The following is a 124,766-nucleotide window of genomic DNA, read 5'->3' as shown; positions in this document are numbered from 1 at the left end:
CCTCCCACTGGACCAGGATGCTCAAAGCCTCAATCAGACTGGCTTTCAACAATTCCAGGGATTGGGCAATCTGTTTCAATGCCTCGTGACATTTACGGTAAAGAATTTCTTCGCAACATCTAATTGAAACCTGCCGTCTTTCATTTTAAAGCTGTTACCACTTGTCCCATCACTACGTGCCTTTGCCAAAAGTCCCCTCAGCGCTGTCCCCCAGGGCAAGCTCCTCCTGGCCCCTGGAAGGTTCCTGTGGCTCTCCCCTGCACCCCACAGAGGTGAGGGGCCACCAAGATCAGCAGAGAGCCACAGGAGGTGGATGGGCTGGGAACAAAGCAGGCAATGCCCCAGCTGTGTTGTTTTTCCAGTACCCAGCATTTTCTTGCTCTCTGCCTCTCATGCTGCAATGGAAATGCAAAATTTGCTCGTTCCTACACCTGGGAAGCAGGCAGGTGTTCCTGGGCTCCTGCGCCTGGCAGCAAGGCCTGAGTACTTGTGCTGGCTGTGCTGTGCCAGCCTGGAATCCACTGTGTCACAGCTGTCTCTCACCTCATGAGCCACTCACTCTGTGATATGCATCAGTGTCACAGCATTTTCCTTCCTCCTCAGTCATACCTCAGTGGGAGATACACCCTGCACAACTCCTTTGTTGGTTTTTTTTTGAAAGATGGCCTGTATATGCTGGGCTTTGCCTCTGCAAGCAAAAGATGCAGGAAACTCTTCAGACTAAAAGCCCAAGTGTTTCAGCAGCTATGGGCTTAAACTTCCGTGTTTCTGAGAAAAAAATTCTCATTGCATTCAGTTGCTGAGTGAGGTTTTCCAGTCATACTGTGATGAAGTGCGTAGACATACCACTCCTAGTCATAAATGATCCTGAAGGACAACTCTGCTAACATATAAGGAGGAAAAGCAGAGAAAACAAAAATAATCAGAGTTTTGTGTGTGAGCAGATCAAGACAGCCAATGTAGAGCTGGCCTAGAACTGGTGTACAGTTAACTTAATTTTTCTCGACTCTCTGTATTTTCCACTTAGAGGATACACTGTTATTTAAATTATGCCTGGCAAGTATCTCTATAGGTGCTTTTTTTAACTCAAGAAGTATTGTCATTACTTCGCCCCTGATTTATACTTCCATAGAATTTCTCTTTTAAAATGGATGTTTCTTCATACCACAATAAAACTGTTGGTTTCTTGATAGCACAAGCTTAAATCTAAGGCACAATCCAAGTAACAGCATTTACATTTCTTTATGCTTCATCAGAAGAAAGCTCTCTAAGCCCTGAGTACACTCTGTGTCATCTAGTCTGTAATAAACACATCCATTAATATGATTCTGTGGATTACCCAGCATGCAGGTTGCCTACATACTGTGATAACAAACCTGGCACAACTCCTGATCTCTAGCATAGAAATATCCACACAATCTTGAAAAAAAATCTGTTACTTTTAAGGATTATTTGAAATTGATTTTTACTTCATAGCTGAGAAATAGAATTTGGCCTTATTTTAACCTCTTTTAAAATGTTGCTTGTAACTTCTGTCAGGTGGCATTCTGTATTTCCTGCCTCTGCTCTGCCTTTTTATGGGATGTCTCACTTGCCACTTGTTTTGAGTCCACCATCAGCTATCTGGAATACACATATTCACCTTTTCCACAGTCATTTCAAACCACATTACTGATGATACATGTGACTCTACCCATTTTACAAATAAACCAAAGCACAAAGGTCTGGCAAGATAAACAGAACAAGGTTTGAAGCTTTTTAAATGCAATTTGCATAATGAAGGCAGGTTTTGGCTGGGGTAGAGTTAGTTTTCTTTACAGTAGCTAGTATGAGGCTATGTTTTGGATGAGTGCTGAAAACAGGGATGTTTCCGTCACTGCAGAGCAGGGCTTGCAAAGCACCAAGGCACCTGGGGTTAAACTGCAGCAAGGCATCAAAGGCCTGTTCAGTGATCCTGCAAGCTACCAGTCAGCCCTCATCTAAGGGTCACATCAGGCTTTGCTTCCATGGAACTTCCTCAGTTGTCCACGATATTGCTTCTGCCCAAACCCCAAACTGTCCCAGCACCAAAGACATTGACAACTTTGTGCATTCTCTTACCTAGGCCAGGTATGATATTCTTCCACCTTCACCCTTCCAAGCTCAGTCTAATAGTTGTTCTCAGAGATTAAGTAAACCCTTGAAAACTGGATCAGTACCTCTTAATGTGCATTTCCAGCTGCCAGTTTTAAGACCCAAATAGAGTCGCTTCCCATCCTGTGCCCCCATGTCTAGCACAGTAATGTCCTGAATGCTTGCAAAGACATTTATTCTGCTGGGAATCACCTATTTAAAGGAAATTATTCAAAACATTGGACTGTAGTCTACTTTGCACAGCATATTTCTCCCATCCCTTTAGCACATTTCTTGCTTAACCCAAGCACCAGTACCAGAGTACTCTGTATGAACTTGCATATGAACAGGATTGTGGTTCTCCCCCTTCCAGTCACTGCTTCCAGTATTGTTTCAGTACTTTATATTAAGCAGAGAATAATAAATTCATGATTTCAGTTCAGTGTCCAACATGATCTCTTATTTGGAGCATGCATTAGGTCATCAGTGATCATCCTTTTTTTTATAGCAGACTATTTTTTTGCTTAATTCCACCGCCTGCAAGAGTCTAGCACCATCCATTCAGCCTGGAGTCTGGCTAAAAGAAGATGGATTGCTATTTCCAGTCAAAATTTTTATACTACAACAACATAATCATTTGTCTATAGAAAAGAAATTTGAAAAGCTGTGATTTGGCATGTTGACTTCGTCATAAATGGCAGCCTCTGGCTCTACTATTCATTTCCCAGGCTGTTGAGAGGCTGCAGTAAAAAATATTTTTCCTGTAGCATTTCTGTAACCTTGGAGTGAGGCAGAATGTCTGAAAGTATGCAACTACTGAATTAGCAGAAAGAGAAAGGCAAAGAGAGAAGAAATAATTGTAATAGTAATTACTTTTTTCTTTTTTTAACAGGAGTTCCAGGGGGTATTTAAGGAACTATAAAACAGTAAGCATGACATCTATGCCAGGCAAGGTAATAGAATCTCTAGCAGAGGAATCAAATTAGTGAGCCCAATGTGCCATGTTAAAGGATAAAAACAATACATTGTTCCTGAATATACCTGTATAGAAATGTATTTAATTTACATATACTTCTATACCATGTAAGGGAAAAAAGGCAAAACAATAACAAAAGGTTATTGTAAGCTCTGTAAGGGACAGTCATGTCTCACAGCTCTGCAGGAGTTCTTCATGTGAGTAGACAAGTGTACAGGTGTGTACAGGTAGACTCCATCCAACAACTCTCCTGGGTTAAAAGGAAAAATCTGTGCACTGATTCATAACTCCTGAATGAGATATATACAAGATAGAGCAGGAGGAAATTACCAGCTTTCACAATGCAGAAGGGTCTTCAACAGAGTGCAAAAAAGCATCTGACTGGAGTCTATACTGTTCAGCACACTCAGAAATGCTTGAGAAAGGAGGTAAACAGTGTAGTGAAAACTTTGCTGATGACAGTGTTACTCCTTTGGCAAGTGTACAGTGAAATTTTGAACCACCTTTTCAGAGGATGGTGGGTAAGCTGCAGATTCACATGTGCTCTTATGCCCCATCTGTCAAACACTTGGGGACATCTGAAAATTTTCACTCAGTGCAAGTCCCATGAGGCCCTCTCTGTGTTAAGGAACTTCATTGCACTGCAGTGGTAGGCTTTGAGAAAGAAAAGCATTGTATAGTCATTATAGGAGCCTGTCTTGTGTGCATGTCATCACTATGACAGTGAGAGGCAATTCTTAGCAACCAGTACAAACACATCCTGTGTCATCAGCCTTGGACAGTACCTCATGGCACCTTATTCATGCTAGTTGATTCTCTGGATCTTGCTAAAGGTAATGACTGTAAAAGTGCTGTGCTCCTATTTTTTGGCAAGCATCTATCCTTGAGGATTCAGGTGTGCAAAACAATTCTCGTTTAGCTGGTTTTGGTCACATCAGTGCTTGTCCTTTAACTCCTGGCAATGCAACTTCAGTTGAAGTTGCTATATTTAGATGACTTTATTGATGTGTGAAACAGAGTGAAAAATGAAAAGCATATCAGCATGCAGGAAGAAAACTCATCAATTGCCTGGATCACAAAGAATAAAAATGCTCAATAGTTTAATACTAAAAAATTAATGCAGAGTCACCCTCATAATAAAACTACAGACAGCTGGATCGTGAGAGTATTTTTCTGTTCTTCTTTCCTTCTTGTAATAAGAATGATGTGTCATTGTCTATCACATATTCTGCAAATTACAGAAGTGTTTTGCCATTTAACCTTTCAGCATTCTATACCTCACCTGTATAGGCTGTCTCCTGCATGTCTGTACAAGTATTTAACATGGATAGAAGAAAACGCTTAGAAAGTTTATCCAAGCAAAACATACTTAGAAGGTCAGGAAGAGCTAATGTACTTCTCTAATTCACAAAACATTGAAGAGATATTTTTTGCTCTCCTGTCTAAATGTGGAGGGTTATCTCGGAAGAGGCTTCCTTGTACAGAAACAGAAGTGATTTTTCGATGTGAGAAGATATGGAGTACTCCACTAGACATTTTTTCTGAGTAATTATAGCAAAATTGGCCCGCTGTGAACTGGATTTTTACTGCTTCATCTGTGTTTGTTTTCTCCTCTTATTTTATCTTCATTTTATTTTCTGTGTCATTGTGGGAGAACATTATTTAGTAAGTATCTCTTTTAACATGTAAATTCTGCTTCCTGCAACCAATAACGACTTCGAGGTCATAGCACATGGATCACTTTTTCTTTTAAATTAATCAGATCCTGGCCCAAAGGACCTGGCAAAGCTAATATACCATAATTGTGCATATGTTGTAGCAGGCAATCTTCTTATTGACCCACTACCGTTTTGAAATTCGGTTTCGCATGCTCAGTGAAGGAACTGTACTTACCCTCAATAGAAGCAGTGTTTTTGAAAGAAAAATAAACCTTTTATTGTAACTAATACATCTTCTATTTTTCCCCCCCCCGATAGAATGCAACAACGCTTTATTGACAGAAAATTGGAAGTCAAGTACTATGCAGAAGTAGGAACAGAAAGGCCAGTGCAATACTATTTATAGCCTTGAGAAATAATGCATCTGGGGTTAAAATAGTAGAGTATATTATTTCAGGGAGTAGGGACAAGTGTCTCTGTCTCATGAATGTGCACTTCTATATTGAAAGCTGAATGATCTCAGTCTTCAGCCTCTCTTTGCAGCCATCAGCATCTCCTTCTCTCATCATCAGTCTCTTCTGCTTTGTGTCAACAGCTTTTTTCTATATAAGGGGGTCCACACCTGGATTTGTAGAAAGAGTGCTCTTCTCCGGGAAATTGCTGCAGTACCAGGTGACATAAAGCCCACCTCTCTGTTTTAAAAAAAAAAAAAAAAGGTAATAGATCCTCTAACTTCATCCTCTCACACAGGAAGAGGCAAGGTCAGAGTAGTATCTTTTTGGAGAAAAAAAGGAAATACTGACAATAAACCTGGCTAAAGGACAGAAGGAAAAAAAATGTAGTTTCCTAGACCTCAGCAACAACTCTGCCAAAGTCAAACTTATTACCAGAGCTTATACCACAGCTTTCTTACTATACAATGACTTCTAGTGCAATTCAGCTTGTCAAGCCTCATTGTTCTTAGTTTTTCTCCTCAGCACTTACTGGATTTCTCTAAAAAAAAGACAGAGATGTGACCACAACAGCTCTTCTCACAGGAGGTGCTGTGGGGGTAGATGGCGTTATATCTACCTTGTATCTACAATTCTGAATTGTCAAAACTTTGGACTCTTGGCAGAAAAAAATTTCAACTTGAAAAAATATGTAAACAATAGCAAGTGAATGTTGACAAACAGAAGGCGAAACCCTGGCAGCCCTCTATATAGCTGGGAGAAATAATCTATTAATAATCTACCTGGGGCCTTAGTCTTTATATTTAGTTTGTTTCTATCCTAAGACATGGCTGTGACTCATGTGCCATTTTCATTGGTGCTGGGAGGATTACCAGCAGACCATCTGTTCAGTCAGTGAGAGAAAAAATGAGATTGACAGGTGCCACTGTCCTAAGACAGACATCTCCTCTTGGTGCCTCCTGCAGAGTATGAGTATGTGTGCTGAGTTGCTTCTTCCTGCAAGTTGTAAATTAAATACATTCACTCTGAGGTGACAAAATGTGTCTCATGATTATTACAGCTTGTTTCTCTGACATGTATTCCACTGCCATGTGCCTGTCTTTCCCCTTTTCAACTTACTAAAACCTACAAAGTTGTAAATCTAATCTCTAAGCTGGCACATGCTGAGGGGATGAGACACTGCAGATATCTGAGGGCAGATAATCCTGTTTGTCTCCAGAGCTGTGGAGGCTGCAGGAAGGACTGGCAAGCTGCAAGAGGCCCTGACATTTGTCCATCAGTGTAAGGACGAGCAATCTTTATGTTGTTGTCATTCAGCCCGATGTCTGGGATTTGGTTTAGTTTCATCATTAAATAAAAGTGGTGCTTCTCCAAGAACATCACTGAAAATTTTGATTCAGGAACAGCCTTTCTATTTCTTGATGTGGAGGCAAGTTTTGCTCTACTTCAGGACTCACAGCTACCATGCAGACAACTGTCAAGCAAAGGAGACCCTACAAAATGAAGAAGAAATGGAGATTAAAGCAACAGAATGGATTTTCAAGGTAAGAAAAAAATGCAGGGTTACCCAAATGTCCTGAAGGAGGGGGTGAAGTGGTATATCTGGAAAGAAGGAGAAAGAAAATGTTAACGTCATGAATAACAGCCATAGATTGTTTATCACCGTTCATGTAGTTTTCCTTTATTCCTGAACCTTGTCTTCTGCACTCTGTTCCTCAGTGTGTCCCAACCACAGTGAAAAAGGAGGTGGTGATCCGCCTTCCTGTTAAGTATTTGCTTTCAAAGAACATTTTAAACATATCCATCTAACTCATAAAAATGATTCATACTTTGTGAAGCTAATCTGTTGTTAAAAGGGAGGGAAAATATGGTGAGGGAAAATATGTTGCTTCATGGTGTTTAGACACTGAAGAGGTCTGCATTCTTTAATGATGCTGTCTCAGTTGATTTTTATTGGTAGTTAACAAAAGAAGATATGCCAAAGAAATCAAACACAGCATAATACTAAAATCTATTAGGGTGTTACAGTAAATCCCCCTTAGTGATCATGTAGAGGTGAACTGTTTTCCTTAATTAAAAACAACAATCATGTATCCTCTAGATTTTGTCAAAAGCCTGAAAGCTGCCTGAGGGCTGAGCTGTTACTGTTTATGGTGTGAAGCAAGCTCTTCTGCAGCTCAGCAGAGCAAGAGATTCAGGTACAAGAAACTGTATCTTATTAAAGCTTTGGTGCAGAAGTAGTGCACCCTGGTGCATGATAGGGAAGAGAATGTGACAGTGAAGTCCTGCATTCTTGGAACCACTCTAAGTTTGGCATTTTTTCAGACTTAAAACCAGTAGAGAAGGGCTAAGGCAGCCAGTTGAGGTTGTTGGCAGGGTTGATGAAAGGCAAGACAGGGAAAGAAGCCATTCTCCATTCCACATCTGCCCTACAGAGATTCAAGTTAAAGCTAGAATTGACTTCTCCATCCCATCTCCTTAGCCAATGCATGCCCATTTCCACAAGGCCATTTCGTTTGAATTATAGGAATGCACTCATCCTAAATAACTTTCATTGCTTTTGCTGAGAGGAAATGCTCAGTCTGCTTTGCTGCTATTGGGAAACTGTTTCTGCTAATGAACAAAGTACACTCCTTTCAGAATTTCATGTCATCTGTCTCATTATCTGTCCATTTAGCACAAGAGCCGGGGGACTTCTTGGCCCTCTTGAAGGCAAAGGGATTTTTTTTCACAGGTACAATGGCTCCTGAATTTAATCCTTTCTGAAATCCATATATTGAGTTCTTGACAGCTTGAGTTCCCAGACATTTCTGTTTTACCCATCCTTTAATTCATCTCAGGTTAACTGTTCCCTTCAGCTTGGTGATTACTTTTATGGATGTTGCCTGAAATTGTAGTTTGTCACTGAGTCTCTGAGAACATGGTGCACAGGACTGAGTCAGGGACCTCACAGAGGACAACTTACTACTTCTCTGATCTGCAAAGGGATTTATCTACAGAGGTATCTAAATGCCACTGAAAGGTTCAGAGCCACCTACTGTCCGTGGTTCCTTTAACAGCAGTGCTACCAGCTTCCTTTCTGCTGGCTATCTGTCCCATTTCCTTTGTTCAGTGCTTTTGTTTATAAGTGCTGCAGCTCTGCTGATGAGGCTCTCATCTCTGGAAGCAGAGGCAGTCTGCAGAGACTACCCAGGAGATGCTCTGTAGCCATTTCTTGATCTCAGCTGAGTTGAAGCTGCTGTCACATGGAAACTCGTGTGTGAGGCTACATGCTCTGGGGGAACACATCTCCAAAACTTCATAAACCATATCAGCAAATGATCCTTTCACATATGTAACATAAGCAATGTTACTAGTAGTTAATGAGTCTACAAGGATTGTGTTAGTGATAGGAAGTTAGAAAACTTACCCATCTAGAAATGTGTACAGCCCTAAGGCTAGGGAACTAAAATAAATGGCAAGTTTTACTTAACATAGGAAAGAAATGCCTTTCTTTTTTACCAGTAGGGAACCATGGCTCTAAGGTTTACATGATTTCCTAGTAGTATTTAGGAAACCAACTTGAAGTTTGTAAGGTTCAAGACTGGTTTGTCACTTACACTTCCAGAATAGATGAGATCATGTTAAAACTTACTTTTTTTTTTTTTTTTAAGTCCTTGTGGTGTTAAAGTATACAGAAAGTTCAGATTCTTTCTGAAATTTCTGTATGTGATACTGGTTAAAATAGACAGACTATGTTCCTAGACCTGTAATTTGTGTGACTGGCAGTGTCCTTGATTGGACTGATTCCACAGTCCTCATTAATTCCCATGTTCCCTTTCACTTTAGATGAGATTTTGAATTTGATGCTTCTGAATATTAGTGGTGGCTGCTTCTGAGAGCAAGTTGGCATTTAATTCAATATGCTGAAGAGTATAAAAGTCAAAATATTAAATAGATCGTTTTTTAAAAAAAATTAGCAGTACACTTGAATTAGGTTTATTTATTCTTGAGCATGCTTTCAAAAAGAAACTGAATTACCAAAGAAATGTTTTTGAAAGGTGGTAGGCAGAGCTTAAAGGCCTCTTAAATACTCTTTGTGACATTTACATTAGCTCAAGAAGTTGCTTGTTTCTAATCTCCATTTGCATTGCCTAAAAAGCCTTTCCCTCTGACATGTTTGCATCTTGATTTGTAGAAGTGTTAAAAAGCAAAATGGAATAAATTCTTTTTACCAGTCTCAACACAAAGATGCAAGAATTTTCTTAACCCAGAGCTAACATGGACACATTCTTGTGTGCTCCCAATGAGCTTTATGCAAGTTAACAAAATAAACACCCCAGAAAAATTACATAGCACAAGGAGGTAGTACAAGGTTTCAAACATATCACAGTTTTTTCTTATTGACAAAATTTGGTGAAAGTCTTGTTCCACAGAGCTCATTGCTATCGGTTCCTCAGAAGATGATGAGAATTCCCAGACAACTATCAGCAAGACAAGAGGGCATGGTCTTAAGCTGTGCCAGGGGAGGCTTAGGTTAGATATTAGAAAGAATTTCTTTACAGAGAGGGTAATCAGATATTGGAATGGGCTGCCCAGGAAAGTGGTGGATTCTCCATCCCTGGAGGTTTTTAAGACAAGACTGGATGTGGCACTCAGTGCTATGGTCTAGAAACTGCAGCGGTAGTGGATCAAGGGTTGGACTTGATGATCTCGGAGATCCCTTCCAACCCAGCTGATTCTATGATTCTATAATTTTCTCCACAGGAATACCATGTTTTAGTTCACATCCAGATTACACCTGGAGAGAACCTGTTTCACTTCTATAACATAATTATGATTTCTAAGCCTAGAATCTCCAGAGTTTTTGGGGGTTACATGAACAATACACCTACAGACAATAAGTGACTGGGCAAGTGCAGATGGACAGCAGTGTCAGGGCTCTGAGGGCACTCATAAATGTTAATGGCCCTGACCAGCCTCAGCTGGGGCCTCCACCCTCACCGGTGGACCCAGCAGCTCTATTTAAGTTTAGCCCTGAGGGCCTGTTCCCTTGAGCTGTTCTGAAGTGATCATCTCCAGTCAAGTGACAGCCATGTGGTGGAGCCACCTGGTTGAGCCCTTAACGCCCACCCTGGGCTGACTTTCTGGGTTGACCTTGGCTGTTTCCTGTCAGTGTGGGCTTGCCTGGTGGTTGATCTGAGGAGCTGACTTCCACCTTGCTATGATACTGTCTTATGATCTGGATGTTTCTTGGGTTGTCCCTGTGTCTGTGCAGTTTACCTTGCTCAAGTACTGTGGTATGAGATGTGGGATCCCCTTGCTTCCAGCTCACCTACTCAGAGGGAGCAGCCCTGGGGATTCAAGCAGAGTCCTTTCCAGCTCCTGTTGACATTTGCCTCATTTGTAAGGGCTTTCTTTCCTCCTCAAGGCATGAAGAAGAGAGGTGAAGAAAAGCATAGTGGTGAGAAGGTGTGTGCCAAGGAGAGGTAGAGAACAAGTATTAAGCCTTCTTAAACAATAACCTGTAGGCTGAGACATAGTGATACCCTGGTTATACCAGCATGGCCTTTCTTCTTGCTAAGTCCAATTCCGTGTGGGAGGCCAGGCAGAAATGGAAATGGCCACGAGCATGCTGTCTGAAGGAGCAGCCCAAGGGAAGTATGGCATCCTTTTTCCTTCACCTAGCTAATGTCAGGTCTGCAGGAAGAACCCTTTGGATCTGGAGATGTCAAACATTATTCTGTGAACTGCTTGTAATGTGGAAGTCACTCATGACCATGCACAGCTTGGTCACATGATTTCTTTGATAAAAGAGGAATCCATTCACAAACAACTCCAGAAAGCTCAAAAATCATAAAAGATGTTATTTTCAAAGCCAGACATGCTAGTTGAATGATTGCACTGCCTTGCCAAGTATTCTAGTACCCTCAGGTAACGAGTGCTGTCAGTCATTAATTGCTATTACTCTTGACAGTCCCTCTGAAGTCAGATATTGTCTTTCTCTTTTACGAGAGTAGGAAACAATTCTGATATTAGTAATATATAATTATATTAATATAATATATTATATAAATATACTCACCCTCTTTAGGCAATATAATCCCTACTAGGTACATTTTTATGTCAGGAGTGAAGCTTATTTTTCATACTTAGTCACGGTGACATTTGTATGTCTGAAAGCTTGTGATTGTGTCACAGGGTGTTATGAAGAAATCAAGCAGTAACTTATACCAAGAACACATTCCTTCTGTTCTTTTGAGCAGGTGTTGTGCATAAATAGCTGAAACATAGTTCAACAGTCACATTTTATCTAATTCTTATGTTTGAGATTGTCAGGGGATGCAAACTGTATGGGTATGGATTGAATCACTTGGCAGCTAGCATTCTTTGTCTATGCCAAAAATAGTTATTCTTACATAGCAGATGTAAAATTTGAGATGTTTGATCTCTGATGCTCTGTTTTATTCAGGAGCAATGCTTTAAAGGGAGACAGAATCTGGGAAAGAAATTAGGAGTATTACAGAGCATTTAGGACCACCAAATTATGAGCAACTAGTCTTATTGACAGCTTCTTTGGTGATACAGTATACTTTTTGGTAAAGAGTGGGGGTTTTGCTAAATAGGTATAGATTAAGATAAAATAAAATCATATGCACTTAGTTTTAAAGGTAAGCAAAATTTTTTCTAGGACAAGCTGGAGAACATCATCTCTCTGTGATCTTCTGTGGTGGTTAATTTTTTTCTTGACATGTATCCTTTATAACAAGGATATGTCCTGTCCCTGAAATGTTTTCACTAGTTAAGAAAGGGCTACTCCTGCACATTTTTACAGACTGTATAAATCCTTTTGAGACCTGCAGTGTTATCTTGGTTTCAGCTGGGATAAAGTTAATTTTCTTCCTAGTAGGTGGTGCAGAGCTGTGTTTTGGATTCACTATGAGACTAACATTATTAACATACTGAAGTTTTAGTTGTTGCTAAGCAGTGCTTGCCCTAAGTCAAGGTCTTTTCAGTTTTCCACACTCTGTCACTGAGCAGGTCCACAAGAAACTAGCAAGGAGCAGAGCCAGGACAACTGACCTGAATGTGACAAAAGGATATTCCATATCATAGGGTGTCATGACCAGTATATAAACTGAGGACAGTTGGCCAGGAGAGGCTGATTCAGCTCTGTGGTCATGCTGGGAACAGTGGAGGAGCACAATGTGCTGTGAATGGGACACCCTCCAGCAGGCTTAGCCTTGAAAGACATGCAGCTAAACCAGACACTGGTTTAGCTAATGTCAGTAGATAGGACTCATTTTCACCACTTGCTTGCTACCCCTGGGCAGCCTTGCAGAGACTTTTCATGTTGGGTTTGGAGTTTTCTCGTCATATTTCCCCTGAATGTCCATAGTATACTAGTCTGCTCCAGGGAGCTCAAACCTTTAAATGTAACTCCTTTTAAAACTGTATGTTTTAATGTTTAGCATTATGCATGAAAGTAAGAACAGATGAATGTGGCTTATGCAGGAATTATACTATCAGACAGAAAAAATTGTGTGCTTTTTCATGATGAGGTGGTGGAACAGTGGGACAGGTTGCCCAGAGAGGTTCTGAAGTCTCCATCTTCAGAGGTCTTCAAACATGAGGAACAGGAGGCAGGACCAAACAATACGCAGAGGCCCCAGCCAGTCTCAACTATTCCATGAAACAAAGAGCTCTTCAAAGTCTTTCTTTTTAAACTGTTCTGTAATTATATGGCATAATAATATTTTTAATTCATAAAAAAAATTTGTTTTGCATCCAGAAAAACTCTTCAGAAAATAGCTGGCTGTATTGCTCAGCCAGCAATTGTCTACGAGCCAATAATAGCATGTAGACAGCAATCAGAGGGCATTCTTTTGTAAAAGTTGTCAAAATAATAATGTACTACACATTAATGGGTGGATTACTTGCATATTAATGGTGTTCAAATTTTCTAGTCCTCAGAGATAATTTGTACTAATTTGCAATCATGTGGTTTTCCAATTTAGTGATTTACATATTTTACTATTGAATTAGTCCTAAAGCTTCCTTTTCAGGTGTGTACCTTTGAAATAGAAAAAATGCAGATTCCTGGGCTGATTAGGATGTTACTGTCAGAAAGAATTTAATGAATATGAAAATCAAAAGGCAAACTGTTTCTACACTAGTTCTGTAAATTTTTCAGTGAAACAATCCTATGCTGACCTGAATTACAGAGATTGTTTTTTATAATATACAATGACCTTCTTTAAGTGGAACAAAATGTCATACTGGTTAATAAATAAGCTATTCGGCCTAAGTCTAAATCAACTCATTTGAGATATTCAGATTTACAAAGATATTAATTTAGGATACCCTTTCAAGCAGCAAGAATTAACAGTTTAGATAAAGGACACTAGGGAAAAGCAGCATTTCTCTGGAATATGATGGAGACTTTCTTAAAAAGGCATCTGGTTTGGGTGTCTAGGAATTTTTTCAGAAGGAATTTACCTTTATTCCATAATGTGTTTCTCATAGCCAGAATGATGAAAGTAAATGATTTCCACTAAAATACAAAATTAAAATTATGTACCTTTTTGCATCACCAACCCAACATAATACAGTTGGTATTGCTCTGACTTGTGGCTTTACCTAGATGCTATGATACGTTAGAGACCACCTGAGCATGGAGTTCCCATTACACTCTGCTTTATTTCCAATACACAGTTGCAGGTGTCAGCAAGTCCACTCTAATTAGCAAATCCTTCCAGTGACCAGGAAAATGATGTAGGGTTCACTATCATGGTAATCAGAGGGCTGGAACAGCTCTCCTGTAAAGACAGGCTAAGAGAATTGAGGTTGTTCAGCCCTGAGAAGGCTCCTGGGAGACCTTAGTCCAGAATTCCAGAGCCAGCAAGAGAGCTGGAGAGGGACTTTTTGAAGGGCATGTAGTGATAGAACAAGGGGGAATGGACTTAATCTGAAAGATGGTAGAATTAGATAAGATATGAGGAAGAAATTCTTTACTGTGTAGGTGGTGAGGCACTGGAACACGTTGCCCAGAGAAGCTGTGGATGCCCCATCCCTGGAAGTGTTTAAGGCCAGGCTGGATGGAGATCTGAGTAACCTGGTCTAGTGGAAGGTGTCCCTGCCCATGGTAAAGTGGTTAGAAATAGATGATCTTCAAGGTCCCTTTGAACCTAAACAGTTCTATGGAATATGATTATCAAAGGTGGTTCTGGGTGGGAGTTTGAAAGTATCATCTGACCTTTGCTGCTAGGATCAACTCAGATATCCTTGCCTGCTGTTTAAATTCATTACTCCTTGTTGTATATGTAGTGAGCATGAAGATTAATTTTCTCCTTCTCCTTGCCAATTTGTATACAATGCCTACTACCTGATATGCATTTTACATGAGTGGTGCAAAAACACAAAAATCATTAATTCCACATATGCTTTTTCACAGTAATTTATTTCCACAAACATTTCAAAGGCTCTGAGGGAAAAGCAGTATTTCTTTCAAGCCTTTTAATGCTTACTCAGTCCCACATTTTGATGGTCCATTCTGTGCAATAACATTACTCTCGTTTATTTGCATCATTTTCCTAAGTCAGCTTTATCCAATCAAAAGAAAGGTGCAAAAAGGGATCAGAATATCCTGTCACAAATATCTTAATTTCAAAATCCATGTTGCTAGGTGATAGCTGGGTGCATCCTTCTCAGAGCAGGTTGGACTCAAAGCCCTGCCAAGCCAGGAAATGCAAGGGAGAGACCCTCTTAGCACAGAGGCCACATGTGGGATGGAAACACCTTATTAACGTACAATATAAATAACTGTATCTGTCTTCTTAAACTTAAAACTGAGGCAGGCAGAATGTTGTTTTTCCATCACCACATCTAAAAGGTGGGCTGAAGGGTAAAACTTGGGAAATGGCAAGGATCTGTGAGCAGGTGAACTGATGAAGCCTGGCTCACAGCAGGTCTGTGCCTGCTTATTGACTGTTCTGGGTGTCTGAGAAGGCTAGGCCTTTCCCACAGCCCTTTCCCACAGCCCCTCCCTATTCTAACACTGATTCCAATGGAACTCTCAGGAAATTAGATGTTGAGATCTTTAACTTAACAGATATTCATTCTACCACCAGATGTGGTTGGAAACAGGTCAGGAGGCTATTGCCCTCAATATTATACTTTCAGTGTCGTTCTGAAAATAAATCCAAACTAAAATGCCATGTCAACTGTTAATGGTATGAACAGGTTGCAATAAATCAGGAGCTGCCCAGTGGTGCCTGCCAAGCAGCAGCTGATTGTCTTACAAAATGTCACATCATTTTTCCTGTTTCACTCTTGCAAGCACTCAATTACTCTCTCAAGAAGGATGAAAATTATTTTCAGGAGTCTAGAGATATCAGTTCTATGTCGAGGAATTCATGTAGAAAAAGGGGAAAGGCTCAACTTTGTTTCGTTATGCATCTGGTTCCAGTTGTGAACACAGCTTGATTTCAGGAAGTAGCTGTGATTTTTTTCTGTGACATCTTGTGTGAATTATTTTAGGACTAAATAAAGAAGGAAACAGTTCTTATTGTTCTGTCAACTTCATGGTTTCCTTTGAGGGTAATCAGGTTAAGAGCAAAAACAATGGGTCAGACTTAGACCAAAATAGGAAAAATTATTAATTCTTGAACTGTATAACGATTGTCATTTATTATGAGAGGTAGGCAGATTATAATATTTTAAAGTACTAATTTTCTTGCTCTGCACTGCTTGATTTTGTAAAATCTGTGCTTTTCTCTTTTTTTTACCAAACTAATTTGTTTAAACACAAGGATTCTTCCAAGACAGACGTCTTTGGGGAAGAGAATCTCCTTTTAGGGATTCTTGCCCATCCTGGAGTTTAGTATCCCAAATAAGCTTTGGCACTCACACCCTTTGTGCCTTTTGGTGCTTGGAACTTGTGCATAGATTTGCACAGGTGTGCTGGAGAGGCAGCTGAGTTGCTCCTCTCTGACCCTTTGTCCTGTTCTTTCATTTGCAAATTCTTGCTCCATTTACTGATTTACATTACCCCCCAAATTCTATATGTCAATACATGGGATATCTATAACATTTATATTGAATATGGGTGTTTTTCAGTTTACATCCAGGTCTTCTGGATGGTTTGGCACGGAATAGTTCTGCAGTCAGAAGACTGACAAAGTGAGTCACAGCCCTTAAATGCCAAGGACATTTCTGAAAACTGGCTTTCTTAATGTTCACTGAAATGTTTGATTCTGAAAAATGGTTGCTATTTTTATGACAGACTAGTCTTCCTCGCTGAACTGCATTTATTCTGTTCATACAGACCCTATGCAGATAAACGCACGTGCTTCATTTCAGTACAAGAATAGCATCTTCTTGAATGATTTACCTGGATAACAATGGCATGCTCAGACTATAAAATTGTTTCAGACTCATAAAATAGCCATGATTTCTCAAGTATCACACTTTAAACAAAAAAGGCTGGTTTCTTATCAACCTTTCCAAATAATCAGAAGAAATAAGTTTCAGGTGTTACAGGTCAGAGAAAAAGGTATAGACTGTTGAAGACAGGAGACTTGCAGTCTCACTTTGTCTTTTCTGTGTTTGGTGAGGTGGTATGTTTGAAATGAACTGCAGAAAGGATGTTGGAAGGGATGTTTTGTCTGTCCAGGAGGAGGACATGATCTTTCAAAGCAGTAGTGTAAGGGAGGGAAGCCACCACAAGTGTAGCCTGTCAGTGAGTTGTTTTGAACAGTGATGCATAAAGATGGGACATAAAAATAGGTATATCCAGAATTCTATGCATCCTGAGTGCTGTTCTCCCTCTCAGGACAATTCTAGAATCTGCAGCAAAGTGCAGTGCAGAGAAACATGATAGACAGCCCGGAGTGGCCAGAGGAAAAGCCCAGCCTGCAGAAAGGAGTGTCAATCTATCTGTGCATCAAACAGGAGAAACGCAGTTTCACGGGAACACATCAAGTGCCTCCCCAAAAAGCTTAGTAAGTCTGAGCCTTTTTTTGTTTGTTGGTTTTTTTTGTCTACTTGAGATCCCCTCTGACTTTAAGTTGTAACTCAGTATTTGTGGTGTCAAGGGAACTGATACCATTTGTAAGTCTGCTTCTAAGCCTAAAGCAAACATGACATTCAGCCAGTAATTTGTGCTGTCTGCAATCACAGTCACTCTAATCCAGGTGGGTACTCCTGCATGGGCAAGATCACACAGGGCATCTCTGAAAGAAATATTAGTGAGAAATTCTGCAACAAAGCCTCAGGCCTTTCCATTCACTTTCACAGGGATATCTACATGACAGGGATAAGAGTTCAGTACCACTGATAAATCAATACTCTGGCATAGATATCACCTGAAGTTTTCCCATTTCCAAAATATATTTACACCTTCTCCTCACTGTCATTCTTATCAAATCAGTTCTTTTTCCTCTCATCATCATTCATATATCTTTTTAAGATGCTGGATAAATACTTCTGGTCACTAACTCAGTCTAGTTTGCGATGACACAAATACAGAGTTTGCTCTTCACGACAGCATTTATCAGCCTACAGCATTCTTGTTTCTGATACTATCTTTTAACCTCATACTCTTTAGCCATCTCTGATTGCCAGTTCTTTATTCTTTTGTTCTTCTTTTTCAGAGGAATTTTAGTGCATTTCTCTTTTCATATTTTCCACCACGTCCTATAAGAGAGCTGTATTTTCTCCCATCAGTCTTTTAACATGGCTGCATAATTTTCTGAATTCATCCATATTTTATAAGGTCCAAAACCTGATGGAAGTTAATGGCAAAAATCACAGTGTCTTCCTCAGGAATCTTGTCAAGCTGGAATATTACTGTGCAGCCACAATGTGCAACCAGGCTTTCAGATTCACTTTGAACTACTCAGCTACCCTGAAACCTTGATCTGTTCAGGAGCACTGGTTCCAAATTGCCCTGTTAATATTCTTTTCTGAACCAGCTCTAGAATGTAACTACTAACTCCTTTATAGACATAAAAAGTGCAGTCTTGTCAGTTTTGATCTCTTTAATTTAACTGTATTTATTGCTTACCAAGCACGTATGGTAAGGATCCTGCATAATAATCAGGTTAGGCATGACCCACAGTATATCAGGAATATTCCGGCAGGTGATGGTTAGATAGGTACCTCTTGAGTGACAGTGGTATTATGAAGATATTTTTCCTTTTCTAATCATGAAAAAAAAAAAAAGAAGAATATTTTTCTCTATTGTTCTTTTAATTTCCATTATGGATAGAGAAGAGAAGCCTTAATAGCAAAAGGAGGAATAGTGCTTTGGCAGTAATACTTAAATGTTGAGGTTTCCCATTCAAAATATAGGTGCACAGTGACACCTTCTGGAAGCTTGTAATGAGCGTTACCAAGCAGCTTCCTCCATCGTTTGAAAACTCACAGTTTTGTATGTAGAAGCTAACCTCGTTCTGGTCAACATTTTGCCCAGACATTTAGTACAGGGTCTTTCATGTCATTGGGACATACGCTGATGGAAAGTTCATGTGATGGAAGAGATATTTCTTTTTGAATCAAGCCTAACCTATAAGTATTTTTAATGATTCCAAATAATTCGAAGGTTTCTGGGGAAAAAAAAAAAAAAAAAAATACAAACCAACAACAAAACAAAAAAAAAACCCACACATATGCACACCAAAAAAACAAAAACAAAAACAAAAACAAAAACAAAAACAACCACCACACCACAACCCAGATGATAGAATTAAAGATGTTAATCTCATGATTTTTAAAAAACGTTGTTGGCATTATATTTTTTTATTTATTTATTGTAATTCATCAGATGAGAGGGTCAGACTGAATATAGTAAAGCTTCAATTTGCCAAACATGACAAATAAAATGAAAAACAGAGTTTCTTAATGCAGTCGCACTTCAGCAAATATTTCATTTTCTGTATGTGTCATATGGCAATTTCTAATTAGACCTGCTTTGCCCAAGCCACCGACTTCCTGGATAGTCTGTCAATCTGCCAGTATCTCTGAGTCACCAAGGATTTTAAGCACATGAGTTGCACCACAGAGCTCCATCCGAGGGCTCACAAACCCCGCGGAGTCTGCACCCATCAGCTGGACTGGGGCCAGAAGGGGGAGTAGAACCGTCGCTGAGCTGACTCTGACGCTCTGAAATTCTGCATTCAGTCCTATTACTAGAAATCACACCCTTATTTCTTATATTTAATTCCATCTCAAATGTTACTTGTCTTTAAGTTTTCCTCTGCCTTAGAAGTAACAAAAATGTGATATGTAGGAGTGGAAAAGAAACAGAATTGCGAGTGGACACGGTGGAGGCTAATTCCCTGACTTTGGGCAGCTTTGGAGTAGAGACTGACTGATACAAATACTGAAGCTAAGAGTTTTGGCAGAACATAACTTATGGGACTGGACAACTCTGAGAAAATACATTACCCTAGAAAATAACCTTATGGTGCTGAAATAACTATCAAAGCTCTAAGCAGAGCCCCCAATTAAAAGACATTCTGCCTGCATGGAGATCTAAACCAAGTTTAACTGCTTTGATAACTTTTTGAGCATTAGTCTTAATGTAATACAATCACAGGTTTTAGCATCTAGTCTTGAGGAAACTTAATCCTCCAGCAAAAGGCTAAGAGACACCCTGTGACATTATAAATGACGTGGCATCGGGAAGAACTTCACGGTGGGGCTTTCACACTTGGGCTTACACAAAATGAATTCTACTGGTGAATTAACACATTACCATTAATGCTGATGAAAAATTAAGTACTAAAAAGCATCCCTGCATGTAGGACAAGTTAGTTAATGGTCTGTGGGACCATGCTACTCTATAGTTGGTCTTACATGTTTGAAGACTTTGGTTTATTCTGCCTCCCATCAACACGTCTTCTATTTGAAAGCAATGACTAATAGATCCATGAAGAAAAGTTACTTACACCTGTAAGAAACTGATGTTGAACAGATATAAATATTTTAAAGATCAACAAAGCTGATTCCCCTAGTATCACTGGTATTATGTTCACTTCAAAATATGGTTATTTAAACGTATCTTTTATTTTTCTTTTTACATTTTTAGCTTTTATTAAGGGATAAAAGAAAGAAAATACTAGAATATTGCTGATATATAAATAAAATTGAAGTTTAGCTAAAGTCCCTGGAAACTCATTCTCCTTCTGAAAATATCTCCTCTCCCACAAAAGCCTCTCAATCTTCAAAACGATTTGTAACAAGTGCACTTTCATGTCAATGAAAAAAGTCAAAAATGGCTTCTTACTCTCTGTTTGAATTGCTCCCTAATTCACTATGAATCAGCTCCATTCAACAGCCTAAAAACTCTCTATTTAACAATTTAAGTGAGCATGAAACACTGAAATAGCCTAGTACCCATAAGCTGCCATACAAATGTGTGTGACCTCTCCTTGGGCAAGGAGCAGAAGTTCAGGTATGAGGCCCAGCAATCTGCCCTAACATGTTAGAGCCAAACAGGCCCAAAAAGAGCTAATATGTGCATTATGTCACCCACTGAAGTGTGACTGCAAGAATGCTGGAATACAATGTTATTAAAATATAGATACGTATTACCTTTCTTATAACATGTTCTTAACAAAGAGAACAAATTTATTTTTTTAAACATGTGCCATACAAATTTTCAGTAAAAAATAAAATAAAATAAAATAAAATAAATAAAAACTATAACAGGTTTCTTCACTTCCACAGAGACAAAATTAGGAAGATATATTAACTGGACAAGTTGGCAGAAAGAGGGAGGTTGGAGTCTAAGAAGCATACAAAGGGACAATATAAAATATAAATAGCAAGGACACCCTCAGATAAAACCATTCCTTTCTGACATAGAATTAAATAAAACTACTGCATGCTGGATAGACCTCCCTCCTAAAAGTTTATCAATAGTTTATGTAGACTAATGTAAAATATTAAGGAAAGTCTAATAAGTGGTAGAGGTGGGTTTTCTGATACCTGATATAATAGTAGATAATATCAATATTGAAATTGAATCCTGATTTATTATTTACCTAGTATGTTACACTCAAAGGTGCCACTATATGGGATAATTTTATTAAATATACAACTCACATGTAAACATCAATTTTCCATAATGTATTTTTTGGAACAGAAGAAAGAGCCAGGTCAAATACTCCCATGCCTAGCTAGATTGTCAAGGTGTTCACATTTTGCTTTCTTTCTGTCCTAGTGAAGTTGAATGAACCTGAACAAAGTAGAGCAGTCGTAGGGACCAAGAGTAAGGTCACAGTCATGCACATGCAAAGGAAGCTGCTCTCATGACTGAGGGAATTTTCTTTTGCACATGAGAAAGGCATGTTCAAAATTCTTTTAGAGAGAGAGAGGGCTTCAATCTGTGTCTCTCAGCTCCCTCAACCTTAAACCCCATTTCACTGAAGTCCAAGCACTTGTTTATGCAGTTCTGTCTTATGCAGCTGGACATCAGTGTGCATCCATTATTCAGGGAGAAAGGAGAAGCTGACTATGTCACCAACCTTAGGACATTAAAGGACGATATCCCCGATAGGAATGATGTTTTGGGAAGGGCTGGACCTTGACTGAAAAAATGAAGCCCTGAACAAGAACAGGTAGAAAACACTGCTAGAGAGGACATTAGGCCTCCACACAACTTAGCTGCTTCAGGATTTAGGTGGCTGTGTACACATGCAGTGATTGTACCTACCTACAGAGCTAGACAGATTAGCCTACAAACACCAATCACTGGAAGATAGTTAGCTTAGGTGGATTTGTTTATCTAACAAGACTTATGCTAGGGAGCATAAGTACCACATTTTTATACAATACTACGCACCATCACTGCATGTCATTAATTTGGGGAAAAAAACCCCAAACTTCTTTAATTAGTTGTTATTTACAATCATAGAATGGTTGAGTTGGAAGAGACCTTAAAGACCATCTTGTTTCAAACCCCCTGCCATGGGCAGGGACAACAGGTCATGACTCTCCCGAGAGAAATGCAAAGGATGATGGAGCAAGAACACACAGAGAGAAGCTACACTATGCCAGTATTTTTAATGTGAACTTGTTCAAGCATTCCTGCTAAGATTTAGAAAGCCACCTATGACCATAGACTAGAGAGGTCTTAGAGGAGGCACATTTACTCACCAATCTGAATTAAATGACTGCCCTTCCTGGCAGAGAGACTAAGAGCTGAATTCAAAGACCAGTAGCATTAACAGGTATTTTGAACTTGGTCTTAGGCCACATGAAAACTGCCTTGGTACACGTACTGAGACTTTCTTCCCTTTTCTCTGACATGGAGTGAGGCAGTATCATTTAATTCTGATTATCAAGCCTGTAATATCTCTATAGGTCCTCTTTGGGCCTTGGCAATTATGGTTCAGCACAGAAGTCTATTTAACATCCCAGTTGTGTGCTTTCTGCCATGACCAAAGGGGCAGAGATTTGCAAAACTCCCTGCCATTGGGATGGTGAAATACTGAGGTTATGGGGCAGGAATAAACCTTTCTATTTTTCTATTCTCCTGGGAACATTATCCAGCTTCTACCCTAGTTCATCTCTCCAAACACATCTAGGGGAACTCTCTGCTGCTAAGCAACAGCAAACTCTCCTTCTGTGCAGGAATGGCAGCTTTCCCCGCTAGTCTCAGCTCTAACAAGAACCTTTCCCTGGCATCAATGGCCGTGTTATCCTGCTGAAGTAGCAGTGCCTTTGGCCTTCAAAGGCAGTGCCATCGCTGTGGGAAGGACTTTTCTCACACTGTGCAGGCTTCAGTTCCTCCCTGTCTCTTTGATGTCTGGTTGTAGGCCAGAAATAGGGATGATGTTTTGGGAAGGGCTGGACCTTGATTGAAAAAATGAAGCCTTGGACAGGAAGAGGTAGAAATCACTGCTAGAAAAAAAGAGAGGCAGAGCCCACATGCTGGTGATTTCTGTCAGTTCCTACTCAGTTAGGGCTCGTGGTCTAGCAAGGCGGGTTCCGCTCTGCAGGACAGTGACACTCAGCAAAGGGCAAGGTTACGCTGCCCTGCCGCCTGCAGAGCGGGGCGGGCTCGCTGAGCTGCCCGACCACTGCGGGAGGTGGAGGGGCAGGGTCAGGACCCTGGACAGGGCCGAGCGGCCGTGGCTCTGCTCCGCTCCGATCCCCGCCACTTCGCCCGCCTGCCGCCGCCACAGCTCCGTCCGTCGTTTGCGGTTGGCTTTTGGGGTGGGGATTTTTTTGGGGGTGCTCTTTTCGCGTAGATAGTAAGTGGCCGACATATTCCCCATGCTCCTCTGGCACTATGGCCAACCCCCAACCCCAAAGAGCACTGGCTGGGTAGGAGAGGTCTCCTCTAGCCCTCAGCTAAAGGACCGGCTCAGAAAAGTTAAAAGGACAGAGTGTGCATGCAGGGCATGCGAAGGTAGGCGGTGGGGGTTCAAGGCTGCTACCCCTCCACCCCTCGGATTAGCACCGCGGTGGACGGGCTCTGCTGGGCTGTGCAGGGTCCCCGCTTGTCCCCCCCGGGTGATGCTCACTTTGTGTTTCTCTCTCTCTCTCTCTCTCTCTCTTCCCGCCCCGTCACCCCGCTCCCACACCTCCCCCGCACGCTGCAGACTCCGAGGCCTGCCAGGGCCCTCGTCCCGCTGTCAGCTCTGCTCTCCAGTCCCTTCCTGCGGCCGCAGCTCCCCGCCCGCCGGCCCTGCCCGCGCTTCGTCTCCGCGCCTCGTCGAGACGCGCCGCGGCCCCACTTCTGCCCCTCGGGCTTGGCGGCGCTGCTGGCCGGGCCCGGGGCCCGCTGCCCGCTCGCCGCGCTGCTGCGGGGCCGCTGGGCTGAGCCGCCGCCGGCCTCCGCCCCGGCCCCGCCGCCGCCGCCCAGCCACCTCCCCTCGGAGCGCCGGAGATGCCCGGCGTGCCACGGAGTCGCGCCGCCGCAGCCCCGCGCTGCCCCCGAGCCTCCCGGCGCCGTGAGTACCGCTCCTGGGGCCGCATCCGCCCCTTCGTTCTCCTCCTCCTACTCCCCGCGCCAGGGAAGCCGCTGTCCGCCCACGTGCCCCAGCCGGCACCGGCGTGGGAGTCTCGGGGGCGCAGGGCGAGCTCCCGCGGCTCAGAGCCCCAGGCGCTACAGGCGAAGCTCGCTGCTCCCCATCTGCTATCCCCAGCGTTTCCCGGGTCTGCGGGCTCCAGCGAGGCGGCTCCCGTGGCCGCCGTGCACCGCACCCGGTGCGCGGGCGGGAAGCGAACAGCCCAGACGGCAACCGGGAGTCCCGCTCCGGGAACTAGGAGCACGCAGAGCGTTCACGCATCGAATCAGTCTGGGTTTCACGGGAAGACAGTGTCACTGCCTGTGGACGGCGGTGGCACTAGCCAGCCGCAGTCGTCCCGTTAACCCTTCTCCGGCAGACGGCATGTGGGACTGCCCGGGGAGTGGAGGCGGCGGATCGTTATCGGTGAGATAATCCCCAAAACGTGGCGGTGTTGGTAAGGGCGCCGCTGCCGAGAGGGCCGACCCGGAGGAGCGGGGTGAGCGCCGAGCCCAGCGGCCCTGGGCACTCCCCTTCCCCGGAGCCGCGCTGCGCGGCTGCCGCAGCCGGGTCACAGCTGCTCCGCTGGAACGGGAGAGCCAGCCCGGGAGAGCCCGGCGGCGGTGACCTGTGAGCCGCTGGAAGGCAGGAGGCAGCAGGGGGATGGGAAGATATGTATCCCTGCAGTCACTTAAAATGCGACCGTGTTCCAGCCCCGGGTTGACAAGCCCGGCTCTCCTGTAAGGCATCTGTATTGAAGCATCAGTACCAAGCCCCGAGGCGGCACCGCCGCCTCTCCAAACCCTTCCCACCCCCTCCCCTCGGCGCGCACACACACACACACACACACACACGCACACACACACACGCACATACACACACTCCATTCACACGCTCCCACGCCGGTCTCTCCGGCATTTCTCCAGGCGACGCCGGCCCCATGGCTCCCCCTGCGCCCTCCCCACTCCGCCGCCGCGATGCGGGCGCTGCCGCGTTCAATCCTGTTGCAAACCGGCCCTGAGCCGTAGCGGCCCCCGGTGTTCGCCTCGCCGGGGGCGGCCCGGCGCAGCCCACCCCGTCGGGCCGTGCCGGGGCGGGGAGCGCGGGTTGCCGGCCTCACTCTCTCCGGCTGCGGTCGCGGCAGCGGAGCCCACCCACGGCCGGCACCGTGAGAGTCCGCCGGGACCGGGCGCATGCGTGGGGCCGGCGAGCCGCCGATCCTGGCCGCCCATCCCGCCGGGAGCGGAGGGGAAGCGGGCGAGGACGCCCGTAGGGGTCCCGTCGCCGACACAGTAAGTAGCGCTCGGTGCCGCCCGGCGGTGACCGGGCACCTCGGTCCCGCGGTCCGGGCAGCCGCGGGCTCCTCGCCGGCAGTCACGACCCCCGCGCTGCAGCTGGATCCGATCCGGGTGCAGTGGGACGGGACGGGACGGGACGGGCGGCGCTGCCGGCGGTGGCTCCAGCGGCCAGGGCGGGAGAGAGGCTGTGGCCGCAGTCCCCGGGAGGAACCGGAGCGATCCGGAGCAAAAGGCACTTCTCCCACCTCTCAGAGGGTCGGGAGCTGCAAGACAGGAGCGCCTGGCGCTCGGGCTCGCCCCGCCCCGTCCCGTCCCTCCCCACGGGCTCCCGTCGCGGCTCCCACCGCGTCCCCAGCGCAGAGCCCGGGTGGCACCCGGCTGACCGCGACTCCGGGAGCGGGGGCAGGACCCCTCCCCAGGGCAGGATCGCACCTCGCACCCCGTCACCTCCCTAGCCTCAGCGCAGGTAACACCTCGGCTCGGCCCCCTGCCATGCTTTCAGGGGCCCTTCTGCCTCTCCTCACGAGTGCGACAGAAGATAAGGCAGCATCCGTCCCCCTGCGCCCCGCCGCGAAGGGAGTCCCGCAGTGCGTCCGATCTCCGGGCCCTGGGCTCCCCTGCGAAGTTGGAAAGATGAGCAGCAACAGGCGAGTGCTTTCATAGAGACTCTTCCAGTATTAGCCTGCCTCATCATGCATCCTCCTGGTAGAGAAAAAGCTCTTCCTGAGCTCTGTCATTAGGTAATGTCAGTGGGCAAGAAAAAGCAGGTAATGAAAACTGAACACAAATGCAGAAAGCAAAACAAGATTATCCTTGTACATTCCAGTAAGAATTACAGTAATTTAATACCGATGAAATTTACTTGATGCAAGTGTTCCATTATTTCATTTTTGCTATTCTACATTTGCTGAAAAATGTAAAATCAAAACTTTTCATACTATACCATCGCTATGACGTAACAGTGAGGAGTCTCCTTGCGCCTCTGTGCCCACTGCACAAACAACATCAGCACCAGATCCAGGGCTCTCCAGAGCTAAGTCCAGTGATGCTAGTTACACCACTGCCGTACTATGGAACCAAGAACCAGTAACCACTGGTTAACTAAATGGGCATCAGAATCAGTATCAGCTTGGACCTCAGTCCTAGTTGTGGTCAGTTTAAAATTAGGAGCGTCTTTCTAAACTCAAAGCATGTTCAGACAACTGAAGGTAAAACTAGCACTATGTTTTATAAAATGCTTAAAGGTGAGAGAACAGTTAAGTTTATTTCCCCTTTAATTTCTTATCTACCCTTCATATCAATTCTTACTTTGATATCTTTACTCTGGGTCCCAAATATTTAATCATGGAAGCATCACCTCAGCTGTTACACACCTCTTTACCCCTGGGATAGAACAGTGGACATATTTCAGAGTGAGCAGTGATGTCTGATGGCTGAGTTTAAAGTACCAGAAAGGAGTTTTCAGAGTATAAGGTGCCTGTAGCTCTTGGAGTCACAAGCTGATGAACTCGAAACATTTAAGCAAGTACCAGTACTCAGTCACTTATGAAAGTTTATCTCATCGTTTTGTCACTCAGAAAAATGACAAAGGAGGCAGTAAGTCTTGGAAATACTCCAGAGATCTCCTGGCATCAAAGCAGCAGGGTTTTTAGTTAGATGCTCATGACTCCCCACTTGCTGTTTGTAGGCATGTTTCAAAGCTTGTCAGAGCCAGGTGAAGCAAAGATGCCCATAAAGTGTCATGGCTAAAGTGAAGGTGCGCTAAGCCAAATTCTGATCCTACTTCAGCTTTAAATTGACTTTGGTAATACTCCTCCTGGTTGATACTCCTCCTGGTTGATACTGTGCTATTTGGCAGTACAGCTGAGCTCACAAGGCAGTGTCACTATGACTGTGCCTGCCCTGCCAGAGCAGCCAGATGCCAGCATAGTACAATCCGAAGTGAATCGCGACAATCGGAATCAATAGGAAACAGTATGTGAATCACCGTTTAATGCACTCCAGGGTGAGTCATCCCAATTCAAACCAGCTTTCAGACCAGTACAATGTCAGTCAGCTCCTCACACAGTTCAGTGTGAGTCAGATCTCAGCACCGAGTACAACATGAAATGAGTCACCAACTAATACAGCGCCATGTGCCTGCAGTACCCGGTGCGAGTTGTCAGAGCTTCTGTGTGATATGAGTCACTTCATAGTACAGTAAAATGGGCTTTTTGGAGACCATTCATAATTAAGCACAATGCAACCAAGCCCTCAGTAGGAGATGATGGGAGTGAGCAGAGTAATCTGCTACATGCAGCAGTTTCACTGCGTAGTAGAAAGGTTTGTAAAATATTAGGATGAATGATTTTTTTTTTTTTTTAAGCAAGCTACATAAAAATAACCAGAAGCAGATACTTCCACTGATATCAGAGCCAGCCAAATCAGGCTTGAAACCATGCTAAAACTCCCAACACTGGAGAAGCCTGGAGGTTTTTTTGTTTGTTTTTGCTTCTGAGAGAGCTGATCAGGCAGTGTGACTGACATACCTCCAATGAGGCCAACTCCAGCTGCCATAGAAGACAAGGAAAGGGATGCCAAGAGCCTGTGCTGTGCAGAGGAGAAGGACTTGACACTGATTTAACTTAATTGCAGTTTGCAATGACCTAGTTTGTGAAGGGACTTGGCATGGGACAAAGTTATATCTATACTTATATTCATACTGCTCCACTGTCATAGCATCCGCATAATCAGCTGGACTGGAACAACAGGTTGCTTAGAAAAACTGGTAAAGACTGGTAAAAACTGCAGCTGGTAAAGAATTCTCTCATGTCTTTCCCATATTACAGAAGAAATAATGACAGACAGTGACCCTGCTAACTACATGTTAGAGTAATATTTTCAATGAAGTCTCTTGTGATAAAATCCAAAGGAAAGCAATTCTTTATCCAGAGGAGATACAGGGCATCCCTCTAAGGAAAAAAACAAAACAAAACCAAACCAAAAAAAAATCCCACCCCACAAAAATCTCACCGAAACTGCAAGTAACGAGGTTTCTTAACAAGAAAGCCAGATTTTACTCAGAGAAAGACTTTAGTGCAGGAACTTTTTTGCAGACAGTGCACTGATGTAGTGGCCAACTGGGCAGCACTGAATGCCAAAGAAAAAGGAGAAGAGGTCTCAGCTATTGGTAGAAAAATGCCTCAGTTGGCGGTGACTAATCAAGGCACCATTACCTGTTACTATGTGGGTGTGATACACTTTCAGACATTCCCTTTGAAATGTAAAGTGATGTTTTAAGCCAGATAGATGAACTCGGCTCCTCTGAGCTGCTGCTCCTCTGGAAAAATAAATTAGGTGAAACAGGTAAAGGCACTCAATTTCTGGACATTTGACATAAAAGCATCCCAGAATTGTTAGTTAAACTCATAGAAGGATAACACTTTTGCAAGTTTATCCACTTAAGCGTTTAACAGATTTGGGCACAGCAATGACACAAAAAGCTAGTTTATTCCATGTGGCTGCCAGTCTCCTTTCTGCTAATCTCTGTCTTGCATTTACAAACTCTCAACCATCTCAGTCACCTCACCACAATGGGCCAAATCTCCAGTAATAGAAAATAACTTTCGAAGAGCTCTTGCTCTCAACTTACTAAGTGGGCAATTCGACAACTACGCCTAAAGCATGTGCGTATGTGTGGGTGAGTCCATTAACATATATTAGAATTCTTCTCTATCTAAAATAGCACACTGCTTGATGCAGAAAGCCTGCTTGTCACATTTGTCAATGAAGAGGAAGCAGCATGAGCATCGAGTTTCCTGTTCATACTTCAGCTGACAATAAACTGCCACAGGCTTCAGTGGGAGTATGTTGCAGCCCCACATATATCTGAATTGTTAAAATATAGATTCAGAGATTTACTTGGAGCTTGGCCCCAGCTGCAAGTCTCTTATGACATTAGTAGATAACGACAGAATCTCTTCTCTTCCAACTCACTGATTATCATTGCTGGGAGGATCCGAAGATAAAGCAGCAATTGTGAGAGTTACATAACTTTACCTAAAGCTCAGTGACACCAATAAGTGGTTTCCATTGTTTTAATGGAGTTTGGATCAGGCCTGAAGTATTTACTGAAAAACAATTGCACTATATGATCCACATCTGTGCACTCACTCCAAGTGGCTGTCAGCTAGCGTTATAGCACAGGGCTTCTCAGGCTGTGGAGTTACTGTGAAAGCTTCATGCTGTGGCCATGCAAATCAGCCCTGAGGACAAGTTAAAAGTTTGCACACCTGCCTGATTGTAACATATACAAGAAGGAAACATTATGTCTAAGTAATTACGTTTAAGTAATAGAATCTTTGCACTTTTTTTGCTGAGAAAATGTCATTGTGCTCTAGCATAAAATGTGATAAAAGTATAAAGTTTTGACTACAATCTTCTGCTCATTCTTGTGTTTGGTTTTTTTTTAATTTATCTAAATTTTTATTTCTTTTTTTTTAAATTTGACATTTGTGGCTTAGATTTTAAATATCCCTTCTTTGGGAATGTTATGTTCTTGTAACCCACCTTTCCGCTGAGAGATTAGCAAATACTATAAATGTTACAACTAAGCCAGAAATAATTTTCACTCCTGACCTTTACACTCCTTTGTGTTTATAAGGTTACATACAGAAACGCTTCATAATCTGAATGTTAGATAGACATGCTTTGGAATGGAAAAGGTATGACAGACATACTTATTTCACCATTTCAACACCACTCTTAAGGCATACAGTAGTTTTTCCACTATTGTCAAAAGTAGTGTTTCAGATGCTTTCTTAAATCCTTGGACTTTTTTGATTACTTATTAGCATTCAATAATATGAGCATCTACTTTTTTATATGATTCATAGATGCTATCTTGCTGGATAAGAAGCAAGAACATGTGCAATTAATTTTCCTCTATTTTTGTTTCATTGTTCTTTAGGGACAATTTTATAATGGACTAAATTTGTTATTACCATTGCATAGAGAAGGACACCTCTTTCCCTGGGAGATACAGACACTCTGAACCTGGGCATCTGCATAGATGCTACATTGATTTGGAACAGTGAACCAACTGGAGGCAAGCTGATCAGTGCAACTACTCCCTGTCCTCATTTAAGGGTTTGACTTATTGGTGCTTTCCATGCAGAATGGGGACAGTTCTGTGGATTCCTCCAGGCGGGACCTGCTGTGCCTAAACGAGTTCGTTTCTTTATGTTTCAAGGTGCTGATTAACATCTAGGGTAGAGACTCTGAGGCTACAAAATCAGTCCAATTCTGCATAGATTGCAGGTAGTCAGAGGAGACTTGCAAGTAGCCAGTCACTTGTATGTAGTCAGAAGAAACGTCTTGCAGATGCAGAAATGACCATGTAGGACAGATTTGTGTACACAATTTAGGTAGGTAGAAGATGTTCTGCATGTAGGATAATTGCTAGGGATGGACCATGTGTGTGCTGGAGTGGCCCCAAGGAGCATGAGACAGCTGGATGTAACTGCACAGTAACTCATGAGTCCATGAGTAACTCATCTGCTCCAGCCAACCACGAGGACCTTTGCAACTGAAACTCCTCTTGCCAACTGGACACTGACTGACTGTCCTGTTCAAGGACTTGATTCCTCACAGTGATGCAATATTAGCAAAATCACACCCCGTTGACCACCCAAGGATCATCAGATTTAGCCCTTCCCTATCCATATGGACCAGAAAGTAATATTTTTTCTATTAAATTATGGCTACCCAAGCCCTCAGCAAGCAGACATGGGTGTCTTTGAGAGTGCTGTCATTACTTTGGGCAGTCAAACTGATAATTGAACACAGAGATAACATTTCATGTTATATCCAGCTATTGGCTAAAACTGTACCCAGGCTGGGTTCAAACAGAGCATGAGATGGTAGAGGTTGAAGTCCTTTGGTTAAAGGTATCTCATTCCATAAGGAGTCTAAAAGTACTTTTGGATTCCTTAGTAAACATGAACAAGATAGAGGTCTATCTCCAGTTTTCTAATCCTCTATGTTTTCTTCTCTAACCCATTTTCAAACAAGGCATGTAGCTGCTCCAGATGGTGGGGACAGAGAAGACAGATCCCAGGTCTCAAAGTGCAGGGAACATCCAGCACAGAGGGTTCTCATACAATTTGTTCATGTTCATAGCACCTTCTGAGAGGTCTGGAAATCTGAGAGGATAAAGGAGGTACAGGCTGTTTAGAGCAGTGAAATTTCCAGTTTGGTGTGAAGGAGATAACCTAGAGAGAGACAATATTTGACTGGCTTATTCTTTCTCAGTGAGGTAAATTTTAGGTTATGGACCTCTCTTGTAGCACAGCAACCTAGTAAGGGAGTTAAAGGTAATAGGCAATTAAACACAAACAAGAGACCAGGGGGCATCCAAGGTTTAGGAATGCCAAGTGTATTTGGACAAAATGTCACAAAATAGGTTGCTGAAACTGTCCATTTGGGCTCAGAGGTAAGTTCTGCTGCTAGACCTTCCTCACTTACCCTGAAGCAGCAATATAACCTTGCCTCAGTCCTAATGAGGGAAAGCACTAGAGCTCAGTGTGACTACTCAAGTGACTTAAAAACCCCCAGAAAACCAAAGAATCAAAACCCCAAAAAAAGCAGAGCAGTGATTTGAGCTTGAACCTGAGGGATGATGTTCCTGAACTTGCAAGGATCTCAAGAACAGCATCTCATAGGTTTGTATCTCTAACTATTTAAATAAATGTATTTAGGAATCTAAACATAATTAAACTACCTTGGAAGAAATAAAAATATCCACCTCTAAAATTTATTTTATAGTTGAAACAAGAGTTCTCTCAAAGAATAAAAGCAAAATTGTTCAAAGAGAGCAGAAACAAAGAACAATAGTTCACGCACACTGATACACATCGATTCTCTGCATTCCCTTAGTAAGACAGAAAAAGTCACTTTCAGTGATAAGATAAAACTCTCATTGTAACCAACTGTTTAAATGCATTCAGGAAGCAGAAGGAGGATTCTTTATTAAAAAAAAATAATTCTACAGATTTTGAAGAAAGGCATTTCAGATAATTCAGAACACCTCTGCTTACCACCATGTGGTGTTAAGTCCAACCCAAGATATGAAGTAACTTTTCCCTGCAGCATAAATACGAGTACCAGATCAGATTCTCAGCTGGTATCTGGTATAAATTCCCTTGTCTTCACTGACCATAGAGAAGTGATACAATTTTTCAGCAGCTGAAAAATGTTATTTTTCAGGCACATACATGAAATTAGCATTAATGCACACTATATGTAATTAGCACTAATACTTCAAAATTGAATGAATAAAAACTAGGATAGAATTTCCTCTCACCACGACAAGATCTTGGCATTCCAAAGAATACATCCTCTTTGTTGATGGACATACTTATATTTGATTGGCAAGAGAAACGAAACAGAAAATACTTAATACTGGTGAACAAAAAATCCATTTAAAACTAAATACCAATTGCATGGCAGGCAAACTGAAAACCTTAGAAAGAACATCTCCACCTTGGTTGTTATTTCCAGAGTGTCAGCTGACCAAATAAGCAACTGTCCTGGGAGGCTGCTGTGACAACAAGTTATATTTACCAACTGCCACCTTCAAAGTGCACACCTGCTAATAAGGCGATAGAAGAATATTTGCATTCATGTTTACAAAAAAATGGACGCAAGTAATTATTTCTTTTCTAATTGCATTATAAAATTTCTCTAGAAGGAGAAATTTGTTAAATCACAGGTTGTTTCCCATTTCATTGCCATATTGACTAATAAACAGTCTCATGTCAGATTTGAGTGATCTACCTGACAGCACCAGGTGTAGGAAGATGGCTGTACACATTGCTTTCCTCACGAATGCACTCTTTTGTTCTACAGCCAAATAATTGCTTTGAACTCTCCCCCACCCTTGAATGCACTTAGTTTTATACACAATTCAGTTCTCAGGGCTCCTCGAGCTCCAAAGTTGATTGCTGCAACTAATGTTTTCCCTTCCCAGCTCCATACATGCATTTCTCTGCAACACTGTACTACTGGTTTACATAAACAGAGATGGTTATTTAAGCATCACATTCAGGTTGTAGGAAGAGGTTTAGAATACCTCTTAAACTCCTTATGAAATGCAGCAGCTGGCGGGGGGGTACACCCATGTGCTTCTTCAGCTACTTCCCCACTCTACCATTTGTGGCTCTGCCGAAGGTATTCTCAGACAGGATGAGGAAAGAAAAGTTTTTAGCTAAATGGTAAGTATCAATATATGTCATTCCTTTAGCAGCTTTAAGGTGAACTATTAGATCAAAATGCTGTTGACAATTCAGACTTTTCATTATTAAAACAACCTGATCACCCACAATATCAGCCTAGAAAAAAAGGAAAGCCCTCTTGCAAAATTAGGAGTCACACTTTCACTCACTTTGATTACAGCTGGCAATCCTTGGCCTAGTACTGTGGGATAATAAACTTTAAGGGATCGCCAGTACCACGTACTATAGCAGCAGGAGCTACAGATGAATAATTCTTCAACTAATATATATTGCAAGTCTCATCACTGATGCAAAGAACACAGATACTAGATTTTCTAATTGGTTTTACACTTACTGCATGAGCCAGTCAGACCACCTGATGTCCCAAATTAACAACTGTAAAATTATATGAATAGAAGACCTTTTTACTAGGAGGTCTAGAAAAACCCTCTCCTTTTTGTCCTGTGCACCTGAAGTCTACTGGGGTAAAAAAAAAAATAACGACCTCAATTCCCACAGATCCACAAGTCAGTCAAGCAATTGTTCAAACTGTTGCTAGTGTGGCTTGTACTATAAGGAAGCAAGACATTTTGTTAATTCCTACAAATAATATTCACTGGAGTAATTGATAAATCTACTAGCCATTCCTGCACACAGCAAAACTCACAACAGTAATTCAAGCAGTTGCCTGGCAAGGCTCATTATACAGCTATGGTGGTTTCACTAAGAAGTAGCAAAGTGTGATGGAAAACTTCCATGTCCCATAGTGACACTTTGGATATACTAGAAGTAGCAGAAAGACATCTATATGTATTAAACAAGGCTTTTCTGTTTGTGTCTCACTCATGGCTCTGTCATTAGCTCACTGCATCTCAGACAACTTGCTTCATCTCTATGACCTTTTTCCATACACCTTCCAAGATCATTATACTTCCCTGTGTACAGTCATACTCTGATAGCCTTAATACTTTTTAAGGTACTTTCCTTTGAAAATGAATCCTTAAATGACTTACATAAACTCAGTGTCTGTGCCTTTGCCTCTATTCCAGGCAAGGAGCAGCTTATGTAAGAGCAAAAGCAGCAGACAGGGAGCTGTATCACCATGCACAGCTGCAAAATTGCAGGGTTTGGGCTTCACTGGTTTACCTTTTCCTTTTTTTTTCTTAAATTACATTTTTTTCTTTTTTTTTTTCTGAAAAGCAAAGAAATCTAGAAAGTCAGTGTCATCATCATGGCTGGGCTTCGCGAACGAAGATTTGGGCAGGGCACTACCCACGTTTGTCGCAAGCGCGTTGGTGGCTAAAAAGGCCAATACGAGATAGACAAGACCGGTTGCAAAAGGCACAGCAGAAAGACTCCTTAGGTGGTATATTCTGCAAGGCACAATTCTTTCTGCATTGTCTTTTCTCCTCAAGAGTGATCCTGCGTGCTTTCTCAAAAGCATCAGCAGTGTTAAAGATGGTGTGTCTCCAGACCTCCTGATTGGAGGCCAGAGGAGACCAATTATGTTGATCTGTAGGCTGATATGTAGGCTGAGATGTTGTTTCAGGCAGCCCTTGTATCTTCTCTTCGGGGCTCCTCTCTTGCGGCAGCCTGTGGCAAGTTCACCATAGAGCACAATCTTAGGGAGGCAGTGGTCCTTCATCCTTGAGATGTGTCCTGCCCAGTGCAACTGTGTTCTCAGCAACATGGCCTCAATACTCGTAACTGCTGCCTGTTCTAGAACAGACATATTGGTCACATAATCTGACCAGCGAATATCCATAAATATAGATAAGAAAATCTGACATAACTTAGGCAAAGACTACGTCTTACTGTGCTTTCAGGTCTCATGTCTGACATTACAAAAGTGTACAACAGAACTGTACATTTGCAACAAGTCATGCTGCAAACATGAGAGTCAACTTTATTTTGCGATTCTGGTTAGAGGATGAAAACCCCCCCACACTTGATGCAACATATTCGCTTCTCCCGCAGATTAATCACTCTTACATGGCCAACAGAGCTGGTCCATGTAGAAAGGTGTATATAGAGCAATATGCTTGATGACAAAGCCAGAGCTGCATTTGAAAAATAAAAAAGATAAAAGCAGGGAAGAATGAAGTTTAAAAGACTGAGATGGATCACTAACTCCTTGCTTGTTCTGTGAACCTGAACCAGCTTGACATGGTTTTGTCCCAAGGGTCTTTACACTATTTGAGCCAAAGGAGTTTCTACAACTCTGTAATAACCTGCACCACTGCTCAGCTCTCTTGCCATTATATTACACTGAGATTAGGTTGTGCCCAGGCTAACTTATTATTTAGCTCTGAATGAAACAGAGGGCAACAGAACATCATAAGCTTCTACTGATCAGAAGTTCAATACATTTCCCATTTCCCCTTTCTAAATTAACAACACAAACTCCTACAATTCTTCTGCACCAGTCATAGTTAGATGCTCTATGATTCAGAAGTGAAACAAAGTCATGATGCTGCTGGGCAGTTTTTGCCATGCAGCTACTTACATATTCTTCCATGTCATTAAAGATGTCAAAGAAAATTCTCAAGAACCACCTAAAATGGTAACAATGGATCCAGAAAGATCTCTTGAATTAAGTCAGGATGGAACGAGGCAGGGAGGAAGAGTGCATTCTTCCTATTTTCCCCATCTATACATTTCTCTTTGGGAAAAAGTAGACAACAGGAACAAAATTTTCTACTCAGATCACTATTAGTTCAATTCACATATGAATTAGAGATATGAATGAGTGACCTACCTACATAAAACATCTCAAAAGTAAGAGTGTATGGATTAGGCTATATAAACAGCACATCTGAATCCAAGCTACATTTTTCTAATCAATAATAATTGTTTACTGTTCAAAACAGCTTGAAATAGTGTTAGATATATTATTCTTCCAATAATGCTTTATTATACTATCACTTTCTAATTGAAATTGTGAAAAGGCTCTATTTAAAAAAGTATAGGTATCTGGAAGGAAATTAATACTAAAGAGTTTCATTCTATTCCTGTGAATCTGAAACTCTGAAGGAAAGAAATTTGAATCTACAAATTCATTCTACATTTCACATTTATTCTTCCACATTTTGAAACAAGAAATGTTGGGGGGTGGGAAGCTATGTTCTTTTTGTGATTTTCTATTTCTGGTCATTTAGGCATTGCTTGTCAGTTAGGTCTACAGAGTTTCAAAATGGTTTATAATTTCTATCTGTATATGGGTTACAATTTCTATCTGTATTGTTGTTCTTGTATTTTATTCCTCCTGAAAAACAGGTGCATCTTCTGCTCACTATGTCATGTTTTTTTCTCTTGGGAGAGTAGGTGGTTCTCACAAATATAAAAACTGCTAAGCTCTATAAGACAGAAAGAAATTCAGCATTAAAAAAATCCAGTAGCCAAAGTGCAGCAAAATGTAATGCTGCACTCTGCTAAAATAACCTCCTTTCTTCTCCTGACACTTCTATCGAGTACATGATGACAATGTCTGTACATTTCCCCTCAAGTTACAACAACAGTATTTCCTAAACTTGGCTGAACATCTTAGAAAGGAAGGCAACTTTTAACCCCCCGGTATTCATTTCATTAGATTCAAGTCTGATACTAAAATATCAATTTAAAAAAGAACTCAAAATTGGTAGCAGCTAATTTTAATTCCCCTACAACCATCATGGCCTAAAAAGGTTTAGCAACCTGAAACAAACTACACACAAAAGGATCTCGTGACATAGGAGGATGACTAGTTATGTATTCAAAAGTCAAATACAAATAAAATGAAGAAAGACATACTCATTTTTGTACAAGCTGGCATTTCATCTATAAAAGACATCTGTCACTTACGTATGGCACAACCCTCAGCATAACAGGGAGAGCATTATTAAGTGCTGTAGAGCAAATATGAAGCTCAAAGATAGGTCAGAAAGGGACAGGGACTTTAAGGGAACTTCATTTCATCAACACCAATTCTCTGCAATATCTGCAAAATGCAGGCTCCAAAAAGGTTTCCTAGAACAGTGCAAAAAAACCAAACAGTGCATCCATCAAAAATTGTTTCACGCTGTCTTCAGTTGGGGGTCAACCAAAATACTGTAATTATTATCATCTATTTGTGTGTCTTCTCCTCATATTCACAGAAGCACTCAATTCCTTCTTGAGAAAAAAATGTTTTTAAAAACTGTGGCAGTCAGACCTACAATGGACAAGTGAGCACTGGCACTTCCCCCTTTGTTACAGCGGCAACCAGCAGGTTTGAGACATCCTCAATACTCAACAAAGACCAGATTTTCAGGAGAGCTCAGGTGTCTCACTCAAGCATCATTAAGTCTGTGCATTGGCTAATCGAGTGCGAGAAAAAGATAAAAAAGAAATAAAAAAAGAGGCTCTAACTCCCTCTATTCTTTACCATTTTCTTCAGGATTGGCCTCAAAGTCAAAACCTCAGGAAATACTTTTCAACTCTTTGGCTTATATACCACTGTGCCAAGAGATCTTCAAGACCTCTCACTTGTGTGTTTTGTTCTCTGCATCACCACTCCCTTCTCATTGTATTCCCACCCATGTGCAGAAATCATTAGCCCCTTGCCTTCCATCACAGCACTTAAATGAGTGAATCTTCCAGTGGATTCAACACTTAAGGGCTTCCATGGGGGAAAATGAGGTGTTTAGCTTTTCAGTTCCTTTGGAGCTGTGGCCTTCAGCACTTCTTGGTAAGACTTCTAAAGCAAACAAAAGGAAAAAAAAAAAAAAAAAAAGAGAGAGACTTCTTACTTCCCCACTCTTTTGCTGTCTTGCAGCCCATGGGATCAGAGAGGACGGAGATGCGCAAACGGCAGATGTCTACAACCCAGGACACCCCAAGTGCTGCACAGGCTCAGCTCAGCACAGGAAATCGAGGGTCCAATGCCTGCTGCTTTTGTTGGTGTTGTTGCTGCAGCTGCTCATGGTAACCTCTCTCCTTAAAACCTCTGGGGAACAGAATTGCAGGGAAGGAACACATATCTAGTATATAGGACAACATAAGCCAAACAAAACACCTGTGTAACTCTGCAAATCTGGGACTGGGAGAGATGACTGTGCACAACCTTCTACTTCAGTCTACTCTCTCTTTGCCCTGCCATTGAAGTAACAGATTTTTAAAAAAATACTTGCACAGTATCTCTGTTGTATTTTTGTTGTCAATACTGTGCAATGGAAGGTCTGTTTTGTGCAGGACTGGTTCTCCTCAGCACTGAGATTCACCAAGGCTTCCACTAAAAACTGAAAGCAATACCAGAATGTATCACAGCTTTAGATTTAGGTTTGGGACTCAACAGCAGCACTGAGGGTGTTAAATGGAGTTAGTAGAAGGTGGAAGAATTTGTAGGTCAGAAAATGAATAACCAGGTGCCCAGCACTGTTCTTTTTCCCCCCGAAGGCAACTGGATCTGTTGTCATTAATTAGTTCTGCCAACTCACGGCACCTGCAACTCATTTGAAGATAATCCTTGGGATCAGAGACTTAAACATTGTGGGTACTTGCTGAAGATCAGGAGTTAAGCAGAAATAATTCTGAAGAACTCCCATTACAGGGTGTTAAGGAAAAAAATCTATCAGGTAATCAAAGCAAAAAAGGAGAAGGAATCACTTGATTCCTTAAATTAATGATGTGTTCACTTTCACTTTCTCACCAGCTCCTCTAGATCCAAGTGATTTCATTCAAAACTGCAGTAAATCTTTCCATACTGTATCTGTTTAGTGGATGAGACCAGAACTTGCATTGAAATAAAGAAAAAGTCTTAAACAGCCATAGGAGTTCAACCAAAACACTGACAGGAGCAGAGTGCGTCTTATAAACTCACTATCCACCACTTGACCACTTCAGAACAAGCAAACCTGGCACTGAGGTGCCTTCTTCAAGGGAAGAAGTCATAAACAGACTTAGAGCCCACGCTAGGAATCTATTCCACCAATTTTCCAGCAGCATCTTGTGGCAAATGCTTTGGAGAACACCATTAGAAGGCAAGGGAAGAGCAGGTTGATTGTTTCTTTGGTATTGGTACTCAGCTCAGCAGAAGCCAAGACACCCAAAATTCTGCCCTCCCTAATTCAAACAGTGAATATTTTGCAAGGATAAAAGGCTGCTTGGAGAGGTTTTTTGCAAAATGCCCAGTACTCTGGCTTTGATCCTGAAAAGCTTTTCAGCAGGTGCTTAGAGGTAAACTAAGGTAGAATTTAAAGAGCTATTAAGTACTGTGCCTGTGCTGGATCAGAGTTTGCTACCTTGCAGAATGACATCTATGTTAAAGCATCCCATACAAATTCCAGTGCCATCTCAACAGCTGTCCAGTGCAATTGCAAGTGGTTCAGTCCAGAGCTTCATTACACAAACATGTTTTTCCATAAAAGGAAAAAATAAGACACATCTAAGTCAGAGTACAAAAAAATTTGCATTTTACCTTTTAAATTGTTGATAAAGTGGTTTTTTTAGACATTTTACCTGATATTTTCCAGAATGCTCATTTTCTGTGCATGTCACTATTCAAACGATTCGAAGAAAGCAATTTACTCGATAGGGTGTGTGAAAGTACCCAAATTTCATGATGCTTAAAACTCCTATCTGCGTTTCAGAATCATCTGGGAAACCAATACAGGCTCCGAAACAGAGCAGCTTGTTTTAGCTTTAAAATAATGCCTGATTTTTTTTTTTTTGAGAACAATTGTTTTCTAGTAGCAAGAAATGCAAAACAAACCGTAATTAAGCTATTTATATTCCCTATTCATAGACCCTTTCCTCAAAATAGCCCATGCACTTGGAACAGAAAAATTATGAATAAGAATAAAAATAACAGTCTACATGAGTCATGCAGCTGAGCTGCTGAACATCCAATATTCAGCATACTCTTAATAGTAGATTTAGAATGAAGTTAAATGAGTTTCTCAGCTGGATGCTCAGAGCCTATGCTCATTCCTACAGCCAAAACTCAAGCCTCCAGGCTGTTACTCTTCCAGATCCCGAGAGGATGTAGGGTTGCACTAGTCTCTTTATTGTTTACATTTCTAGGGAAAAAAACCTGCCTGCAAGTAATTTTCTGAGACATGGTGTGTTCTCTTAGGGAAGCTTTTGTTATTTCTTTTGTCTTTGTCCCCTTTTGTGCATTACCCTATGAAGACTGTAATCCTTTCTATTGGATCTGTTGGTTCCCCTAAATCCAAAAATAGCTATGACAAGAATATCACTTCTTGTCTGTACGTGAGGAGGAATACATAATATATCACCATATATTCAAAAAAGGCCAGTAAAAAGGGTAGTAAATGCTTCAGACCTATATAACCCAAAAGAATAGAGAACTAGGTTTACTACTTACTTTTTTCTTTTTTTCTGGAAAGGTAAATTGAAATATTTCGTTGGTTTGAATGTATGGTTCAGATATTGCTGAAAAAACCTGTTTGCAATATCTGCTCTCCAATAGGAAACCTTTCCTACCTCTTCAATGCATGGACTGCCCCGGCAAAGAAAAAAAGCAGGTCTCTGCAAATTATGGACCAAGAGTAGGCAAAGCAGGAGGAGGAGATACCTAGTAAACAATATGGCTGCAAAGAAGATTTAGCCAAGAGTTTAGAAGGCAAAAAGGGCAGAAAAATCAACTGGTTTAACACAAAATCTTATTAGAGATAAATAAGACTCTTAAGGATTAAGGTAACAAAACTTAGAACATCAGAATGGATGAAAGGTAAGATACAAATGAAGAAATTAAGTTTGATATTTATCAAATTATAACGACTGTGTTGCTTTATTTCAGCTGCAGAACCCATTTCATATAAATTACAGATTATAATTCACTGGGACCTTTTCTTCTTGACGTATTTTAAGCAGCTTTACAGATTATATGAATGTCTGTGTGTATGCACATGCATTTCTCACTAAGTTATAAAGACCTAGATATACTGGAATGTAGTCTCCATTCCCTAAAAACAAAACGTATTTTCTCAAATCCAGTTTCAAATGAAAAAGAATCATTTACAACTACAAAAGAAATTTTTACAAACTCGAGCCATCTAAGCCAAACATTTGATGGAAGCAGCACGATTTGACAGCTATTCTTCCATGGGACATCGCTAGTGATTGCAGCAAACTTTTTTTTTTTTTGGTAATGCTACAAACAAGTGCTTCCAGTCAGACATATTCAAAACAATATTCAGCAATCACAGATCCACTCTGTGCTCCAGGCCTCATTCACATTTTGAAGCATATACTAGAACTTTCTTAAAGCCGCAATCAATTACCACACAATCTGGCTACATCTACATCTTAACTCTGAAGATGCTTACCTTTCCAACATCACATATGGAAGTCTCTAGCTTACTTAAAACTTATATCCAGCTTCTGAACTCTGGCTTTCTTGTAACATGGTATTACCACTCCAAACCAGAGTCTTGGCCCTCATTGTGCCCTATGGATATAAAAAAAATAGCCAAGGAGGAAAAAAAACCCCTAACTAAACAAATTCAAAACCACCTACCTTGGAATCTAACTCACATAAAACCAGTGCATCAAGTCTAACCTAAGTAAAAACAGTGCATTGAGCATACACAGTATAATAAGCATCAACAGAGAATAGATTTGATATGTAATAAAGGGTAGGCATGTATACATATATATCCCATATACATATATACTCGTGTATACACATATATAGGGAACTGGACCTGATGATTCTTATGGGTCCCTTACAATTTGAGATATTCTATGGATCTATGATCCCTCTGTAGAAAGTCTATGTGATACAATATCAAGCAGCATTCAGCTACACTCAAATTTGCCAGGTTTATACAACTGTAAAATTAAGGTCAGACTTTAACTATGCCTAATGTGGCTGTCATTAGCTTCTGTCCTTTTAGCTTTTTTATTTATTTATTTTAATATCTACGTTCAGCCTTTTTCTCTACAAAGTTGTCTAAAATTTTGTTTGCTACCTTGCAGCCTTACTGTTAGAAATCAAGATGAAGAGAGAGCAAGGACAACATCTCATGAACTACAAGCAGAGGGTATTCCAAACTGCGAGGAAAGGTAAGGTCTTTATTAAGTGTTCTGTCAAGCTAAAATGAAACAAACCCAAAAAACCACACTAAGTAATTTCACTGAATTACCTGAAACATGAAAATAACTATTATCTCCTAGTCATCTGTTTTTTACCTCCAAAGGTCTGATCTATAATATTTTACCTTGTTTATACGCAGCACGTAACCACACATAACTACTCTCATAACATGACAGATCAAAGCCAACATTGTAAACAGTCTCCCTTTTTTCTGAAATAATTTGAAAATACATCCTGTTCCCACCCAGCAGCTATGTAATGAGGTTAACTAGCAGTGCTCAGCCTTACAAAAATAATAAATATAAAAAGGAGCTCAAATTCTCCCAAGAGTTAAGCAACAGTCTTCAGAATTGCTCCAACAGGTAAAAGCAATTGCAAAATCGTAATATACAGGTGGGTACCTTTTATAGTGTTTGAATCATTGCTTCTTTATACAGATTTTCATTCCATTTAAAACAATTTTTAACAACAACAAGGATTATTAGGTACAGAAAAAAATGCTTAGCTGTTGCAGAGGTACTTTGTTGCAATTACTTTGAGCAGTAAACTGCAATTTCTGCATCAAAGCACTGGCAATCATCTGCATCAGAGCTTCTGATAAGCACACTTTCAAAAAATATCTTATAAATGTATTTACTAGAGCTTGCACTTGGATAGTTCCAGTGAGGAATCAGAGCCCCAAGAACCTTATGATTTTGTTCTATTGTGATGGCACATATCTCCTCCCAACTGCAAACAGCTTGAGTAACAACCACTTATTCTCTCCTCTTGTGCTCTTCTTCCTCCTCAAGCCCTGCTCCTACTCTTGAAGAAGTAAATGCCTGGGCTCAGTCATTTGACAAGTTGATGCTTACACCAGCTGGCAGAAATGCTTTTCGTGAATTCCTAAGAACAGAATTCAGCGAGGAAAACATGCTTTTCTGGATGGCTTGTGAGGAACTAAAGCAAGAATCCAACAAAAGTGTCATTGAAGAAAAAGCAAGACTAATTTATGAAGATTATATTTCTATCCTTTCTCCAAAAGAGGTATATTACTTTTCCTAATACTTTCTTTGATGTTGCTTTGCACAGAAGTTCTAACTTGTTTAAGGCTACACCAGTACTCAGGGAGAACTTTTTTCACACCCCCCCAAGTCCACTTCCATCAAGCAGAGATTTAGGGGAAGGAGGCACCCATCACTGAGGTGAAATGGTCAAAACTACTTTCACTGGTTGTAAGAAAGTGTGCCCTATGCTACCATGGCATGCTGACATGGAATTTTTAGTTTGAGGCACAAATACACAGATGATTGTGTTATCCTTGCTAAACTTAAATTTCATCTGTTGGACAAAGTTTCTTGTTGCACTAGGAAGGTGGTGTACACATCTCTGCAAAAGCACATTAACCACAAAGAAAGTGTTATTCGCAAATCACTCGAAGAGCAGCTGACAAAATATGCCATAGAACAAACACAACAACTTCCTGAAAATTTTTAAAACTACTTGTCACTTTGCTGTTAGCAAATATATCAAGCTTAAAAGACACCTCTGTTCAGTTTGAACTGCCAAGGAGGCTGGAATTTTAAACCTTTCAATATCCTTGCAAAACTGCAACTTAATTTGTTGTGGTGCAAGCTATACTTACGTACTTACAAAGATACTGTTTAAACCTAATCAGTCTATTCTCGTAATACTAAAGTCTGTCTACAGACACTAGAGCCTTGTAGAAAGAAAAAATTACATTACTTGCATGTTGTATGGAATTATTATATAACCATACCTGTGGTTCACATCAATTCACCCTGCTTTTTAACAGGAATTTGATTAAGCAACAGCTTCCCAGGTTACATTTTCCGACTGCGTCATACTGCTTACTCCAAATTCAGTCTCTTTACAACAGCACTAACTCTCCAGGAAATGAACTATCACAAAAAATTACAAATCCTCTCTACCACAGAGCAGGAAGTTGGTCTGGAAATAACCCACCGGTCTCTAAGACTTCAGTAATAACGGGATTGCAGGCAGCCTTGTTCAAGTAAGGTACCTCAGTGAAGACATTTCTGCATCCATAGTCAAGATATTACTACTTCCAAATTTTAACACAGTCAATTTTGCCTAAGTATATTTATCAGTTTTTACACTCTTGGAGGACACCAGCTGAAATGGTTAAAAAAGATCGCTTTTTCAACCTATAAAAGAAACCTAAAACCTCATCTGTACTATTCACCACTATTTACACGACTTTCTATTTTAATACACAGGTCAGCCTGGACTCCAGAGTAAGAGAAGTGATTAACCGAAATATGCTGGAACCCTCACAACACACCTTTGATGACGCACAGCTTCAAATCTATACCTTAATGCACAGAGACTCTTACCCACGGTTTATGAACTCTGCTATTTATAAGGACTTGCTTCGGTCCTTATCTGAAAAACCCGCTGAAGCATAGAATTTATTCTTAAATGTATTTGTTTTAAAACAAATGGAACTCTGGGCTACACAAATCCACAGGGAATTTAGAATTAATCAGATATCCACCTGAAAATAACTCAGGCAAGTTTTACTACAGACTGAATTATTTAAATCCGCACTGACAGGCTCTGTCACAATCAGCAAAATATGGTTTCTGATCAAATTCAGTGTTATTTTCCAAAAGGGAATGAACACAATGAAGAGAAAATGTTGTTCAAAAATGCAGTATTTTTTCAAACACAGCACACAACTCGGAAGCAAAATTGTTACAATATGTGTCTGAGGTACAAACGCCAACTGAGCATGAAAACTAAAATTAATTTTTAGTGGAGTGTTAGAATTGTCTTGAAAACCAAATCAGTTGTCCCATCCACACTGTGACCCAAGTTAAAAATATTACTGTCGATACTGTGGTACTTACTCCAGGTAATGCCATCATACCTGGCATAGGTACACTCCACTTGTTTTGGTACCAATAATATGTACATGGTGTGCTAACGGAAATCAGCACAGCAATCTCAAGTTTACAAAAGTTGCTGGTTGAAATAATGCTGCCTATAAAAAAAAAAATCTTTTGCTGAAGAGTTATTATTTTACTACTAAAATCTGCTGAAAGCATTAAGTTCCTATTGTTGATGTTTATAAAGTTAAATTATTTACTTCAGAGGAAGACGTGTCTGGGCATTCAAATTCCAAAATAAAGCACAAGAATTGTCACATATTCTTCTTTTCCCTCAGTAGGTATATGTAAAATCCTTCACTACTCACTCCCAAGAGGATGGCAGTATCAGCCATCTTGGTTTTGTACATATTAAACTCCCCCATTACCTGACAGATCTTGTAAGGTTTCTATTACAGACACACACACAATTTAATTAATAAAAGCAGGAAGCTTGAACTATTGTGTTCTGACACAGCACTATTTCAGACTGTCTGACAGCACCAGCTCTATCCAGTAATAAACCATGTTCATTTACTGGTATCCCCAAAGCATTACACTTGATTTCTCGTCATATCTCTAAACCATTAATCACAGGAAATACCAGGAAGAAAGTAAGTTGAATCCACATAATCTATGTGTAGGTCTGTAATTCTAATATCTTCTTTCTTTTAAACTACAAGATTCACTACAATTCCAGTATATTAAACTCTGGAGTTTATAGTGGATTTCCATTGAATTGTATTTTTTCCTGCCTATTTATTTAAATGAACCAAATGGCACATATAGTTACGAAATTATACATGGGAAACAGAATAAAAAAAAGTACCCCTAGAAAAGGAGAACTAGACAGGCATATTTCAATGATATGTACTGTAGCCTTTCCAAAACCTACTCTTTGCCTAATTCCAGCACTACGGGAAGTACAAAATGGGGCTTTCTCTAAAAAAAGGAAATGGGAATAACACAATAGAACTTGAGAGATCAATTTAATTGTTTCCTCAATACCCTTGGCAGGAGACATATTCTCCTCTTACTGCATCTGCATTATTAAACAAATTAATGATGAGATACTTCATTACATAGCACCACAGGAGAAGACCCAATACATGGTAAGTTAACAATACTATGGACCAGTTCAAGGCCAGGTTGGATGGGGCACTGAGCAACCCGGTCTAGTGGGAGGTATCACTGCCCATGGCAGGGGGTTGGTACTGGGTTAAGTTCCATTACCACCCAAATTAGTCTATTAATCCATGACCAGTTTTCATCATCTCCTTCCAACAATATAACACTATTTAATATGTCAGCACGAAAAAGTAAACAAAAAAAAAACCCTAGAGAGAGCAAATCAAAGTGGTTTTGCCCTCTGTAGCACAATGCTGGATGACTAAGCTAAGAGGAAATCCTTCCATATATAGCAACTCAAGACACAATCCAGTTAATGTTTGCCACTGCTTAACCTACCAACACTGGTTATCTCAGCTGAATTTCTATTAAACACACCCAAAGTACTATCAATACAATTTCATTTTACATGAAGTATTACATGATAAGTAGCAACTTCAATAAAACAAACTAGATCTCTTCATAAGGTAGCATTCATGGGGAGCTTACAGTTGAACTGACAATGCTGTACTTTTAATCAGGGCGGGTAAGAGTGCTCTAAAACTCTTAAGCTGACAAATTAAGTTTAACTAGGTCAAATTAAGCTTGTTGGAAAGATCATATGTCTAGATGACAAAAACTTCAAAGCATGTCATCTCATGAAATGGAGGATTTAATTTCTTTTAAGTTATTTCTCTTCCCTGCAAAGATACTTCACTAAAAGCTGAAAGACAGACCAAACACTCACACTTCATATCAAACAGTAAATTCTATTATTCTGCAAGAAAAAGAAATAAAAAAAATGCAATGAAATCAGAGGAGAGAGAAACCTATAATGGTTTGGGCATTTCTATGGTTAAAATTAACTTATTAAAATAAGAAAGTTGTAATTTCTAAGCTTACTTTTCATGTGCCACAATTTCTAAGCAATTAAAATTCTCCAGACAATTTTCATTTTACTTCTGCATTACAATATGTTGACATTTGCAATGTGTTTTTCCTGAAATATCTTAACAAATTTTAATGCTGTGTTTTAGGCTTAAGCTTGCACCTGACACCAATGGCAGAATGCAGATTCCTAGATATCCTGAGAGTATTACCTAAAAACCCAAACAACCCACTCCCCTAAATATCTTGCTATTTTGAAGCTGGTTAATGCTGAATTTAATTGAAGTAAGTCATGTAGGTGGGAGAAGGAGGGGGAAGAGAAAAACAAAAAACCCATCCACAGAAGACAGGTTTTTAACTACATTTCATGCCTATATACTTGCTCATGATGCACAAAGCTCTCAGGGCAAAAGTGAGGTGCACTGAAAAGGAGAAGTTACCACAGACAAACTGTTACATGAATAGCAGGAGAAAATAATCATATTGACATATTATTTATAATTAATCAAGAAATTATCACAAAATCAATTTATCCTAGCTTGAAAATGAGCACGCTTGGTTTGCCTTGGCATTTATCTAACTGCAGGATGTCATTAAGCTCCAACAACTTTCCAGTCCACTGGTATTCTTCCTTCAATGTCTGCACATCATAAAGCAGTAACTCCCACAGAACATGCATACTGTTAAAGATTGCTCTTTTTCACTAGCCTGCTAAGCACTATTAAAATTGCATGGGCTTCTTCAGCCAACATATTGTGCTTTACAGTGACCTTTAAATTCCAAAGTCATTAGCACAATATAAACGAAGGAAAAAACCCCCATATCTGTAGGTACTCTGAAAGGCTTTACTATATAAAAGTTAAGATTAAAATTTATCACACAAGCATCATGTACTTATGCAGTTTCTTATTACAAAGCATATCTGAAAAAAAATGATGAGAAAGACTCCCACAATGTGAAGTAAATTTTTAACAACTTTGCTCTGAGCAGTACTTAGGAGCATGTGTCTTCTGCCATAAAAGGTATGAGTATTGTTTCAATGACACTGATGAAAGATTTGCTATACTAATGTAACTAAATTAATCCCAAACCTTTTAAAACAGTAAAACAATTCAAGATTAGTGATGATCTATCGAAACAGAAGTTAATATACAGCTGTAAGAAATTGTACTTAAAGGGTGAAACTCCTCAGGTTGTTTATACGACTGACTATTATTTCAAGATCTATTTCCACAGGCATGTGCTTGAAAGGTAATATAACCACATTTTGCAGAACAAAGACTTCATGTTTATGATTTTCAGTTTTGCCCAGGCTAGTACGGGTTGCAAGTTTCGATTTAAAATTCACATATGTGACCACAAAGTGGAATCCTGCACTCTGGATAAAAACTAGGTACTTCCTTTGCAATGCCTGGAAAGTGCAATAGGGCTGCAGCGTGGGATTCACAAAAGCCAAGATCACTGGGCAGATATTGACCTTCTGCTTAGTGGTAGTCAAAAAGAACTATTCAGTATAAGGTATTTTAAAACCCATACTTTCTCCTGAACGAGATAACAGAATATATAAGGAAATGTCTTATATACAAGGAAATGTCTTGTAACGAGGGATACAGAAGTTGTGTTTTCTGAGCAGAATCCTCTAGCCTTGCTTACAGAAGAAAGATTGGAACCACACACACACACTCTTTAAAAGCAATGTGGTCCCCTCTTTCTCTCTATAGATTAGTGTAAAAACCAGCTTAAATTATAGGGTAACTGTTTCATCTGAGAGAAATCAAGTGTCGATAAAGATAATGACAAACGTGCTATTCTCAGGTGGGAGAGATTCATCACCAGTTCTGCCAGTATGTTTTCACTGCATAAAATACCTGATTGTACTGGGTCAGTTACGGTACAACTGCAGCTCAGCAGACAAGCCAGCTAGCTGGATAAAAGAGACAGCCCTAATCCCATCTCTGCATCCTTCTCCTATACATCCTTCAGACTTTGCACCCTCTGATAGAGGAGGGCAACTTCAGACAGCTGGGAAAACTGCTGAACAGTGGTGCATCCAAAGCTCACTTTCAGAGAGTTTTAATTTTGGATTTAGGTAATCAAAATAAAGCATGAATAGAATACATGTATTGTTGGATCTAGTTCTTAGAATTTGTCTTCTGCTGGGCAAAAGAAACTGTTCTTTTTACCTTGGGGACAGAAGAGGAAAGGGTGAAGGCTGCTGCTCAGCCATAAAGTAAAATGTAGTTTCATGTAATGTTATTTCAACTCCTACTTGGACACACCTACATCACAGAAAGCGCTACCACAGTTCTAGTTGTTTTAATAAAGTCCAGATACGACTTGGTGAGTACAGAAAAACAATTATTGTATTTTCTCAAGAGATAATTTTCGTAAGTGTCACAATCAGGCATAAAGATTAAAGGACACGTAGCATGAGGAAGGTTATGCAAACCAACTTGTGCCTGCCCCGTGTATTTGTGTTGTGAACAGTTGTGAAAATTCAGGTCTACTTGGCATCCAATTTGCAATCATTTTTAACATGATTTTTTGGACTTGTTCCTCTAGAAATGTCCTCAAACAAAGCACTCTAACTGATAGTAAATGTCTGTCATTAGTTTGTAGTCTTTAACAACTTAAAAAAAAAAATGGCAATTGTGCATCTTTAAGTAATTCTTAGGAAGTAATCCTGCCAAAGGACCTACACATAGGCTTAAAAACAAACTCGTGCTCTTAGTAGAGAAAAAGAATGTTTTCTGAAGGGTATTAATATAAGTTGAGCTAAAATGTTTATATATAAAGAACTATGCAAGAAACTTTAAATGCTGAGCAATGTTCTGGCTGGAAAAAGGTTTATAACAAAACTTTTTCTATTTTAATAGTTTTTCCCCTCAGCAGAAAAGTCATGTTTCCTTCCTTGCACAGGTTAACTGGAAAAGCCTGCTCTATAAAGTATTTGCCAAACAGTTCTTGTCTGACAAAGCTCAAGTGTCATCATACTGTTTCCAAATCATTCGTTACAACTGCCACCATCACACAAAAAACATTCAACATAGGGAATCTTGTTTTTCCTTTATAGTCACGGAATTTATTCTCCAGCAACCTCAAATACTCTTCCCAACCCCCCATGAATACTTAATACGTTGCCAGAATAGATCTCCTCAAGCTCCAGGCTTCTATAAATTAAGTAATATAAAATTAGTACTTAAAGTCATGTTGTCATGTTTTTCCTTGAAAACACATTTGAAAATACTTCTAAGCATGTGCACTGTTGAAAACCAGACTCTAAAAAAGCAGTATTTATACCATTCCATATATGGAAAAGACCGTAACTTCAATAATTTATTTCCACCTGCAGGTCTATGATTGACATCAGATACCCTATAATTCAAAATTCAGTTCAAGAACAAAATCCATGTCATTTATATGAAGGGAATATAGTATTACCTCCCCAGCCAGTTTATAATGTAATGAATTGGTTAGCTGGTGTTATTAGGGCAGCCCACAACACAATGCCTCTGCTCATTTACAAAGTCTAAACCCAATTTGGTTGTCAAGCACATTAAGCAAGACTGAATACTCAAATCAGATTTAACTGTTTTAAGGCATTCCTGGAAATAAAACCTACTGATAGGATGTAAAATACATGCTTTGGGCAATAAAATATATTGCATCGATCGAAGCTGGTTATATAAACAAGCTTAACCAACCACTGCAAAAGAGGTCATCATATCCACTAATAAATTTTCAAACCCTATGACCCAAATTTAGTCCTAGTCCAGAAACAGTACACACAAGCTAGAGAGTTAACTGAATTGTGATTTAGCTAACAACGGAGTTTATGTAATGAGGAACTGATATATCTTTTCTCTTTGCAAAGCTAGTGAACACAGCAGCAAGAAAGAAATTCCATTCTTACAACTGAACAAATGTGGAAAGGTAAAATACACATGGGAGGAGCGTGTATATTTCAGAACACAAAAAATACAGTACATTATTCACATAGTTAGAAAAAAACCCAAGACAATTACCAAAATATTTAATTGGTAAAAGTTTAATGTCAACTTACTTATAAAAATGAAAAAATATTTTAAAATTCACCATACAATTGAGCAACCTGGCCCTACTGACTATCAGCTATAGGAAGGCATTTAAGGAAATGATGGTTGTGTCAAAACAAAGGCTAATTTCAGGCATGTATGTTGCTTTAAAGAAAAAAAAAAGAGAAAGAAAACCAAAAACCCCTCTCATTTGCAGGAAGCTAAAAGCTTAGCCTAGTTTTTAAAGCTAATTACAAAATCCTCTTTCATACTGGTCCAGATGTCTTGACAATTTCTTCTTCTAACAGAACTGTCAAAAGAAAAGAATTTTTTATGAGATCCTTATACAGCTTAGTTCTACATCTTTGCAAGAAGAAACAGACATATGACACCATACTTAGGATATGGAAATTACTAGTTACAGCATTTGCTTATATCGAAACCATTCCTTCACTCAGGCATCTGTATAGGGACACTTCTCTAACTGCCACATTATAGAAGGTTTTAAGGACAAATGAACTTTTCCAGGTACTGCATTAAATAATTTCTAAGATTTACATATTATTTGGGTATCTTGGAATACAGATTTGAACAATATCCGGTAATAAGATATGTAAAACAAGATGCATAAAGTATTTTTTTTATGTGGCAATCTTAAAGTATGCTGTGCCATGGCTCTGCAGAGCTGCAGCATTCTTAACACAGAAAAACAACAGAATGAGGGTATCATGCTTCCCATTGCATGCTATCACATCTTAAATTGTAAATATTACAGGCCTTCATTTCAATGTTTCTCCACTTTACTGGACTACCAGTGTTCCTCAGAAGCTTTTTAAATTCCCATTTCCTGAACTTAAAAAAAATTAAATCAAGTTATCTCTGCCCTGCACTTATGATGACAAAGGAATATAGTAGCAGTCAATTCTCTTTATTATCCCCCCTCTTCTTTTCAGAGTAGCAAAAAACGGAGACAAAGATAACAACAAAAAGTCTAAAAAGGTCTATTCCACTCATCAGTGCGCAGATTAAAACCAGTTCGATCATCTTCGGGCGAAGAAAGAGAAAACTAACACAGTGACTGACTAACTTGTCACTACTTTGTATGGCAAATGCTGCAAGGACTAGGTCAACATCCTGACTTCTCTCCCCCTTTGCAACTGCCTTACTTGTGTGATCTCACAACTTCAGTCAAAAATACATTTTTAATTCAAAGGTATTTTGCAATATTAACATGGAATATCATTAATGGGCTAAGAAATAACTAAAAGTCAACAGAAAGTCATTTGTCTCATTTACTGTAAACCAAAATTAACCACGGAGCCTGGCTGCCTGCTATCAAATATGCAGAGCAGTCTAACAGTCTTACCTTCCATCTGTTTCCACATTCATTACAGACAACAAATGTTGTCATGGGTTCATCAGCACTGCGGGTTTGAACCTTTGGCAAAGGCAAGAGACAGAGTGGAAAAAGAAAATTAGTATCTTCAATTTTTGTTAGTGTGTGTTCATGTAAGTGTTTAAATCACAGTTTAATATTAAGGAAGCAAATTTCGATCAAAATACAAGTGAACTTTACTCAACAATTGAAACTGGTTTTTTTCCTAACTACAAAGCCATCATAAACTTAGATTTTGACAGATTTAGTAGCAGTAAAATACCAATTTCGGCATTGAAACCGTGCACTTATTTCTAGGAGAAGATTCTACACTACAGAAGGTTACACGTTCAGTACAGCTTTACATATATTTACCAATGTAAAGGCTTAAAAGTCTCATGATTGAAAAATAGCTTTCTACTTAAAGCATCTGATACACAAAATTAAATTATAAATGCAGTTGATCCTAAGATGAAAATTAAATTCCCTGAAGCACCGTTTAACAAATTAAAGCCCTTCTTCTTGCAGTTGTAGGAAAGACTGTAAATCAGGGCCTAGGGTTAGTCAAATGGTACAATAAAGACACATGTGTATATACATATATATAATTTTCTTCTATTTAGACCTTCAGTACAAAAAAGTTTATGCACATTAAAACCAGTATGTTATCTCTCCTCCACACAAAAACATATTAATAAGATGTGATAAAAAGAGTTCGCAAAAACTCAGCATTGCAAAGAAACTGAAGCTCCAGCCTATACAGATACTCAGCTTGGGTTTACATAAAATCTTTGGCAAATAAATACAATACACAGTCTTTATGTAAGCACACCTAAGTGCATCCACCTACCTTCACATTTTGTAATTTGTCAGCATTTTGTTAAAAGTTCATTTTGTAATTCCAATTTTTTTTCCTCTGACAATCTTTATATAGGACTTAAGCTTTGAAAAAGGAAAACGAAGAGTCTGAACAACCACGCACCTGGGTGTATGTACAGTTCTTCTTTTTGCACTTGCCACATGTAAACAGATCAGTTTGGGTACCTCCTGTTTTAGCCATCTGGTGCTCTCTGATAGCTTCTTTGGTCAGATTTTTGCGCATTTCTTTCAGTTCATCACTTGCCATTTCCTGTTAAGGACAAAGAGCAGACAGAGTTTACTAGAGAGTTTTTGCTTTAAAACAAGTTACAACTGTGCGAGCCAATACCATTTTTTATTTAGAATCCATGAGCAACAACTCTACTGAAAGGCACTGAATTTCTACACATTTTTAATTTTACAAGACTTCAGTTGAGATACCTCACAGCACAGAAGCTACAAAAGTTAAAAATGTTCTTTTTTTTTCAAACGCAGATGGGGAAAAAAAAATCTGTAAAAGTTATGACGTCAAACATCTAGAAACATCTCTAGGCAAATGCATTTAATATAAGATAGACAAGGGAGAGGACTTTAAAGTTCTCCAGAGGGGCAAAAAAGATCCTCTCCCTAGGTTAGATCCTTGGATAATTGTCTCATTGACCTACATAGAACTATTACAGGAAAAAATTTACACTATTTTGATTATTTGTATATTTGTACTGAAAAATACAGTACAGCCATAATTTACCATATGCAACCAGAAATCATATACGCTTCGCTTCAAAACACTAACCAAGGAGCTCAGAATCACCAATTTTCTATTTCCTTTCAAACAGTTCTAGTGTGCAGGATCTCCACAATGTCTAGTAATCTAGAAAACTATTTGTTTCATTTTTCTTCAATACAGTTTTACTCTACATCCCACACAGATGTGGAATGCAAATCTTGTATTAACACTGTTTCACTTCAGAATTAATCTTAACATTAAAGGGTTTTTTAGCCTTTAACATTTTAATACAAGACATTAATTAAACAAAGAATAGGCACTGGACAACACAAAATATATGTTTGTGCATCCATACAAAAACATGTGGGGGAAAAAATACCCTCCAGAACACATACTGATGGTATAATTTCTTTTTTTTTATACATTCTTTTACCAGTCTGTTTGCCCTAACCTTTATGTAAAGCTATAGCAAAATAATCCCAACCAACCAAAAAAAACCATCACAAAAAAATTTTCTTTTGGAATAATCATGATTTTCACTAGTTGATCATAAATTTAATATCTTTCAGTCTCCTTTGTACCTGATTTGGGGGGGTAGAATCTAACATATAGAAGCAGAACTACAAAACTGAAACAAGATGTTAACTGTGCTTCCATTTTTCTCTCCCATAAAATCAAATTTTTCATTTGACTTTCCAGATTTATTCTGAATTGCAAAGACAGTGATGATCTGAATGGGAAATTTTATTCAAGTGTCCAAAACGTTCTTTCAATAATTTAAATTCAATTTGATTTAAAGGGCAATTTTCCTAGCTTCTCCTCTGTCATTTATGGTTTTTTTATTTATCAGTAAGAGTTTCCTTCAAGATCACTTGGAATATTCAAGAAACATATAAGTTTTAAATAAATACTGCAAATGACAACAGAAGAGGGGACAGATCCTTAAATCCACAAAGCGATACCTTGCATAGGAGTGTAACTGCAGAGGTCAGCATTTGAAAAACAAATGGTAAGACAGACTAACAAATATCCAGAAACATGAATGGATAAGCAGCTTGGAGTCACTAGCCAGTCATATTTACATTTTCCTAAACTTAAAACACTATTACCAGTATATCATGTAACCTCTCAAAAACATGCCATGTTTCGAGACAGCAACAGCTTACCTGCCTTCTGACTTACAGCCAAAAGTCAGACATTTAGGATCCAATAACACACATCACTTTCATGGCCTCTGCCTCAACAAAGCCCTGTAATTTAGACTGCGCAAGCCACAAACAAGCCACAGTCTTTCAGAAGTGTGGGCAGCTTACATAAATTACTTTTGTGGCTAGTAAATACAAGCCAGGATGTTAGTCCAACAGGGAAATAGTTCAAGACTATGTTTTACTTACCTCTGCTGTCATTTTGGCAAACTTGTCAGGAGGAATGTTTCCACATAATACATTTTTCCTTAGATTAGGGTTCTTTGCATCCTTGAGATTTGCTATTCTACTTCGTACTCTATTTTTGTATTTCATATCAGTGTTTTTTAATTCTTGAAAAATAGGTGCTTTGTATTTAAGGAGCAAAACATTAACAAGTAAAACAGAGCACTATAAAAGATTCATTTTGGGGGGTAACTTTTCTAAAGCAATGTACTTCTTCACTTTTGATCAAGTCCCCAACCAGCAGTGACTTTCCTGTTGAACACAGCAGACTTCATGACCTTCTGAAACCTAATCGCAGTTAAACACACGAACCATGAATTTTTGGGTAGTAGGCTCTCAACTGAAATTGTGAAAAGTCACCCATAAGCTTATGGCCAGGTTCTTGGACCTCATACTAAGAATTAATTAATTTCCAAAACAAATATTCAAACAATGACAGATCAGTGACTTTTTTTAAGAAAAAAAGAAGGCCAGACCTCTGTTCTAGAACTATTCAAACATTGCTACCAGAACGTCCCTTTCAAAAACTCAAAATTCATTTAGAAATAATCTTGTAAAAAATTAAATAAAGACATTAGAAAAAGATAAAGACTGTTAACAAGAAAAGGTTTTTAAATAACACAGAAGAGCCCAGCATTTTATGTAAGAATGCTTCAGAAAGACATAAGATTGCTGCTGCAAGGAAAATATACTGAGCTGAAACCCCCCCCCCACACACTCACCTACACGCATTGCTACATGTTTAAAGGCAAATCATTTCAGTTGGACTCTTTTTAAACACTAAATTTATGTACTGATGTGTTGAACAGAGTTTGCTGGTTTTGTTTTACATGAAATTTACAAATACTCAATATGTAGATCAAGTTAATTAATTTTAAAATTATCAGCGCTTTTAAAAAATATTCCTGTTCTAGGGCACACAGATATACAACAAAGGATATCTTCTTCAATCTGAGAACCCAGCTCTTCTTCATCAGCACCAATAGCAATATAATCATCTGAGGAAAACAAATACTAAAATATTAGCAAACTGAAATTCTCAGTGTTCTCTATCCCTGAGAGCCTATTCAGCACTCCGAAGCTCAGCAAATTATGAAACACCTGCAGTAAGTCTTCCTTTTGTGTAGGTAAGTTTTATTTACTGCATACTTATCCTTTCAAAACTTACTAATTGGAAGAACGAGTGAAATGAAGCAAAACAGAAGTTTAAAGAAATTAAAAACCTTTCATAAAACCAAAAATTCTGACATCCAGTAACAAATACAAGTAGAAACAAAAAAAATTGCTATACAGAAATATTTAAAACATTCTATTAGGCTTGGCAAATACCCATCTCCACAGCATATCTGTGTACAGAATAAACTATTATAAAAAGGAAACATTTTATATTGTGTTTAGTCAATTGTTTCAGTCCACACAATACAAGAATAAGCAAATAAATGTTTTGCATGCAAGCAAGAGGAAGATTTTATTAGAAACATAGTAATTAAGTAACAGAAACAGTATTATTAGATTTTTTTTTAAAGTTCAAAGCAGAAATGTGTCATAAAACATGTAAATTAGAGGAGATGGACCACAGTAGTCTTGAAAACAATGCAACACTTGAACTACAATTTCTGAAGATAATTGTTTACTGTTTCTGACCAAAACTCTTTACTCACAAAGACAGTTGCCTTTCCATGATAGCTGAAGGGCAAATTAGATACAGTGTTTTACCCTCATTTCAACATGGGTGTACTTCAATGAGCAATTCAAACACCATTTCTCCTTAGAACTCAAGCCAAAGGCCATAAAACCAGAAAATAACCTTATTTTTTGACCATGGATCATCAGTTTATATGTGCTGTACAAAGCAACTCATCAAAAAGGGTTCTTGGAAAACTAGCTAAAATTAAGAATACATAGAATTATAAATACTAAGATGATACATGCAACTTTCTGGTCATAAATTGCTTTAGAAGTCTATGACCCACATATCCAGAGGACCACAAATTCATGGTATTTAATCAGCTTTCATTGTTGTCTGTATCTGAATTCATACGAATTAAAAGAAAGAATAAAAGAGTGAAAGGGGTAAACATGGATGATTCAGAAGCCTATTTACACTGGGTCAAGTTACACCCAAAGAAGAGAGAAACAGGAGCTGAGTCATAAGTTTGGTAGAAGAGCATGACCCACTAGAAAAAAATTAGGTAATTCTGAGAAGTCCAGCTTTCAGTTTGTTCCTTATCTAGTATATCATTCAATTTGTCAGTGTAAACACACTCAAGTGTACATGAGAGGTGAAAAAAAAACTCAAACCAAAAACAGTCAAGGAATTTACAGATGCCCAAAAGGCACGAAGAGCAATACAAGACTCTCTTATTCCAAGTATCTCAATGAAACATCAAGAATAAATTAATACAGAAAGGCAGCGTTAAAAAACCAAAATCTGAAGGTTCCCAGGACCTCTAGTTTAAGAAAGGCAGTCATGTATATAGTGGCACTCTCTCAGTCAAAAAGACTGAGTTACAAAAAAAATAGTAGCTTCTGCAAAAATATTTAAATAACGCATTAAAGGAGGCAAAAACCTTCCTGAAAAGAAGTTGTCCTGTCAGAAAGTTATCAGATGAACTGAGCCACAAAATGTCCCATGTTACCAGCAACAAAAATGTATTTTGATACATTTCCATGCTGCCAAGGTTACTCACTACTTGCAACTGGTAGAACGGGCGTACGGATATAAACAAACGAAAAGGGTTTATTCTACCCTGCGGGGGAGGAGAAAATTAGAGTGGGAAAGACAGAAATAGAAGAGAAGAAAACAGATAAACTTGAAAACATATTCTACAAAGCTCACCTCCTGTTCTGAGAGCTGCAGAGAGCATTTCTCTACATTTCACTCGTACAGAGTCTGAAGTGCTTGGAGCTCGGGGAAAAGAAGGGATGAAAGAATTTGAAGGAGCACTACCCTCCTCCTTCCTGCTGCTGGAATTGCTACTTGAACTGCTAAAAAAAGGTAAAAGAAAACTATTTTAATGTTTTTTCCCTTCTTCAAATGACTTTGTTTCTGGGCAAAATGCAGGTCTTTTGTTATATCCATTTGATGGCATTCCAAAATAAGAACACAGGCCACCTTTTAAAAGCTATTTATAGCTCTGGAGTCAATATAATCTATAAAGTGTCTTTAGACTATTCACCAGGGTATTCCACACAACAGTCACAGCAGGTATTTCATTCCATTATGTGGCATACAAGCTTTAATTCTCAGTTCTTTACATTAACATGAAATCTTTTTTTTCCTCCCACGGAACTTTAAAAAACAGTGAAGATACGTGGCACCAACATTCACTCCGCAGCAAATGCATTGCACTCAATCTGTTTACTGTATCGAAGGGGTACCATGGTCACAACTCCTTTCCTCCCCAACTGATGTAGTTTTGCAAACTGTAAACTAAGTTTTCAGCTTCCATCTGGACATATAGTTAGAAGTTAAATTCCAATTTGAAAATGGCTGCTGAAAACAGATTCACTAAAACCTGTAAGTGTATAGAAGAAACAGGCTTGCAAATACTCTTTTGTAAATGTTCTTTAGCTCTCCTGCAGTGACATTAATATGGTCTCCTTTTTATGATAACATATTTTGTGTTTACCAAAAGAAGCGCAGATTGTTTATTAAACATAGAAGCTAACAGACAAAGTAAGTATTCTAAACGTCCAGCACATGCAATTACCACAAAGCTGAGACTGAAAGCTGTTTTACAGATCTCAAAGCTCAGTGCTAGTACTGAGAGAGGACGGAGCATTTGACAGATGGAATAAACAGTAAACTCGTTTGGCCATATCTTGACTTACGGGTTTTTTTTTTCATGTCAACAGCAGCACAGTTTATTCCTCTACCAACACACCCTTTCTTGTAGAAAACTTAATGTCTTTCAGAAAAGAACATGGTAGCTGTCTCTAATATGACAAATTTGGACCAAATACTTTAACACTAATTTATACTTAGTGAGATTATTTGAACAATCACAAAGAATTAAGCACCTTTCTTCTCTGGCTTCAGGGCTGTTTTGAGAGGAAGATGCAGGCTCCTTTTTCTTTTCTTCAGATTCTTTATCAGTTGAAGGTCCATCTGGAAATACAAAACACAAGAAACTCTCTTCTACCCAGAAACAGTAACCAATTTTAAGCAGTGGTAAAATGCCTTTCACGATTTCTCCTGAACCAGCTGGAAATGGTATGAGCTCCCACTCTCTGCTTCGACCCTCTCTCACAGTACAGCCTTCCACTCTCCAACACCCTCCCAACCCCGCAAACTGAAAATATGACAACACCTCAGATTCTTCGAGTCAAGTCCAGCATCTGCTTAAACTGGCAGTGAAGACATGATGAAAACTTAGTCTTCTATGATTGATTTTTGCCAACGCTGCTGCAGTAGGTAGACAGTAACTTCTTAGTTATTGCATCAAGTCTCTGGAGTAAAAGCTTGCCATTCTTTTTAACTATATTGTGAAAGCTAGCAGGGTTGCCAAATATAAAGATCATTTTCCTATTTTTGAAGGAGTTTTCCAGACACACAGACAGTATTTTCTGTGATAGCTCTTAAATTATTTGCCCTAGCATTTAAATATATTTGAATTTGCCTTTCCCATATAGGCGGTGTTTCACCATGATTTTATAAAGAATAAAGACATAAGTCTTTGTGAAGGGTAATCATAACATTTAACTTTAGCGTAGCAAGAACACAAACACCCTTTTATTGTAAAGAAGATTTCAGAGTGGCTAAATTAAGCTCCTGCTTTGATTTGCTCTCTAGAAAGGCTGGCTCTCCACTGCCTACAGAGAAAGCCTAGTGAGATTGGCAGCACTCACTGACAGATTTTGTGAATTCTTCTTTCCAAGCCCTTATAGAGCCAGAATTACACTTCTAAATTCATAGACTGTGTTATTGGAATAAGTATATATTACAAACTTTAAAAAGAATTAAAAACAGGAAAAGGAAGGAAATCTGTTAAGGCTCAGTCTTGCCCATAAAGATGTCCTAAACTAGGCATACAAATTCTTCTTTAGGCATCTAAAAGTATCCTTATTTCCAGAAGAACCCCATCCCCACATTTCTCAGAGGAACTTGGTGATAACATAACACACAAATTCAGGTCTTTCATTCAAACACTGAGCTTTTTTTTTTTCATTTTCCTAGAGTAAAGGTTTTTAAGTAGGAACACTAAACTGAACATGATTTCGATACTTTCCTTAACTTTTTGAGTTAGGGAATTTACCCAATCAAATATCACTTTGTTAAAGAATCATCATCATCATAAAAGGAGATCAGAGATGAGGCACCCATCTACTATCCCATCTCCAGCTGCACCTAAAACGAGATGGTTTTTACAACATAGTATAGGAACCAGCAAAACACACAAAGCTCCTTCTTCAGAATATTTCCCCAGCCTTCAAGAGCTCACCCACTGTTTGTAACACTGAATTCAATCCTTGATAAATTTCTCCATTTAAGGAAAAAAGGAAAATTAAACACAGTAGATGACGCACTTAGATTGATTGTCTTTAACAAGCTAAAGATGTTATTAAAAAAATTCCTAATAAAGGTATCAATTTATTAACTAATACTTATAAAAAAGTAATTTCACTAAGAAAGCAAATGAAGCCATAAACATGGATCACACCAGGTCTTCGCTATGACACTTGAAGTGCACAATACTAGAAGAAAACAAGTCCCATTTTTAACATGCATACTCACATGACTGCTCTCTATTGCAACAAATGCTTACATGATATATGATTTTTAAAATCTTCTAAATACAATCTAAATACAATCTCATTTACCTTCACAACCTTTAAAGCACATGATCATCTTTGTCAGAGATTTTAAGACAAACTAATACATCAAATAGGTATCTCTGCTTCAGCCCATTCACCTCCATATTTTTTTCTGGCTCACAAGTAGTCAAATTCAGAGCTGACCTGTGTATGTCCTGCTTATTTTGCATCATACACACCACTGTGGTATAGCTGGCACCCAGTTTTCATCTATCAAACACTTCCATTTAACCCAGCACCATTTCATCAAACAAGGCAGGCACCTGAGAACACCTGCCAATACCCCAATGGCTTCTTCCCCTTATGGAGGGCAGGGTGTGTATGAGGCACCAAGAGGTAAAAACACAGCTCCTCCTACACCTGCAGATCAGTCTGTGCAAGCATGTCTTAAACCAAGGCCAAGCTTCTTCAGCAGCTGAGACAACTGGACCATCTTCTGTAAGTATGTCTCCAAAACTACAATTCATTTAATCACTTAGAGTTTACAGTTATTTTTGTTAAATCTAGTTTAAGAAATCTGAAAATAAAGTTAACAATATTATCCTAAGTGTTTAAGTCGCTCACTCTTACGAATCATAAATTGGAAAGCACCAAGGACAGGAGATGCTCTGTCAAGCTGGATCTATTCTTAAACTCACACATTAATAAGAATATCTTATTTTATTGAGATACTGTATTGACAAAAGAACGGAATGCAATTAAGAGCCTGCTAGACAGCATTTCAGCTATCCTCTGGGGACAGGAAAGAAATGCCCTTGACAAATTAAAAATCCCTACTAATTAACTTATTTTACATTCAGTGGCCAGACTCTAATGGAAAGGAAGAATGACAGTTAACAGGAATTACAAGACAAAGAAATTCTAACAAAGTAAGATGGAAAAAAATGGCCCTTCTGTAAAACATCCTTAAAAATTCCAATACATGATTCACCTCAGGAGGTCCATAGAATATCCTAAATATTTATAAATTACAAGTTGCTTTAAAGAGGCACAGTTCCTTTTCTCAACTCTATACCTATTCAAACTTTGAAATAATTTTTTTCAGAAAAAACCCTGAAATTGTCACAGATTTTAGGATTGAAAACTGTAACTTCACAGTTTTAGCAAGCCATAAAAAATCTTAAAGCTTTGTTTTTTGTAAGAGAAGCTAATTTATATTAACAATTCTTTAAAATACGAAGAACACAATAGTAATACGAATTTCCTATTAGCTATTAGAATAAGACTATCAAAGTCTGATGATTAAAATGCAGTTTCTATCTTGTACCTGTAACTACTTTGAAAGATACTCCTAGCTTCTCCGGTGAAATAATCTCTCCAGGGTCAAACGTGACATGATAGTGGTTTTTGTTACCAAAACAGAAATTTTAATATAATACTATACAGTCAGGTAACATAATTAATCTGAATGTTAGAAGTCGTTAACAGCTTCATCCTAGATTTTTCTAGCTATATTACAAGCCAACACTAGACACTTGCTAGTAACAAGAAAAAAATTAGAAAATATAAAGATGTAATGTTATTTATTCATAAATCTAACTTTAAATTAAGAAAAATTTTAAAGTACAATTTTTCCCGAAATTTTTCCTTAATGAAAGGTGGCTATTTATTCTCTGGAAGCACATGAGAATTTAATCTAGTGAGATACTGCATGTTACTGATTCAGGAATCAACACGAGAACTTGGAAAGTTTTCTGAATAATCAAATTAAGTAGGTTAAAGGAAAGAGATATAAGAACATGTATTAGATGACATAATTAATTTAACAAGAACCCTCATATTTAATAATTATTTAGGCTCCATTTTCCAGACTCTGACCAAAATAATCTTGAGATGCACAAGCAGCAACACTGGTCAGCAATTCCTCTACAAGATATAGTAAGACATAAAGGTAAGATCAGTAAACTTTCTTCCTAGCTGTAGCTTTGTGGGGAAGAATAACTAAGAACTATGAATAAAGAACAAAATCATTACTTGTTTGCTGTTAAAATCATTACTTGTTTGTTATTTTTAAAGATTTTTTTTTATTATCAGTTACAGAGGAGGATGACATATGGACTTCTGCACTATATATGTTTTTCACTTATATAGCACAATTTAATTTGCATCATGTGTTATTATCTCGCCACTGATAATCCTAAAAAATTACAGATCTACTAACAGTACATGGAACAGTTCCAAATATATATTTGACAGGAGTTGATTTCCACATCTCACACTTGATATGAAACTACTGAAATTATTTTTGCACTTGATTCTACTTGATGTCTTATAAAAACATGTACTCTTCTTATCAACAGTAAACAATAGTCTTAAACACTATTAGACTCTAATTTAAAAACTTGTTTTGTCAGTAACTTTTTTTTATCAAAGCCAGTAGGTTTCTACATGTCCTTGAACAACTTTACCTAAAGACAGCATTAACCTGTAAGATAGTCCTAGACTGTACCTTATGCTTGCTTGAGTAGAATCAAACCCAGGTGCAAAATAACAAAGGATATTATGAACAAAGTAATCTGAGTAAAACACTTCTGTGAAGCCTGGCTGGTGTTATTAACACTTAAACATTCTTTTAAAATAAAATCAGTCAGGCATGCCCTTCTTTGAAATAGGCATTTCAAAATGTTTGTGGCCTCACCTTTAGTTTTCAATATTGACAACAGATGATCACTTAATGTTAAGATTATTGTCCAATGATTCTACGTTTTTATTCAGTACACAAAGTTCCTGGAGGTGAGTTTACTTACAGGTCTGGGTATTCTTTTTCACTGTATACTCTTACAGTTCACCAAGTGATGGAGGTTAAATTCCTTAAGGAATTTTTGTTGCTTTTTTAATATAAAGAAACACTTCTCACAAGCTAAATGAGCATGCATGGATTCATTATCTGCGTGGCATACTCTGTAAACTCAGCTACTTGGCAAAACAATCAGTATTTGCAAATCCTGTGTTCTAACTGAACAGTATTTTATTCTGAGAGCCGAATTTGGTTCCTTATGCAAATTGTGACCACCCTGGCTGTGTGGTTTAACGTTCTTACAACAATATCTGAGAGCACCCCTGCACTGTGGCTCAGTCAGTGAGTCACTTCAGACAGTGCTCACCAACCCTGTGCTGCGCAGCTCCCAACCCCCCTGAACAACCGCTGCTAACCTGTCAAGGTTCTAGTCAAGTCATAAAGATCTGGTGATTCACAACTCACTTTGATTTCCTCTCATGTTTCCCATGCACTCTTAAAACTAAATTCTGATAGCATTGAACTGAAACAGTACATGCAGCCTGAACAGTAAACAATTCTTGCCTAAATTCAAAATGTCATTTATAAAAATAACTCACAAAGACTTCAGACCTCTGAGTACAATGCTCGGTACGATTAACAGCTGTCCGCTTCTGCTGCCATCTTTGATCCACACCATTTTACATGCACTATAAACAGCATAATCGAAACTGATTTCTCAAGCAGCTCAACATATGGTATTTCGTATTCTTCCGAGAAAGTCAAAACTAATGATAAAACAGAATAAGAGTACTTCGTAAGATTCCCACCCATAGTTATAGCCCACCTTTCACAGTTATGAGAGTTTAAGTTCTAATGAATAACTGAGCAGTGATACAACAGTGAAACATTTGTCCTACTATGCTTTATTATAGGTCTATGTTACGACCAAGGAGAATTTAGCTATTTAAGTTTTGAATGCTGTATTTTCAGGAATAATTTGATTTTATGTAATAAGCACACTACCATGACTAAACTAGACCTGGCATGATAACGTACACACAATATCTGTCCTGTAGCAAAAATTAGTGCATGAACAAAAGTCACACCCACTGTCTCAAGACGTATTCAGTTCTGATTAATGCCAAATATTTGTAATTTGCTTTCCAGTTCCTCACACATCTGACTTCAGCTCTTGCAAGAAGCCTTAGGTAGAGTCTCCCAGCTGTGTTAAAACAACCTGAATCCAGCAAGTTATGAAAGGGAAAAGTCCCCCTTGCCCCAGTTACTGATGCAATCCCTGTGCAGGAAACAGTAACTGCAAACAGGTTGGACCAAAAAAAAAAAAAAAAGGTAGTTGAAATTTAAGCCTGAAGTAATAAACAAACCAATTAGTTTCCAGCTGGTCAGTTACCAGCAGTGGTCTCCTGGACAGGCACTTGAGCACTAGTTGTAGCACAGGAGGCACCTGTGTAGAAAGGAAGCCAGACCACCCCTTTCAGCAGCAGCCTGAACCCAGATTGACCTGCCGTGACCATCAGACACCACGTTCTTGCTCCAGAGTATGAACACCCTCTGGTCCTCAGGCAGGAGTAACACTCCCCACGTTTCACAGCATTTGAACACTTTAAACATCAGTCAGCTTTAAGTAACAATATATTAAGACAAATTTGACTGACTGAAGATACTCAAGTGTTAAAAAAATGAGACTACTATTTTTACTGTCTATAAACAGCAAATCCTTTGGTCGAAGGACAGCAATAGCCAGGTAAGTCCCCTACTCCCCAAAAAGAGCAGCATCCAAGCACACTCCCAAAAGCTGAGTATTCTGTTGGAAAAGAGAATATCTCCTCTACTTTGTTCTCTAAACTAAGCTGCAGTATCAAAGCTTTGAACTCCAGAGGAAAAAAAAAAAGTAAAAACTACAAAACACTGATAGGGATTTGGGTTGTTTTTAAACTTAGATTAATAACTTGAGAGCTAGATCACTCAATCTAGCTGCTACTTTTAGAAGTTTTTAGAGTAACTCAAGTTAATTTGCAAGTCCATTTCTCCACTTATATATCTTATCACTTTTATGTACTGATATAATAAAGTTGGACTTCAAGTTTTAAATGGAAATTTAAAAATAAAAAGTATATTATTTTCACTATTTACCAGTTAACTCTGATCAGATTCTATAAAGATCCTTTATAAGCATGCATTTTATAATAAAAGTCATTATGATTTTAAAGATATTTTATCTGTATGTCTAGTATTACCTAAATTTAAATACTAAAACTAACATAATTAGTATTATTTAACTTTTTTTAAGGTAGGCTGAAAAAAGTTTGCTGTAGAGGCTGTTGCTCCTTACTAGAATATAAAAGTTGAAAGTTGTGACAAATTGTCCATTTCTACAGGCAGAGTATTTTCTACATAATTTACAATATGGGTCATTCAGGAATAAAGTACCTGATAAAACACTTCATAATTGATAAAAACAAGGCTGAATTCAAATGGCAGGGGACACTAACAAGTCCTGGTATTTGGCATATTCTTCAAGACAGAATGGTAAATATTTAAATCGTAACATAAGTTATTTTCTATTTAAAAATTTTAAGCCTCCTAAATCTTATTTTACCTAGACTTAGATACAAAGAAACAAAATAGAGTGCAGCACAGTATATGAACAAAAATATCTGGATAGAGTTTGAGATTTGCGTGTTTTCAAACACGTTAAGTACTACCAAGTACTACCCTTGAATAAAATCCTAACAGAAAGGTTTCGTTAACTGCATTAATTGCTTTAAGGGAAATTAAACAAAAAGTATTAACTCACTAATTAGTAAGCTGTTTAAAATTATGGTTTAAAAAAAATGCAGACCTATTTCTCACCACCTGTAAGTTCTAACACGTTTTTAACATTATTTTTATGTTGTTCTTTTTCTCATCACAAATCACTTCATAACCAAACTTCAAAGCCTCCACACTCTCCTATGAGATTTTGCACCAGTTCTTCAGAGTACTCGTTATATTTGACACAGGAAATAGTAAAGAACAGGTCTGTTAGTGCCTAGTGCAGCAGCACAGTCACTCCAGCTCAACTGCAGGCAACAAGACTTCAGATATGAATCACATCAGAGAAGCTGATTTCCTACTGCTTGCCAGCCTCAATAAAATATATTAACTGCTTCTCTGAATACACTCCCACCGTAATGCACTGGTGACAGTCAAACGGTAAAAACCAGTTACATCAGCACAGAAAGTTTCAACACTTAGACAGGAGCACAAATATATCTTAAGCAAGGCAGTGTCAAAGATGTGCATCAAGACTACATACAGTCAAAACATGCAGGAGCCGGGAAGTTTGTTTCACCATACCTAACAGTTTCTTCCAAGACTTGATAAGAGATTTTGCTAAAGATGTAACCTCTTCATCTGTGCTTTGCTTGCGTATTGCATTCACCGACATTCCAATTCTGGTAGACTGCAAAACAAATAGAAATATACACCATAGAAAGTGACATGAAGATCATTTAATAAGTAAATATATATAAAGCTGTACTTGAGCACATTTTTTTTAAAAGTATCTTTTCTTCTTTGCTTTTGTGATTTTTTTATTTTAAGATTAACAGGATGAAATGCTGCAAGCCTTTATATAACTTATTTTGACAGACTTATTTGCAACAGACATTGCAAAAAGAAACACAACAGTATTACCATTTGTCTCCATCACAGAAGTCTGGGGAGGGGGTGGGCAGGAGGGTAAAGGACTGTATTTATATTTTGTTATGATCAGAAGCTTGTTAACTGCTTCACTAGCATCATAGTCTTAGAATTCCCATTTAGTAGTGGCTGTGGAAGAAGTTGTAATACCAGCTGGGAGTGAGCACATTTTAGTTTCCTAAAAATTTTGGCAATACTGAGATTCTTTAAAACCTTTAGCACAGAGAGCTCTGCCTTTAGATAGTAACAGAACTCTCTGTGTTTAAGATTTTAAAGAATGACCCAGGCTCTCTCTCTCTGAAAAGGCCAAGACAGCTTTAAGCCTTTGCCACTACTGCCACCTATAGAGAGAACAGAGAAGTAATTTACAATCCACGTCTTTTAAGACATAAATTAAGCTCAACAGCAACATTTTAGAAGAGTTATGACTGGTATGTTCATGTAACAAGTAGAAAATTTCCACACTTTTAGCTTCAGAAGAGGAGAAAAGTATTTAACAATACAAACAAGGATTTTATTACCGTTTCATATTTTGACCAATGACTAAATTAATCATTCTTAAGATGCTCAGTTTTGTTGCATTACCATTGACAGAACTCACTAAATATAAATTATTCTACTTACTTTTGCAATAGTTCATCATGAATTTCCTTCTCCTTTAAAGGAAAATTTAAATCTTTGTGGCTCGCTAAAAATGGAAATGATTTGTTCCTGTAAATTATTTCTTACAACCCACACAACACTTTTTGAGGCACCATGAATGTGCTAAATGATTGGAAACATACTGAAATAGTCAGTAGCTATTTCAGCCAAGAAAACACATCAAATAACCTCAGGTTTGAGCATCAGCTCTAAACACGCAGTTTGGATTAAAGAAAACAGATGGTAACTCACCTGTAACCAAAGTGTTTCAAGGTGAACTGACTCTGCTCTCTCAGATTAACAGTACTCGCCAATTCTCTTGAAATTTTGAAACTGAATCTCAACATTATGTTCAGACAATAAAGAATAACAAGTCCTTGAAAATCCATAAAGTATCATATTTGAACGAGAAAAATGTACCTACAAAGAAAACCCAACCCTCCATTGACAGATACCTGGGCATAACCACAGCCTACACTCATCAGCAAAGAGAAAACACACAATCTTACAGACTTACTTAGGTAAGTAAAACCCAAAAACTCAAATAAAACTCAAAACTAACTAGATAAATTATTATTTTGATCACACAAGAGAGACAGATTATGGTAACCATTTAAACTGCCAGCTTTCTTAAGGCAGTACACAAAAACAGCTCATTTGTTTGCTTTTCTGGAGCACTTGATCTGGCCTGCCTGAAGAGAGAGGAAGGAATGATCTGCTCGTTTATTTGCCTGCTAACACGGGTAATTGCAAAAGATCAGTTTTATATTCTCAAAATGGCTGTGTTTTAATGACAAACCAGCAGACAGCATTTGAAATTTCCTCAGCCTTTTTGTCTATGGAGTTGTTCTTGTGAGGGCCATTTTTAAAGTGAAAAACTTTAAAAAATGAAGTGATTTTGAAGTGATTTTAAAGTGAAAAACTTCAGTATTTTCATTCTGTCCCATTGCAAATTCTATAGTACTTTTCATCTGCTTTCAGAGTAAAGACAGGCAAAGATGGCATAAGATGGGCAAAGATGGCATAAGACAGATGTTTTCACCCCTGAAGCATTCAAGCTGTAGGCCAAGCAGCCTTCAGTGGATATGAGCAACAGTGAGCAGAAGTAACCTACAACTGAACCCAAAGCAAAGCATACGATGGCAGCAAGTCTTTTCTAAACCAGAACAAATGAGGAACATAGCAGGGGAAAAAAAGCAACCACTGAAGCAAGCAGAGGTGCTACCAACTTTAAACTGTGAGAGTATGAGGATAGAGAACTGGTGAGGACAGAGAATTGGTGAGCTCTCAGACAAAGCAGAGCCAAATCAAATGCTGAAAAATAGCCACCTCCAGGTTCCCAGGTCTCCCAGCTTGCCAGTGAACTGGCACGAAGCCGTTGACAAGGACTGTACATCACAGTCTAGTTCTGCATATGTGTGTGTAATTTCCAGTTAAACCTGTTTGTTAAAATAAAGCCTGTCTGTCTCACTCGCTGTTTAGCTGCACGCTGGCCACAATTAGCACGAGGGACATGATGCCTTTAATACTGTGTGGCTGCTAAACAGCTTTGCAATTCAGACTGCCGGATAAATCACGTGTGAGGAAAGGCTACTGGCTCCCTGCCTAGCTGAGCAAGGATCAGCTTGCTTACATAAAACTCGTTAGATATCACACAGTCGTATTATTGTCTATAATCACTTCAGCTTTCTGTGAAAAGAAATCTAGCAAGAAAGACACAAGACATGAGCACAAGTCCAGACTACTGATATGCATCTTCCACATACCTGTATACTGTTCAGAGGACTCACCAATTCAGACTGAAGCAGCAGTCATGTTACACAAAAAATCATTGCTTCTCTTATTACAAAGGAATAACAAAACTATCACATCTGCTATCAGTGCTTTTCTCAATGTAGCTAGCTTTCAAAACTGCTTAAAAATGGGTGTGGAAGTATGCCTTTCACTTGTGTCCTGCATTTCATCAATTCACACACATCAATAGATACCTCAATCTACACAGGGTGCAGTAAGTGCTCCCGCTTTCTCATGATCATCACACTTCCTGACACGAGCACACTAATGATGCACTGCCAGAGCAATGGGTATTACTTTGCACTATTTTGCATTTCAACTCTTGCTCCAAGTCCTCCATTGCTTAAGCAAATTTGGGAGGCCAATGTAGAAAGTTTACATCAGACATTACATATTTATAGAACTCTCAAGAAAAATAATGTCAATTTGAGTCTAAACATGTTGCTAAATGCAATCTTATGCAGTGGAACTGTTTTGAATACAGCAGTAGATATTTAAGAATAAGCTCCTAGCTAAGTCCTAGCACAGGCAACACATTATGCTAAAATACTTGATCCCTTTAGACCTACTGTAACATGGAGATATCTTCTTTACAAACTTGTATGGTGCTGCTCTAACACAGGTTAAAACCAGTCTTTTACTGCAGATATTATTTCCCACTAAAAACAGGTACCTGTAATACGGAAGGGAATAAATAAGCTTCTTTCAAGTAGGATAGAAAATTAGACAATACTAATATGCAGCCCTATATAAATTAAGTCAGGGTCACACAAGTACTCTAAAAGGCAGACACTTTAGTTTGTCTTGCAAGATTAAGAGTCCTCCTCTGTTGATAATTTTACTAATGTTTTTATTATAACTAATAAAAGAATAAGTTATATATGTGTATATTCTTCAGATCTCCATGGTTCTCAGACAAAATTGTTCTGGTGTTCTATGTAAAGCTTCTCCTTCGGTCCTCTTCACACTAACCAGAACAGGTTTGCACAGAAGCATTGACAGAATTGTCAGAGCACTTGCACAGAGATTTTTCATTTCAAAGGCAAAAAGTCCCATCATTACACAAATACTTTGCATTAAGACCAGGACAAAGAAACTTCAAAGAATAAGGTTAACAGAAGGTTTTTCTGGGTTTTGTTTTTGTTCTGTGCAGGGCATTTTTTCTGCGGGGTTCTGAGTTTGGTTTTTTTTTTTAAGGAAGGAGGTTGAACACAGGGAAGATGGTCTCAGTTCTATCAGCCATGCTCATTCATGCATGAAGGTGACACTTTAAAATTCCTACTTTCTGTCACAAACAGAACTATCAATAACCTACTAAGTTATTACTAAGGATGCATGAATCAAGAATGTCCTTGCTACTGATACTTTTAAGATTTAAACTTTATGGTTAATTCTGTACCTGTGACCATTAACTGTCACCTAGAAAAAAGTTATTTTTCAGTCTCCTCCAATTTAAAAGAGGCTACCACAGCAAATTAAGTCTTAGATTCACCTCTATCATTTGAAAATTGTCACAGATAGGGAACATCTGGTTACTTTGGAACAAGAGCTGCTAATTGATGAATTATGTGACAAACTCTGAAACTTGACAGGCAAATAAAGTTTACCCAGTGTATTTTTTGAAAGAATTTATAAGTAGTATATTAAATACTGTGTTAGAGATGCAGATACAAGCAACATTAGCGAGAACATGCATGCAACAGGGAGAGATTGTATCACTCCATCACTTCAGCCCAGGAGAATAAAAGAGGAGGAAGAGTATAATTACCTTAAGAAATACAGTACTCAGAGTTGGGGGGTAGAGTGTCAATTATGACTTGCCTGAAGGTATGAACCATGTTTCTCCTCACTTACAATCCAAAACCAGAACTAACTACATAAGAAAAGATGGTATCAGCTATAATCAGGTGCATTCTCCTTTAGGAGGAAGGAAACACATCACATGTGTCTCAAAGTAAGAATGTAAGATTCTGTGGAAGGTAAACTCATAAGCAGCTCTTCCCCTTTTACGTGACAAAATTAACTACTTTGAACTTATACAGAAGGATAAGTTTTAAGAACTTCCTAGTGGAATAAAACACTTAAGTGTCCTAAATTATGGTGAATTCAGACTACTTTACTATGTAACAAAACTGATACTTCCAAGGACTTTCTACCTAGAAATCTACTTTAATAGCGCAACCCTCTTTCAAATTTGCTGGCTCCACCTTCATCACTATGGAGTATTTGCAACATAACAGTAATAAGAAAATCATACCTGTAACAACTCAAGGGTCATGGGAATATTCTTAAGCTCCTTCAATAAATCAAGAGCTCCAGCCTGAAAAAAAGAAAGGAGATAAAAAGGTCAACCTAATAGCAATCAGAAACGTCAAATATAATGCCAACAATACACTCTTATCTGTCCTCAGGGTTGCAGATTGGATTCAAACTATCAGTTCTCAATTTATCCACAGAACAACTCCAGGACAAGGAAAGTTCTGCTTTACAAACTCTAAGCTTTAAGGGGCCTTAACTTGGAAATCCAAGTATTGACTCAAAGACAAGAGAAGTTTTATCTCACATTACTAAAATGTCAGTCAGAGCATTCTGTCAATTACCAACCAACACACATCCTCAAGGGTACTTCACTTAACAGCATCAGAAACAATCCAGACAACAGGAGCAATTTTCAGTTCAGAACAACCACATCTGTTTTAGCACAACAGTTGAGAAGCTCTGCAGCGGTGTGGTAAAGCCATATATCACGAGATTTTCCCTTGCTAAGACTATAAGGAAAGATCCTAACTAACTTCTGTGTAACCAGCAACTTTCTAGACAGATAAGTCAATTCAGAAACTGTACTATTAGGTATTAACAAAGTCTATATGCAGCTACTCTAACAATTCATTCCTTAGCAATGTTGGCCTTACTTAAAAAAAAAGGTTTCATAAATGTGAGATCCATAATTCTCTTTAACCTCTACACCCTTCTCTACCACCTAACCACCTCTACTTCAGCAAAGCTCTGCACCATCCACTTCTTATCGTGCACATGGTTGTCAGACAATAGAAACCTCCTAAAGGCTGAGATGATTTGGCTGTTGAATTCAAGTGCATGTGCTGCTGAGCCTGGGAGTTACGAAGAGCAAGAAGGCAACTGCCTTTGCATCTAAGAGGCCATTCTACTTAGGCCCAGTTCACTACCTTCCCACTTTTTTTTTTTTTTTTAATTCATGAGATTTAGAAATAAACCCCACAAAATTTCCACCTTGCAATTCTTTGGAATTTGACCCCTTTTTCTTTCCTTACCTCTGTCTCAACTAATCCTATTTTGCTTTGCATTTTGCTTGCCTTTATTTTCAAATTCTCCCTAATCAACTTCTAATATGTCACTTGTTGCAAGGAAACATGTAATGTTGTACTGCATCTGCAAGTCTTCCAATTTAACCACTAAAGATAGCACAACAAATAACCACCAAGAGGCTGAGAAAGATGAAGGCAGAACATCTGTGTCAAAGCAAAAGAAACACAGGTTTGGACACCTTCAACCGTCTGCTACAACCTCTGTTTTTAAACAGTTCTGACTCAAAGAAGCCTCCAAAACCAAACATTTCACTAAATACCACCTTATACAAATTTAATTCATTTATAAAACTAAAGTTTTACTATTTTGCCAAGCTAGCAAAAAGCCTTATTTAACTTTTATTCACGATATGCAAAATTTCTCCAGTTTTAATCATAGAATTTTAGCTGCAATGATGCAAGACTGAGAAATGTCATGCTGTTTCAGGTGCTAAACTGAGTTAACATACTAAACCCTTTCTTTCTCCAAACAGCCATAAGTTTGGTTTCTTTTCTGCAAACCTAGATTCACGTAAAGTAAGTTAATTACCTTCACTGCTACAAAACAAAATCAAATTCAAGGACATTTTCTTAGCTGAAACAAAACTAATGACAGAACTCAATGTGCCATTTTCAAAAATAGTCTGATAACACCTCTCAACCAATTAAGTTATACACAGTAACTTCAATAAACACGGGTTATTGTAGTCTGCAACTTCAGCATGAGTGACACTATAATGCAAAGCAGCACACTCTTCATCTCATCTTAGAAACACAATCTAGTCAAAATTTCTTTGCCTCTATTATACCCCTTTCCAATTGTACATGTCAAAACAATTTTATTACTCCCAGAGTAAACATTTTCCAAGACTAGGAACTTGATACATAGGAGGTTAACAAACAAACAAACACCACCAAAAACAAGTTAACAGATACTGCCTACATTTTATATTAGTTTCTGTAGAAAATTACCAAAATTTCTAATGAACTAATACTTTCTAAGCCTTCACACTTCTCTAATCAATTACACTGTGCACCAAGAATTAGATGCTTTAAAATTAAATTTAAATGGAATTTAAACTGACACCAACTAAACAGTTTTTCATAACCCCTTTTGGTAGCATAGAAGTCAAATCCCCTCTTTTTCTCAAAACCAAAGTGGAAGTTGCACAGTACAACTTGCAAGTTCTTTTTTTTCTAATGTAGGACTTCTCTGTTTATAAAAAAAAACCCAACCATTAAGACCATTATTATAAATTTTGCTTTAAAGGCATTTCTATAAACTTACAGACAGTGAAAGGCAACATCCCACAGCACCGGGTTGGCTGGCTTCCTGTTTACCTTGTTACTTAAATTAACAGAAGTCAGCTTCATGCAGATTTAGCAGATTACTCCTCTCAGCTTCTCTCAGTTGATCAGATCATAACACCACAGAATGGTGGCCTATATTCGTATTTTAAAGCTGTGCTTCAGGCAATAGACAATGGAGTGCACTTTTGAAGACAGCAGAGCTATCCAGTTATAATTCTATTCTACTTAAGGGAGTAAACAATAACATGGACAATTTTACATTCTCTTCTCTAAACTTACTCAACCATTCTTGATTTTTTTTTTAATCCATGGGTGCAGCCTTATTTCTCACATCTATTCATTACAACAGCTTAATGAAAGAAAAGTATACTGATGTACAACAAAAGCTGTGAGGAAGACACTGCAGCTTTTAATCCAACTGCAGATATTCTGAAGGAGGACTAATATCTATTTCCATTTGAAGCAACAGCAGAAATATGTATCTCACAGTGCATTAAATATTATATCACATTATTATTTACCCCTTCAAAACAAAACAACTGCATATATCACTTTACTAAAATAGTTATGAAATCTGCACAGCTACAATTAAATCCTTAGTCAATCACCGAGAGTCTGACTCAGAAAGGGTGTCTGCATGACCTGCCTTTTCCACTCATCAAAGGGAATGCCAAGGAGTGCTCTGCCACAAGCCACAGAGTCGCCTTTTGTATGAGACATGAAGCATCTCTTGCCACCTGAGTCTTGACAACTTCAGAGCGAAAAAGTATCAATGCTTTTTTTTTCTTTTACTATTAATGGGTTTTGTCAAATCACTCTCATTCAGAGACATAGCCCAAATACTTGTTCTTCATGAGTAAAAATGGAGAAAGGAATACAAGAGGTTGTCAAGGGCATCATTATCCAGTGGGTACTTGTGTAAGAATGAGTTTCTCTATTCTTCTTCTTCTTTGTGAGACAATAAAGTACCTCTTCATGGAAATCACTTTAATAATTTTGCTAAAGACAGTATTTTATCTGCAGCACGGAACTAGGTAGGAAATCACATTATGCAATTAAAGAATGTGTAATTAAAGAAGGTATCTTATAAATGACGAAGACTAGTAAGGAAAACACAGAGACATCTCCTGTATTAAATACCGATGTACATCCTCTCCTACCTAAGGGGTTGGATAGGGATAAAAACTAAGGGGTTTTATCATTGTGCACACATGTATTTTGGACAAATTGTCAGATCTCGACTCCTGGCCACATCAGCAGCTCAAGCCCTCGGCTTCAGAAGGTTTGAGACACTGTCAAACTAACAACAGAGTTGTTACTTGTGTGCAGGAAGGAGCTGGAGCAAATGAGCTCTATTCCAACACAGTAAAAACATACAGCGCTCTCTGGTACTACTCACTCTTGCTCCTGGGACAGAGGTGAAAATCAAGGCCCAGCACTGGCTCCAGCCAGGCCCAGCTGTGCACGCTGTGTTCAGCCACATCAGACCTACACTGACCCCAGCGACGTCACTGCACACTGAGGTTTGAAAGTTAATTAAGCTACACATGCTAGAGCATGGATACATGTCCCTAGCTGCTGCTAGGACTTTTATCCAAACTCCTAACCCTCCCAGATCACAGAGAAATCACAGGAAGAACAATCACAAATACACAAATTTCCAGAGACTAACAATGTGCCCTCCCAATATAGAAGTAGCAAACAGAGTTTACAATTTACTTACATGCTATTTTATGTAACCATAATCAGCTATTTGGCTGTTGCTGTACACTCTGATTTTATTTACTTTGATGGATTTGTAGAAATAGTATAAACATGATATGTTATCTAAGTAAGTTCTGTATGAAGGGCATACATAATAATTGAGTTAAGCTAACTGAATTCTGCCTAATAATATTCTACTTCCATTCTCAGGTACAAGTTATTCTCCTGATTAATAAACAGAATTAAAGTGTTTCAGGTTAGAGAAAAAAAGAAAGAAACAGGCTCACGCTCCCCATCTGCTTCTGAAGTTTACCCACACAACTCTGGCCGCCCTGCCGCAGCAGGGTTCGGGTTCTTCACTCACATCTTAGTTGCCACATCCCACATAAAACTCCAGCTTTCGCGCCTGAGAGTGACAACACCGACCCACAGGGGACCACCACTGCAGCATTCTCCACAAGGGGACTGGGCTTCCCACAGACCCCCGAGCGAGGCCAACGCCGCGATTCTAGTGAAGGGGGAGCGAAGGGAGCAGCCCTCCGCAGCCGCTCACGGCCGGGGCCCGGGCGGGAACCTCCTCCCGGCTGAAGGCGCTGGGGCTGGGGCGGAGGGCCCACTCCGCCGGGGAGCAGGGCCGGCTGCCGGGCCGAGGGCCCCCCTCCTGCGCCGGCGGGGCGGGAGAGCCGCCGCAGCCCCGCGGGGCGGAAGGAGGCGCCGAGGCCGCCTGGCAGCGCGGGGAGAAGCGGCGGCGGGAGCGCGAAAGGCCCGGGCCCGCTGGGAGCAGGGAGCGTGGGGCCGGCCGGGATCGCGCCGGGGCCCGCGGCACCGCCGCCGATTCGCCTCCCGCCCCGTCCCGTCCCGGCGCTCACCGCGTTCTTCTTCTGCACCATTTTGTCCATCTTCTTGGCGATGCGGATGATCTCGTCCTCCGTGGCCATGGCGGCGGCGGCCCGGGCGGCGGCGGCGGCGCCAGGCAGCGAGCGTCGAGCGCCGTCCGCGGCAGCCAGGCAGTGCTGCGGCACGCCGAGAGCAGGGGCGGGGCGGGGCGGGGCGGCTGGTACCGCGCCCTCAAAGAGCCCCAAACGCACCAGGAGGACAATTAAATGCCCTGGTTGGGCACTGGAACAGGCGTCCCAGGGAAGAGGTCACAGCACCAAACCTGCCAGAGTTCAAGAAGCGTTTGGACAACGCTCTCGGGCACGCGTTGTGGCTCTTGGGGTGTCCTGTGCAGGGCAAAGTCAGAATACCTTGATTCTGTGAACCTCTCACCCTCTCCCGCCCACAGCAGCGCTGCTAACGCTGCCCCTGTTCGCGCCCCAAGTAACACAGAGCAATCCATCCCGCCGGTCATTTGCTTCCCATGACCGAGCTTTCCTTCGGCTGTCAGGAAGCAGAGAAATATAGCGGACACTTGATTTTATCAGCGTCAAAAGGACGGGAAAATACCCTCTTCTCTTTAACAAAAAAGGGGTGGGGTTTTTTTAAAGTCTATCTAGAAGGAGCGACTTTCACATGAAACAGAGTGAGGGTTTCAAATTGCCGTCTTCGAATAAAAGTTCAGAGTCAGTGTTAAGGAAGCTTCCCTGTCTGACCATCCAAGAGCCAATCCGGCAGGGATACCCACACTGTGCTAGGACTGAGGCTTGTCAATGAAACAAGATTTGGAGATAAACTTTTGCCATTGGCCAAGCACCACACAGTGAAGTGCTAGAGCGCTTCTAAGTCTCAGAGCTAGTCTAAATCTTGTGTGTGTTCCAGTGGGGCATATCATATCTATAGAGCTCCAAGTATTTATTCTACATATCATCAATGAAGTTCTGCTCACCAATTGAGCTATACTGCCTTGTTACAATTTGTGGTTGAGAACAGCATCATTAAGCCATTTCTGCTGTAGAACAGGAAAGTTTACCTCATGAAAACAGGAGGCATATCTGAAGGTTACAGAAAGATTATCCCCTACTAAGATGCAGAAGGGGGCTTATACAGCAGCTCAAATCTATTATTAGTAAGCAGCTGAATGCTGTGGATGCCCCAGCTGTAAACTGAGAACTGTAAAATATGTACATTTTGGAAAAGAGGTGAGGTAGGCCTTTTCCTTGAATGACACTCAAGGAAGCCATTATGGCAAGAACCATCAATACACTTGTCTGTCATACCCGTAGTAGCAAGACTGTATTGTGTTTTGAAGCTATACAGAGATGGGTGGTTTCCAGGCACTTCTACATCGTGCTCAGTGCACACAAGGGTTGCAGCATCTGCCACTTGAAAGGCCTGCACATAGACAGACATGTTAGAAGCAACTAAAATTATATGGGACCTACACAAGATCTTCCCACAGGTTAGATCTGGGCCATGAACTGGACAAGCATACAGAAATTTTCTCTGCAGCTTTTTTGTTTGTTCTGCCCAGCGGAACCCAAAAACCCACAACGACAAAGGAATGATTCCTTAAGGAAAATAATACCTTTTCTTTCAGGAACAAATTTAGGTGAGAAAAAAATAAAATAGCACTGCTTGTCACAACATTTAAGGGATCATGCCAGTTCAAGATTAAATCCATTTTGTCTAGATGTAGTAAGCTAGTACCTGTAATAATCAACACAGGTATTTAACCTGATGCCAACACAGGTATTTAACCTGATGCTAACCTCAAATGAAGTTTATCATCACTTCTCCCACCATCACATCAACGGTAAAAGCAACACACAGGGTCTTAGCAGCTGAGAGCTATTGCTACACTACATGGTAAACAAGCCTGTACGTGTCCTACAGTAGGTGCAAGTTAGGTCACAGATAACACAATCACAAAACTAGAAATCTCAAATCAGTCGGCATTGTTACTTTAAACATCTTTAAGTTCTGGAATTAAGTCTTCCAGACTTAATTCCTTTTAAAAATACAATTAAACACCTTCTTCATTGGATACGCATGGAAAGAGTTAAAAGATGCATATGAAATCTATTAACATCCAATATTTATCAGGTGAGGAACTGATCATTGTAAATTAAATGCTGTGGCAGCACTAACAAAAGGCTTGCTACAGGTCTGTAAGGGGAAAGCACATCATGCCTACTTAACATCTAAACTTATAAAAGTAGCATCACAGAAATATTTTAGTAAAGAAATGAAAGATTAACCAGACAGTAATGCATATCCTTTTCTTTGCAAATAGATGCATTAAAAGCAAATAAAATACAGCTCACATTATTCCTATTGTATGCTACAATATCAGAATGATGTAAATTAACTGAACCAGTATTAACCAGATTCTTTCTATTAGCTGCTCTCTATCACCCTCGGGACAGCAATTCTTTATTGAAAAGAAACACACAGCACTCTGCGTGGTTGTTCTCTTTCAGCTGGTTCTAAACCCAGTAGCTCTGTACAGCATCAAACCCTTCTGTCACTCGAAGTCCAAAGAACAGTAGGAAAGGGAAAAGACACCAAGCAAAAGTTAAACTACGCAACCTTTTCCTTTCTGTTTAGCTTCTTTGTCCTAAGTAAACCCATTAGAAAGAAGAAATAACACAGTTTGTTGCACTGCACTTACCTGTTGTGGCACATCCTCTCCATTCTTTTCACCAACATTTTCTAAAAGGTATTGCACTCAAATCACACCGTTCTCATCCAAAGGGCCTGTGTTGAACTCGCTACAGCCTGTCATTTGCTGCACAACAGGACCTTCAACAACACTAAGACTTAACAGGCAGAGATGGCCCTCCTAAGAGAGTGCACAAATGAAACAATGTAAATTTTTACTGACTAGTCGTATTTGATGTGAAACAGCATCTTCAGCAATTTGGGGCAGGAAGGGCAACCAGGAGCACATACGGAATTCGTCGTGAAGGATCTCTGAACTGCTATCAAGGTGCTTAAAATCCTCAATCTTCAGGACTAACATTCTGTATGGAGAAAGCTCCTCTAATCAGGCATTGACACAACTATGTAAAATATAACATTAACAGCATTGCAAAAGGTTTTATGTAACCATGTGTTATACCCTTTATCATTCTCATCTTCATTTGAACCCTCGGTACAACAGTGACTTAGGTCTACCAAAACAGAATCTCAATTGGTCTGAATCAGCCAGCTAGTCCCCAACCATTGCAGAGGAAGAGATGAGTCCAATCACAGACATATAAGGGGAGCTATAGCAAATGGAAGCTCCAATTCCTCATAACAACAAAACTTTGCTCAAAAATTTCTGAAACACTACTATGCATCCTATTAGTTGTTCTATGGTTATTCAACAGATAGGTTGGGGTTTTTTTAATCTACTTTTAAAAAATGTTATTTATATTTTCAAAATGTCTACTTTTTTTCAACTTAGAAGCAATAACTGAAGGCATTTAAATATTAAAAAAAAAATTAAAACGTTTTGGTTTTTTTCAAGTTCATATGGTTAGATTTCTCTATTCTGTGGCTACTTTTACTTATTTTTTCTATACAGACTGAAAGTATTTAAGACTATTAAAGATCCCCTCCAATAATTTTAAATACTACAACCCAGCCAGCAAATTATTTCAAACAGAAGCCACTTTAAGAGTTTGCTCGTATTCACAACCAAGGAACATTCAGACTCCAACTTTTAGACTCCATCTGCTTCATGTGTTAATGCAAAGAAATAGCCTTTTAAAAAAAGAACCCCTGAGAGAAGTAATCTCTTCCACACACAGAAGCTAAACTTCCCACTTCAAGGCCTTAAGCAAGTTCACTACATCTCAGCTGGCTGGAAGTTTTAAGTTTTACAGAAAAAAAAGGAGGCAATGGGTTGCTCTCTTCTAATAATTGGTACTAAGGGAAAAGCATGATCTACTGATTCACTTTGTGGATGTCCATTAAATTATACAAGTACTTAGTTTAAATCAGCTTTAATCAGCTACATCAAAGGCACTTGTTCAACGTAAAGAGAATTAATAAAACCTGTTATCCCAAAGGCAAACGGTGGCAAGATGAGAGTGGCAAGCAATGAGAAGGAAGGAAAAAAAGGGGGAAGGAGACAGGGAGGGTGAATCTGTTCTACAGCTATTCATCTTCAAAGAATCACATTTCCAAGTTAACCAATAGACATTCTGAAAATTTCCTGAGTCACCTTCTTAATTTACACCATTGTTCTCATACTGTATTTGATAAACTTGAATACAGTACTACATTGTGTTGTTTTGTGTTTGTTGTTTTTTTTTGTGGGGAGGTGTTTGTTGGATTTTTTTTTTTTTATTTTATTTGGTTGGTTGGTTGGTTTGGGGATTGGGGTTTTTTTATTTGTTTTTATTGCTTGTTTGGTTTGGTTTTTGTGGGTTTTTTTGTTTCTTTGGTTTTTTTGTTTCTTTGTTTCTTTGGGGGTTTTGTTTCTTTGTTTTTTGTTTTGTTTTTTCTTTGGTTTTTTGTTTCTTTGGGGTTTTGTTTGTTTTGGTTTTTGTTTCTTTGTTTTTTACTTCTTTTGGGTTTTGTTTGTCTTTTTGTTTCTTTGGTTTTTTTGTTTCTTTGTATTTTGTTTCTTTGTTTTTTCTTTGCTTTTTTTTGTTTCTTTGTTTTTTCTTTGCTTCTTTGTTTTTTTGTTTCTTTGTTTCTTTTTTCTATGTTTTTTTCTTTTTTGTTTCGTTTTTTGTTTCTTTGGATTTTTGTTTTTTGTTTCTTTTTTGTTTCTTTGTTTCTTTGGGGTTTTTTTGTTTCTTTGTTTTTTGTTTCTTTTTTTGTTTCTTTGGTTTTTCGGTTTTTGTTTCTTTGGTTTTGGTTGTTTCTTTGTTTTTGTTTTTTTTTTGTTTTTGTTTCTTTGTTTTCTGTTTTTGTTTCTTTGGTTTTTGTTTGTTTCTTTGTTTTTTCTTTCTTTGTTTTTTCTTTTTTGTTCGTTTTTTGTTTCTTTTTTTTGTTTCTTTGTATTTTGTTTCTTTTTGTGTTTCTTTTTTTTGTTTTTGTTTCTTTGGGTTTTTTTGTTTTTTTGTTTCTTTGGTTTTATTTTTTTGTTTCTTTGGTTTTTTGTGGGGTTTTGTTTGTTTCTTTATGTCTTTTTGTTTATTTATTTATATTTGTTTATTTTGTTTTGTTTGTTTTGGTTGTGTTAGTTTTGGTTTTATTTGTTTATTTATTTGTTTTGTTTCTTTATTTTTTGTTTATTTGGTTTGTTGTTTCTTTGTGGGTTTTTGTTTATTTTTTCTTTGTTTTTTGTTTCTTTGTTTATTTATTTGTTTCATTTTTGTTTCTTTGTTTTTTGTTTCTTTGGGTTTTTTGTTTTTGTTTCTTTGGGGTTTTTTGGGGGGTTTTGTTAGTTTCTTTGGTTTTGTTATTTTTGTTTTTGTTTTTTTGCTTTTTGTGGTTTTGTTTGTTTGTGTTTGTTTATTTGTTTATTTGTTTTTGTTTATGTTTCTTTGTTTTATTTGTTTTGGTTTTTGTTTGTTTTTGTTTGTTTATTTGTTTGTTTTGTTTATTTTTTGTTTATTTGGGCTGTTGTTTCCTTGTTTTTTGTTTCTTTTTTTTGTTTCATTTATTTTTTTCTTTGTTTCTTGTTTCTTTGTTTTTTGTTTGTTTCTTTGTTTTTTTGGTTTTGGGGGGTTTTGTTTTTTGTTTCTTTGTTTCTTTTTTTGTTTCTTTGGTTTTTTGTTTCTTTGGTTTTTTGTGGTTTTTTTCTTGTTTCTTTGTTTTTTGTGTTTTTGTTTTTGTTTCTTTGTTTTTTGTGTTTTTGTTTTTGTTTGTTTCTTTGTTTTTGTTTATTTGTTTGTTTTTGTTTATTTACCTTTGTTTTGGTTTTGTTTAGTTGTTTTTGTTTGTTTATTTGTTTTTGCTTATTTATTTGTTTATTTGTTTTGTTTCTTTATTTTTTATTTGGGTTTTTGTTTCCTTGTTTTTTGTTTCTTTTTTTGTTTCTTTTATTTTTTTCTTTGTTTCTTGTTTCTTTGTTTTTTGTTTGTTTCTTTGTTCTTTGTTTCTTTTTTTTGTTTATTTGGTTTTCTTTGTTTCTTTGTTCCTTTTTTTTGTGTCTTTGTTTTTTGTTTCTGTTTTGTTTCTTTGGTTTTTTGTTTGTTTTTGTTTTTGTTCGTTTCTTTGTTTTTTGTTTCTTTGGGTTTTTTTCTTTTTTTTTTTCTTTTTGCTTGTTTTTTGTTTGTTTCTATGTTTTTGTTTGTTTCATTGTTTTCTTTTTGTTTGTTTTTTTGTTTCTTTTTTGTTTCTTTGGGTTTTGTCTCTTTTTTTGTTTGTTTCTTTGTTTCTTTTTTTGTTTCTTTTTTGTTTCTTTGGGTTTATGTTTGTTTTGTTTTTTGCTTCTTTTTGTTTGTTTCTTTGGGTTTTTTTGTTTGTTTTTTGTTTCTTTGGTTTTTTGGGTTTTGTTTCTTTGGGTTTTTTTTGGTTTTTTGTTTCTTTGTTTTTTTTTTTGTTTAGTTTTTTGGTTTTGGTTTTTGTTTGTTTCTTTGGGTTTTTTGTTTCTTTCTTTTTTTGTTTTTGTTTCTTTGGGTTTTTTTGTTTTTTGTTTCTTTGGTTTTTTTGGGGTTTTTTGTTTATTTGTTTCTTTTTTGTTTTTTTTTCCCTTTGTTTTTTTTTGGTTTTTTTTTTGTTTCTTTGGTTTTTTGTTTTTGTTTTTTGTTTGTTTCTTTAGGTTTTTTGTTTCTTTCTTTTTTTGTTTTTGTTTCTTTGGTTTTTTTTTTTGGTTTTGTTTCTTTGAGTTTTTTTGGTTTTTTGTTTCTTTTTTTTGTTTCTTCGGGTTTTTTTCCCTTTGTTTTTTCTTTTTTTTTTTTTGTTTCTTTGGGTTTTTTTTTTTTGTTTTTTTGGGGTTTTTTTGTTGGTTGGTTTGGGGTTTTGGGGGGTTTTTTGTTCGTTTTTGTTTTGTTTTTTTTCTATACTAAATTTAGGCAAGGTTTCTTCTCACAATTATCAGGGATGCCAAGGGTGAAAGTAAATAGAAACTGAATATTACTCAAAACGTTTCTCATAAAATATAAAGTGCCAGATTACTCTGTGCAGTAGTGCATCTTTATTGTTACTAGCTATTCTTAGACTCTTAAGTTGCCACTACATATCCACATAGAGCACTGCATCTATCAGGCATTCCTGTACATTCATGAACTTCCTCATCATATTGCACACTGATTTTTGGAGGAGTCTGTGGAGACAAGTAGCCTTTTAGCTGCTTTAAGCTGCTTGAGAGAGGAAGTCTGCCTTTACCACATGTACACCCCATTCCCTCGCTTCCCAGATAACCTCAAATTTTCTCTAGAGTGCCCTGCACTATGTATACCACTGATCACCCTCAAATATTAAACTTAAATAGAGCATGTAACCCCTGACCTCAAAACTGTTTCTTTAAACCAATCTGTTAAGTAGTATGCATGCCAAACCTAATATAACTTCAAAGCCTCCCTGACACCACAAAACTCCCAGAGAAAGGTGTAGCAATACAGAGCGAAAAGATTTTGGCCCTTTAGTGTCCTATGTAGCAGAACATATCTTGGTGAGTGATTTTCCCTTCAGTAACTACAAATCATTATTCTTCTGTATTATATTATCATGCAATGTATTTGCAAGAAGCCTCTAGAGTTCCTGCGTCACAGCACATGAAAGCTCAACTTCTTTAAGGTAAGTATGGAAAAAGTCTTTAGTACTTGCCTAAACGCCAACGGAAATTTATTTTACAATGATAAAAAATGGGAAATTTTTACATTTTCCCTACTACAGAAATAATTTCCAAGTTAAGATTTCTTATCATAAATGACTAAAATAAATTACATCTTAGATGTTTATATTAAATATAAATGGTTTATATTTCATAGCACAAAGAGTAAACGTTCAGCATTTCTTTATAAAATTTAAGATACACAGGTCTTGTACATATGGCTTTATCAACATCTTACACAGTTTGTTCTCAGTCCTATCCATCATCCCAAATAGCACCTCTACATAAAAGATGCATACAAATTATTTCAATGAAGTGCAGTATACTCCATTAGAGAGAACATCTTTTAATTAACAGTTCTAATATCAGTTACAGTGTACAGTACTTTCAGCAATCTACTGTGTTGTAATTACACAAAATAGTAGGAAGAGACCAAATCATACAGCCCTCACCACAGTACAGACCCCAGTACAGGTTTACCTCAAGAATGGCTGGAAGATTTGGTTTATAATATATAACTCAACATGTTTATTAAAAAGTGGGCAACATATTCCAACAAGAAGTCAGACTTATCATTGCACAAAACTGCAGTCAAATTTAAGTACCATTTTGAAATTAACATTAGCAAGTTAGATGCCCATGAAACAAACTGATCTGCAAGCAAGGTATTTTTGTATCACTGTTTTCACACCTTTGACAGACATAATTTCCTTTGGTGGAAAGTCTAAGATTACAAAAAATAAACTTCATTACTGCACAGTTTTGAATTGTAGGACATTCGCTGATAGGACATTCATATTTAGAACACTGACAGCCCAAGTTCTCCATTTTAATAGAATACTATGAAAACTCCCCCACCAGACTGAGCTATCATTCAGTCTCATGTTTATGCATTATGACAACAATCCCAACATCAAATCACTTAAGGTAATGATGAAGTTCAGCTATAAGATCATACTCAAAGTTTTCAAACCAGCCAGGAAGTTACAAAAGACAGGAACTCAAGATACACACTGTTTCATGGACAAGATACAGACTTGAAGTTTCCTCTAGCTTCTGGGCTCTTTAACAACCCCCAACTACGACATAAACATACACTCCTGAAAAAGAAAATGAGGAGAATTCTTCCTAGAACACAGAAATTCAGAGCAAGTCAAAACATTTACTGATATTTACTTTGGTAACACAGCTCTTTGTAGATAAATCAAGCAGCAAAACAGCAGTATGAAAAAGAATCTTGTTATGATAGCTGAGTATTTGAACAAAGTTAACACATAAAAAGCATTTATAGAAAAACATCTGAAAGGATCACAATGATGACAGTTGAAGCTGACTTGGATTAGAATGCATAAGTATTAGAATCTGACCACAAGCTGTAAAACACAGTTCATCAAACTGCAGAAAGTGTTATGAGGCTAATACAGAATTAAGTTAGGACTGATCTCATTTTAACATCTTAGAAATACTTTTTTAAACTCATTCTTGCAGAAGGAGGAATATATGAAATAAGGACACAGTCAATTAGAACTTAAGACAGCTGAACAGCATATCAACAAATCTACAAACAGAACATGAAAGTAATGAAGTAAAAACTATAAGCTCATCCAAGAACTTTGGAAACACACCAATATTCAGGAAAATATGTAGACAACAGGGGAATGAAGATAAATCTAAAAACTAGGAGAAATAACATAGTTTGCTTACCAAGACCGCAATTCAGCAGGACTGCAAAATTACCTAATGCAATTTGGGAATGACTCCAAGCTAGAACATACTGTTTTCTCAAGAGAACTTTGGCACAACTACAGTAAGAATATTATGGTTTCTTCTGTGAACTAAATTAACTGAAAGACAAATTGGCAGATCTATAGAAGAGAGTGACTGAGAGAAACGACTAATTAAACTTCAAAGTTAATAAACATGCCCTCTTAACTACACAGATGGAGTATCTAAAACTGTTTCATTACCATTTAGGAAGAAAACTCCTTTTTAATTTTACATATCAAGTGATATTTCATAATCCATAGCAACTGGATTAGAAGAGAAAAACAGCTTCCTAAAAATGAAGTATAATTCCCCACTTATGTATTTGCACTGGCAGATGCCTCAGACATAAATCCATATACACTCTAAGAGGACCCCTTGATTAACCTGGGAGAAGAAAATGTACCCTAAACACAGGTATGAAGCACAGTGCTGACATGAGAGATGCATCCAAAATAGGAATATTCTTTGACTGAAAACATAGTATAGAGCATTGTTATGCAGCATGTTACGTAGTAAAAAGTGCAGTGCATTATGTTAAGCATTCCTAGTGTGGTGACAGCCTCTGAGCTCCACAGAAGAGCAGTTGCCAGAAGTAAATTGTGGCTCTTAACTGCAAAAAGCTATTGTGTGCATCAATTCCTGTAACCCACTGCATTCTGCTATTTTAAGCTTCTGAAAGAAGAAACATTTTGTATCTTGCAGATTTAATTTTTTTTCCATGGTATATCTTCATATTCCTAGGCTATGCTGATCTGGGGAAATGCAGACTGATATATTTGAAAATAAAATGCTTTGTTCCTTTTCAGAAAAAAAAAATACAAAAAACCCCCCAAGTCTCAACATGCACTAAGAGAAAGTATTATATGGTATCAATTTAAAGTTTAGGTAAGTTATATCCAAATTGCACTAATATTTCTATTAAAAAGTAATTCAAATAAGTGAATGTGTGTGTTGCAGATGAGATTTCAACAACACACAAAACTACACAGCTACGCTATTTTCAGTTAGTTACTTCAAACAGACAGAGGGAAAAAAAATCAAAACTGTATGCTGTAACTGCTCATGTGAAATACACAAAAAAATGAAAGCTACAATGACTGAAGCATATTCAGTACGAAAACGAGACTTCTTTAATCAAACTCAGATTGATCCTATGCACTTCTTCAGAATTCTGTTCCAAGTCAACATTTGCAACAAGTTTAAAAAAAACAAAGACAGACAATAAGCGACAAAGGACAGCCTAACAAAGAATGAGTCCCTTTAGAATTTCCACAGTATCTACCTATATGAACAATTTAAAATGGAGGTGTTTTAAATATAAGAAATACCTTAGCTGACTTCTAGCCATTATAGATCAACCCTCCTTATCTGTTAAAAAATTAACATATAATCTTTAAAGCTTTATTCTTGGTAGCATTTATTCTACCCATGCCCACTACGTTACATGTTGTGTACTTTATGTACACTGGGTTCCACGTTGTGTACTTTAAGCATTCATTACTTAAATGCTGCTATATGTTTTCAGTGAGTATTAAGAACAAACCATGTCTCAAGTACAACTAAACTGGTCACGTCTATGTGGCTCACTTAAATTTAGTTTTTAATTACCTGTACAAATAGTTTAAAATTCTGCAATCAAAGAAAAAAAAAAATCAGACATCTTAAAATGGTATGTTTAGGGTTACATTCTGTCATTGTTACCTAGTCCCCTCATTTATATAGTTCCCACCAGTGGGTGATGAATACTAAAAAGATTATCATTTCTTGTACATTTGTGTTATTTAATCCTCATCCTAAGTATAAATTTGCAACACAGTAGTAACACTGCAGGTATAGAAATAATGCTTCCTATCAGGCATATGAAAAGATTAACACTCTACAACAGTTGATGCTGGTGTATTTATAGAGAAGGCTTCTCACAGATCAATTCAGTCTATGGGAGGTAGATGTTTGTCTATGAACTGTTTTACATCCATCATTTCCTGTTCAAAGATAAAAGTATGAAAGTATGTATTAGTTGAAGTTCAGTACTACTATATATTCAGCTACACTTAAATCTTGTTTCAACATTTCAGTTATAATGAGCAGCTGGGTTATAAATATTGAGTAATTAGTTACTTGATAAAATCATACCACTTTGCACACAAGTCAAGGCTGATAAGTCTCTTCAGAAGAGGCTAAAATACAAGAGAAAGAGCAAAGGCTACTTTTTCTCTCTGTGACACTGAGCAAGCAAGTTATATATTAAACATCAGGTGATCTGAATAGAACCAGGCTGACCATGGATAGGATCTGAATGTAGCTAAAGCCATAGCTTCGTGCATATTTTAAACTTTTTTCAGTTAGCAACAGTGTGAAAAGGCAGCAGTTCCTCCTCCTAACCATTCGGTTTCATCTTCATGATGTTTCCTTCCTTAAGGAAATGCAACGCAGCAAACTAGACCAGGACACTAAGCCATGTTAATTTTTCTTTTTTAGTTAAGTCATTGTTGTAATAAAGAGCACATTTAAATATATTTGTGTAACAACTCAGCAATATTACTGTCTAGATGCAATATTACTGTGTAAATGTCCCAAAGAGGTTGTCCAAAGATACAGTTCCCTCAAGATACAACAATCCAAATTAAAAAAGTTACGGATTCAGACAAACGCAGATCTGTTCCTCGCTTCCTCTTCTGTTTCTTGCTCCCATCACTTAGTTTGTGTAAGTTCTGATGCTTCAACTCACTACAGCTGCAATAACTGAGATCAGCAGCTTTTGCCATTTTAACAAGTTCAAAATGGTTCAAGGAAGTTTCTGATCAGCTCTAGAGCCAGTGCAAGGAGGAAGAGAGGGCCACAAGGTCATGAGCAGAGGGAACCAGTCCACTCCTTTCTGGCAGTAGCAAGTTATTACATCAGCTCAGCTGCCTGCTGAGCCAGAATCATAAATATAGGTTCTGAGGCTGTCTCTTCCATAATGTCAGTCCTCCCTCCCTCCCTATTCCTTCTGTGTTTCCATCCATAGAACTATCAGGGTTCTTCTCTCCAGAATACCATGCTGGATTTATGCTATGAGAATCTGTCTTCCAATTCAGGTTGGATTTTCGGGGTTTTTGTTTGGTTGGTTTCTGGGAGGGTTTTTCGGTTTGGTTTTTTTTTTTTTTAGTTAGTAAGCAAACAATAAAAATTTGGGGGGAAAAAAAGTATTTTATAGACCAAGTAGCCTAGTCCCCAAAATACAGCCTTATGAGGAAGTTCTCACTAGTCATATAAACTTTTGCTTTGTATGCTTTTTTTTAGCCCAGCATTCAGTTACTCACCAAAATAAGTCAGCAGCATGAAGCACTTGTTATTGGGGGAAAAAAAAAAAAAAATGAAGACAAACACAAAACCAACCAACCAAAAACTAACTCCGCCCTCCTCTCCCCCCTCTAAAACCAGTATTTGTTTTGAGGGAAAAGAATTAACCATTCCCAGCTAAAACATTGTATATTAAGAAAAGTACCTCAAGAGATGAGCTATGCATCATGCCAGAGTAAGTCTTGAAGGTTACATTGGCTGGATTTATCATACTCTTTAGCTTCTCAACAGTGAGGGAACCGAACATTACAGGAACCAGTGGGTCACAGTCCCCGTGGCACTGAAGAACAGGAATGTCCTTGTTGACACCACTGATAGGGCCCTGCTAGGAGAGGAATTAGACAAGAGAAGAAGGAGACACTAAGTGGAGATAAGGCTTCTAACACCTTTGAAATAAAATAACCCCATGGCACTACACCCTGTGGCATGACAAGTTGAATTCTGAGAGGGGGAAAAATACAATGTATAGTCTGCAAGTTCCTTATGAAGTAAGCTCTGTATCTGACAGTACACTCAGCTCAAAGACCTGCAAACAACATTTTGTCAAAAAACTTCAGAACAGAAGAACATGACTTCTGGCCAAGTAAAAACCCTGAAACTTCATTCAACTACCTAGTCTCTAATGATAGTGCCTTGCAGATGGAACAAATGGCAGATAGGTAATTAATCTTCACGGAAAATTTGTTACATTCTTTAAACTTTCTAGGAATGTCATTTTAAGCATAGATAGCTACTCAGCATTTATTCATTCTTCCTACTGAGCAAAATCTGAAACTCGAGGGCACTACTTTAAAAACTTTGAAGTTATCAAACAACTGTCAATATCTGGTAATAACGATGGCCCCTAACTCCTGCAGGAGGTACAATTTTGAGATATACTCACTCCCCAAAGGTGCAAATTATCTTAGGAAAGAAATATAAATACCTGAGGAAAAGAGGCCCGTAGAGGAAGCCAGCAGCTGAGGGCTACAACACCTGCTAATTTTTGATGTGTTGTAAGAGCTGTATACAACGATAAAGCACCTCCCTAACATAAAGAGACATAAGTATTAGAATAGTCACAGTAATCTCCCCCTTAATGCTTGTTTCAAGATCTCTGATTTCTTTTAAAGGGCATTTTCTATTTCAATCTATCCTTCTTTAGAACCAACACTAAAAACACTGTTTATGTACTTGTGTTTTGCTTTTTCTCCTCCCCTCCAAAGACCATGTTATGAATTCAGAAGTAAACCAGCAAATTTACTGTAACTAACAGCTGTAAAAAAAAAAAAACAACCACTATTACTCACAACAATATTATCACTACTTTAATATTTCAATTTATTTGCATGCAGACTGGGGAGTTGATGTATGGACCAATTAATCTACTCAGCTACCTACCACAGGTATGAAGGGAAGATTTGCCAAATAAATCCAGATCACCAAATATCTACCAAATTAAATTTAAACTAAAAATACAGCAAGATTTTCAAGTAAAACTATATATGTTATCTGCATAAAGATTTTAAATAGGCTATTAATTTTAGTATGTTTTTACACATGCATATTCATTCTCCAGTAAATAGTAATCATTTGCATAAAACTAAAATACTTTATTTGTTAAAGCAAAGGAAAATTGACATCTTAAAATTTTAGAGGTATCTAACATCAGGTCTTTTCAATTCAATTGTCTAGATTTCCCACTTTAAGAAAGCTAGGTAACTTCCCTAGGAAAAAAATACACAGTTCTTTCCAACCATATGTTACCTGAGAAAAGCCTCCTAGAATAATTCGATTAGAAGGAATTCCATTTTTTACTTCTTGATCTATCAGTGCTTTAACTGCAACATAAATAAAGGCCAGTAGTTAAAAGTCAATCCATTCCCAAGAAAGACACCTTCCTCCTGGCATCAACAGAAAGCTAGTGAAAGGAAAATCTAGTCTGCTATATGTTAAAAAGTACCAAAATATCTAGAGCACAGTAAGAAATTTTAGTGCCACAAAGAGGAAAAGCACACGACTAAGTCTTCCAAAAGCTCCACTGCTGGGAAGACGGTGCCCTCTTCTAAGTAAAAGCAACGCAAGTGGATGCTCATACAGCTCTAAGCCATCACACTACTCAAAAGCTCTTAAAAAAAAAATACACTGGTTCCCATGTACATTTCATATTTGAGAGCATGAAGTGTTTATATTGGTGATTACTCTACTTATTAATAAAGTTAAAAAAACCAACCAAACAATGCATTTAGCCAAACGTTGGTCAGTGATAATACAGTACTGCTTTCCCTAAAAACGTCACCTTTGGAGAACCTGTTTTGGACAGATAATTCATTTTTAAGAATACACGGAAGTACTTTTAAGACACAAAAAAATAATCCTAAGCATACCATTCTCTGCCGCCTGCTTGATCCCAGCTTCATCCTCCTGTGAATCTGGAGAAAGTCCAGTGATATCAAACCTTACAAAAACATCAACAAGAGCATTATTCATTAGAGCATCCATTCCACTTCCTTAATACACAAATAATAAAATTTGGATGTTTTCCAGATAAAAATTTTAGCTGACATATTGTTTAGTACCATAGATTACAAGAAACATATTTACATTGGTAAATGTGGCTTAAGAGGCTAGATCTAGTCAACAAAGCTTTTCTGAGTTTTGATATCTTCTGTAATTTACTGCAAATTAAGCAGCTTAGTTTTGATATTTGCTCCAAAAATATTAGCAGAAATTTCAATTTATCAGTTCTATGTACAAATTAAAATATGGTTTGAAGAAATACAAGAAAATCAAACACAAGTTACTTGAGAAAAAAAACCAAAATCAAAACTCAACAAAACTGAAGACTGGTTTAGGACCATTGAAATCTACCACACTCTTCTTGTTCTCTATTCAGAATGGATGTTATAAAGAACAGTTTCTACATATCACACTGACCCACCAAGTATTACTCACTAGTAGCAACAATATTTCTACTGCAAGTTTCTACTACTACTGACTAGGAATTCACACACAATGCACACTGTACCTGTAAAATAAAATGGGGTTTCTATTTTAAGACACATAGATTAGTCCTGAGGAATAACCATTACCAGAGATGCACAAGCATAATTAGCGTACTCATGAGAGCTCTTTTATAAGAACAGAACTAAAGCAAAAAGCTTTTTATACCTGCGTGTGATTAAAACCAGACATTCAGGTTGTTCATGATTTTAAATTAAGAATAATGAGCTCAAACCTCTGGATATATTTTGATTAGAATCATCTGCAACTGTACAAATACTTACCATGATGGCATAGACATGTTCATGTTCAAAGAAACCGGCATGACTGGCCTAGAAACGAGAATGAACACCACTGACATAAGATAGATACCGAAATTCAACAATGCACATGCAGTTATGTCATGAAATTACATGATGTAACACATATATACATAACTGCCATGTAATTACGTCTTACTTTTAAACCGTAATTATCACGAGCTGCTTTGCAGCATCTCTTGAAGGAAACTCTCTTGAAACCTGCCAGCCCAAACATATTTAATATTCAGGGCTGAATTACCACTCTCTATGGAGAGCAAGCAAAAGATTAATGGGCTGCTTTAAATGTGTGTGTGTGCAACTGCTTATATATCATATACATATTTTAACATATACACGCTTAGGCAGGGCCTGCCTTCACTGCAGGTCTCCTTCCCACCCCTATGCTGCTGTATGTCATCTTTTCAGGCATATCAAGACAACTTCAATGGACCATGCCATGGATCAAACCTGGCTTTAATTTTAATCTATGGAAACTGAGGACCATAAGTTCCGCAGGGAAAGACTGAAAGAAGACAAAGGGCAAGCAAAAGAACCAGCAAATCTTGCTAAGCTCCTTTTGAACGGCTCAGGAAAGCGCAGCCATGTGGTAAAACAAATAAATCAATCACAGCCCAGTAATCAGCAATACACCAAAAAACTGCTTACTTCTCTCTCTATCGTCCATGCTCCACATATCCCAATACAATTTGAACTTTATGTTAAAATAAATTAACATTATACATAATTAGTTTTTCTACCATTAAGTAAAACACTAGATAGATCTTATTGCTTTATTTATTGACTCCCAACTCTGTTCAGAAGCATTTCGCTTCTCAAATTGCACAAAGACAGGTCAAATTGCATTATTTCCTGAAAGTATGAATATCCTGTGAATCTTTAAATTTCCCCGTACCATACAGCAAGTTTCAATATACTACATACTCACCCAAGCTTAAGCACATGTACCTCATACAAATTATATGTAATGGTAAGTAAAATACAAACAAAAATTATTCCTTGATAAAACTGTTTTTTAACAAATGATTGTTGGAGGGGGGGAGCAACAAACAAATCGATCCAATGAAAACAAAGTCAAAATAATCTAACTTTGCACATAAAACCTTCCAAATATGTTTTCAGTCTGAACTAGTAAGAAAAACAAAATACAAATAAAAATGCAGTTTTGCCCTGAAGTAAATCACACAGCAGTTCCTAAAACCAAGAAAATACTTAATATCATCAGCATAATTTGAGAGTGCATTTTTATATAAAAAACCACTAAATGCAGAGACATCCAAATCCCATTTGACTTCATCATCTGTGCAAGTGTCTTAATATGCAACTCTGCAGAATAAGGTAAAACAAGAAAAGTTACAAACTTACGCATGTGGACAAATGTATTTCACATGAGGGCTTTTGATACCTGCAAGTGCTTCTGACCATCCATGCCTGTTAACAAAAAGTATATTAAATTGCATTTATGTTTTGGCTTAGCTCTTATTTCTATACTGGTGCATCAGCACAGTCCAAGTATGAAATATGCAGAATTAGCTCACTATAAACACATTTCTAGAAAATTTTTACATCAACCACAGTATACTATGAATGCAGTACTAAACTTAAAAGGTTTGTTGAGCATCTGAATGCTTGTAGTATATAAACAGCCAGGAAGACTTTATCTAATTTGACTACCACACTTGTGACACAGCTGCAGAAATACCACTTTGGCTCTAGGCAAAGCCTGCTCTGTATCTGTATGGCTTTATTAACTTGTGTGGCACAACAGATGAACACAGGTATCCTGCTTCCAGGCAGCTCAGAGGCTGCTTTGCTGCTACTGCAGAGTTAAGGCAGTTTCTTTCACAGCCAACTCTGCTCTTTCTGAACCGCATTTCTTCATGTGAGAGAGCAGCAAACTGACATCCAAACTAACTCCACGTGAAGCCAACTTAATCAATCAGACGTGTTAACTTCAGCTCAGCTCAAATGCTCTTGGATTCAGGCAGTCCTAAACACCACTCCAGACTGCAGCAGTTTTTTAATCTCAAGCACATGCCATATATGAGTACTCAGAACAACGCAAGGTCTGCACAGAAGATGAGTTAACGAGCTTCCACCAATCCAGAACACTGGAAAGCATAATTTGAAGACTCACTCCAGGGCTCATCTAGACATGAACTGACCTTGACCCAAATCGGAACCCATGTAGAACTACTGCCTGGGTTTGCATTTAGCTTTCCAGAACACTTATTTCCTCATTTTCTCATCATTCAGTATTCTTAACTCACCCACTAAATTAGATATCGGAAATTTGATTCTAAGCAGAAAACACCTTTAACAAATTCATCAGTGACATAGCTTAACTAATCAGACCTACAGCAGACAAGCATGTTTGGTTTAGTTTTAATATCATCCTGAAAAGTTGAAGGCATTTCCAACACACAGACAGCACAGACATTTGAAGTACTGACCGTATGTCTCAGCCTGCTTCCTACCAATACTTTTATATATACTATTAACAAATTGCAAGTAATATGACTTGCATAACATTTGCAGTATCACAGAAGACCAAATAAGAATCTAAAGGAGAAATACAACTGAGAAAAAATAGCTAAGAATTTGGGGGCATTTTTTAGCCAACTACAAAGAATAATTTGACAATTTTGGAAAGTAACACTGTATACCCATTTATGCAAACTCCTTAGAACGATTCTCTATGTTGTACCTTTTGTTCAGATTTTTCACAAGTATGTACCAATCTTTAAGTGCCATTTATATAGGAGCTAAGAGAGAAAAAGAACACAACCTCTGTTAGACGCTTCCCGGCGTAAGAAAACTACAGTTGGTAAACTGAAATGATCAACTTAAAAATTCAGGTGAAGTGAAACAGGTCACTTTAAACTGGGAGAAGTTATAAAATTGTTAATAAGTTCTCTTCAGACAACTTTTTTGGGTCATTACTGCAGCTTTTATTTTAAAAAAACCCAGTAGCATGTTAAAGGCAGCTTATCTAACCTGATCTGCAGTGGACTAGAGGAACAAACACAACTAAATCACTGTACTTCCCCAAAAGTGTCATGTCTTGTTAATGCAGACATTTCAGCATACTCAGTGCACTTGCAAGTTTGAGACTGCACTAGCTTTGACACCACAATGGAAACACCACCTTGTCTAGGGAATACAACTTACAATAAAGAACAAGTCTCTATTTTTTTACCCCTTGCCAAAACCAACATCAACCCAATTTGCAAGCACTCAAATTCCAAAAGCTCAAAAGATTCTGCAGTCATTTGCTGAACATTTGGTGCCAAGATGCAGGCAGTACTGCTCCCTCAGCTGCATCCTACCAGCAAAAAGGAAGAGGGATAACATATACAAGGTGTTGTGTCAGCACAACAAATCAGAGCAGAAAATCTCCACTTGTAGAATACTGCCAAGTGCATTGGACTTGACTCTTTTTTAAACTTTCTAAATGTCCAGGTTATGCAAGTTTTAATTCTGACAGCTGACTGAGCTGACTTGCTTATTCTTCAGAAAAAATTTACACCTTAAATATGGCAAGTTTCAACCTCGAGGCAACATTCAAGTTCCAGGTAACAAAAACAGAGTTCTTGAAAAAAATATTATGCAATTTTGCCCATAAGAGAGCAAAACAGACAAAGCATTCATGCTACTTATTTTCAGTATCTAAGTGTCAATTTCCTTAAAGTCTCGCACTAAAAAGGTTTAACACACTCCTAACTTGTTAATTCAATGGCTTTAATGAATGCATGTTTATTTCTGGGCACACACAAGCTTCAAATGGAAACATTACACCACAGCTAGAATGCCTCCCAGAAATTCCCTACTACTCTTTCCATTTCTACTCAAACGTGGAAATAACAGGAACAAGGTAAACAGGGTATTGTACATTTTATTTAAGTGGTTTTTTCATACTCTGAAATCCACATTTCATAGAGAGAAATCTGTAGATATTAGGCGACTACTTTGAAGTTTGCTTAGATAAATCAAATAGATGTGAATTTTTACATAAGTACAACATACTGAAGAAGAAACAATGGACTAACAGTGCCTACTGGCAAACCAGCAATCCACAAATCCAGAATAAAAAAGAACTTTAAATTTAGACAAGTACAGGAATAACCAGGAACCCACTCTCAGAAAAACGAAAGATCAGAACCCCCCAGACTTCTTTTTCTACCAAGTTTGACTCGAGAACAAAAGAGGGATCATATTCAGGCCAAATTAAGCAAATGAGTGAAAAGAGAGAAGAAAAAGCTTTTGAGGACTTGCTGGGAAATTTTAAATAAAGAGCTGTCACCATTATTGCAGGACACATGAAGTTTCATCTGTTGTTGGCTGCTGCATTCAATGAAGGGCAAAACAAGAAGCTTAAGTAACTTTTAACTGTTCACGTCTTTAAAACATGCAGATTATATTTGAAACTATAGTAACTATTGAGTAGGTAACAGATCAGAATACACACCCGGTATCTCCCAATCCATGAAGAAAAATGACCTGAGGAAAACAAAAGCAAAAATAACCAAACGTAGCGGTTTAAGATCACTAACCACCCAAACGCACCTCACCCTCGAGCCACAGACGCCCACACAAGGTCAGAGACAGTTCGGAGCTCGGCACCACTTTCTCAGAAGAAAAAACTCCGCTCCGCTCCCTTCCCCTCCCCGGCCCCGCGCCGCCATCTGCGGCCGCCCCTACGGGGCACCGCTGACCTTCCAGGTGCCGAGCCCAGCCCCCGTCCGGCCGGGAAGTACCGGGAGAGCCCCGTCAGCTCGCCCGGGCCGCCATACCCCGCGGGCCCGGCCCGCCTCGCCCCCCGCCTGGGGCCGCGCAGAACAAAGCGGGGCGGGGGCGGCCCCTCCCGCCGCTCCCGCCCCCCGCCCGCACTCACGGCGGCCGTGGCCTTCCTGGCGGCCGGGACGATGGCGGGCAGCGGCGCCGACATGTTGTTGCCGCACATACACCGGGCTGCGAGGCGGCCGCGGGACACGGGCCAGCAGCGGGGAGGCGGCGCGGGAGGGCGGCGGAGGCGCGGTGGGAGGAGCGCGGGAGGGCGGTTTGGTGCTGGGTTATAACGCCCGGAGGGGTGGGGGGGAGGTGAGAGAGGGAAATTACGGTATTCTTATGTAGGTAAAATGTAAAAGAGAAGTGTCGTGGGAAGGCAGGAAAACCAGTAAAAATGCAGCGAGCAGCATTGTTAGACGGGACTCATTTCTCCTCGTCGGATCAGATGCCTTCACCACCAAATTAAATCTCTTGTCTTACAGCCAAGGAGTCACTGATTCTTCCTCATCTTGAAATGTATTAGGCTATTCAGGCACTCTGACTGAAGTTACTGGATCGTTCCAGTCCATTCCCAGTACTTAGACCAACTCTGAATATGTATGGCAAACACATTTCTATCAAAACGAAATGCTTTGTTCTTTGTCTTCTGTTCCATATATCTTTGTCAGATATTTACTGCCAGAAAGTCAATCTACTCATTGTATTTGCCGGGTGATATCTGGCTGACATGGATGCTTTTTTGGCAGCTCCAACAGCAGCTGAATGCACACTGTGGTTCTTTCACATCCTTCCCAGTGGCGTGTTCCATACTAGACAGGGATGATTTTTCACAAAGCTTTTGCTCAACGTTACCATCACGGCTGCATAAAACATATTGGTGAAGTCTTTGTGCCAACTGTGTAACATTAAACATGCGTCCTCTTTCGCTGTGATTGTTAGGCTGTTTTGATACACAGTATTGATGCCAGGGCATCCTTGTTTTTGCTAAAAGTGGATTATTTTCACAGGTAACTTTTTATGTTTTGATTTGTCTCTGCGTTCGTGTGTGCTCTTGCCTGATGTACTGTACTCAATTCAAGTCTGTTAAGAAAATACAGTTTATGCATAAAAAATTCTAGAGGAGCTTCACATTATGTCAGGTGCTTATTAAGTATGCTGAACCTGATTCCTGCTGTAGATCATCCTTTCGGGACAAAATGATGAACATGAAAATGATGAACAAAATTTTGCTTTCCCTCTCTACTCTGCTATTTACCATGTAAATGTCACTTCTATAAGGTGAGCTACTGCTGAACCTCCAGCCTAAGAAGTCAATAGTCTGCTCACAAATAGAACAAGCTTTTAACATTTTAGTCAGTATAGCTGGAATGATCTTACTTGAATTCCTGGTTGCTTGTAGTATGGCTCAGGGCCACTGGAGAAATGCGAGCTGTCCAGGGATTGGACACAAGCAAGTCGTCAGGCTCGTCAGGATTGCCTGTGCAGGCATGGGGCAGTCTACTGGTTACAGGCAAGTGTTTGAGTAACTGATCATCTGGAATCCTGAAGGAATTGCTGAAAACATCTGAATTGTGAACCTTTCAAAGAGTGGTAAGTTGTCTGTCTCTTTAAAATGAGATCTCTATCACAGGAATGATACTTTTCTACTTTGTTTCAAGTTTCTGTTTAAAGCAGTGAGAGCTTTACAAAGCAAAGCATGCTTTAAATTACCTATTTTTCCCTATCCTGAAGGCTAAAATGAGCTTAGATAAGATGGTTGTCCAGACCAGTATCTTGTTTACTACTACGTTGTAATTTTTCTTAATTTTTTTAAGGGGGTAAGAAGCTATACAGATTTCATACTAAAACTCACAGCATGCTGCAACGTGATTTCCATTTTTACGCCCGTTTACTCTCAGGACTGGCAGAGCTTCTGCATGACCTCCAGTCTGAAGCAGACATTCAACATGGAAGAAGGTATCAGTCAAACAGAAGTTTTGGGATGGAAAGCACAATATTACATGGAGGAATATCATCTGACTTTCACAATAGGAAGTGGCCTTTCTGCTCTGTAACTCCTCAGCAGCAGCTTCTACAATTCAGTTCTTCACTTCAGTAAGCCTGCACCCTGCACACCCTTCCCATCAGACCAATATACTAATGAAAACTGCTGTGTGGCTTTCCAGTAGGTCTGCTTTTAAATTTAAAATATAGAAATAATACATGGGATCAAGTACTGCAGCAGTACTAGGAAAGTCTCTGTCTTGGTCAGCTAGTCTTGGCTGGAGTAGAGTTAATTTTCTTCGCAGTGGCTGGTATGGGGCTATGTTTTGGATTTGTACTGAACACAGGGTTGATAATATAGAGATGTTTTTGTTATTGCTGAGCAGCGCTCACACAGAGCCAGGGCCTTTTCTGCTTTTTGTACTACCACACTGGTGAGGAGGCTGGGGGTGCATTGGGGGTTGGGAGGAGACGCAGCCAGGACAGCTGCCCCCAACTGACCAAAGGGATATTCCAGAGCATATGACATCATGCTCAGTATATAAAGTGGGGGAAGAAAGAGGAAGGGAGATGTTCAGAGTGATGCTGTTTGTCATCCCAAGTAACCATTACGTGTGATGGGTCCCTGCTGTCCTGGAGATGGCTGAACACCTGCCTGCCCATGGGAAGCAGTGCATCAATTCCTTGTTTTGCTTTGCTTGTGTGCATGGCTTTTGCTTGCCCTATTAAACTGCCTTTATTTCAGCTCACGAGTTTTCTGGCTTTTACCCTTCTGATTCTCTCCCTGATCTCACTCGTGAAGGATTGAATAAGCAGCTGCATGAGGCTTGGTGTCTGGCTGGGATTAAACCACGACAGTTTCTAATCGTAATAGATATTGCCAGTGAGTATCTGCCTTAACGCTGTTTGCATTGACACAGAGCACACAGCACCTTGAGCTGAGCCATGTTCAGTGCACCCTCAGCCAGTCGGGTTTCGATGCAGCCTGATGGTTTTAAAGGCTCGGCTTTGAAACACTTGGCTGAGGTCTGTGTGAGTAACAGAACAGTAGGTGCTGTAAAACGACACGCAGTTGGAAGTCCCAGCTCACACATCAGTAAAACACTGGGCCCGCCCCGGCGCCGGCGGCGCGACGCTGCTGGGAAGGTGGGGCGGCGCGGTTTACGGCCGTGCCGTAAAGCGGCTCGGCCGGGCGCGCTGGCGGCTGGCGCCCTTGAAAGGGAGCGGCCATGAGCGGGAATGGCGGCAACAGGGCCCTGGAGCTGCTGCGCTCGCTGCCCAGGGTCAGCCTGGCCAACCTGAGGCCCAACCCGGGCTCCAAAAAGCGGGTGAGTGCCTGCAGCTTGCCGGGGGGCATGCCCGATTCCGGTGTGGTTTGCCTCCGGGAATGTCAGAAGGACAGATGGAGCAAAGTGGAAAGGCAAAGGAGTGGGTGGCGCTGCTGTGTGTGCTAACCCTGCCCTAGCCCTTGCATGCCTTGTGTGTATGGGCATCCACACAGAGAACTGGATGATGAGTGGTGCTGGCTAAACCTCGGGGCCATCGCTGGGGACGGGTGGAAATAGTGAAAGGTCTTTAACACCACATTGTGTGTGGGATGAGGTAATGCGTTTGGAAGGAGGAGGCTAGAAAGCTTACAAAGAAAAGGAATGTGATGCCAGATGACATTCTGGTTACTGTTGCTTTCTCGAAAACAAAACTAAATGTTGGCTTCCCTGTCTCCTTATAAAATGGTAGAGAAAAGAAGAAAGGAAACCAGGAAGAAACCCTTTTGGTTTGAGAGGAATATCAGTAAACAGGGTGATGAGGTTCAAGGGCTGAAACCACAGGAACAGGGAACTGACAGGGAGCACCAAGCAGCGCTCTCCTGTAAGTACTCAGGGCTCCCTGGAGCTGCTAAATAGTACAGAATTCAACTGCAGTTTTGTGCTAGACTCAACCATCCCTGCTATCAAAGGAAGCTGGCTTGTCCCCAGACTATTTGTGCTGCCTGCCTAGAGCTGTGCTCTGCAAAATCGCATTAACTGCTTTCCTATTTTTCCTCTCAGAAAGGATCTATCTCTTCATTTTTCTCAAGAATCAGAATTTTGTTCAGTTGTTTGTATCTCTGAAATCTTATACTTTATAGCTCCTTCTCTCCTGAAGTAGTTGACCAAATGTATTGTTGATTGTTTTCAAGGAAAGAAGACGTGGCCGTGGAAGATACGGAGGTAGGAAGTGTGGCCGAGGTCACAAAGGAGAAAGACAAAGAGGAAATCGCCCCCGATTAGGCTTTGAGGGTGGTCAAACTCCATTTTACTTGGTCATACCAAAATATGGATTTAATGAGGGACATAGGTAAGTTTCTTCACATTTACTTTGAAATTAATCATTGTCTGCTTTTCTTGATCTTTCTTGTGAAGCCAGAATCTAATATGCCAAAACAAGCCTCACTGAAAAAGCTGAGCTTTTATATCTGGTCTTGAAGGTTTCTGTTCCCATACAATGCTGTCACAGGCAGTAGTAACAAAAACATTCCACATCTATCCCACAGGTCAGGAATGAAAAGGCTACTGTGTATTTGTGAATGGTTCAATTTGCAGTTTGATTTCATGCTTCATTTGCTGATATGACTTCATCAAATAACTGTGTGTTTTTACATTTCATTCTTTATGCATGCAGTAGAACTTGCAAACCTGACCCAATATTTAAAGGTTTTCTCTGAGTCTTAATAGTTTTGAAGTGTGATTCAAATTCCATTTCCAGCTACTGTCATCTCCTCCTGTTTGCTTGGATTATTATAAGGGTAAACAAGAAGCACTTTGGGTAGCTGGAGACAGAGTGTAGATCCACAGTCCTACAAAGGAAATGCTACAGAATGCAGACATTGAGCTTCTTATGTTAACAGTGGTCACAAGTTCATGAATAACCAACAGCAAAAATTGAAACTGCTGCTATGACAAGGAATTATTAGGGTCTTGCTGTTTTTAACCACATCTGACAGCACGTGGAAACAAAAAAAGTACTCCATAGTTTCAATGCTGTTTGCAAAATTTTGATGTCAATCTATTGTAGATGTTTCTGTAGGAAACGTGGCAACTGCACTCGAGAGATGCTATTGAGGCACACTGAACAATGTTTCTGCCTGTTTACCTTTACCTCACTCCTCTGTCTCCAGTGGTGTTGCTTCACTTGTTGAGCTTTCACTCTGTTAGGAACTGTCTGACAGCGCAAATTCTGTTGCTTACCTTTCTTACGGAGCCTGGCAATGACAGAGATGAGCTGCTTCCCAGTTTTTTTGCTGCCATTCACAGATTTCCAATGGCAGCAGTCAAACCGATTGTAGGAAAAAGTTCTGAGCTCCAGCATAAATGGTGTGCAGCAGGCACAGTCACCAGCACTGGGAAAACTGTTCTAGGGGTTTATTTGTCTGGTAAAGTTGGAACTTCAGAAAACACAAAAGTAGGTTCTGCTGAAGCCGATGGCTGTTGACAGGAGATTCTAGCTCCCTTTGGGGATGTGGGTTAATTGCATATTTTCTCAATGTTTCACTTCCTTGGTGGGGTTTTGAGGAAGGTTCCATTCAGTATTTCTGAAATGCTGGGTACAGTGGTAATGGACTAAAAAATCTTGTTGGATATAAGCTATGCAGGAGCACATACAGTGTTTGGCTGATAGTCTTTGACTAAATTTGTATGGGAAAAGAGGGGATGTTTGTTTTTTTGACTGTCTATCAGTGAAGCTCCTAAGCTGGATTCACTTTGAAGGTGGTAGTTATTTACAATCTCGTTGGCTTACCAAGAATTGCTGGCACTTTAATTTCTTAGTAATTTTTGCTTCCTTAGACCAGTCAGTAGGCAGAGAGGTATTATCGACTGAAGTCAACTCAGCAACAGCAGAATGATTAATATCATATTGGAGATAGGAGTGTGTGGGCAAACCTGAAGGCACCGTGGAGTCTTGGATTGTAACTAGGGCTTGTATTTGCGGTAAATTAAAATTTTTACTTGTAGACAGGAGTATTTTAAACATTTGCTTGGTAGTTTGAGGAGTAGGTAGAAACCGGAATATCTCAGTTGACCGGTTGCTATTAAAGCTTCATATCTGTAAATTTCTCGTTGTTTTGTTTGGGTTGATTTTTGGTTTTTTCTTCTCTCCCCAGCCTCAGACGTCAGTATCAACCACTCAGTCTTCAGAGGCTGCAGTACCTGATCGATTTGGGTAGAGTTGACCCCACACAACCAATTGACTTAACACAGCTCATCAATGCCAGAGGTGTAACGGTGCAACCTCTCAAGAGGGATTATGGTGTCCAGCTGGTGGAGGAGGTAGGCATTGTAACACACCTACTACTTCAGGCTTTCAAGTTTTCCACCCCAGGCTGTCAGATTGTCATTACCATGTTTTGGAATCATCTTTGCTTTTCTGAATTAGTTTGCTGTGGAATTTTTGTGTATAATAAATCCACTAGAGGGCACTGCATGTCAGCAAAAAAAACCCCCAGAAAATTTCAATACCTGATATGCTGCAAAAACGAGAGATAAGGAGCACATAACAAAAGGTTGAACAAGTATTTTACAACAGAAGACTAAAATGTACCAAAGAAATATATGAATATTTTGGAAAGGCAAAGTTGTTTTCATTCAACCCAGGTGACTGGGTGAGTGAGAGCAATTTGGTTCCCATCTTGGTGCAGGAAGCTGACAAATTCTAATATTTTGCAGGATTTAATGTTTCTTATAACTTTTTAGAGAAGAATAGATGTATGTCTTAAAATAGTAATTTTGATGTTTCTCTAATGTGTTGAAATTTACAGGGTGCTGATATTTTTTCAGCAAAAGTAAATATTGAAGTGCAGAGGGCATCTGAGTTAGCAATTGCAGCCGTAGAAAAAAATGGAGGTGTTGTGACAACATCATTCTATGACCCAAGGAGTTTGGGTAAGAATTTCTTTTAATTTGTGCCTTTTTTTTTTCTTTGAATGTGCAAAGATTAAATGATCCCAACCACAGCTTCAAACAGAGTTCTTAATAGAAAGTAATCAGCTGCTTCTTCTATTCTAAAAGTTGCAAAACCACAGAGTTATGCAAATATTTGTAGAATCAGAGAATATTTTGGATTGGGAAGGACCTTAAAGATCATCTAGTCCCAGCTCCCAACGATGAATGGTAATGCATCCTCAATTTTGCTCAATTTTCACCTGTTTAGTCCTAGCAGTGTCAGCAGTTCATTTACCAATCAACCAGCTAAAGAAATCTGAGTAGCTTTGTAAATAGAAGAATTAATAACATTGTTTCTCAGAATTGTTTTCTTCTGTTTCACACGTTTGGTAACACTAAGAAAATTCAGGAAAAAATGGGTTTAAAAGCTGCTGTGGATACTTACAATTTTTAATTTAAAATGCTTTTCCAGTTAAAGTGAGGAAGTAAGTAAGTTACAGAAGCTCAGAATCATTCCAGTTAAAATGGCTATTGTTTCAGAACACTTTCACTGAAGAATAAGGCTTTGCTTTGCTTGAGGCTGCATCCTGCCTAACATTCATTCATGCAGTTTTTATTGACAATAATAGAGCTTTCATGTGTGAATAAGGCTGGGAAGAAGAGGAATAGACATTTTTAGTCTGTAGAATATCATCCTGGAGTGATACAAGTTCTTTTTATTTCCAATCCAGAAAATAATCAAAATAATGAGGTTAAAAGGTCCTGAAATATAATTTACCAAAATCAGTAAAACTTGAGGAGGAGAGGATAGTTCCACAAGACTAAATAGGTGCATATGCCATTGATACTTTATTTAAAATACTTATAGAAGCACTACATTTGACATTTGTTGGTACAATGTGTGAATAGCCATGCAAAAGCATTGCTTCAAACCTGGAAATAGTCCTTTAAATAAATGGCAGCATCCAGATTAGTTATGCTTATCTTTCTAAAGTAGGCATTCTTAATGTGTTAGAAGTAATGACTCATCCAGATTGACACTACAAATATCAATTAAAACAGACTTGTTTATTTGATGAAGTGAAACTCGCAAACCACTCTCTCATTCTGAGCAAGAATATTCTTGAGATTTGTTGTTTTGCTTGATACTTTTTAATAAGAGTTTAATAATTTATTTAGTACAAAATAAGGAAGTGTCATTCGATGTTTTTAAATATGTATTATAAAGAGACAAGGACTCCCTGAAACATCATCTCAGCCTTGGCCATATTGATCAACATCACTGGTCTACTCTGGCCTCCAATCAGGAGGTCTGGAGATACACCATCTATAACGCTGCTGTTTCCTTTGAGAACTCACGCAGGATCACTCTCGAGGAGAAAAGACAATGCAGAAAGAATCGTGTCTTGCGGAATATACCATCCAAGGAGTCTTTCTGCTGTGCCTTTTGCAATCGGTTACGTCTGTCTCGTATTGGCCTCATTAGCCACCAGCGTGCCTGTAATAAATGTGAATAGAGCCTTCCCAAATCTTCGTTCGCGAAGCCCAGCCATGAGATGAGATGAGATGAAGTATAGTAACTAATTTTCTGTCATGTTTGCCCACAGGAATTTTGTGTAAGCCAGTACTGTTTTTTCTGCGTGGCCAGCCTATTCCGAAGCGAATGCTTCCACCTGAGGACCTAGTGCGTTACTACACAGATGCCAGGAACCGGGGTTACCTGGCAGATCCATCTAAGGTTGCGGAAGCCAGGCTTGAGCTTGCCAAGAAATACGGCTACATCTTACCAGACATAACCAAGGATGAACTATTTAAGATGTTAAGCGCACGCAAGGATCCTAGACAGATATTTTTTGGTCTTGCTCCAGGGTGGATTGTAAACCTGACAGACAAGAAAATTCTAAAACCAACTGATGAGAGTCTCTTGAAATACTATAGCACATGAATTCAGGACTGGAGACAGCTGCAGGTGTTCAGGAAACATCTGGGTATGAAATAATGGATAGAAGTGGTGTGTTGTTTGTTTGTTTTTAAGACTTCTATTATACTAGACGAAACATAAATTTTTGTTCATGTAATCTTCTGGTGTAGCTCTCAACTTTTTTATTGTCATAACACAGTGTATTGAAAGTCTTAAAATTGAAAACAGCATAGAGTCTGATATAAAGTATGGGTTTGGGCACTTTCTCTTGTGATGGTTTGCTAGTGTTTTTTTCAGACAGAGGGTTTCCATATTGCATTGGTTTCAGAGGATAATTCCAAAGCGTAGTTTGACCTAATAATTAGTTTATATTTCCCCCTTCAATTTAAAATCGGAAATATGACTGTACAGACCTAATATTAGTTTTACAATAGTATTGCGTAAAATTATAAGTTTTAGAAAATGTATCTTGACTACCTCTAAGAGGCAAACCATCTATTTTTGGTTGGGGAAAAATAAAAACAGCAAGAAATAGCAAAGTTCAAAAGATTTCATTAACCTCTCCCATTGCATAGCTGTGTTTTGGATTTTGCCATTGCCATCAGTAGCACTAGAGCTTGAGAGGTCTTGACTTTTGTCCTATTTCTTCATATGCAATTGAGAAAGACAGGGTGTGCAGTTTGAAGTAACTTTCTATCTACACTTGGGCGGGGGGGGGAAGATTGCTCTTAAATCAATGGCTTTTATTATTCAAACAGAATTTAAAACTTGTCCAGACAGAATTGTAGTGTCATTAATAAAAATGCAGAGGAGAATCCAGAGTCGTTGAATGACAGTGGCTGTAGATTATGAAGGATGGGGATGTGATGGACAAAGTACACAGTTAGGATTCAGCTTCCAGCTTGATCACAGGTTGCATCTGTGACAGTGGACAAATGAATTTAAATATTGTGAGAAGGTATGAACAAACTGGTTGTTTATGAAAAACAGTGTTTTAATCACACCAACTTGGTGTGATTGTTTCCAACAAACTTTTGTTTTATCAATCTCTCCAGAATACTACATTGTTACTATGCAAGAATATTTTAAGTTTCATACAGAAGCTTAGGATTGGGTGTTTGGGATGATGAGCCAGGCAGTAAAGATGGGTGAGAGAGGAGATCGAGTTAGCCTATCAGAACTTGCTCTGATTCCTTGGAAGTTAATGAACTGCTTCACAGCTACGTGGTTTAGTGGAAGCTGATTTGGCTTCAAAATAGGGATAATTTGGTTATTAGAATGCAGGAAACAGTCCAGGAGATCAGAACACGAGAAGTCGTCTTGCTTTCCAATTTTCATGTGCCTTTGCAAATGCTACTTAGAGTTTCCTGTAGCTGCCGAACCATCCTATCTCATAGAGGAAGTCCTCTGTGTACCAGAATCTCCTGTTTCTCCTGTATAACACCTGTATTTTCTGGGATGCCTCAGTGGGGGAGGATTTAAAAACAATTTTCTTTTTCTTTCAGAGAATAAAAAGAAATGGATGAATTTTTGTTGGTGTTTGTCGACCAGCCCAGATTTTTCCTTCACTCAACAACCTGCCTTGTCAATTAATATGAGCATCTGTAATCACAAAACAATATAAAGCAAGTCTTCTATTCTCATTCTGATTAAATAATCTGAAATCAAGAGATTAAGAATAGAGAGTCACTAATTTTTGACAATTTACTCTTCAGCTTCTATTGTTCATTGTTAATGTGTGATGGATGCTGTCAGTAATGGTTGTTCTCCTGACTTGTGGTTTAAGTGTAGGTGAAACAGAGCAAAACAACAACCATATAAAATTGGATTATGAATAGCAGGAATTTGGTTTTAGTGGCATTAACATTCGTATTTTATAAGCTACCCAGCACTTTTTTGGCATGTCAAGAATAATACTGTGTGCCAAAAAAAGTACAGTTGGTGTTAACTTGAATGTGAAGTAAATAACTTTCTCACTTTAGATGTATCCTGTCCTGCATCCTGATGATTGTTGGTTTGGAACCTTAAATGACAAGCAATACTTTCTTTTTTTTTCAACTTTTTTTTTAAACTTTTTTGTTATTACAATAACTTTACAATAACAATATTACTACTGCCTCCATTTGGGAAGGAGTTGGAGGGGGGGAAGAGTATTTATTGCCTTCCCTTATTTGTGCCATAATGTTTCTGTTTTTATGAATCAATTCACAATTGTATTTTGTGGAGGTGGTGGTACTCAACAGGAAAGCTACTTAACTGGAAGTGAAGAAGGAAGTTAGTCATATTAGTGAAGACCAGAAGACAAAAGTGTTTATGTATCATTGTGTATTTTGGGGAGGAGAAGACTGGGGAAAGGCAAGTTTGTTTCCATTCCTGCTCTTTGTATTAAAATGAACAAATTGCTCTCAGCAATTTTTTTTCTAAGTCAACTTCTTTGATACACACACGCGTGCACACGCTGGTTTCTCTAGGTCTCTAAATGGTTTTCAGGTGAAAGGGTAACTTGGATAAAATGATAACAGTGAAAGAAAGAATGAAAACAGGAAACAGATGTCTGGTGACGTTGAGGGATTGGATAGCACTTATTCAGTGAACGATGTCTTAGTCACAAGGCAGCTGTATCCTGGCTCTGATACTATAACGCTACAAATACCTTGGAGCCAAAACAGCCACGTTCCACCAGATCCGGTCATTCTACTTTATAAAGGTGATCTTTTATCATCTTATAATTGGGGAGGGCAAAAAAGGGCTGTATGTTCCTCTATTTAAAATATGCAATGCTTGTCTTTTTTTCTCACTTCTATTTACAGTAGCCAGTGTTTTATATCAGTTGTTTGGATTTTTATTTACTAGTGAAAAAAGTGACAAGGCTATAGAGGATTTCCTGTTCTTTTTATCTCATCAGGAACACAAGTCTCCTAGCAACCAAATATGGAATTATCAAAAACACAAGTAAGTTATTGACAAGGTTTCTAATAAATCCATCATAAACAGCCTCCCGATGGACTGAGGGTCAGGCTCACTGGTGCAAGACTCTTAAAACAACACTGGCATCTAAAGCCATGCTCTTTACTTAGGAATATGAACCATGTTTTCATGCTCATAAGATAAATGATTGCCTTGGATATCCTGTTTTGATAGGAGTTTTTTGTATGCAACAGTCTGTTACACAGCAAGAAGCACCCAATCTGCTGTAGCCAGAAAAGCATTATCAGGTAGCTCAGGAAAAGAAACTTATTTGTTTCACTAAATGCTGAAAACCGTGTCAATTTTTATCAGCAGCATCATACTTTGAAATGGTTCCTTGATAAAACTGATCACCTGTGTTCAACTGCAATCAAAATAAAGGCCTCTAAACAAGTACATACCTTGTTTTATACCATGATAATTAGAAATCACCTGTTTCTGAGGAGAGAAACTCTACGACCTGCAGCCAGTCAATGCTAGAATTACAGGTGGTTGCCTGCAGACTCGAAGTGAATTAAAATATATATATGTGTGTTTTCCCTTTTGCTCGTATGTACAGTAATGACATGCTGGCTTCATTATGCTTCATACAGAATTTGCATTTAGCAATCAAAAGTTGACTGTACCATCCACGGATTTCCAAAAAGGAATACATTAATAAATCAGTGGCTCTGCTCCGAATCTTCACTGGCAGTGTGCCAACATTGTTTTGACATAGAAGCATAATTGATGTTGGTGCTCCAGGAAGTCATATAAAGGTGATCAATTATGAAGATAGCTTCCCATTACAATTTTATTATTTTCTATTATTCTATTATTTCTCTTTTCTATTATTTTCTATATTAAAATTTTAAATGCTAGTGTAAAACTAATTTTGCACTGTTGAACTCTCACAAGTTCTCTAAATAATTTGAAATTGTTGCACAAGTCCCATATTCTAAATATTTAACTGTTATATTTACATATCTCTGAAATAAAAAAGATACTCTGTCTATGTAAAATGACCAGTTTAATATTCCATATGCAGCTTTATTTTTAAAAATTTTCTGAAGGATGGGATCATATCCTTCTGAAGGAAGGATATGATCAGCTGGGAATAGTTTTACATAACTCACAGTCTGTACTTTAGTTTATTGTTATGGTTTAGTCTATGAAAAGATGTAGTTAGAGGTCCAAGTTCTTGCCTATTAGAAGAAAATTATGAACTTTTTAAGCTCCTTTATCTCCTAGCCCAGGTGGTTCGTCTTGGTCTTTTGTAACAGGAATATATGGCATTGTCTAAAGAAGTGTGGTTTCTCAATGGAAGCAAACTATCCTCAGATCTATTTTGTCTCCTTTGCTTAATGTTCCCTCTCATGCATCTGCATCTTCCCAAGGTCCCTTCTCACCTCTCCTGTTGCAGTGGTGGGAACTACAGGGCTTGATCATTCTCACAGTGTCATCCTGTCTGGCCCACTCTGGGTTTGAAAATCTGGTTGTTTTATGTGCCTCTGGAGCAGGAAAAGTGTTGATCATTCCTGCATCTGTTTATATGAGGGGGTTTTTCGTGGCTTGAGTTTCCTGGACTGGTGTTGCTTTTGTTGTTAAAAATGTCAACAGCAATGTTGTTTACTCATTAACCTTGTAGATTCCAAGACATATGCAGAGCAGCTTGGAGGGCCCTTAGAGCAATGTATTTGGCATTTATCAGTCACTGAACACTCCTAGAAGAGTGCCTGTGCACTTAGTTCAGAATTGCACACACTAGATACAAATCTGAACAGATGAATAATTTTGCGTTCAATGCACCAATGCCCAAATCAGTCTCTCCTTGTACTTTTCTCCAGCCTCTGTAAGATTCATTCTGTCTCCTGGTTGGATTGTCCTGTCTGTCTATGAATATGGACAGATTAGTCCATATTTAGCCTGAAAGCCTGCCATGTCTTAATATTTTTATTGTTATTCCTTGGGCAGCTAGAAGTTTGTGGACATAGAGCAGTCTATGAAAAATAAGTTGATGTGTAAATTCATAGTAAACTAGTTATCTAGGGATTTTTGTAAGGCTGGTGTAGTTTGCTCCCAGTGTGCAGTACCTTAAGAAAATAAATTCATTTGATATCTGACAAGGGAGATGCTTTTTTTTCTTTGTTGAATGTAACTGTGGTTCAGGGCTTCTAAAACTGGAATCCAAGTTCCCTATAAAGTTAGTATAGTGAGATATTGTCTTAATTTCAGAATTAATGCAACTCTAAATTTACATTGTTCGCATGTAGACAATAGCTTAATCTCCTTTTATAGGCGGTAGTAATGTGATTGATCCAGTCAGTGGAGCCTGAAGAATCGCTGCACTTAGCTTGGAGCAAACATCTGAGCAATTGAATTACATGCTAGGCTCCACTGACTGTGACAATAGTTGTCACATACAGCACTTTTGCATGCACCCAAAACTTAAGCATCTAGAGCTGAATCCCACTCTTATGTTTTCAGTGACCCAAGATGTTTGAAGTTAGTGGGTGGAAATTCTCGTCAGGATTCACATACACCAGGGGAAATTGTGAAGCTTGATGTACTAGGTTGTATTTGTCTTTGAAAATAAGGATGATTTTTTAATTATTTAATAAACCCACAAGTTAGAGGACATCGGTGCCATGAGAGGTGAGATGCTGACAATCAGACAGTGTTATTTTACAACTATTGGAGACAGCGGCTTTTCTAGGATACAGAAATCTGTGACATCCCCACCCTCTGACTTTCAAGGGGGGTGAGTCCCAGTTCCCAGAGCTGCACTGATATTGGCACTCAAAATTTGCCTGCCTGCCCTCTTTGGCGCTTGTGTAATACATGGCTGATGTTTGTGCTAGCTCTAATGTATGTTTCCTCTGTAAGGGAAGATGGAAATTAAATTTGTCTCCATTTGCAAAAGAAAAAATGGGAGACGAGAATGGTGCCTCTCTTGAGGTGTCTGCTTCAGCAAGTGGTGCTGCTAACGGTTAGAGAAGGTGACTGGGATGCTTAAACACAGATATTGTGTCATTACTATTTGAGAAGATGCAATCCAGTGTGTCTCATAGGATACCTTGTACAACTACTGTGTGGCTTGTAATGTTTATGTAAAACTTGTGCAGATTTGAACTTGGCTTCTGTTTTCGATGGTTTCTGAGTCCCTGAAACATCATAGATGTGCTTGCTTTTTGTGCACAGGCAATCATTTATCCCTTCTTTGTCTTTTTTTTCTTCTTTTTGCTTGGCAAGCCAATCACACTTATCGCAGCAGGCAGTCTGGGTATGGGTCATGTACGAGGCTTGAGACTGTTCCAGACAAAATATTATTCTACTGGTTTTATGTTGGACTTGGCTGATGTGATGTTGCTGCAACCCTGACTTCTAGGTAAAATGTCTGGGCTAATTGTGACTTTATTGTTGGTTTTGGAAGGCTTCAGCCCTTCCAGGTTCATCATTAAAGACAGGTGTTTACTATGGAATGATCATAAAATGAATTACCATAGCAAGGATATGATCATGTTCCAAAATTCTACCTGGGTCATTTTTTTTGCACTCATTTGTGTGTATCTGAGGGAATTGAAGCACTGGGGTGCTCTGAGTTTGCCTTTGATGTGGGAAACCTTATCTGTCCATTAAGAGAACCTAAGATGAAAATGGAAGGTGAAAAGCTGTCGAGTCATTTTTGCTGCATCCTGAGAAAAGTGCATGTTTTCCCAATTCCAACTGTTGCTCTTGGCTGAGTTGGATGACTTTGCTTACAGCCTATTGGGAAATGGCAATGGCAGCAGACCACCATGAGCACTGACACGCAGCTATGGTACTGTTGCTGGCCTGACCAAAAGAAAAGATAATCTTGCTGACTTGGGAACATGAGAATCAAGGTATGAAAGTCCACCTGAGGAGATTCCAAAATCATAAACATACATATTCTTAAAACACCACTGAAACTCTGCTGCATGTTTAATTGCTCTCTGCTTTTGCTGACTGTAGTGTTATGAACTGTAAGCATTCAAGAAATTATTTAAAGAATACATTTTAGGTTTTCTTTGTTGTCCTTAGAGTTTTCACCCTGCAGGGATCTAGTTTCCAAGCATTGTTCCTCTATCCAGCAAGGCTAGAAGCAAATTTAAGAAGTGAGAGCCAGCATTTTCATGTGATGGCATTATTCCAGGAACTGGTGCTTTAGGAATAACAGTAAATATTGTGAGGCTTGCAAAACAGTTACTGATTCATTGCTTATACCCTGCTGGCATTTTCATTGTTTGGGAGCATAACTCCTCTGCTGTCTCTTCAGTTGACCTCAAGTCACGCCTCCCCAGCATGACAGAAACACGTTATTGTTTCCAACCAAATCTGTGGGTGACAAATATAATATTACCAGGTACATAAGCATCCTGCACAGACATCCTCCTCCTCTGCTCCTCTCTTCTAATTACAAGACTGCTGTGGTCATTTGTAGTGCTGAGGGTTGTATCTGCTTACTGGGGTCAGGGAGAAGCTCTGGTGTCCTTCTGGTACAGGCAAGGCTGACACCTAGTGACCAGACACATCTATTCCTATGGGAATTCACTGAATTCTGGTTCAGTCACTATTCAGTCTTAGAAGTCTGGAAGGCTTAAACTTCAAAGTGTTCAAAGTGAAGAGTTAATTTATTTCATCATCACTTTTGGCCTTTGTTTTCGTTGTTCCTAGTGTACTCTTCTAAAGGTGGAGTTCAGGTAGCTTTCAAGCTTCAACTCTTAATGTTGGAGCTTAATGAAGGTTTTGCACATAGTTTCCTGGGAGCTGGGCATAACAGCTGCTCTGAGCATACTGAGGTGGCTGATAGCAATCAACAGTTAGTTCCGAGTATGGTCCTTTTGTGGTTTTTCCTTAATAAAATCATGGCTGTTCATGGTGTTGGTATTATTTTTTTGCTCATCCTCTGTTAAAGAATCCAAAATCAAATGTAATGGAATATTCTGTGAGTTGCAGAATTTTCTCTCTACAGTTGTCTGCTGACCAGAGGTAGCATCTTAAAATGATGCTGACACCTGGAAAGCACTACCTGTTCCATCATCATTGCAGATCCTGCTGGAAATGCTCTGAGTTCTGGGCCTTAGCAAACTGCATACCAAAGAGGAAGAGTAATACTTAGCTAAAGTTTTCCGTAGCTAAGTGTTCTTCCAGAACACTTCTGACTTTTCTTTGGTTATGTTGATTAACATTTTAAGAGTATAACATATTTCTGAGAATAGTCTGTGACCTTTACCTAAAGCAGTAGCCATATAAATTTAGGGAAACAACCCCTCCAATGTGAATCAAGCAGTCATCTTGTAAGTCCACATGTTGACTCCAAAAGTAGACTTCAGAGGTTCCCCATGCTAATGGGTTTCCCACAAAACCCTAAAAAAGTCTTCTTGGAGCAGTCCTTGGGACTGGAGGAATTTTTCGTCTTTTAAATGTCTCTTGTCATTTAAATGTTTCTCCAAGTGTTGGAAATAAGGTTGATACAGCATGACTATTTGCGACTAGCACTGTTTAACTGAACAAAAGAATCAGAGCTCAATGTTTTTCTGTGGCTGAAAGGAAACTTTGATTCTTCCTGAATGAAATAACTAGGAACTTGCACAAGCCCTGTGTTGTTGAACGGAAAAGGCAAGCTTTTTTTCCTTCAGATAATCTTTTATATCTGACTCAGAACTTTACGTATGGCTCTGATTCTGTATCTGCCACATGTTTTTAATTAGCCCATGAAAAAATAAAACTTCTGTAATCCACTGATTTTTTCATCTGCTAACCACTGCTGATAGGATGCACCTCTGGAGAGAGGGCTAACAAATTCCCAAGGCAGAAATATCCTTTTTTTTTTTTTTTAGTGCAGAGTAGTCCACATCATCATGGCTTATTTTTTTCCATCATCACAACTTTCACAGTTTTGTTCCGAGGCTGCAAGGGCACCACCAAGCCTGACCATGGTACCTGACTCACCATCCAGTGCCCTCTTCCCGTTTCCAGGGAGGTGCCCCAGTGCAGTGGAACAGGATGGGATGTCTGCCCTGCTACCCCTTCACAGTACCATGACACTAGGAATGAGAATAGCAAAACTGCCCAAATGCATACATACGTGGAAGTTCTTTTTCCCTGTCTGAAAACTGATGGTGCAATTCTGTGTCTCAAAACCATCACCCAGTAATGTCTGCCTGAAGCGAAAGCTGTGTTTTCTCACTCATGTTTGTAGCCATTCTTGATGCCTCTCAGAAACAAGATTATAGAGTAGTTTATTTGCATAGTCAATCTGAATAATTTGCAAAACATGACTTCTGAACTTAATTTAATTTACACTGAAAAGCTGATGATCAGTAATGAACTAGAGTCACAGAACAGGTAAACATGACTTTTACCAGGTAAGTAATAGACTTCAAATTATTAATTTTGAAAAAGAAATGTTAGGGACCCTGAGGGCCTTGAATGTGATCTTTAAGTTTATGAGAAATGTTGTATAGAATTGTTACCCTTCGTTTTTTTCCTTTTTTTCCTTTTTTTTTTTTTTTTTACGTAATGGAATTTTTATTAATTGGTCAGATTAAGCCAATTGTTTTCATTATTTCAGAGCATAAGTGCAGGATTCCTGCCTTTGTTCAAAGCAAAAGCACAAATAAAGCTCTCTAGTATCAAAGAAGTAGGCACAAAAAAAGCAGGGCATCTGTTACAGATCCATCTCTATGTGCTGGTAGATGTCACTTCTGGAAAACCTATTCAGAGCATCAGGCAAGTTGTATAGTCTTTGTCAGCCCTGTTGTCAATGCTGTTCTGCTTGCACTAGTAGCAGTAGTACCCAAGTAGCAGGTGCTCTAGGGTGGAGCTAAGTCCAGATATCTGCTCCAAAATAACACGTGGTGTGAAACTTCAGCGGTGCAGGCAGAGCCAAGGGAAATCACTCAGAGCAAACCCCTGTGCTCAAAACTCTCCCTGAAACCTCTCTCATGTGGTGGCTACAGTCCTCCAGCTGTGTACCAGCCTTGAGAAGGAGGCACACAGAGAGCCCTGTGACCCAGGCAGGTGCTCCCGTGGTCTCTCCAGCACTGTGATCTTCATAGGTCACTGGACTGAACTGCTTTGCTGCTGAGTTGGGAGCCAAAGAGGTAACCTGCCTCCTGGTCTAACACAGTGGTTTGGGAGGGTTGTTTCCTACTCTGACAGAGCTCAGTTGCAAGGCTCCACTGTCACCTGCCACATGGCAATGCAGGAAGAATTGTATTTGTAATGACAAATCCAGTCAGAATCTTTCAGACTCATGTGCCTTTGTCAGAACCTTGCATGCAGTTATGTAGCAACCAACAAGTAAGGCAGGTAGTTCTGTGGCTCTTCTGATTGCATTGTATCCAAAATCACAAGAGCTTTAGTGATACTTCTGACTATCTAAGAAGTCAGGGCACTTATACATATACTTCCCTTTTACGTTAGAAGCTTTACTACCACTTCACTTGGATTTTACCTGTATTTTCTTCATAATGCAACTGAATTCATACACTTGCAATTCATACACTAGGGATTTCCTAATTTCATTCACAGCCAAAGTTAAAGTTAAATGAAAATTAAAGCTCTGTGTAACTATTTGATTTTAGTTGTTCTTCTTGTGACTCAGGATGTGCCCTAACTGCACATTGCCTTGAATTTTACACAGCTGTGTTCTAAAAATACCAATGTATGAAACCTTGGGTAGAAGACTTTACGCTGTTGAGATTGTTTGTTTGCTGATTTTTCTACAGAAAATCACCAAGAAATACATTATTCTACACTGAAACACTGTTTTGGTATCTCTATACACGAATAGCCTTTATCAGAAGAAGTCAACCGTCTGTGATAATTTCTGCCTACAGTGTTGTTGACTCCATTTTGAAACAGCAATTTTTGGAAACTCCTAATTCCGCTTTCCTACAAAAGCTTATCGACTAGTCCAAATAAAGACATAATGGTGAAGGATAGGCTTATGCATTAAGCTACAGTGTTATTTAAATAATGATGGAACTTTTGTTGAGGAATTTTGATGAGGAATTAATGAATTTGTATGTCTGACCAACTTATTCAAATTATTAACATGAACAAAAAATGTTTACTAGAAGAAATAGGTCAAAGGTCTATTATGAAAGAAAAAGTTATTATGACATAGAAGATACTTTAAAGTCTATTTAGTTTTCCTAGGATTCAAATGTTTTCTCTTTTCTCTTTACCCATTTCAACTTCTTCTGTGCCATCTGTCCTAAGATGCTAAAGCTTCTGACCACATAAAGGAAATATTTGAGGATCTCACAGGACACAGGTCATCCTGACTCATGGCACATTTCTGTTCTGATTAACCCATCTGTACTAATTTGTTCAGATCAATTAAATTACATATCTGGGTTTTTTTTCACATCCAATCTGAAAACATATCTATACCAGTGTCCCTTATTTCCTATGAAAATGCTGTAGTTTGTTGCTCCTTGACTGATAATCAAAATCCAGTCAACAAGCTACTCCCTGGCTACTCTTTGTTTTGGTAGAAGTCATAATGTACGTATACCACTGATTTCATCAAACTGCAGCCTGGTGGCTGAAAAGACGCTGTCCCTGTATATAATCTTACAGAGTTTTGAAGTAAGCTTTGCCCTGGATGCATGGTAGTCTATAGAATTTCTGGGAGGCTGGTACTAGTATTCTGTTGCTCACAAAGCTCGGGAGGCACAGGTAGAGCAAGAGCTGGCCATGCTGGCATAGCCACTGCTTCACTAGGCAGCAGAGCTCTCAGCTGCAGGCCCATCTGGAAAGGAGCCGAAATAGGCTTTGGTAATTAATGCCAGCTGACATTCCTAGAATATGATGGCTTCTTGTAGTATCCTTGTACAGTCAGAAGCTGATTTCCTTAATTGGGTTCAGGGAATGCTACAGTCAAGTTTTCCTGTGTTTTAGCCTGATTTCCTAAGGAAAGAAGTGTTGTGCAGCAGCACACACTTGCCTGCCTGTGTATTCATTTGGATCCCTCGACATTTTTTCTGAAACCTTTTGAACTGTTTCAGCTCTGCTTTACAGAGGAGTGGAACTGTCAAAGAGGGAAAGGTCCCACAAGCCGTGTGAAGACAAGCAGGAAGACTAAGAGAGGAGACTTGTGCCCTCATAGATGGTGACTTAGAAGATGAATTCTTTTCTTATCACTAGACACCAGCAAACCTAGATCCCAGAATTCAGCTGGAGAAGCCAGGCTTCAACAGAGGTGCTGCTTGTAAGTCATGGGTGAGGGCACATGTCTCCTGTCTCTGGCACTGTTGGAAAGATAAACACAAGGGTACTGACTGGAGAGGGAAAGGATGAAATCGAATCCACAAAATATCCTGTCAGAACTAAAATAGAAACATTCTTCAGTCACAACAGTGATAATACTGCTTGTAACAGTAGTAAGAACAGTCCTTTCAGTTGTTGTGTGATTTATACAAACTTAACAGCCCTTCAAGGCTGGAAAATTTAGGACTGTTACCTTCTATTTTCACATCTACAGGCCTAAAAATTTCAAAACCATTCCAAGTGTACTTAGCAAAAATTCAGCTCTGTAAGTTGAATATTTATATGCTGCTTTGTTCCAGTTTTGTTTCCACTTACACTCTGCTATTTTTTTTCACTTGCCACTTCTAAACAAAGGAAACAGATTTTGTTGGTCTGTGTCAGAACAAATAGATGTAAAGCACAAACAATAAAGAGAATAAAAGATATTGGAAGCTGTTATCAGCCTAGGAGAAGAGTCTCCTTAACAAAATAATTTCCTAAATTTCCGTGAGATGAACAATTATCTTAACTTATACCATGCATGACTTGGTGGTTACTTTTATTGATTACTCAGATAACCATGAAGAATAATATTTTGCATAAACTGATTTTGCAGATGTGGATCATTTTCAAATTGCCTAAAAAGTATCTTTGTTTCTTTGTTACTAGACTTCTTTGGGAGAGGAACCAGCTCCTTTTCTGCTCTGGCTGGAACTGGGAGAACGCACCTGCTTGTGTGACTCAGAAGAAAACAAGAAGGTAACTAACTCAGCTGCGCATGGGGCCATCAGGTTCAATGTGTTTCACTGCTTAAGAAAGAGGTTGGCTGGTACTTCCCAGCATCTCCCAAGGGGATCTACCCACCAAAATGTGCTCATTGCTAAAACAACAGCATTGCGAGGTGTCAGCTGCCCTGTGAGGGCTGGGGCTGAGCAGGCATCTCCCACAGCCACAAAGGCCACGGAAGAAAGGTAGCAGTAACTGTCTCCAGTTTGCAGACACGTTTTTTCATCCCTGTAGGGTTTGTGCCATTGTTGGATATGGTGGTTGATATGTGGTTTTTTTCTGACACTAATTAACAAAATCTGTCGTCCTTGTTTAGGAATGGCAAGTGACAAAATATGCAGAGTGGAGATGGGTAAAAAGCTGTAACAAAGCAGGCTGAAAAAATTCAGTTTACAGGGTTGAATTAGTTTTTAATTCACTTGGAATAGCTTTGCCAGTCACGTATGTAATCTGCAGAGCTTTGTGAGTACAGCAGCATCGGTCACTATCAGCAGGAAGATGCACACAGTTATACAGTGAGGGATGCACCCATCACCTCCACTGCCTTACAAGATATTACAATTAAGGCTGAAGTGAGGGGTTGTTTCGTTTTTTGTGTTTGTTTTTGTTTTGTTGTTTGGTTTTTGGTTGTTTTTTTTGGTGGGGGGATTTGTTTATTTGGTTTTGTTTGGTTGGGTTTTTTTCTCAGAATTAATGTGCAAACCCTTGGAAGAGGGACAGCGGCGCATTGGCCGCTGGGGGGAGATGTTCCCCCGGGCGCCCCGAGCCGGGTCGGGCACGGCTGCGAGCGCCGGGCGAGCTGCGGGCTCCGTGTCTGGGTCAGGCACTGGGATTAAAAGTCTCACATTTGAGAGAAGAGGTCTCGGGGGGTGCTCCGAAGCAGGAATACTTCAAAATGTGTCTTGCACCACAGCAGAGTGAGCTGTTTAAAACGATGGGAAATGTCCCCAGACGTCTTTTTGCAATGAATTGCTCGTGAAGGCTTTTAACGCTTTCAGTCACGCGTGGAGATTAATGAGGCAACAGCTCTGGGGGAAGGAAAGGAGAGTTTTGAAAGATAGTGTGGAAAGGTGCCACTCTATTACCATTACATTTCCTGGTGTTAAAAGCTTCAATCCTTGAGGATATCTGTAAGGCAGCAATGGTAAGATGAATACTCTCATTACACCGAGATAATGAAGTGGTGCTGAACCTTTTAAGATTGCCAGGAAAAGAAGTATTAGCAGTACAATAAGCAAAGGTCTCTTGTAAAGACACCTTTTATTTCTCTTCATAGATTTAAACGGTGATAGAAAGTATTCATTAAGCATGATGTGTTTGTTTGGACTGGATTTCAAGGGGCCCAGAATTATATCAAGCTACATCACTCTCCAAACAGCTCCACTGAGCTGCTTATGAAGTTACTGTTTAGTGGAAGTAAACTTACTCTTCTTGCACTCTGCTTACAAATTACAGAACTGAACGTGCGCTGAGATTTGGTCTTCCAGATGGGAAAACAGCACCAAGCAGTCAAATCTTGGAACAAGTACTCTTAGGAAACCAGATACAATACAAATACACAGTATTTTCATGTTCATTTCCATATCCCAAGTGTTATGGAAAACCAATTTTGTGATATGCAGTGCAGTCCACGTTTGTAACATGGCACTCTAAATATCCTACAGAAAGGGATACTTTTCACCCTATAATCAAGTAATGTCCCTTTCTGTGGACCCAAGCAAAAAGTAGTCAGTTTGAGAATCACAAAAAGTGAGAGCAGGGCACTTCTGCTGCACATATATGTCTGATAGAGAAATCCCTTTTCCAGCCTGTTATGACTGGATAGCCATAGGAAACATGATGTACTCTGCGTTTATGTGATGAGCAATGCCTGAAATTTTTGCTGTAGAGTTCAATAAATGCAGTTTATTGTTTCAGAAGGCAGAAGTGATTCCTAAAGTTCCTGTCATCTCTTTGAAAAGATCAATCAGAATAAAATGCTGAGCAGACTAATAAAGGACTTCTCAAGATGTCCCACTACATGCCCAATTTCTTATGGTTTTGAGTTAAAACTGTAGGTCAGTGCATGAAACATGGCCCATGATAGGAGTTCCCAGATAGCAGTGAACTTGGTCTATGAACTAAGCTGAGACCTTTCTGTTTAATTTCTCTGTTCAAGTGTGGACAAGAAAACAAAATCCTGTTTATTTCAGACCTGTCGTTAGTGTTTCCACAGGTTTTGCCATGTTTCACAATGGATGGAAACTTAGAACAAAAGCACAAGGGCAGGTTAAACTACTTCTGAATTTAAACCTTCCTCTATGCAGTCTCTTGTAGCATAAAGAAAATCTGTACTGAGGCAATCTTACACTTTTTTCTTTCACGATCACATGAACTGGTAGAGAATGTCCTAAACTTTGTTCCTAACTCCCAGTTTGACAAGGTGTCCAGAGTCAGAATAACCCTGGCCTCATACTTCTTCCTGGAGTCTCCTGCTGAGTGTAAAATATGGCTGTCTTGTGGTTTGAATAAGGCTTTTAATGTGCCATGGGATGTCACGGTCCACAGAAATGGAATACAGTGTTCTGCTTGCAGAGAAACAGAAAAAAGCTAACCAAACTGGTTTCTTCCTCCTGAGTACATAGTGACTGACTGAAAATCCAGTCACTGAGACTAAAACTATCAGCCTTGATCACAAAAAAAAAGAAGTACTTGACAGATGGATTTAGTCTTCCCTCAGCACTAACATCTATTTGCCACTAAAAGTTTGGTGAGTACACTGTGGTCTCATCTCCCAGTGCATCATTAATAGACTGTGGGGTAAGGCAGATGTTATTTCTTTGAATTAATCCCTCCAAGATGGAATGGTCAGAGCTCTTGTGGAAATCATGCTGCTTTATAGGTTGTATGTGGCTGGGGGAAAAAGAAAAGTTTGTCTGATCATATAGAAAAACAACTCTTAAAAGCAGGACTTGGTCCCTCTCCATTGCAATGCTTAAAGGAGCTGAAGTGGTGATTCCCTGGTCCTCACTCCTCTGCCTACAGGCACAAACTACTCTGAGCAGGCTGGGCAGTGATTTCTGTGCAAAAGCCAATGAATATAGAAGTACTTCAGGAACAGCAATCAAGGAGTGCAGCACCAAATATCTCCAGTGTTGCAGAGTATTCTTACAGGTTTCTTGCTGCCTTTTTCTCCTTTCTTCTTCTTGATGTACAAGAGCAAGCCAAAGTGAGAGATGCTATGTTCTTTCTATCCAGCCCTTAGGAGGACTCACCTGTGGAAATGGCCACTAGCTAATGATGAGATTTCAGAAGCAAAATAAATCAGCATTGGTTTGGGTCAAATTTTGCCCCAGTGGACTGGAAGCCTCAGAAAGTACATGGTGAAGGCCATGGCAGCAGGCATTGTGCCTAAGTGCTGTAGCATGTGGAGAAGTTAGTGAGACAGCTTATAGGTGCCTTCTGGAAATCTTTGCTCTCTCTCCCTCCTCTCCCAAGGAGGACCCTTGTGTGGTCCTGATTCTTATGATAATATTACTTTGCATCACTTTTCTACTTTCAAGCCAACACTGAGCTGTATTTTCTTCTAAGCTTTACAGCCCACTTTTTTACCATATTGGACTCAGCCAAGGCTTGTCTCCATTTTAATAGATGCATTTTCCACAGGAAATTAATGTATTGTTTCCCCAAAGCTATTTCAGTCAGTAAACTTCACTGCAGTCTGCCCAGTTGCACGATATTTTAGCCAGCCAAATGAATCTAGTGCCCCCAACAGTCCTGTTAGTAATGTTAGCCAAGGGAATTGGGTCAGGGTCAGATTTACTACTTGGATCCTCCAAATCTTGCAGTGCCCCACAAAAGATCTAGTGGCAGAATATACCTGTGGGTTTTTTCCCAAGGAAACCTGTGTATGGAGAGAGTATGATGTTCTCCTAATTGTTGTGTTAGCTCTCTGACCACATGTGTGCCATGGTACCTATACATACCAGTATATATGGTATA

The 124,766-nt window shown here is 39.0% G+C and overlaps 4 protein-coding genes across 16 annotated transcripts; 2 read left to right on the top strand and 2 right to left on the bottom strand.

Annotated features, from left to right (window-relative positions):
- The first annotated feature begins 6,563 nt into the window (after positions 1-6,563).
- Positions 6,564-46,259, top strand: RGS20 (regulator of G protein signaling 20). 7 transcript variants are annotated; one of them, XM_032680344.1, is made up of 6 exons: positions 6,564-6,742; positions 9,080-9,082; positions 38,542-38,690; positions 42,708-42,794; positions 43,617-43,851; positions 45,066-46,259. In XM_032680344.1, the coding sequence occupies exons 1-6, from the start codon at positions 6,620-6,622 to the stop codon at positions 45,252-45,254; spliced, it is 786 nt and encodes a 261-aa protein (XP_032536235.1). In that variant the 5' UTR covers positions 6,564-6,619; the 3' UTR covers positions 45,255-46,259. The 7 variants fall into 7 exon arrangements, with proteins under 7 accessions (XP_032536235.1, XP_032536218.1, XP_032536203.1 ...); XM_032680327.1 differs by lacking the exons at positions 6,564-6,742; positions 9,080-9,082 and adding an exon at positions 24,081-24,142; XM_032680312.1 differs by lacking the exons at positions 6,564-6,742; positions 9,080-9,082 and adding an exon at positions 24,356-24,625.
- A 4,511-nt stretch (positions 46,260-50,770) lies between these two features.
- TCEA1 (transcription elongation factor A1) lies at positions 50,771-78,137 on the bottom strand. Of its 4 annotated transcripts, none has more exons than XM_032680270.1 (10): positions 78,020-78,137; positions 73,070-73,132; positions 68,032-68,137; positions 60,159-60,246; positions 58,975-59,123; positions 57,077-57,133; positions 56,100-56,254; positions 54,103-54,249; positions 53,112-53,183; positions 50,771-52,055 (listed from the first exon to the last, which is right to left on the bottom strand). In XM_032680270.1, exons 1-10 carry the CDS (start codon positions 78,086-78,088, stop codon positions 52,047-52,049), a joined length of 915 nt encoding a protein of 304 aa, XP_032536161.1. In that variant the 5' UTR covers positions 78,089-78,137; the 3' UTR covers positions 50,771-52,046. The 4 variants fall into 4 exon arrangements, with proteins under 4 accessions (XP_032536161.1, XP_032536164.1, XP_032536174.1 ...); XM_032680273.1 differs by lacking the exon at positions 78,020-78,137 and adding an exon at positions 77,438-77,599 and having other exon boundaries at positions 51,636-52,055; XM_032680261.1 differs by lacking the exon at positions 50,771-52,055 and having other exon boundaries at positions 53,019-53,183.
- A 7,826-nt stretch (positions 78,138-85,963) lies between these two features.
- LYPLA1 (lysophospholipase 1) lies at positions 85,964-99,188 on the bottom strand. 3 transcript variants are annotated; one of them, XM_032706771.1, is made up of 9 exons: positions 99,055-99,188; positions 98,629-98,660; positions 95,526-95,591; positions 94,125-94,172; positions 93,225-93,295; positions 92,605-92,678; positions 91,784-91,885; positions 91,004-91,183; positions 85,964-89,498 (listed from the first exon to the last, which is right to left on the bottom strand). In XM_032706771.1, the coding sequence occupies exons 1-9, from the start codon at positions 99,121-99,123 to the stop codon at positions 89,445-89,447; spliced, it is 696 nt and encodes a 231-aa protein (XP_032562662.1). In that variant the 5' UTR covers positions 99,124-99,188; the 3' UTR covers positions 85,964-89,444. The 3 variants fall into 3 exon arrangements, with proteins under 3 accessions (XP_032562662.1, XP_032562741.1, XP_032562821.1); XM_032706850.1 differs by having other exon boundaries at positions 91,004-91,180; XM_032706930.1 differs by lacking the exon at positions 99,055-99,188 and adding an exon at positions 98,876-98,963.
- A 2,910-nt stretch (positions 99,189-102,098) lies between these two features.
- Positions 102,099-110,183, top strand: MRPL15 (mitochondrial ribosomal protein L15). Of its 2 annotated transcripts, XM_032706650.1 has the most exons (6): positions 102,099-102,259; positions 103,111-103,268; positions 105,073-105,238; positions 105,727-105,850; positions 107,458-107,838; positions 109,277-110,183. In XM_032706650.1, exons 1-5 carry the CDS (start codon positions 102,161-102,163, stop codon positions 107,793-107,795), a joined length of 885 nt encoding a protein of 294 aa, XP_032562541.1. In that variant the 5' UTR covers positions 102,099-102,160; the 3' UTR covers positions 107,796-107,838; positions 109,277-110,183. The 2 variants fall into 2 exon arrangements, with proteins under 2 accessions (XP_032562541.1, XP_032562457.1); XM_032706566.1 differs by having other exon boundaries at positions 107,458-110,183.
- Positions 110,184-124,766: the final 14,583 nt, after the last annotated feature.

This window comes from Chiroxiphia lanceolata, chromosome 1 (assembly GCF_009829145.1).
Source record: "Chiroxiphia lanceolata isolate bChiLan1 chromosome 1, bChiLan1.pri, whole genome shotgun sequence".
NCBI classification, from domain to species: Eukaryota; Metazoa; Chordata; class Aves; order Passeriformes; family Pipridae; genus Chiroxiphia; species Chiroxiphia lanceolata.
Note: the sequence above shows the minus strand (reverse complement) of the source record. Positions and strands in the feature narration are given on the sequence as shown.

Excerpts from the sequence above, each read along its gene's own strand:
- RGS20 (XM_032680297.1), top strand. The coding sequence starts at position 38,401 with ATGAGGTGTTTAGCTTTTCAGTTCCTTTGGAGCTGTGGCCTTCAGCAC. Across the intron at positions 38,691-42,707 it reads TGTTGCTGCAGCTGCTCATG|CCTTACTGTTAGAAATCAAG; the intron begins GTAACCTCTCTC and ends GCTACCTTGCAG. Across the intron at positions 43,852-45,065 it reads CTATCCTTTCTCCAAAAGAG|GTCAGCCTGGACTCCAGAGT; the intron begins GTATATTACTTT and ends TTTAATACACAG.
- TCEA1 (XM_032680261.1), bottom strand. The coding sequence starts at position 78,088 with ATGGCCACGGAGGACGAGATCATCCGCATCGCCAAGAAGATGGACAAA. Across the intron at positions 56,255-57,076 it reads GGGTTCTCAGATTGAAGAAG|CTATTTTTCAAGAATTAAAA; the intron begins ATATCCTTTGTT and ends AATACAAAGCAC. Across the intron at positions 53,184-54,102 it reads AGAACTGTACATACACCCAG|GTTCAAACCCGCAGTGCTGA; the intron begins GTGCGTGGTTGT and ends CCTTTGCCAAAG.
- LYPLA1 (XM_032706771.1), bottom strand. The coding sequence starts at position 99,123 with ATGTGCGGCAACAACATGTCGGCGCCGCTGCCCGCCATCGTCCCGGCC. Across the intron at positions 92,679-93,224 it reads CAAGCAGGCGGCAGAGAATG|TTAAAGCACTGATAGATCAA; the intron begins GTATGCTTAGGA and ends TTTATGTTGCAG. Across the intron at positions 89,499-91,003 it reads TGCATAGCTCATCTCTTGAG|GAAATGATGGATGTAAAACA; the intron begins GTACTTTTCTTA and ends ATCTTTGAACAG.
- MRPL15 (XM_032706650.1), top strand. The coding sequence starts at position 102,161 with ATGAGCGGGAATGGCGGCAACAGGGCCCTGGAGCTGCTGCGCTCGCTG. Across the intron at positions 103,269-105,072 it reads GGATTTAATGAGGGACATAG|CCTCAGACGTCAGTATCAAC; the intron begins GTAAGTTTCTTC and ends TTCTCTCCCCAG. Across the intron at positions 105,851-107,457 it reads CTATGACCCAAGGAGTTTGG|GAATTTTGTGTAAGCCAGTA; the intron begins GTAAGAATTTCT and ends GTTTGCCCACAG.